General features: G+C 37.3%; 1 protein-coding gene across 1 annotated transcript; it reads right to left on the bottom strand.

Annotated features, from left to right (window-relative positions):
* Positions 1-51328: 51328 nt before the first annotated feature.
* LOC102553320 (uncharacterized) lies at positions 51329-120528 on the bottom strand. The gene is made up of 5 exons (XM_063286910.1): positions 120257-120528; positions 84384-84531; positions 82563-82656; positions 61297-61437; positions 51329-55834 (listed from the first exon to the last, which is right to left on the bottom strand). The coding sequence occupies exons 4-5, from the start codon at positions 61389-61391 to the stop codon at positions 54274-54276; spliced, it is 1656 nt and encodes a 551-aa protein (XP_063142980.1). The 5' UTR covers positions 61392-61437; positions 82563-82656; positions 84384-84531; positions 120257-120528; the 3' UTR covers positions 51329-54273.
* Between the last annotated feature and the right edge of the window lie 23651 nt (positions 120529-144179).

Raw genomic sequence — 144179 nt, 5'->3', positions numbered from 1 at the left:
AATTAAACTAAATGGAGAGAAATTGAAGCAATCCCACTAAAATCAGGTACTTGAGCAGGCTGCCCAATCTCTCCTTACTTATTCAACATAGTACTCGAGGTTCTGGCCAGAGCAATTAGACAATGAAAGGAGTTCAAAGGGATACAAATTTGCAAGGAAGAAGTCAAAATATCACTATTTGCAGATGATATGATACTATACTTAAGTGAGCCCAAAAATTCTACCAGAGAACTACTAAGCATGATAAACAACTTCAGCAAAGTGAATGGGTATAAAATTATCTCAAACAAATCAGTAGCCTTCCTCTACTCAAAGGATAAATAGGCTGAGAAAGAAATTAGAGAAATGACACCCTTCACAATACTCCCAAACAACATAAAATACCTCGGTGTGACTCTAACAAGGCAAGTGAAAATTTGTATGAGAAAAACTTCAAGTCTCTGAAGAAAGAAATTGAAGAGGATCTCAGAAGATGGAAAGATCTCCCATGCTCATGGATTGCCAGGAATAATATAGTAAAAATGACAGTTATGCCAAAAATAATCTACAGATTCGATGCAATCCCCATCAAAATTCCAACTCAATTCTTCATAGAGTTAGAAAGAGCAATTTGTAAATTCATAACAAAATAACAAAAACCCAGGATAGGAAAAACAATCTTCAAAAATACAAGAACTTGTGGCGGAACCACCATGTTTGAATTCAAGTAGTATTACAGGGCAACAGTGGTAAAAACTATATGTTACTGGTAATGAGAAACACAAGTAGATCAGTGGAACAGATAGAAGACTAAGGAATGAATTCACATATTCACAAAAGTCATTTGATCTTTGATAAAGGAGCTGTAACCATCCAATGGAGAAAACATAGCATTTTAAACAAGTGGTGATGGTTCGACTGGAGGTCAGCATGCAGAAGAATGCAAACCAATCCGTTCTTATCACCTTGTACAAGGCTTAAGTCCAAGTTGATCAAGAACCTCCACATCAAACCAGAAATACTCAATCTAATCAAAGAAAAAGTGCAGAAGAGTCTCCAACACATGGGCACTGGAGAAAATTTCCTGAACAAAACACCAATGGCTTGTGTTCTAAGATCAAGAATCAACAAATGGGACCTCATAAAACTGCAAAACTTCTGTATGAAAAAGGACACTGTCCTTAAAACAAAACAACACCCAACAGATTGGAAAAAGATCTTTACCAATGCTACATCTGTGAGAGGGCGAATATCCTAAATATACAAAGAACTCAGGAAGTTAGACTCCAGAGATCCAAGTAACACTATTAAAAATGGGGTACAGAGCTAAACAAAGAATTCACAGCCGAGGAATATCGAATGGCTGAGAAGTACCTAAAGAAATGCTCAATATCCTTCGTTATATGGAAAATGTAAAGCAAAACAATCCTGAGTTTCTACCTCACACCAGTGAGAAGGGCTAAGATAAAAAACTCAGATAACAACAGATGCTGGCAAGGATGTGGAGAAAGGTGAACACTCCACCATTGTTTTAAGGATTGCAAACTGGGACAACCACTCTGAAAATCAGTCTGAGGTTCCTATATAAGTAGAGGATTATAATATACAGGTTCCTATATTTCCATATAGAAAAAAATCAATTATTTTGAATAACCCTCTATATTTTGATATTAGATGCCTGAGGAAATGGTTGTTACTAAAGAGGCAGAGAAAGGATAATTTTCAGTTTGGCTGGACTGCCAAACCAGTTGAATCAATAAGAAAGTCTTTCAAAATAGAAGATTTATAGCAATTGAAGAATCATTGCTGGTCCTTACACACACACACACAAACACAAATGAGCACTCTTAAGTTACTGTGGCGATCTGTTGGGAATTCACAAAGAATTTATAAATTGCCATGTGAGGGCTCTTCTTAGATTTCCAAATAAGTGGAATTTACATATCCTTTCATAAAATATTTTAAGTAAATTTTGTTGAGCTCTGAGAGTCATCTAAACTTCATGATTTTTTTTTTAGTTAAGAAGTAAATTTATTTTTTTGCTTTATATATATATATTTTTTTATTAACTTGAGTATTTCTTATATACATTTCAAGTGTTATTCCCTTTCCCGGTATCCGGGCAAACATCCCCCTCCCCCCTCCCCTTCCTTATGGGTGTTCCCCTCCCAACCCTCCCCCCATTGCTGCCCTCCCCCCACCAGTCTAGTTCACTGGGGGTTCAGTCTTAGCAGGACCCAGGGCTTCCCCTTCCACTGGTGCTCTTACTAGGATATGCATTGCTACCTATGAGGTCAGAGTCCAGGGTCAGTCCATGTATAGTCTTTGGGTAGGGGCTTAGTCCCTGGAAGCTCTGGTTGCTTGGCATTGTTGTACATATGGAGTCTCGAGCCCCTTCAAGCTCTTCCAGTTCTTTCTCTGATTCCTTCAACGGGGGTCCTATTCTCAGTTCAGTGGTTTGCTGTTGGCATTCGCCTCTGTATTTGCTGTATTCTGGCTGTGTCTCTTAGGAGCGATCTACATCCGGCTCCTGTCGGTCTGCACTTCTTTGCTTCATCCATCTTGTCTAATTGGGTGGCTATATATGTATGGGCCACATGTGGGGCAGACTCTGAATGGGTGTTCCTTCAGTCTCTGTTTTAATCTTTGCCTCTCTCTTCCCTGCCAAGGGTATTCTTGTTCCCCTTTTAAAGAAGGAGTGAAGCATTCACATTTTGATCATCCGTCTTGAGTTTCATTTGCTCTAGGCATCTAGGGTAATTCAAGCATTTGGGCTAATAGCCACTTATCAATGAGTGCATACCATGTATGTCTTTCTGTGATTGGGTTAGCTCACTCAGGATGATGTTTTCCAGTTCCAACCATTTGCCTACGAATTTCATAAACTCGTTGTTTTTGATAGCTGAGTAATATTCCATTGTGTAGATGTACCACATTTTCTGTATCCATTCCTCTGTTGAAGGGCATCTGGGTTCTTTCCAGCTTCTGGCTATTATAAATAAGGCTGCAATGAACATAGTGGAGCACGTGTCTTTTTTACATGTTGGGGCATCTTTTGGGTATATGCCCAAGAGAGGTATAGCTGGATCCTCAGGCAGTTCAATGTCCAATTTTCTGAGGATTCTCCAGACTGATTTCCAAAATGGTTGTACCAGTTTGCAATCCCACCAACAATGGAGGAGTGTTCCTCTTTCTACATATCCTCGCCAGCATCTGTTGTCCCCTGAGTTTTTGATCTTAGCCATTCTCACTGGTATGAGGTGAAATCTCAGGGTTGTTTTGATTTGCATTTCCCTTATGACTAAAGATGTTGAACATTTCTTTAGGTGTTTCTCAGCCATTCGGCATTCCTCATCTGTGAATTCTTTGTTTAGCTCTGAACCCCATTTTTTAATAGGGTTATTTGTTTCCCTGCGGTCTAACTTCTTGAGTTCTTTGTATATTTTGGATATAAGGCCTCTATCTGTTGTAGGATTGGTAAAGATCTTTTCCCAATCTGTTGGTTGCCGTTTTGTCCTAACCACCATGTCCTTTGCCTTACAGAAGCTTTCTAAATTTATGAGATCCCATTTGTCAATTCTTGATCTTAGAGCGTAAGCCATTGGTGTTTTGTTTAGGAAATTTTTTTCAGTGCCCATGTGTTCCAGATGCTTCCCTAGTTTTTCTTCTATTAGTTTGAGTGTGTCTGGTTTGATGTGGAGGTCCTTGATCCACTTGGACGTAAGCTTTGTACAGGGTGATAAGCATGGATCGATCTGCATTCTTCTACATGTTGACCTCCAGTTGAACCAGCACCATTTGCTGAAAATGCTATCTTTTTTCCATTTGATGGTTTTGGCTCCTTTGTCAAAAATCAAGTGACCATAGGTGTGTGGGTTAATTTCTGGGTCTTCAATTCTATTCCATTGGTCTATCTGTCTGTCTCTGTACCAATACCATGCAGTTTTTATCACTATTGCTCTGTAATACGGCTTGAGTTCAGGGATAGTGATTCCCCCTGAAGTCCTTTTATTGTTGAGGATAGCTTTAGCTATCCTGGGTTTTTTGTTATTCCAGATGAATTTGCAAATTGTTCTGTCTAACTCTTTGAAGAATTGGATTGGTATTTTGATGGGGATTGCATTGAATCTGTAGATTGCTTTTGGTAAAATGGCCATTTTTACTATATTAATCCTGCCAATCCATGAGCATGGGAGATCTTTCCATCTTCTGAGGTCTTCTTCAATTTCCTTCTTCAGTGTCTTGTAGTTCTTATTGTACAGATATTTTACTTGCTTGGTTCAAGTCACACCGAGGTACTTTATATTATTTGGGTCTATTATGAAGGGTGTCGTTTCCCTAATTTCTTTCTCGGCTTGTTTCTCTTTTGTGTAGAGGAAGGCTACTGATTTATTTGAGTTAATTTTATACCCAGCCACTTTGCTGAAGTTGTTTATCAGCTTTAGTAGTTCTCTGGTGGAACTTTTGGGATCACTTAAATACACTATCATATCATCTGCAAACAGTGATATTTTGACTTCTTCTTTTCCGATCTGTATCCCCTTGACCTCCTTTTGTTGTCTGATTGCTCTGGCTAGAACTTCAAGAACTATATTGAATAAGTAGGGAGAGAGTGGGCAGCCTTGTCTAGTCCCTGATTTTAGTGGGATTGCTTCGAGTTTCTCTCCATTTAGTTTAATGTTAGCAACTGGTTTGCTGTATATGGCTTTTACTATGTTCAGGTATGGGCCTTGAATTCCTATTCTCTCCAGGACTTTTATCATGAAGGGGTGTTGAATTTTGTCAAATGCTTTCTCAGCGTCTAATGAAATGATCATGTGGTTTTGTTCTTTCAGTTTGTTTATATAATGGATCACATTGATGGTTTTCCGTATATTAAACCATCCCTGCATGCCTGGGATGAAGCCGACTTGGTCATGGTGGATGATTGTTTTGATGTGCTCTTGGATTCGGTTTGCCAGAATTTTGTTGAGTATTTTTGCGTCGATATTCATAAGGGAAATTGGTCTGAAGTTCTCTTTGTTTGTTGTGTCTTTGTGTGGTTTAGGTATAAGAGTAATTGTGGCTTCGTAGAAGGTATTCGGTAGTGAGCCATCTGTTTCAATTTTGTGGAATAGTTTGGAGAATATTGGTATGAGGTCTTCTATGAAGGTTTGGTAGAATTCTGCACTAAACCCGTCTGGACCTGGGCTCTTATTGGTTGCGAGACCTTTAATGACTGCTTCTTTTTCCTTAGGAGTTATGGGGTTTTTTAACTGGTTTATCTGTTCCTGATTTAACTTCGGTACCTGGTACCTATCTAGGAAATTATCCATTTCTTGAAGATTTTCAAGTTTTTTTGAATATAGGTTTTTATAGTAAGATCTGATGATTTTTTGAATTTCCTCTGAATCTGTTGTTATGTCTCCCTTTTCATTTCTGATTTTGTTAATTTGGACGCACTCTCTGTGTCCTCTCATTAGTCTGGCTAAGGGTTTATCTATCTTGTTGATTTTCTCAAAGAACCAACTTTTGGTTCTGTTGATTCTTTCTATGGTCCTTTTTGTTTCTACTTGGTTGATTTCAGCTCTGAGTTTGATTATTCCCTGCCTTCTACTCCTCCTGGGTGTATGTGCTTCTTTTTGTTCTAGAGCTTTTAGGTGTGCTGTCAAGCTGCTGACATATTCTCTTTCCTGTTTCTTTCTGCAGGCACTCAGCGCTATGAGGTTTCCTCTTAGCACAGCTTTCATTGTGTCCCATAAGTTTGGGTATTTTGTACCTTCATTTTCATTAAATTCTAAAAAGTTTTTAATTTCTTTCTTTATTTCTTCCTTGACCAGGTTATCATTGAGTAGAGCATTGTTCAATTTCCAAGTATATGTGGGCATTCTTCCTTGATTGTTATTGAAGACCAGTTTTAGGCCGTGGTGGTCCGATAGCACGCATGGGATTATTTCTATCTTTCTGTACCTGTTGAGGGCCGTTTTTTTGACCAATTATATGGTCAATTTTGGAGAAAGTACCATGAGGAGCTGCGAAGAAGGTATATCCTTTTGCTTTAGGATAGAATGTTCTATAAATATCCGTTAAGTCCATTTGGCTCATGACTTCTCTTAGTCTGTCTACATCTCTGTTCAATTTCTGTTTCCATGATCTGTCCATTGATGAGAGTGGGGTGTTGAAATCTCCCACTATTATTGTGTGAGGTGCAATGTGTGTTTTGAGCTTTAGTAAGGTTTCTTTTACGTATGTAGGTGCCCTTGTATTTGGGGCATAGATATTTAGGATTGAGAGTTCATCTTGGTGGATTTTTCCTTTGATGAATATGAAGTGTCCTTCCTTATCTTTTTTGATGACATTTAATTGAAAATTGATTTTATTTGATATTAGAATGGCTACTCCAGCTTGCTTCTTCTGACCATTTGCTTGGAAAATTGTTTTCCAGCCTTTCACTCTGAGGTAATGTCTGTCTTTGTCTCTGAGGTGTGTTTCCTGTAGGCAGCAAAATGCAGGGTCCTCGTTGCGTATCCAGTTTGTTAATCTATGTCTTTTTATTGGGGAGTTGAGGCCATTGATGTTGAGAGGTATTAAGGAAGAGTGATTATTGCATCCCGTTATATTCATATTTGGATGTGAGGTTATGTTTGTGTGCTTTCATTCTCTTTGTTTTGTTGCCAAGACGATTAGTTTCTTGCTTCTTCTAGGTTATAGCTTGCCTCCTTATGTTGGGCTTTACCGTTTATTATCCTTTGTAGTGCTGGATTTGTAGAAAGATATTGTGTAAATTTGGTTTTGTCATGGAATATCTTGGTTTCTCCATCTATGTTAATTGAGAGTTTTGCAGGATACAGTAACCTGGGCTGGCATTTGTGTTCTCTTAGGGTCTGTATGACATCAGTCCAGGATCTTCTGGCCTTCATAGTTTCTGGCGAGAAGTCTGGTGTGATTCTGATAGGTCTGCCTTTATATGTTACTTGACCTTTTTCCCTTACTGCTTTTAATATTCTTTCTTTATTTTGTGCGTTTGGTGTTTTGACTATTATGTGACGGGAGGTGTTTCTTTTCTGGTCCAATCTATTTGGAGTTCTGTAGGCTTCTTGTATGCCTATGGGTATCACTTTTTTTAGGTTAGGGAAGTTTTCTTCTATGATTTTGTTGAAGATATTTACTGGTCCTTTGAGCTGGGAATCTTCACTCTCTTCTATACCTATTATCCTTAGGTTTGATCTTCTCATTGAGTCCTGGATTTCCTGTATGTTTTGGACCAGTAGCTTTTTCCGCTGTACATTATCTTTGACAGTTGAGTCAATGATTTCTATGGAATCTTCTGCTCCTGAGATTCTCTCTTCCATCTCTTGTATTCTGTTGGTGAAGCTTGTATCTACAGCTCCTTGTGTCTTCTTTTGGTTTTCTATATCCAGGGTTGTTTTCATGTGTTCTTTCTTGATTGCTTCTATTTCCATTTTTAATTTCTTCAACTGTTTGATTGTGTTTTCCTGGAATTCTTTCAGGGATTTTTGCGATTCCTCTCTGTAGGCTTCTACTTGTTTATTAATGTTTTCCTGTGTTTCCCTAAGGGGGTTCTTCACATCTTTCTTGAAGTCCTCCAGCATCATGATCAAATATGATTTTGAAACTAGATCTTGCTTTTCTGGTGTGTTTGGATATTCTATGTTTGTTTTGGTGGGAGAATTGGGCTCTGATGATGCCAAGTAGTCTTGGTTTCTGTTGCTTGGGTTCCTGCGCTTGCCTCTCGCCATCAGGTTATCTCTAGTGTTACTTTGTTCTGCTATTTCTGACAGTGGCTAGACTGTCCTATAAGCCTGTGTGTCAGGAGTGCTGTAGACCTGTTTTCCTGTTTTCTTTCAGCCAGTTATGGGAACAGAGTGTTCTGCTTTCGGGCGTGTAGTTTTTCCTCTCTACAGGTCTTCAGCTGTTCCTGTGGGCCTGTGTCTTGAGTTCACCAGGCAGCTTTCTTGCAGCAGAAAAGTTGGTCTTACCTGTGGTCCCGAGGCTCAAGTTCGCTCGTGGGGTGCTGCCCACGGGCTCTCTGCGGCGGCAGCAACCAGGAATACCTGTGCCGCCTCTTCCAGGAGCTTCAGTGCACTAGGGTTCCAGATGGCCTTTGTTGTTTTCCTCTGGCGTCCGAGATGTATGTACGGAGATCAGTCTCTTCTGGTTTCCCAGGCTTGTCTGCCTCTCTGAAGGTTTAGCTCTCCCTCCCACGGGATTTGGGTGCAGAGAACTGTTTATCCGGTCTGTTTCCTTCAGGGTCCGGAGGTGTCTCTGGCAGGGGTCCTGCCGCTCCTGGGCCCTCTCCCACGGGAGCCCAGAGGCCTTATACAATTTCCTCTTGGGCCAGGGATGTGGGCAGGGGTGAGCAGTGTTGGTGGTCTCTTCCGCTCTGCAGCCTCAGGAGTGCCCACCTGACCAGGCGGTTGGGTCTCTCTCTCACAGGGTCTGGGAGCAGAGAGCTGCTGCGGGCCGGGATCCGAGGGTGTGTGACTTCCGGTAAACACAGAACATGCCCGGTCCTAGAGGAATTCTGCTTCCGTGTGTCCCAAGCTCACCAGTCAGCTTTCTTGCAGCAGAAAAGTTGGTCTTACCTGTGGTCCCGAGGCTCAAGTTTGCTCGTGGGGTGCTGCCCACGGGTTCTCTGCAGCGGCAGCAACCAGGAAGACCTGTGCCGCCCCTTCCGGGAGCTTCAGTGCACCAGCGTTCCAGATGGTCTTTGGCTTTTTCCTCTGGCGTCCGAGATGTGTGTGCAGAGAGCAGTCTCTTCTGGTTTCCCAGGCTTGTCTGCCTCTCTGAAGGTTTAGCTCTCCCTCCCACGGGATTTGGGTGCAGAGAACTGTTTATCTGGTCTGTTTCCTTCAACTTCATGATTTTTTATTTTAAACATACTTAGAGTTTCTATACTTCCCAGTTACAGTTTGTGGAGTATCATACGCCCAAGGAGGACTTATTATTATCCATATTCTAGCAATTGAAAGAACAGAGATTCAACCAAACAGTTGGCTTTTTATTCCCTTAAAAAAACCATACCATCACATCCAGTTGGTTAACATTCATGATTTCTCTGTACTGATACACTCCATAATGAACATGTGTAAATCAATGAAAAGAACCAATAAAAATAAAAAAGCATATTCAAAAGATCTGACAGGATTACTCCAGAGTAGCAATTTTCAATCTGTGGGTTTTGAGCCCTTGGAGAAAGCATATCAGATATCCTGTACATCATATATTCATACTACACCTCAGAAAAGTAGCAAAATTGTAGTCATGATGTAGCAACAAAATAATTTTATGATTTAGAGTTACCACTGCCTGAAGAACCATATTAAAGTGTTATAGCATTGAAAAGAGTGAGAACCACTACCCTAAAGTTTCAACTGGGAATAATAGATGAACTACAATCCTAATTAAGCTCTATTTGTCTTAATGTGTAGAAAGATACCTTTAAAAATCAACTGTTAACATTATGCTTTCTGTTGGAAAATAGTACATGAATATTACTATTTTAAAATTATTTAACTTATTGCTATTGTTTTAAAAATAGTATTCAAATTTAATGTTTGTGTTCTCTACAAACTGTTTCCCAAATATACTTTAATATCAATTGTTCATTATGCTCTTATTCATTCATTATGATTTTTATGTTGATGTGCATGTTTGTGTGTGTGTGTGTGTGTGTGTGTGTGTGTGTGCATGTGTCTGTATATGTGTGCATGTGAGTGTCTGTGTATATTTAATGGCAGCATACATATGCTTTCTGCGTTGTGGTGGCCGAACAAATTTATATACTTGTCACTACCTTCTACCTTGTTTGAAAAAAGCTCTATTTGGTGTTTCCTACTGTGCACACGAGGCTAAGTGGCACTTTGTCTTCTCAACATTCTCCTACCTCACCTTAGGAGTGCTATGTTTACAGGTATGGATTATCACTCCACCTAGCTTTATGTGAGTTCTGAGGTTATGAATTCTTAACATAATACTTTCATGGGAAGAACTTAACCACTGAGATATCATTCCAGTCCTGTTCTCACACATCAATTTGTTATTTTCAACTGTATCATAAATGATAAACAGAATCATAAAGCATGGTATTAGCTATTGATTATCATCCACAGATACATTGAAAAGAAAATTGAATTACTTTCATAAGAGAAAATATTAAAGGAATACTGATTCATTCTAACTCTTTTAGAACTGGTGTATGTAAAAAAAAAAAGCCTACCAGTGACCAACTAGTACATTCAGCCACTTTGAAGAGGAACTTTGGACCAAATCCAGAAATAAACACCTGCATTATTTAACAGCTCTATTTTAGATGAAATGATCAAAACCTGGAGAAACAAAAAAAAAAAGCTTCTATTTCGTTCAGAGGTTGAAAGTGTGCTTGTTCTATTTTTATACTTTTGGAGCCAATAATTAATGACAATGAGAATAGAGTAAGTCCTGAAATATAGTTTGGCTCCTACACTAAGAATTAAACATCAAGCATGCAGATTTACTGACAAGAGGTTAAATTTAGTAGTTAAAATTAGTCAGAGAGGAAGTATTTTTTGTTGTTGTTCTTTAGATTGACCTTAAATTCTTTAACTATTATGGCATAGTTTAGAATTATCCCAAAGTAACATTTGTTATCATCCTGCATTAGATTCATCTCTGAGTCCTTTCTGTTTTCCTTTCACACTCTTATTAGAGTAAAATGAAGAGGTCCAAATGTTAAGCTTATTTCAATTTAGTAAATCATTGATCTGTTGAAATGTGAATAAGATAAAATAAGAAATTATCTAAAAACTCTTGTCATTTGGAGTTCAGAGATATTTTCATTATTTAACTAATGCCTCTAGAATATTGGACTTCTCAAACACTGAAGACCAATGTAGTCTTAACATGACAAAGAAAAAGTTCTATGTAAATACTAACCCACTGAAACCTACATCCATGTATTCATGCACTAATTATATATATATAATATATATTATATATATTCTCAGTTTTTTCAACATTTTCAGTGAGATACATGGATATTTAGTAAGTGTATGAAAAAATATGTATTTGATATTTACTCAATGTTTAGCAAAATATGATTGATGTTCTAAATTTAGCCTATATTCTCTTTTACAAATAAAATTTCACTGGTACTCAACCATAAATGCTTACAGTTTTATTTTTACTTTTTGTGTTTATTGGTGGAATTGAGAAGCTGCTACAGACTTTCTATGAATTTATGAGATCTATTTTTTCTGGCTTTTGAATATAAATGTGAATTTCTTCTCAAAGCTATCCCAGTGTTTTATTATATATATGCATGATGGGGAAAAAGATATATTTCTAAATGGTTTTTTAGTCTAAAATTTATTTAAATATTTTGGAAAAATAGTAATATTGTTATAATATTGAATAGATGTTATACAAAATAAACCATTTAAAACATTATTTTCCTTCTCATAGAGTAAAATAATATCTCCTGACATTTCTAACCCTCTCCATCTCTAGGATGAAAGTAAAAGCATTGTTGAAAATGCTATCTTGTTTCCATGATTTCCCATCCTTTCACTTCCTCCAGTACTTCTTTCCACCTCCCCAGGGCCAATTTCCTCTTTTGTTTCCTATTTAAAAATAAATAAATAATTCAGGCATCCCAGGGCTATCTACTGAATACAACCTACGAAGAACTGCAGGGACAAAGGATGAAGGGCATGGCCAAAAAATAACAGGCACAACTTTAGACACATCCTACATTAGACAAGTACCAATATCTGACACTATTAATGATACTGTGTTATACTTGCAGAGAGGAGTCCAGCATACTGTCCTCTGAGATGCTCCGCCCAGCAGCTGACTAAAACAGATGCAGGTACCCAATGCCAAATATTGGATGGAGCTCAGGGACTATTCTGGGAATGCTGAGGGAAAGATTGAGAGCCCCAAAGGGGATACAAACTCCACAGAAAAATCAACATAATCAATTAACCTGGACACTTGGAGACTCGGAGAGACTGAACCACCAACCAAAAGCTTACATAGCCTGGACCTAGGCACCCAGCACATGTGGAGCAGGCAGACGTACATCTTGATCTTCATGTAGATTCCCTAATAACTAGAGCCACGGGCTGTTCCTAGAGCTTTTACCTGTCGGTGAAATATGTTCTCTGAGCTGAGCTGTCTTGTCTGGCTTCAGTGGGAAAGGATGTGCCAGTCTCTGGAGAGACTTGATGTGCCAGGTTGCAAGAATACCCTAGGTGGGAGGGCTCTATCCTCCCACTGATGCCAGATTAGCCCATCCTCTACTACATATGTAGCTGGAACCATGGGCCCCTTCATGTGTACTCTGTGGTTGGTGGTTTAGTCCCTGGGAGCTCCAGGGTATCTCCTTGGTTGATATTGGTATTCTTCCTCTGGGGTTGCAAACCCCTTCAGCTCCTTCAGTCCTTCCCCTAACTCTTCCATTGAGGTCCCAGTGATAAGTCCAATGGTTAACTGTGAGCATCCACATCTGGCTCTGGCAGTGCCTCTCAGGAAATAGCTATATCAGGCTCCTGTCAGCAAGCATTTCTTGGTATCCATCATAGTGTCTGGTTTTGGGGTCTGTATATGGGATGGATCCCCATGTGGGGCAGTCTCTGGATGGCCTTTCCTTCAGGCTCTGCTCCACACTTTGTCCCTGTATTTCCTTTAGAAAGGAGAAATTCCCGGATAAAAATTGGGAGATGAGTGGGCGGCCCCATCCCCTCACCTCTGGATATGATCTCTACAGGTTCTCCTTCCAGTTTGTTGGGCATTTCAGATAATCTCATCCCCATTGGATCCTAGGAGCCTCTTGGTTTCCTAGCATCTTGGACTTTCTGGTGACTAACGCTACTTCATCATCCCTCATTGCTACACACCTCTGTTCAATTTCTTGACCCTCTGTAAACTATCCCTGTCTCCTCCCATACCTGATCCTGTCCCCATTTTCCCCCTTCCCCTCCTCCATTCCTCCAAAGTGCTCCCTTTCCTCTACCTCCTGTGGGTATTTTGTTTCCCCTTCTAGGAAGGACTGAAGCATCCACACTTTGGTGTTCCTTCTTGAGCTTCATATGGTCTGTGAGTTTTATCATGAGTATAAGCTTTTCGCCTAGTATCTACTTATCAGTGAGCACATACTATGTGTGTTCTTTGTGACTGGGTTACCCCACTTAGATGATATTTTCTAGTTCTATCCATTTGCCTGTGAATTTCATGAAGTCATTGTTTTTTAATAGCAGAATTAACCATTTAGTTCCTAGATTAAAAAAATCACACATAACCATCATATTTACAATAAGCCTTAATCAGCACAAGAGCTGGGCAAATATCAATCCTCTATGCTATTATACCTATTTCCCAGCCAATAATCCCATTATATAATTTTTCATGTTTCATCTGGGCTGCTCTTAACTCCAATTAGTCAACCCACATGGCTGTCACTATTTTATGGCTCACCTAATCCATAGTGTCTTTCTCCTCTCTCTCTTCCTTCTCTCCTCCTCATGGTTTTCCTGCAACCCAAGCCCAGGAACTCTAAACCCTGCCTATGTCTCTTTTGCCCAACTACTTGCTTTCAACATCTTAATTGACCAATCAAAAATAACTTGGGGCAAGGTCACATAAAGTTACTTCTCTACACTACACGGGGACTCTCATCTGTGGGGCAATCAGATCATAGGGGAATGCATTTAGCATTACAATACATAGCAACACACCAAACCTTAACAGTTTCCTGGATGATCCCTCTGTTAACAATTGGGCTAGGGAACCAATCTATGAGTACAACAGAGTGTCATTAGGAATAATTTTCTTGAATTTATTTTCTTGTTTGCCAGTCCTGTTTGCTTCTATACAGCAAGTATACACAGTACTGCCTCTGATTCCTGACCATTCAAGCAGAGCCAGTTGTAGGTTCACACTCTTGGTATGAGTCTTGAGTTGAATCAGTCATAGGTTAGCTGCTCCCACAGGTTCTCTCACCATTGCTCCAGCATGTCATGCATATAGGTTTTGAGGCTGGGTTTAAGTACCAGTCCCACTGTTAGGAGCCTTGTCTGGTTATAGAAGATGGGGAGTTGAGGCTTTATATCCCACATTACTACAAGACTTTGTTAAAATCACTCTCATAAAATCCAGAGAGTTTCCACTGCACTAGCCTTCAACGTTGCCTTCCAAATATCCTCCAGTTACAGTAATCTCTTCCAGTACTTTCTCTCCCACTCCTTGCCTTATCTGTTCTGTTGCCATCCTTACATTCCTCAACTCCATTGGCCAAATATATTGAATTTCTCCTTCCAAGGGAAATCCATGTAACCTCCCCTTGTGTCCGTAGTGACTAACCCCACTTCCTCATCCCCCATTGCCTCTCACCTCTGTTCCCCATATATGGGGAACCATCTTCTTAATGTCTTAAGATTTTATTACTCTGTAAAGACACCATGATCACAAAAACTCTTACAAAAGAAAATGTTTAGTCCATTATCGTCATGATGGGAGACACGGTGTCATGCAGGCAGACATGGTGCTATAGGAGGAACTGAAAGTTCTACATCTTGACTGGAAGGCAGCAGGCTGGGTACAGCTTGAACATAGAAGACACCAAAACCTACACCCCCCCACACACACGCACACAGACACATTTTTTTCCAAAAAGTCACAGCTAGTGCAACACTTCCTAATAGTGCCATATATCCTATGGGCCACGCATTCAAACACGCATCTATGGGGCCATACCTCTTCAAACCAACAGACTTAGCCTCTCTCGATCTGTGGATTATAACATGATTGTATATTACTTAACGGATAATGTCCACTTCTAAGTAAGTATATATTATAGTTGTCTTTCTGGGTTGAGGTTACCCAACTCAGAACAATTTTTCTAGTTCCATCTATTTGCCTGCAAATTTCATGATTCATCTTTTTAACTCCTGAGTAATACTCTAATGTATAAATGTACATTTTCTTTATCATTCAATTGAGGCATACATAACCTTTTTTTTTTTTTTGTAGTTTCTTGTCATGATGAGTAAAGGCACAGTGGATGTAGTTGAGGAAATGTCCTATGGTAGGAAGGTGTCTTTGGGTATATGCCGAGGACTGGTGGTGTAGCTGTGTCTTGTGTTATATCACTTTCAAAATTCTCCAAATTCCCCATATATGGGGAACTGTCATATTTATTTTTAGAGTAGTTGTACAAGTTTGCACTCCCACCAACAATGAAAGAGTGTTCCCTCGTTGAACATTCTAACCAGCATGAGCTGTTAATAATTGTTAATATTAGCTATTCCAACAGGTTTACCATGAAATCTCAGTTGCTTTGATATGCATTTCCATGACAGCTGAAGATGTTAAACATTAAGTATTTCTTGGCCCTTTAAAATTATTCTGTTGAGAATTCTGTTTAAATTTGTATATCATTTTAATTGGATTACATTGTTTGAGAATGTTTAGTTTCTTGAATTCTTTACATATTTTGAATATATAGACTTTTGTTAGACGTGGAGTGGTAAAAATTCTTTCCGCCTTTAGGCTACCATTTTGTTCTGCTAGTGGTTTCCTTTACCTCATTGAATTTTTTCAGTTTTATAAGGTCCCATTCATCGATTATTGTTCTTAGTATCTACACTATTAGCTTTTTGTTCATGAAGTTGTTTCCTGTGCCAACAAGTTCAAAGCTATTCCTCACTTTGTTTTCCATTAGATTCAGTTTATCTGATTTTCTGTTGAGGTCATCAATCTATTTGGGCTTGAGTTTTGTTCAGGATGATAGATACGGATCAATTTACATTCTTCTACATGCTGACCTCTGGTTTGACCAGCACCACTTGTTAAAGATGCTTTCTCTTTTCCATTAGGTATTTCTGTTTTCATCAAAAACCAGGTGTCAATAGGTGTGGTTTATATATGCATTTTCAATTCAATTTCATTAGAAACCTGTTTGTTTCTATGGCTATACAATGAAGTTTTTATTACTATTGCTCTGAAATACAGCTTAAAATCAGGGATTGCGTAGAAACCCTTTTTTATTTTTGTGGTCTTGTTGGTTTGCCAAGTGAAGCGAAGTATTGTACTTCCAAGGCCTATAAATAATTGTTTTGGAATTCTGATGGAGATTTTCTTGAATCTAGAGATTGCCTTTGCTATGATGGCTGTTATTACTATGCTAATTTTACCAGTACATGAAGATGGGAGATCATTCCATATTCTGATGTCTTCTACTAGTTTGAAAGATTTGAACATATTCGTGGTTGTTGTGCAAGCCTTTCACTTGCTTAATTAGAGTTATCTCAAGATATTTTGTATTATACAAAGCTATAGCATAAGATGTTGTTTCCCTGATGTTCCCTCTATTCATTTGTCATTTATTTATATGAGAGTTCCTAATATTTATATTTATTTATTTATTTATTTATTTATCTTATTCTTGTGTCCAGTCAGTTCACTAAACATTGTTATTAGCTATAAGGGTTGTGCAGTAGAATGTTTTGGACCACTTTTCTATTCTGCTGTTTCATTGCTATCTCCTTAATCTCCTTTTGCTGACTTATTTTTCCAACTGAAACTTTAATTGATATATATATATATATATGTATATATATATATATATATATAGTGAGAGAGAGAGAGAGAGAGAGAGCTTTAACTCTCCTGATTTAAGTGAAAATGCTTTGAGCTTTTCTTGCTTTTCTTTTTCTTTCTTTAATAGGATATTTTTATTTACATTTCAAATGTTATTCCCTTTCCCAGTTTCCCAGACATAAGCCCTCTATCCCCTCCCCCTCCCCTTCTTCTATAAGGGTGTTTCCCTCCCATTGCCATCTCATGACATTCCCATACATTGGGGGTTCAACCTTGGCAGGACCAAGGACTTCTCCTTCCATCGGTACCCAACAAGGCCATCCTCTGCTATACATGCAGCTGGAGTCATCGGTCAGGCTTTGGGTAGCGGTTCACCTCTAGAAGCTCTGGTTGTTTGGCATTGCTGTGCTTATGGGGTTGCAAGCCAATTGAACTCTTTCAATCCATTCTCTAATTCCTCCAGTGGGTGTCCAGTTTTCAGTTCAATGGTTTGCTGTTAGCATTTGCCTCTGTATTTGACATGCTCTGGCTGTGTCTCTCGGGAGACATCTATATCAGGTTCCTGCCAGCATGTACTTCTTAGCTTCACCCATCTTATCTAGTTTTGGTGGGTGTATATAGACCACATGTGGGGCAGGATCTGAATGGACGTTCCTTCAGTCTCTGTTATAAATTTTGCCTCCCTATCCCCTCCTATGGATATTTTTGTTCCCCTTTTTAAGAATGAAGGAAGGATTCACATTTAGGTCATACTTCTTCTTGAGTTTCATGTGGTTCGAGGATTGCATCTTGAATAATTCAAGCTTAGGGGCTAATATTCACTTATCAGTAAGTGCATGCAATGTGTGTTTTTCTGTGATTGGGTTATCTCACTCAGGATGATACTTTATAGTTCAATCCATTTGCCTTTCAATTTCATGAAGTCATTGTTTTTGATAGCTGAGTAGTACTCCATTGTGTGGATGCACCACATTTTCTGCATCCATTCATCTGTTGAAGGGCATCTGGATTCTCTCCAGCTTCTGGCTATTATAAATAAGGCTGCTATGAACATAGTGGAGCATGTGTCTTTGTTGTATGTTGGATCATCTTTTGGGTATATGCCCAGGAGTGGTATAGCTGTGTCCTCAGGTACTGTAATGTTCAACTTTTTGAGGAACCACCAGACTGATCTGCAGCAAGGTTGTACAAGTTTGCAATCTCACCAACAAAGGATCCTCTTTCTCCACATCTTTGCCAGCATCTGTTACCCTCTGAGTTTTTGATCTTAGCCATTCTGACTGCTGTGAGGTGGAATCTCAGGGTTGTTTTGATTTGTATTTCCCTGATTACTAAGGACGTGGAGCATTTATTTAGGTGCTTCTCAGTCATTCCATATTTCTCAGGTGAGAATTCTTGGCTTAGCTCTATACCCTATTCTTAATAGAGGTATTTGGCTCTCTGGAGTCTACCTTCATAAGTTTGTTATATATTTTGGATATTAGCCCTCTATCAGATATGGGATTGGTAAAGATCTTTTCCCAATATGTTGGTTGTTGTTTTGTCCTAATAACAGTGTCCTTTGCCTTACAGAAGCTTTGCAGTTTTCTGAGGTCCCATTTGTCTATTGATCTTAGAGAATAAGACATTGGTATTTTCTTCAGAAAATTTTCCCCAGTGCCCATGTGATAGAGATTCTTCCCCACTTTTTCTTCTATTAGGTTGCGTGTATCTGATATGATGTGGAGGTCCTTGATTCACTTGGACTAAGCTTTGTACAGGGCAATAAGACTGGATCAATTTGCATTCTTCTACATGCTGACCTCCAGTTGAATCAGACCATTTGTTGAAAATGCTATGTTTTCTCCATTGGATTGTTATAAATCCTTTATTAAAGATCAAGTGACCAAAGATGTATGGGTTCATTTCTGGGTCTTCAATTCTATTCCATTTTGATCTACCTATCTGTCTCTGGACCAATATCATGCAGTTTTTTTTATCACTATTGCTCTTTAATACTGCTTGAGTTCCAGGATGGTGATTCCCCCAGAAGTTATTTTGTTGTTGAGGGTAGTCTTTGCTGTCTTTTTTTATTTTGTTTTTGTTTTTGTTTTGTGTGTCTGTGTGTGTGTGTGTGTGTGTGTGTGTGTGTTGTTATTCCAAATAAATTGGCAAATTGCTTTTTCTAACTCTATGAAGAATTCAGTTGGAATTTTGATGGAGGTTGCATTGAATCTATAAATTGCTTTTGGCAAAATGACCATTTTTACTATATTAATCCTGCCCATCCATGAGCATGCAAGGTATTTCCATCTTCTGAGATCTTGAATTTCTTTCTTCAGAGACTTGAATTTCTTGTCATACAGATCTTTTACTTGATTGCTTAGAGTCACACCGAGGTATTTTATATTATTTGAGACTACTATGAAGGGTATCATTTCCCTAATTTCTTTCTCATCCTGTATATTCTTTGAGTAGAGGAAGGCTTCTGATTTGTTCGAGTTAATTTTATACCCAGCCATTTTGCTGAAGTTGTTTTTCAGGCTTAGTATTTCTCTGGTGGAACTTTGGGGTCACTTAAGTATACTATCATATCATCTGCACACATAGTGATATTTTGACTTCTTCCCTTCCAATTTTTATCCCTTTGACCTCCTTTTGTTTTCTAGTTCCTCTGGCTAGGACTTCAAGAACTATACTGAATAAGTAGGAAGAGAGTGGGAAGCCTTATCTAGTCCCTGATTATCGTGGGGTTGCTTCAAGTTTCTCTCAATTTAGTTTGATGTTGGCTACTCTTTGCTGTATATTGCTTTTATTAAGTTTAGTTACAGGCCTTGAATTCCTGATCTTTCCAGGACTTTTATTATGAAGGTATGGTGAATTCTGTCAAATGCTTTCTTGACATCTAATGAAATGGACATGTGTTTTTTTTTTCTTTGAGTTTGTTTCCATAGAGGATTATGTTGATGGATTTCTGGATATTGAACCATCCCTGCATTCCTGGGATAAAGCCTGTTTAATCATGCTTGATAACCAGTTTGATGTGTTCTTGGATTCTATTTGTGAGAATTTTACTGAGTATTTTTGCTTCAATATCTGTAAGGGAAATTGATCTGAAGTTCTCTTTCTTTGTTGTGTCTTTGTCTGATTTAGGTATAAACAAAATAGTGGCTTCACAAAGGAATTAGGCAGTGCTCCATCTGTTTCTATTTTGTAGAATAGTTTGTATAGTATTAGTATAAGGTCTTTAATGAAGGTCTGGTAGAATTTGTACTGAGCCTTGGGCTCTTTTTGGTTGGGAGACTTTTAATACCTGCTTTTATTGTTTTTAGGAGTTGTGGGGTTGTTTAGATGGTTTATCTTTTCCTTTTTGAATTTTGGTACCTGGCATTTGTCTAGAAAATTCTCCATTTCCCCCTATTTTCTAGTTTGTTTTTTTTTGAAAATAGACTTTTGTAGTAGAATCTGCTAATTTTTTAAAATTTCCTTTGATTCGGTTGTTATGTATCCCATTTCATTCTGATCTTGTTAATTTGTTAAACTCTCTGTACCCTCTGGTTAGTCTGGCTAAGGCCTTATCTATCCTGTTGATTTTATGAAAAAATCATCTCCTGGTTTTGTTGATTCTTTTTATAGTCCTTTTTGTTTCTACTTGGTTGATTTCATCCCTGAGTTTGATCATTTCATGCCATCAACTTTTCTTGGGTATAAATCCTTCTTTTTGTTCTAGAGCTTTATGTATGTTATCAAGCTGATAATATATGTTCTTTCTTGTTTCTTTTTGGAGGCAGAGTTTGAGTTTTCCTCTTAGCACTACTTTCATTGTGTCCCATAAGTTTGAGTATGTTGTGCCTTCATTTTCATTAAATTACAAGAGTCTTTACTTTCTTTCTTTACTTCTTCCTTGAAAAAGTTATCATTGAGTAGAGCACGGTTCAACTTCCATGTACATGTGGGCTAACATTTTTTTTGTTGTTGTTATTGTTGATGTTATTGAAGACCAGCCTTAGTTCTCAGTTATCTGATAGATGCATGGGATTATTTCTATCTTCTTGTATCTGTTGAGTCCTGTTCTATGGCCAATTATATGGTCAATTTTGAAGAAGGTACCATGAGGTGCTAAGAAGAAGATATATCTTTTTGTTTTAGGATGAAATGTTATATAAATATCTGCTAAGTCCATTTGTTTCATAACTTCTGTCAGTTTCTGTATGTCTCTATTTAGTTTCTGTTTCCATGATATGTCCATGGATGAGAGTGGAGTGTTGAAATCTCCTACTATTATTGTGTGAGGTGCAATGTGTACTTTGATCTTTAGCAAGGTTTCTTTTATGAATGTAGGTTCCTTTGCATTTGGAGCATATATATTTAGCATTGAGAGTTCATCTTTGTGGATTTTTCCTTTGATGAATAAAAAGTGTCTTTCCTTATCTTTTTGATGATTTTTTGTTGAAAGTCAATTTTATTTGATATTAGAATGGCTACTCCAGCTTGTTTCCTGGGAGAATTTGCTTGGAAAGTGTTTTCCAGCTTTTTACTCTGAGGTAATGTCTGTCTCTGTCTCTTAAGTGTGGTTCCTGTATGCAGCAAAATGCGGGGTCCTCTTTTCTTATCCAGGCTCTTAGTCTATGTCTTTTTATTGGGGAATTGAGTTCATTGATGTTTAGAGATATTAAGGAATAGTGATTGTTGCTTCCTGTTATTTTCATTGTTAGAGAGGGAATTATGTTTGTGTGTCTCTCTTCTTTTGGTTTCATTATAAGGAGTTTACTTTCTTTCCTTTTCTATGGTGTAGTTTCCCTCCTTGTGTTGGAGTTTTCCATCTATTATCCTTAGTAGGGGTTGATTTGTAGAAAGATACTGTGTAAATTTTGTTCTGTCATGGAGTATCGTGGTTTCTCCATCCATGTTAATTGAGAGTTTTGCTTAATATAGTAGACTGGCCTGGCATTTGTGTTCTTTTAGGGTCTGTTTGATATCTGCCCAGGATCTTTCGACTTTCAAGTCTCTGGTGAGAAGTCTGGTGTAATTTTGGTAGGTCTGCCTTTAAATGTTTCCCTTACTACTTTTAATATTCTTTCTTTGTTTTGTGCATTTGATGTTTTGACTATTATATGACAGGAGGAATTTCTTTTCTAGTTCAATCTATTTTGAGTTCTGTATGCTTCTTGTATGTTTATGGGTATCTCTTTAGGTTAGGGATGTTTTCTTCTATAATTTTGTTGAGGATATTTCCTGACCCTTTAAATTGGGAGTCTTCATTTTCTTCTATACTTATTATCCTTAGGCTTTATCTTCTCATTTTGTCCTGGATTTCCTGGATCTTTTGGTCTAGGATCTTCTTGCATATTACATTATCTTTGTCTGTTGTGTTGATGTTTTCTATGGTATCTTCTGCCCCTGAGAAGTTACTTATGTCCAACTTAAAGTCCTCCATCATCATCATAAAATTTGATTTTAAATCTAAATCTTGCTTTTCCTGTGTGTTTAGATATCCAGTATTTGCTTTGGTGGGAGAACTGTGCTCTGATGATGCCAAGTAGTCTTTGTTTCTGTTGCTTAATTTCCTTTTCTTACCTCTTGCCATCAGGTTGTCTCTGGTTTTAGCCTGCCTTTCAGTCTCTGATAGTGGCTTGGGCCTCCTGTAGGCCTGTGTGTCAGCATTCCAGTAGACCTGTTTTCTTTAGCCAGATCTGGGGGCAGAGAGCTCTACTCTCAGGTATGTAGGCACTCCTGGCAACTGACTTTCAGCTTTAGTTGCTGACAGAAACCGGAAGAGTCCTACCCCTAACTGTTCCTAGATCCTAGTGTACAGATGACACTAGGTGATTTCTTCTTGGGCACAAAGTTGTTGTCCCTTCTGTGTTCTCAGGAATGCCCACATTTCTGAGGGTCCACTCTCTCTCCCATGGGATTTGGTCGAAGGGAGCTCTGTTTCAAGCGCAATTCATTTCTGGGCACAAGCAGAAACCAGAGGGTTTCTGCTGCTAACTGTTCCTATATTGCTTTATCCAGAGACACTATATAGTTTTCTCTTAGACCAAGGATATGTGCAGAACAGGGCAAAAGTGGCAAACAATCTGTCCTGAGGTCTCAGCATTTTCAGCCCCTCTGAGAGTTCAGCTCTCTCCCCCCTGGGATTTTGGTGCAGAGAGTTGTGTGATCGGGTTCAGTTCAGTACTGGGCATAGCCAGAAACTAGACGTGCCCTGTCCCAGAAGATTTCTGCCGTTGTGTGTCCTGAGTCCACCAGGCAGGTCACTTGTAGCAGAAAAGTTGGTCTTACCTCTGCTCTCAGGTGTGTAGGCACTCCAGGAGACTGGCTTTCAGTTCACCGTGCATGTATAAAGCCAAAGGGTCTTGCTACTGACTGCTTCTAGGTCCCTGTGCCAAGGAGGCACAGATGGTACTATGTGATTTTTCTCATGGGTCAAGAATGTGGGTGGATAGTAGTTGTCTCTTCTGAGTTCTCAAGAATGTTCACACTTCTGAGTGTCTATCTCCCTCCCTAACAAGATTTGTGGTCGAATTTTTCTTCATTTAATATAATATTACTTTTGGATTCCAGTAAATTACCTTTATTATATTTAGTTATGTGCTTTGTGTCCCTTTCTCCACAATTTTACCATGAATGAGTGGTAGGTTTTTCAACGTCTTTTTCAGCATAAAATGAGATTATAATGTGTTTTCTTCAATTTGTCCATATGTGTTATATTATATATTAGATGTTCTTATGTTGAACCATGTCTGTATCTATACGATGAAGCCTAATTGGTCATTATTGAAAATCTTCTTCCTATATTCTTGTATTCTATTTTCCAGTATTTTATTGAATGTTTTTCATTTACCTTTATAAGAAAAATTGCTGTATCATTCTTGTTCTTTGTTGGACCTTTAGGTGTTTTGTGTATTAAGGTGACAAGAGAACTCATAATATGAATTTGTCTGTCCTTCTATACTGTTGTTTCTATTTTGTGGAATAATTTGAGAAGCATGGCTGTTAGCCCTTTTGTCAAATTCTGATACTCTATGGTTTTGGAATTTCATTGTTTGTTTTGGTTGAAAGATTTTTAATTCATGCTTCTAATCACTTAAAGATTATTAATCTAAGTTGTTCATCTGATCTTGATTTACCTTTGATAAATAAGTTGTACCTATTGAGAAAATTATCTATTTCTTTTAGATTTATCAATTATGTGGAGTAAAGGATTCTAATTTATAATGTAAGAATTCATTGAATTTCCTTGGTGTATGTTTTTATATTCCCTCCTTGTTTTCCGATATTGTTAATCTGAGTATTCTCTTTCTGTTCCTTAGTGATTTGCATAAGGTTTGTCTATCTTGTTGTTTTGTCAAAGAACCAACTCTTTTTTTCATTTATTGTTTGTATTTTTCTCTTTGTCTCTACTTTGTTGATTTCAACCTCTAGTTTGATTAACCTTGGTTCAAAGTCTGTTTTGCTAGATATTAGAATTGGTACAACAGGTTGTTTCTTAAGTCCATGTGCTTGGAAAAACTTTTTCCAACACTACTTTATCCTGAGGCAATGTTTATCTTTGATATTGAGATGTATTTTTCATATGCAGCAAAACCATGGAGCCTGTTTTGATATCTATTGTTAATCTATCTTTTATTAGGGAAAGGAGTCCACTGATATTGAGTGCTACCAAAGATTAAAATTTATTAATTTCTTTTATTTGCTGTGGGTACTGTTGGTAGTGGAAGTATGTGTGTTTGTGTGTGTGTGTGTTGCTGTTTTGCTCTTACTGGTGTGAAATTATTTATTTTCTGTGTTTTCATACATGTACTTAACTTTTTTGGGTTTAATTTTTTTCTTCTACTATGTTCTGTATGGCCAGATTATGGGTAGATGTTATTTAAATTTGACTTTATCAGAGAATATCTTGTTCTCCGCATTTATGATGATTCCAACCAAAGAGTTCACATCGAGCAACCAATGCATCCAACTACATATGTTGCAGAGGATGGACTTTTCGGGCATCAATGGGAAGAGCGGTCCTGTGTAGGTTGATGCCTCAGTGTAGGGGAATGCCAGGGTGAGAAGTTGAGAGGCATTGGGTGGGTTGGTGGGGGAGTGAACCTTCACAGAAGCAGGGAGAAGGGGGAGATAGTATAGGCGGATTCCAGAAGGGAAACAGGCAAAAGGGATAACATTTGAAATGAAAAGAAAGTATCCAAAAAAAAAAAAACCCAAAAAACAAAACAAACAAACAAACAAAACCCAAAACCAAAACAACAACAACAACAACAACAACAACAACAAAACCAAAAAAAACCAAAAAACAACATCTGCAAAACCTGGTTTAAAAAAAAAGAAAAGATATCTATCTGTGGGGCATCCAACAGTGAAAGGTACCCTGACTCCTGGTCAAGACAGGTCAAATCCCCAGAAACCCTAATAAGGATCTCAGGTGCATTCGCGGCCTCCCATATCAAGGCCTTACTAGCTACAGTCTCCCACAAACCCCTGTAGAGAGGTTCGAGACAGAGCAGTCAGGTATGGCAATGCCCCAAGCCCCATATCCACAGGCCAGGGCATAACCACAGGTTATATAGGCTCAAAATAGATCAGTCAAGAAGGACAATACCCCAAACCCCTCCTCCACAGATGAGGATGTCACCACAGGTCTGGTAGGCTCAAGACAAATCAGAAGTGGAAGCAGATCATGCTCCCAAATATGTAGATGAGGTCTTCCCAAGCTCTCAGGCCAAACTAACAGTAAGTACCTGCTGTCAGATACTGACTCATGCAAAAACTGTATTTAAGTCTTCTATTCAAAATTAAAAGTATGCAGGAATTATTCCATCATCTGAGAGCTTCTGTTATAAGACCTGTAACACCACCACTTAGGGAAGAGATCTGTTCTCCTGAAATTGCCACCAGAAGCCCCCCTGCACCCCTTGCTGGCTAGTCAGTCCCCTGCTGGCTCAGCCCTTCAGCCCACTGGAGCAACAGAAGCAGCAAGCAACAGCAGAAAAGAGGACTGGCAGCTGAGGCAGCTGAAGTAGTTCCCCTCCCTTCCTGAGTTCTCTCCCGCTTGATTGCTTGCTTGAATTCACTGTGGAGAGACCTCCCCCAACACCTGTGCTGGATCATTATATCTATCATCTTTATAAAGTTGGATTTAATTTTTTTTTTCTGCAGTTCACCTGTGTTGAATCATTCAAGACTTGCTGGGGTCTAGTGGTATGACATATTACCTTGCCTATTGTTGATTGTTTTTTTAAAGTTATGCAAAGTTATAGGTTTAAGTGGTGCTGATTTATGAGTTCCCTTTGTTGGGTGGGGTTTTTTGTTTGTTTTTGTTTGTTTGCTTGTTTGTTTGTTTTTTGTTTGTTTCTTTGTTTGTTTTGCCTGATTTGTATTTCCTTTCTGGACTTCTGGCTTGAATGGTCTTAGGTTCTGGAGTCCTATGATCCAGCCTGTGTAACCTCTGGGGTTCTTGGAAGCAGTGTGTTGTTTAACAGAGTAGTGGCTTATGCCAGAGTTGTGGGCTATGGTATTGTGACCGGGAGGGAGGGTACTGCTGGGGAAAAGTTGGGTAGGTTCTGAGAAAATATTGTAAGTCTTCTGGGAAAGGAGTTTTATGTAGGATTCTGTGTACCTGTGCTGCCTTTGGATAAGCTCTAGATATTCCTCTAGAATTGTGGTCTGAGGTTCTGGGAAGAGTCATGGCCTCTGGTAGAATAGGAGGCTTCCCCATTATATGCCTTTTAACATGAAATTCTTCAGTGTAATTTCATGCTCCATCTTGCAAATTACACACACACACACACAAACACACACACACAAACACACACACACACACACACACACACAGATACACACAGGCATATATGTCAGTATTGGTTTTGAAAAACCCCCGGAGCGCTGAGACCCTCACTCAAGTCTTGGGATGATGTGACCCCCCACGAACTCACGTGAGATCGTCCTTGCTGTAATAAACATGAGGTTTATTGATAGGAACCAGTGCACTGGGGTCGAGACTCATCCCACGCAAGGTCAGTGGAGTTCGACCCCGAGAGGCTGGGAGAAAGGGTATTTAAAGGGAGAAACCACAACCCAAGGGGGCAGGAATGGCATCATTGGAAAGTATCCATCCAGAATACCAGTGAAATATCACAAGGAGGAGCTTCCTGTTTCTCAAGATTGTTCTCTAAGGGCCTTATCTTCAGTCCTTTTATCTAGTTCCTGGGAGAGCAGGCTCAAGAAATGTGACCTTATACTTACAGGTAGAGGGCAAGGTCTGGAATTTGAGGTATTTAAGGCTTTTTTAAACTTCTGACTTCTTAGCTGCATTTTTTATTCTTTCAGTTTTAAAACATAGTTGCACATGAAAAATATAGTTGTACATTGTCAGAAGAATTAACATTATCATCTTTAATTTACAACCTAGATGTGGAGTTTATTTACTTAGTAGTCATTGTATGTCAAATCATATGAGATGGAAAACAAAATTGGTACAAAAAAATGACCATCAGTTTAGGTTTTATATGTGTAAAAGAAAAAAATTGTTATAAAATTTTTTATTTTCCTTTTTGTTTCTATGTCTTTTTAAATGTTGATGGCAAACGATATGGTATGGACAAGGAATCTAGTGCACATGGGTGAATATTTTTCTTTGAGTTTAAAAGAAGAGAATTTTATATTTTAGATTTATTAAGGAGGTTAAGCAAATTAATTTAAAATGTAACATACAATTCTAATGTAACACCTCTGGTCATGTTGGCAAAAGAAAATATATCTAAACCAATTTGAATCTCAGTGTGTCTGAAGTATTATTCTGTTTCTGAGCTAATTTAGTCCTGCTGTTATGGATCAAAAGCTGGAGAATGTTCATGTGGTACCTTTCTGTTACCTTCAGCAAGTTTCAAGGTAAAATTATCCATCTATGACCCAGTCCTTCAATAAAAAGTAATGAATTAGTAGACCATATTGTGCATGGGAAAATTGGCATTACTGAAGTTCACATATTAAATAAATGCAGTTACTAGAACATGAGAACTTTCTCTAAGGTCAGGCAAGATCAACATCTCTAATTGGTGAACTATTCACTTATAAGGAGCATATGTTACACAGAATCTATCACTTCTCATTTTAACTAAGGGTATAGAGCTGTCTTTCTTGACTGAAGAGATACTTGCCTCTCTGCGATATGTAACTAGTGACCAGGTTTGCATTTTGAAACTAATGATGTATAGTACGTGCCCGGTGGGTTCCAATATTTTCTACCTAAATCCAGAAAATTAATGAACTCCGTAATCCGAAGCAAGATTCTCAGAGGTGGAAATATTATACAATATATGAAACTTATCAAGTCACAATCTCAAAAATAAATATGATTAGAAAGTAGCTTAAGTATGAAGGGAAAAGAAATACAAATTAGCATATGGTATCAAATCTGAACAAAAAATTACTGAAGCTATTAGACAATGTTTTAATTAATTGCATTAATTCAATGTATTAATCTATTTATTATCAAATAAAGACATCTAACTTTCTAGACTTATCTTGTAACATGCTCATGGTTGTCTAGTATGTGTGCACTAGCATGTACACACACAAATATATATGTACATGTAAACACACACATACATGCAAAAACACATACATACACACAAAAACACACAGGCATGCACACATATATTCGTAGACACACCCAAACCCTCATATATACACTCAAAAATAAATACACACATGCACTATTCATACACAAACATGAACACACATATACTCACATGCACTCACACATTCACACTCACACTCACATACAGTTACTCATACACACATACATGCACAATCCCACACAAATGCATGCACACTTACACACATACACTCATATGTACTCACACACAAGTGCAAAGGCACACACTAAAAAGACCAAATAAAATTTACATACATTACCAGACATGTTATCTACACGACAGGATAATTAACTAATGTGTCTCACATTGAATAATGTTACCCTGAATTTTATTCATTTATAAAGATTTTTCATTATTTTATTTTTTGATTTTATAATGTAATTATACCATTTTCATTTTACCTTTCATTCCCCAATACATGTAACTCTCATTCTCTCTCAAATTCATGTTCTCTTTTAAAAATCAATTGGTGTTACTGGTATATGTGTTTATACAGGTGTGTATGTATATATATATATATATATATATATATATATATATTCATAATTGCTATTTGTTTAGTCTGTCTAGTGTTCTTTGTATATATGTATATAGGCTTTTTCAAAACAATTTTAAGAATAGTCACATGCATTTATGGTCATATAAGCACAAAAATTAAAATTATTACTTAGACAACAAGTAATTTTATATGTTAAGCATTATATAGGTTCTTTATCAATTATTACCTTTATAAGACACTTATTTTGTAATCTCACTTTTTGTTTTAAATAAAAATCCTTTTTCTCATTATTAGATTCCCTTCCTTCACCCATATTCCCTGAATGCTGAGTCTTCTGGGGTAGCCCTGACCAACCTGCTACTCTGGGAGATATCCATTGTCCTGCCACCTCTCTTCCCACCTTCACTGGACCAGGTGAACAGGAAGTGTATAGCCATCAGAAGCCTGCCACATTAGGATTACCAAAGTTACCCCAGACACACCAATACCTATTGCAACAAAAAATATTCAGGGACTGAAGCCATCCGGATGGCAAAAGGCCATCCTAAAAACCCAATCAATAAAAGCCAGAGCAAGAGATTACACCATCAGAGCACAGCCACCCTACTATCCCATCCCTGAATATTATAACACAACTGAAGCACAAGAAAATTGCCTTCAATTCAATTTTAAAAAGATGATAGTGGTCTTTAAAGAGGAAATCAATAAATCCTTTCCTGTAGTAAAGAAATACAGGAAAATGCAGTCAAATAGGTAGTGGCCTTATTTTTTTTAAATTCAGCAAATTTTTATTTCATTTTTTCTTTGTATTTAATCTTTTTTAGATATCTATTAAAGGTATTATTAAAGATATTATTATTAAAGTTAGAGGCCTTAAAGAGGAAACAAATCCCTTCAAAATATAGCAAAATACAATTACACAAGTGAAAAAAATAAAAGTTTTAAAGACCTAAAAATGGAAAGAGAACCAATAAGGAAAAAGACAAACTGAGAGAATCCTGGAGATGAAAAACCTAAGGAAGAGAACAGGAAGAATAAATGTAAGCATTACCAATAGAATACAAAGGATCGAAGAGAGAATATGAGGGGTAGAAGATACAGTAGAAGAAACTGATATATCAGTCAAAAAATATTAAAGGTGACACCAAACATTCAGAAATTCTGGGATACCATGAAAAGAACTAACTTGAGAAGCTGAAAAGTCCCAGCACCTTTGACCAGTAAATATTTCAACAAAATTGTAGAAGAAAACTTTCTCAAACTAAAGAAAAAAAGATGCCTATAAACATTCAAGAAGCTTATAGAGTACCAAGTAGACTGGAACAGTAAAGAAAATCTTCCCACCACATAATAATTGAAACACAAAAAGTAAATAACAAAGAAAAAACATTAAAAACAGCAAGTGAAAAAGAACAAGTAACATACAAAGACAGACATATCAGAATTGTACTTGACTTCTCAGCAGAAACTCTAAAATCTAGAAGGGCCTTAACAGATATCTTGTAATCTCTAAATAGCCAATGGTGCCAAACTTGACTATTATACCCAACAAAATTATCAATCACCACAGTTGGTAAAAACAAGATATTTAAAGATATACCAGAATTCTAACTTTCTATCTACAAATTTAGTCTTATGGAAAATATTAGAAGGAAAACTTCAACCAAAGGTAGAAAACTACTTCCAAGAAAACACAGAAAATCAGTAATTCCATACCAGCAAAAACAAGTAAAACACACCACCACCACCACCACCACTACCACCATTACCATAACCACCAACTATAAAAATAACAGTAATCAATTACACAGATCATTAATATGTTTCAATATCAATTGATTCAATTCTCTAATAAAAACATAGGCTAATAGATATCAGAAAATAGGATCCATCATTCTGGCGCCTATAAGAATTTTATCTCAACAATAAAAATATAGATTTCCTCAGAATAAAGGGCTGAAAAAGGACTGTCAAGAAAATGGACCCAAGAAGAAAGATGGACTAGCCATTCTAATACCTAATAAATAGACTTTCAATCAAACTATATCAAAAGAGACAGGGAAAGACACTTCATACACATATACCAAGACAGTATCTGAATTCTGAACATCTACGCCTAAAACAAAAGAGTACCACATTTGTAAAAGAAACACTACTACAGCTTAACTCACACGTCCAACTCCACAAATTAATAATGGAGAATTTTATCATGGCACTCTCACCTATTGACAGGTCATCCAAAAAAAATAAACAGAAAAATTGTCAGACAACATCTAGCACAGGCTAATGATAGGAGGCAACATTTCTAGAGGTTGCCTACTGTTCTCACATAGTCTGTGATGGAGAGTAAAGACCAAGTGAGACTTTACCTTAGGATATCTTTTTGCAGCTGATAAGCCTTTCCTGTCATCCTCCCATTAGCCTAAGGCTATTTGGATATTAGCCCACTCTAATAAGCATTTTTCCTGCAGATTGACATAACGATGAGATTTCATGAATTAATGCTGTTTTGAAATAACAATTTATAGAATTCCTGATTTGATTCAAATAATTTTACAAAGGAATTTTACAAAGATTGTTTTAGTTACTTCCTAGAACAATATAATAAAGTTAATCTCAAGAATAGAAGGTGCCCACTCATGATAATAGTAAGTAAAGGCTATATAAAAGGAAGTACAATGATCTTTCATAATTATACTAAAAGGCTAAATAGGCTTAAAACACTTTGTGATCAAGTACAATACTTCATTCTAGTCAGATCCGAGGATGAAGCCATAGGTGTGCACTATGATAAAGGGAGGCCATGTGAAACTATTGCTTTGAACATTTAATGAACATAGAGAATGAAACACTGCTTTGTACTTAATATCAATATCCTTTTATAACTCCCACTTTGTAACATTTTATCTATTAGATAATTTTCTAAAAACTTTTGTCTCAAAAATCTCAGATTAAAGAAATAAGTGCTGAAGACACTGTAATAGCTGGGTAAATGTACCATAATTTTTGTATGAGTTCCTCTGTTGAGAGACATCTGGGTTGTTTCCAGCTTCTGGCTATTATAAATAAGGCTGCTATGAACAGGGCAGAGCATGTGTCCTTGTTATATATTGGAGCATCTTTTGTGTATATGCTCAGGAGTGGTATAGCTGGGTCCTTAGGTAGTATTATGCACAATTTTCTGAAGAACTGCCAGACTGATTTCCAGAGTGACTGTACCAGTTTGCAATGCCACAAACAATGAAGTAGTGTTCCTCTTCCTCCACACACTCCCCAGCATCTGTTGTCACTTGATATTGTGATCTTAGCCATTCTGACTAGTATGAGGTGGAATCCAAGGTTTGTTTTGATTTCCATTTCCCTGATAACTAAGGAACATTTCCTTTGGTGTTTCATGGCCACTTCAGATTCCTCAGTTGAGAATCCTTTGTTTAGCTCTGTACCCCATTTTAATAGGGTTATTTGGTTCTCTGGACTTTAACTTGTTGAGTTCTTTTTATATATTGGATATTAGCCCTCTATCAGATGTATAATTGTTAAAAATCTTGGCTGAATCTGTCAGTTGCCATTTTGTCCTATTGAAAGTATTCTTTGACTTGCAGAAGCTTTTCAATTTTATGAGGTACCGCTTGTTGGTTCTTGATCTTACAGCACAAGCCATTGGTGTTCTGTCCAGGAAAATTTCCCCTGTATCCATTTGTTTGAGGTTCCTCCACACTTTCTATTATATTAGATTCAGTGTATCTGGTTTTACTTGGAGATCCTTGATCCAATTGGACTTGACCTTTGTACAAGGAGATAAGCCTGGATAGATTTGCATTTTCTTCATGCTGACCTTCAGTAGAACCAGCACCACTTGTTGAAAATGTCTTTTTTCCACTGAATAGTTTTAGCTTCTTTGTCAAAAATCAAGTGATCATAGCTCTGTAGGTTCATTATGTCTTCAATTCTATTCCATTGATCTAATTTACAGGCAAATGGATGGAACTAGAAAGTATCCTTAGTGAGGTAACCCAGTCACAAAAGAACACACATAGTATACACTCACCGATAAGTGGATATTATGCAAGAAGCTCAGAATACCCATGATACAATTAACAAACCATATGAAGATCAAGAAGGAAGACCAAATTGTACATGCTTCAGTGCTACTTAGAAGGGGAACAAAATAATTACAGGAGGTAGAAGGTGGGAGGGACATGAATGGAAGAGAGAAGAGGATGGAGAAAAAGGGGGGCAGGATCAGGTATCTGAGGAGACAGGGGAGATATACAAAATGTCAGGAAATTGAACACAGGTGTGTGGCAATGGGGGATAGGAAGTGGGCATAGCCACCAGAAAGTCGCAGATGCCAGGAAAGCAAGAGGCTTGCAGGATCCAACAAGACTGACATTAGCAGAAATACCCAACAAAGGGGAGAGAGAACATGTAGAGACCATATTCAGAAGTTAGGCAATGCCCCCAGTTGAGGGATGGTGCTACCCACCCATCTCCAAAATTTTAACTGAGAATTGTTCCTATCTAAAGAAAGTACAGGGACAAAGAGTGGAGCAGATACTGAAGGAAAGGCCATCCAGAGACTGCCCAACCTAGGGATCCATATCTTATGCAAAAACAAGACCAGATACTATTGCTGATGCAAAGAAATGCTTGTTGATGGGAGCCTGATTTATCTGTCTCCTGTGAGGCTCTGCCAGGACCTGACCAATACATATGTGGATGCTCATAGCCAACCTTTGGACTGAGAATGGGGACCCGAATGAATGTATTAGGTGAAGGACTGAAGAAGTTGAAGTGTTTTGTAACTCCAAATAGGAAGAACAACAATATCAACTAACTGGACCTCCCTGATTTCCAGGGACTAAATCACCAACCAAAGAGAACACATAGAGGGCTCCAGCTGCATATGTAGCAGAAGATGGTCTTATCTGGCATCAGTGAGAGGGGAGGACCTTGGTCCTGTGAAGGCTTGACGCCCCAGTGCAGCAGAATGCTAGGGTGGTGAGACATAAGTCAGTGGATAGTTTGGGGAACACCCTCATAGAAACACGGGGAGGGCAATAGGATAGGATTTTTGTAGAGGGGAACCTGGGAAGGCAGATAACATTGAAATCTAAATAAATAAAATATGCAATAAAAAGCAAGAAATAAGTGTTGGCTTGTGGGACTTTGCCCCTTCCATCCATCAACTATGTGTGTGTGTATATATATATATATATACATAACATATATATATATATTTATACACACACACACACACACATATGTGTGGCTATTTGTCTATGCATTAATCTATGCATTAATACTTACGGAGTATGTTGACCAGGTGGTTGGACCAGGCCAAAATATGTGTGTATGAATGTATATGTGTCTGTGTGGATCATCTATATAAATAAATTTCCTTCTCTCATTTTCTTTTTCTGTTGTTCACAAGGAACATGATAATAAAGTCAGTGAGGGGTTCCTGCCTGGATTATCAGACAAAGGAGAACTAGAAATAAATCTACCTACTTCTCTGCTGCCATAGAGCAAGTTTTAATTACCAGAAACCAGTGGCATTTAGCCCTAAAATAGCAAAGTTAAAGAAAGGTAAATATTACCCAGACCAGGAAATCCTGTAGATGTCAGAAAGTTTATGGTAAAAAATAATGAAACTAACTGACACTATGAATCAAATGGACATAACAGATATCTGCAAAATATTTCACCCAAACACTAAAGAAAATAACTTCTTCTCAGCTCAACATGGATCATATCCTTCTCCAAAATTGACCAGATAATCACAAAGCAAGACTCAACAGGTACAAGAAGATTGAAATAATTCCTTGTATCTTTTAAGACCACCACGGGTTAATACTGTACTTCAACAACAACAGAAACACCGAAAGCCTACCTACTCATAAAAACAGAACAATTTTCTGCTCAATGATAACTAGGACACAGAAGAAATAATGAAAGAAATTGAATACTTTCTAGAAGTCAATGAAAATGAAGGCACAACATACCCAAATTTAGAAAATTATCGTACCAGCCATTTAAAAGTATAATTGAAAGTTCTACATAAAGAAAGAAGTAAGCAAACTAAAGAGGAGTACAAGTCAGAAGAAATATCATAATCAGAGCTGAAATCAATCATTTAGAAACCAAGAAAACAATACAGAGAATCAATAAAACAAAAAGCTGGTTCTTTAAGAAAATCAACACAATAGACAATCCATTAGACAAACTATCCAAAAGACAGAAAGACAGTTTTCAAATAAACAAAATTAGAAATGAAAAAAGAAACATAACAATAGACAATGAGTAAATTCAAAAAACCATTAGGTCTTACTTCAAAAACTTGTACCCCACAAAATTTGAAAATCTTAATGCAATGGATGATTTTTTTTAGCAGATACCACATACCAAAAGTAAATCTAGATCAGTAAACTCTTCAAATAACACTGTAAGCCATAAGGAAATAGAAGCAGTCATTAAAAGTCTCCCATCTACAAGAATGCCAGAGTCAGATGATTTTTGCTGCAGAATTATACCAGACTTTTAAAGAAGAGTTAATAACAATACTCCTAAACTTTTCAAAAACAAACAAACAAACAAACAACAACAAAAAAACACTGCCAACATCAATCTATGAAGCTACAATATAAACCTAACCAGGCATAGCTTCAACAAAAGAGACCTGCAGATTGATTTCTCTTAATAGTATTCATGCAAAACTACTCAATATACTGCTAACAATATTAATCCAGGAACATACCAGAAACATCATCCAACATGATCAAGTATGCTTTATCCCAGGGATGCAGAATAGTTTAATATATGAAATCAACACAATCCACCATATAAACAGATTGAAAGAAAAAAATCACATGATCATCTCATTAGATGCTGAAAAATACAAACAAAAGTGGTATTTGACAAAATACAACACCCTTTCATGTTAAAAATCTTAGAGAGATCAGGGATTAATGGTACATATCTAAACATAATAAAAGCAATGTACAACAATCCAATAGCCAGCATCACACTAAATGGAGAGAAACTTAAAGCAATCCCACTAAAATCATGGGCAAGATATTGCAGCCCACTCTCTCCGTATCTATTCAATTTAATATTTGAAGATATAGCTAAAGAAATAAGACAACTAAAGAAGATCAAGGGGATAAAAAATATACAGAAAGGAAGAAGTCAAAGTATTGATATTTGTGCATGGTATAGTAGTATACATAAGTGACTATAAAAATTCTACCAGAGAACTCCTGCCAGTGACCAGCCCAGCATCACAGGATTTTCCCAAGGAAGGCAGTGAAGGAACATGGAGTCAGTGGTTTCAGGGGTAAAACTTGTTTCTGCAAAAGTAGTAGTTGCTTATGTTTTGTAACGTTATCTTTCTTTAACTTGTTGCTTTTCTAAGGCAATTGGCTGCTGGCTTTTGGTAATTAACACCTGTTTCTCACCAGCAGTGGATTAAGAAGAAAAAGGCTTAAATGCTAGGAAAAATTTTCTCTCTTGCTCAAGGACCTGTTGCTGGCCAGGTGAGAGATTTGGAACTCTTTTTCTCTTTGTAAACCAAAGAGAAAAGAAAAGAAGAGAAAGAAACAATAAAAGAAGCAAATTCATACACTCAAAAAACACTCACTCATTCAGCATGAAGTTGAAGAAAGCTGCATCCACACACAGAAATACGTCCACACTGGATTAAACAGAGAAGGGCAAAATACTCTCTTTATTTACCTTCTTAATATTCATACTATCCCAGGAAAATTGATTACATGTTTTCTTTAGCATCTTTTTATTTTCTAAGATCATAGCAAGTTAAAGACAATAGTTCATGTAATAAAATGACAGAGTTACAGCAGAAATGTTTACATGCTTTTCCATTAATTCAATTACCTGACTAAACAATCATTGTCTATTATTAGCCTGCCATAAATTCATTATAATTTTAAAGCAATAATTTCTATGGTATAATTTAGCATGGTTTTATCAAAAGACAAATCATCATTCTTGTGTTTCATTGGATTTAAATTTCATGTAGATAAACCAGTCTGTCTTTGCACCTATAATAAATTATTCATTCCCACTTTATAACATTTAGTTACTAGATAGTGACCTCATTCCTAGAAAATGTTTTCTTTGCTACTAAATTTCTTCTAATCTTGTGTTTGTATCCTAGTGCAATTTAGCCCACAACACACTAAGGTTTACAGAGCTCTGTTTGCAGCTATTAGAGGGCTTGACATTACTTTTATAAGTTTAGGAATTTTTAATAAATAATTATTAGAAATTATGAAATCAGCAATTTGTCAATACAGTATTACTATATTAAAGTACATCTGCATGTTTGCTCTGCAGAAAATCTGCCCAATACAGTGGGTGAATGTTGAGGAACAATTAGATTACATAATACTGACAGAAAAAAGGCATATCAGTTGAACAAGGCAATCCTGAGACAAAGTCTGTTTGGACCTTACCTCAGAGATGACCCACTACAGGTTATGCAAAAATCATGGGTCATCTCCAGAAAAGTCACTTGCATGCCTTAAGCCTTTCCTGGATGACTTCTGACAAACTCTTACAGTTGATAAACACCTTCAGGAATTGTTTGGATACAAAAAATTAAAACAAAGAAATCAGTAAACCTCTTTTATACAAATTATCAAAAAGTTGAGAAAGATTTTAGGGAAACAACACCCTTTACAATAGCTATAAATAATATAAAACATCTTGATGTAACTCTAACCAAGTAAGTAAAAAACCTGTATGACAATAACTTCAAGTTGTTGAGAAACGAAATTGAGGAAGATATTAAAAGGTGAAAAGATCTTCCATAATCATAAATCTGTTGGATTAACATAGTGAAAATGGCCATTTTACCAAAAGCAATTTACAAAATCAATGAAATTCCCATCAAAATTCCAATGAAGTTCTTTATAGACATGGAAAGAAGAATTCATGTCTTCATATAGAAAAACAAAAAAATTAAGTATAGCTTAAAAATTATCTTGAACAATAAAAGAACTGGAGGTAGAACCATCTCTGTCCTCAAGGTAAATTACAGAGCAATAATAATGGTATAGTGACAGACAGATTGACCAATGGAATCTAATCTAAGACCCTGAAATAACACAGACCTATAGATAATTGATTTTTGAGAAAGAAGTCAAAATACACAATGAATTTTAAAAAGCATCTTTAACAAATGGTGCTAGTCTAACTGAATGTCTGCATGTAGAAGAATGCAAATAGATCCATACCTATTACCCTGCATAAAATTCAAGTCCAAAGACTTCAACATAAAACAGATACACTAACTCTAATAGAAAAGAATGTGGGGAATAGCCTTGAACTCATTGGTACAGGAGACAACTTCCTGAACAGACCACTAATGGTTCATGCTCTAAAATCAACAATTGATAAATGGGACTTCATAAATATGCAAAGCTTTGGTAAGTTAAAGGACACTGTCAATAGAACAAAATGGAAGACTGCAGATTGTGAAAGAGTCTTCGCCAACCCTACATCTGACAGAGGGATATTACCCAAAATTTATAAAGAATTCAAGTTAAATTCAAACAAGCCAAATAACCCAATTAAAAAAAAAAAGGAATACAGAGCTAAACAGAGAATTCTCACCAGTGGAATCTTGAATGGGAGAGAAGCACTTAAAGAAATCCACAAAATCCTTAGTCATGTGGGGATTGCAACTCAAAATAACTCTTGTACCCATCAGAATAACTAAGATAAAAAAGTCAAGTGAGAGTACAAGCTGGTGAGGATGCGGAGCAAAGGGAACATTACTCCATTGGGATGGGAGTGCAAACTTGTATACTCAACCACTGTGAATGTCGATTTGTGCATTTCTTATAAAACTGGGTAAGGTTCTACCTCAAGACCCAGTTTTATCACTCTTGAGCATATTCCTATAGCATATTCCACCACACTTAAAAGGATATTTGCTTGGCTATGCTCACAACAGCTTTAATCATAATAGCCAGAACTAGAAACAACTTAATGTCCCTCAACTGAAGATTGGATGTGGTATATCTAAACAATGGAATAGTATTCAGCTATTCTAAAAATGCCATCATGAACTTTGAGGACAAATGGATGGAGCTTGACAATATCATCTTGAATGAGGTAACTCTGACTAAATAGGGCATGCATGGTAAATACTCACTTATAAGTGAATATTAGCTGTAAAATACAGGACACTTACACTACACTTCAAAGGCCCAAAGAAGCTAAGCAGGAAGGAAGGCCAAAGGGAGGATGTTCAAATTGTACTTAAAAAGGGAAATAAAATAGTTGTTGGAGGCAAATGGGGGAATGGAACTGTGTGGGAGAAGCAATGAGGAGGGGAATTAGAGGATGGTTCAGGATAATGTGTAGGGAGAGAGAAGGAAAGATGGCCAGATGGCCATGGGAATGAATGGAAATCTGTAGTTCTTTATGGGTAAGGGGAGAGATGTGGACATCCCAAGGACCTGCCAGAGACCTGGGTTAGGGGAGGCTCCCAAGTATCAGTAGAGGTGAACTTAGCTGAAACTCACAGGAGTGGGGATAAGGAACCTGGACATGCTGCCTCCTGTAGCCAGGCAGGAACCCCAGTGGAGCAATACGGACACCATCCCAACCACAAAACTTTCAACCCAAAATTATCATGTCTACAAGAAATTCAGGGCGTGGGATACAGCAGAGACTGAGGGAATAGCTAAGCAATAACCTGCCCAACATGAAACCCATCCATGAGCAAGCACTAATTCTTGATGCTATTAATGATACTTGTTATACTTGCAGACACGAGTCTAGTATGTCTGTCCTGTCACAGGTTTTATGGAGTAGATTACTCAGAGGGACTCAGAGACCCAGAGCCAAATATTGGATGGAGTGTGGGAACTCTTCTGGAAGAGTTGGGGGATGGATCAAGGTCTCTGAAGAGGATAGGAACCTCACAGAAAGACCAATAATGTCAACTAACTTGGACTCTTTCAGCTGTCAGACTCAACTACCAACCAAAGGGCATACACGGGCATACCTAGGTCACCTGCACATATGTAGCAGATGTACAGTCTGATCTTCAACAAGTGGAGAGGGGCTATCCCAGAAGCTGTTGCCTGTTTGTTGAATATGTTTTTGTATCTGGGTTACCTTGTCTGGCTTCTGTGGGAGAGGACCTGCAGAGAACAGATATGCCAGAGTAGGAAGATACCTAGGGGGCCCGTCACCCTATCAGAGGAGAAGGGGATGTGGAATGAAGAGGGACATTGAAGGCAAGACCAAGAAAGGGGGGCTGTGATCAGGATGTAAAGTTAATTAAAAAGGAACTAATCAAATAGATAGAAATAACCGGAAAAACAGAACCATAAAAAACATTTTTTTTATTTTAAACTTGCAAATTCTCTCTAATACCTCATACTTTTGGTACAGTGAATTGATTCATTCTACTATTTGCCAATCATCTGCCAAATAAACATAGATTTAAAAGGGTTAATGCTTACATATTTTCATCAAATTATCTAATATATTTACTATGCAGGGGTATGTAGGTAACAGGATGTTTCAAAGAGTAATCATTTAACATAAATGATACTATTTTAGATGTACATTGCCATAAACATGTGTTTGTTTTCATGGATATATTCAAGTCTACCAGATGGTAATGTTTTATTAGATTTAAGAAAAGATTCCTTTGCAGTTTTCACCTTAAAATTATGTTACACACATATGCACACAAATATACATACTTGCACACTCACACGTGAACACACTTATGCACACACAAGAGAGAGAGAGAGAGAGAGAGAGACAGAGAACAACAGTGAAAGATAGATAGAGAGGAATACACACAAACAGGAGAGAAAAAGAGAGAAATAAAGATTATTAAAGTAAGAGAAAAGTCAGTTATTCTAAAATAATGTCTCTATGTTTCCTTTTAGAATGATGGAAAAACTCAAGAAGAGCTATGTCAGGCTGGAAAAGTCAAGAAATGCTTTTGAATCCACGACCTCACCTGAAAGAATAAGTTCAACTATAGGCCTACAGCAATGGAAACACAGAAATATAAAACTTTCAATACATTATTAATACAAACATTCTTTTACAAAAGAGAAATATATTGTACAAATAAGTTGCCCAGCTGTTTGCTGATTCTGAAGATATATTATACTCAAGTAGTATAATGTATTGCTTATGTAGAATAGAATTCATAGATAATGGTACCTGCAAAATTAAATCAGGAACAGATAAACCATCTAAACAATCCCATAACTCCTAAAAAATTGAAGCAGTTATTAAAAGTCTCCCAACCAAAAAGAGCCCAGGAACAGATGGGTTTAGTGCAGAATTCTATCAGAACTTCATAGAAGACCTCCTATCAATACTATCCAAACTATTCCACAAAATAGACACAGACAGAACGCTACCAAATTCCTTTTGTGAAGCCACACCTACTTTTATATCTAAACCACACAAAGACCCAACAAAGAAAGAGAACTTCAGACCATTTTCCCTTATGAATATTGACGCAAAAATACTCAATAAAATTCTTGCAAAACTAATCCAAGAACACATAAACATGATGATCCACCATGATCAAGTAGGCTTCATCCCAGATAGACAGGGATGGTTTAATATACAGAAATACATCAATGTAACCGGTTATATAAACAGACTCAAAGATAAAAACCACAGGATCATTTCATTATATGATGAGAAAGCATTTGACAATATTCAACACCCCTTCATGATAAAAGTCCTGGAAAGATCAGGAACTCAAAACCCATACCTAAATATAGTAAAAGCAATATACAGCAAACCAGTAGCTAACATCCAACTAAATGGTGAGAAATTTGGAGAGATCCCACTAAAATCAGGGACTAGACAAGGCTTCCCATTCCTCCCTACTTATTCAATATAGTACTTGAAGTCCTAGCCAGAACAATCAGAAAACAAAAGGAGGTCAAAGGCATAAAATTGGAAAGGAAGAATTAAAAATATCATTATTTGCAGAAGATATGATAGTATACTTAAGTGACCCCAAAAGTTCTAACAGAGAAATACTAACCCTGATAAACAACTTCAGCAAAGTGTCTGGGTATACAATTATCTCAAACAGATCAATAGCCTTCCTCTACTCGAAGGACAAAAAGTCTGGGAAAGAAATTAGGGAAAGTGACACCCTTCACAATAGTCCAAAATAATATAAAATATTCGGTGTGACTTAAACCAAGCAAATGAAAGATCTGTATGACAAGAACTTCAAGTCTCTGAAGAAAAAAATTGAAGAAGATCTCAGAAGATGGAAAGATCTCCCATGCTCATGGATTGGCAGGATTAATATAGTAAAAATGACCATTTTGCCAAAAACAATTACAGATTCAATGCAATTCCCATCAAAATTCCAATTCAATTATTCATAGAGTTAGAAAGAGCAACTTACATATTCATTTGGAATAACAAAAAACCCAGGACAGTGAAAACTATACTAAAAAATAAATGAACTCTGGGGGAATCACCATCCTTGACCTCAAGCAGTATTACAGAGTAATAGTGATAACAACTGATTGGTATTGGTATAGAGAAAGGCAGATAGATCAGTGGAATCGAATTGAAGACCCAGAAGTGAACCAACATACATATGGTCACTTGATCTCTGACAAAAGAGCTAAAACCATCCAATGGAAAAAAACGATAGCATTTTCAACAATTAGTGTTAGTTCAACTGGAGGTCTGCATGTAGAAGAATGTAAATTGATCCATTCTTATCATCCTGTACAAAGCTTAAATCCAAGTGGATCAAGGACCTCCACATCAAACCAGATACACTCAAACTAATAGAAAAAAAGTGGGGAAGAGTCTCAATCACATGGGCACTGGGAAAAATTTCATGAACAAAACACCAATGGCTTATGCTGTAAGATCAAGAATCGACAAATGGTACCTCATAAAACTGCAAAGCTTCTGACAGGCAAAGGACTCTGTTATTAGGACAAAAGAGCAACCAACAGATTGATGAAATATTTTTAGCAACCCTACATCTGATAGAGGGCTAATATCCAAAGTATACAAAGAACTCAAGAAGTTAGACGCCAGAGAGCCAAATAACCCTATTAAAAATGGGGTATAGAGCAAAACAGAGAATTTACAGCTGAGGAATATGGAATGGCTGAAAAGTACCTAAAGAAATGTTCAACATCCTTAGTCATCAGAGAAATGCAAATCAAAACAACCCTGAGATTCCATCTCACACCAGTCAGAATGGCTAAGATAAAAAAAAAAACTCAGCCGACAGCAGATGCTGACAAGGATGTAGAGAAAGAGGAACACTCCTCCATTGTTGGTGGGATTGTAGACTGGTACATCCACTCTGGAAATCAGTCTGGAGGCTCCTCAGAAAGTTGGACATTGAACTACCTGAGGACCCAGCTATACCTTTCTTGGGCATATACCCAAAAGATGTTTCAACATACGACAAAGATACATGCTCCACTATGTTCATAGCAGCCTTATTCATTTATTCCAGAAGCTGGAAATAACCCAGATGCCCTTCATCAGAGGAATGGATACAGAAAAAGTGGAATATCTACACAATGGAGTACTACTCAGCCATCATAAACAATGACATCATGAAATTCATAGGCAAATGGAATGAACTAGAAAATAACATCCTGACTGAGGTAACCCAATCACAGAAAACCACACATAGTATTGTCTCACTGCTAAGTAAATATTAGTCCCAAAGCTTAAAATACACAAGATGCTATCCACGGACCACATAAAGCTCAAGAAGGATGACGAAAATGCTGATGCTTCACTCCTTAAAAGGGGGAAAAGTATCCACAGGAGGGGATATGGAGGCAAAGTTTAGAGCAGTGATCAAAGGAACAGTCATTCAGAGTCTCTCTCACATGTAGCCCATCTATATACAACCACCAAAACTAGATAAGATTGATGAAACTAAGAAGTGCAGGCTGAAAGAACCGGGTATAGCTCTCTACTGAGAGACACAGCCAGAACATGTCAAATTCAAAGGGAATGCTAGCATCAAACCACTGAACTGAGAACTGGACTCCCATTGGAGGAATTAGAGAACAGATTGAAAGAGTTGAAGGATCATCCAACCCCATAAGAACAGCAATGCCAACTAACCAGAGCCTCCAGTGACTAAATCACTACCCAAAGATTTTACATGGATTTTACTGGATATGTAGCAGAGGATGGCCTTGTTGGGCACCAGTCGAAAGAGAAGTCCTTTGTCCAGCCATGGTTAATCCCCTCAGTGGATTATGGGGGGAGGAAGTGGCTAGTAGGGTGGGGGGTGCTTGGAGAAGGGAACACCCTTCTAGAAGAAGTGGAAGGGAAGGGACAGGCAGGTTATTGGCAGGAAACCAGAAAATCTACTAAAAATCTAATAAAAAAATTCACTAAGGAAGTGGAATGCTTATTTAAATATTTATATGCTTTTCAAAATAAATGCTACAGTGAGAGGTAGAAAATATGGAAAGAATATTTACTGCATAATAATTTAAGAAGAAGCAAAATTGTTTTCCTTAGTATAAACAATTTATTAGGAAAAAAATTAGTTTCACTACAGTGTACTCATTGTTTAAAAAATACTTTGAACAGACATATGTTTTGAGTAAAAGTAATTTTTTGCTAGCCAGAGGCTAAAAATGTGGCTATTAGATATAAAAAGGTAAATACCATTATTTTCTTTCCCCAAGATTTGTCTTTGTTGTTAGGAGACATTGTGCATTGATTTTGTGTCATAGTTGGGCATCAAATCTTCTTTTCTCAGATATAGTTAGCGTCTTATAGTTTGCATTTATAACTCTTAAACACTTATTTTGTAATCTGACTAATATGTCTATCTGCACAAAAGACAGTTACTGAATTCAGTATTCTTCAGTTGTGTTTTACTGAGAATTTTGAAACTTATGTTTTTTAATATTCTGTGTTACACAAGGAGTCGTGGTGTTGCACTTACATTTTGTTATGTTGTGAGGTACTATATGTAATAATTAGAGTCCATCTCATTCTATTTTTAGCTGAAAAGCATAATTTATTTTAATATCTAGTGTAATCACACTGTTACATTATTTCTCATGGTGTTATAAAGCAAGGAAATGCTGACATGACTGCTATTTCATGAGACCATTTGGTGGGGCTGGGGGGGTTCTCTTAAACAAGAGCCACATTTTGTAGACTTCAGCCTGACTTTCATTGGAGGATAGTTAAGTGATGAACCCTGTGACTGTTTGTTACAGCTAATAAAACAGGAATCTTACGTGTCCTGGCCTCAAATTGCAAGGTGCAGCTCTCTGAAAATCATAATACATTTGATGAGAGGGCTGTATTCAGGACAGATTTAATCATTCACTCTGTCACCCTCTCAGGGTTTTAGGTAGTATATGGTCATATATTTGGTACTGGATATCAGAAATAGTGTTCTACAATTAACAGTGTTTACCAAAATATATTTTAAGACCACTGTACAGGTTTTTCTATTAGTAGAAGATTTAAAAGTCTCTTTCTGAGATAGCAGTATAGGTTAATTTTTGTATAAATTCTCTTGCCTAGGCATTTTGTTTGAGTAAATAGCTGTATTTAAATTTGATTTCAAATTTCAGTGCATTGCCAAATAAAGTATTTGCAATATTTTTCTGAAGTAAAAGTAATGCGAGAGAATATGAAGTTTTTTACCACACCATATGAAACATACATATTTAACAAATAGTTTCTAAGAAAACTTCATATTCATTTTATTTCCTGAATTGTTTACTTTTTGACATTAGTAAAACAAAAGAGCTTTGCAAGCATGTAAAAAAATGACAGGTAAACTGATAAACCCTGCTATATCTGTGATAATAATGTCTGCCCAAGACTTATGTGTTAGCATCCCATTTACAAGTCTACAGTTCCTGTTTATAGTGGTCCATTAGAAGGAGGGACCTGTGGGAGTATTTCAGATTTATGATGATGTTCTTTTGGATTCCATCACTTCAAACACTGAGGTGAGCAATTTTTCTCTTTCAGTATTTCTGTCCATATGTCACCAATAGACAAGAAATCATTTGGCTCATTCTACCATTATGGACTTTACCCTCAAAACTGTGAACCAAAACACTTGTATTCTATAATAAACTGACTTGTCTTGTGTATTGGACATAGTGATGTGAAGGAGACTAACTCAAGCACCTTCTGTAATCTCTACTTGGCTCCTCAGATGTCTGGTATAGGCATTCATTCCCAATCTAAAAGGCAGGCTGGGATATGATAATATGTGACAACTTTTCCTTATTAACAAAATGTGACTTTTCATCATTATTGTCAACTAGACTTGAATTAGAATCACCTGTGAGATGAATTTCGTGTTCTTCAATGAAGATGAATATGTGCAAAGGTATTTCCAGATAGGCTTAATGGAGGACTGAACACCAAGCCTGAATATGGGAACTGCTTCTACTATGGAATAAGGAGAGAAAATGTCCACTGTCTACCCATATTTGCCTTTTGATTACAGCTGTAATGTGATTATCTGCCTCATGCTCCTGACATTATTCCTTCCCGACATATAGAGCTGCATTCTCAAACTGTGAACCACATCAAACATCTCTCTCTCTTAAAGGTGCATTTGGCAAGTATTTTATCAAAACAATGAAAAAAAAAGTAAACTGTTCATGAAGGATTCAGAACAAACTGTAACTCTATTAAGTAAGCATTTTGATATCAGATTAAATAAATATTTTGGCATGTATAATATCTCAATTTATATGAGGATAGTTTTCCTAGTAAATGTTGAAGATGAAATTGAGTACCCATATGACAATAAATTAAATGATGAATATTTCTCATAGTTAAATATAATGTAAATCAGAGAATTGTATATAACACTTTATACAAAAATAACAAGTTACATGGAAGAATGATTCCGAATCTTGGAGTGGAAATGGTGTTTACAAAGATCTTCAAAGGACAGACTATTAAGGAAAAATTATAAGAAATGTCTTACATAAATTAAAATGTTTCTACTTATCAAAGAAAATCATTAGAAGCAGACACTCCAAGAATGGGAAAGGATGATTGTAAAGTGTATGACTTAGAAAGGGTTAATCACAAGTGTACATAAAGAATCTTAATAGTATAATAGCAAGACAACCAGTTTTGCAAGTACATAATGGGCTTAAACATCAGAACATTAAAAGGGCTAATCTGTATTTGATAAATGGTCATAATATACTAATCATGAGAAAATGTCCTTCAGAATCATAATGAGACATCATCTTAGGCTGGAAAATACAATGATTAAATATAATCAGTGATGACGAGGATGTGGAGAAAAGAGATTCCTCCTACAGTGTTGGTAGGCTGTAGATTAGCATAGTCATTATGGAAATCAGTATGGAGTTTCTTCCAAACTGACAAGAATTTAGGATTTCATCCAGCTTTCTATGGATGGATATATTGGCAGTCAGGTAAATGGAGCATTTGACAGACACATCTATATACCTTAGCCGATGGTAGCACTATTCCAAAGGCAAAGCATTTTAAAGATCCTAAGTAGTTAGCCACTTCGGAATAATTTTTAAAACTCTGACTTACATAGAGTGTACGTTACTATATAACATGTAAAAACAAATTAAAATTCATCGCTTGTGGCAGTATGCATTGATATGCAGATTACTGTATAAAAGAAACAAGTCAGACACAAAAAAGAAGTCTACTATATAATCTGATTTATATGTAGGAACTGGTGAATCTCACAGAAGTTGGTGTAGAATAGGTTGGTGTATAATACTGGCTATCAGAAGCAGCAAGGAATAGTGGGAGACGAAAGGTGAGAGGCTGACCAGTCGGCATTAACTTCCATCGATGCAAGACTGAATGCTGCCCTGTCCTCTTGTAAATCCCACTGACAATGCGCTGTGATGACAATGCACTCTGTGTTTCCAAAAGAAATAAAAACCAATTTTTAACATTTCCTTACAAAGAAATGATAAATATTTGGAAAGAAAGAAAGAAATGTTCAGGCTGATTTCAGCCATCCATAACACATTTATGTATATTTTGAAATATCACCTAGTGCCCCAATTTTATAATTTTGTTTTGTGTTTAATTTCATTTTATTTTGAAATTAGCATATTATCTAATCTTTTATAACAATATTTCTAATCTCAAATTCATCTCCATGTATTCCTTGCTCTCTTAGAAATTTATCACCATGCTTTCATTAATAGCTGTTTTGTATAGTGTGTGTGTACTCAGACACTCTCACATATGCACAAATACACACATACACACAAAATACACAATTATATTCTTCAATCTATAAAGTGAACCTTCACAGTCCACATAATACTGTTTTTATGTATATATTTTCAGGGATGAATGCCTGCTATTGGGTCTTCTTTCCTAGGGAAAACTATTTCTCCCACTTTCACTATCCTTAGCTGCCTGATTTTTTTTCCTGTACCAGTTAGTAATAAGCTAAAAAGCTTCATCTATTAAAATGTCCTTGCATGAATATGGGCTGAAGAAGGGTTACATAAATAGTTGTGCCAAAGTGTACGGGGAAAATCTCACAAGGCCATAACAGTACACAAAGAATTCTAAGGAAATAATGAATTCTGAGAACAGAAAAAAAATGTCCTTTTCAAGGGAAGATCATAACAATCGGTTATCTAAGACTAGTCCTGAAAATATACATAGAAGTAGCATAACACAGAATACATGTATATGCATATCTGCATGCAGTAACAATTAAGTGATTCAAAAGGAGGAATAAGAAAGAAGAAATGTTCTAATTACAATCTCGAAAATGATATATAAAGGCCAGAGTAATGTTACACCTAGTTACATACATGATTATGCATATACTTCCATTAAAACACAAATACACACACACACACAAAGGTCAGAGTAATGTTACACCTAGTTACATACATGATTATGTATATACTTCCATTAAAATACAAATACACACACACACACACACACACACACACACACTTTATTGCTAATCAGTTAAGTATGAAATAGAAAAATGAGGGAAGAAAAAGAAATCCAAACAGAAAATTAAACCATATCATTTCATTGGGAAAAACATGGAATAAATACATAAACTACCATAAGGATAAAAGAAGGTGATATTGCTTGTAAAAAGTAGTAAAGAATAAAAGATAAAAGGCATAAGAAAGAAATGACATTTTTCTTATAGTAATGTCGTGTGTCACATCAGACTGATTGTCAAATGATTAGATTGATCCAATTGTACTCCAAGACTTACAATTTCTCTAAGATAGATCAAAATAAATTAATAACATCTCAACATCCATTCAAATACAAAGTCAAGAACCAGGTTTACTTCTTAAAAATAAAATGTTGAGAACATTAATAAATATGAGAAAAGAGAAGTAATTTAAAGGTATTGTCTTATTTTATCTTTCTTATACAAAATGTTAAATTCTTGGCAATATTATCTTATAATCCTAAAATTAAATGTATAGATGATCTCAGACTGCAGTATGTTTCTTTAGTAACAAGAAACTAGAGTGCATATGTGATGATTTTTAATTCATCTGCAAAGATTTATTTCTTAGAATATTCTCAATAGCTGAGTATGTGTCGATTCAGAGTCTTACTCCTTAACATGGCCAAAGGAATCATTCTTAAACGAATTATTATATAATATATGATATGTTGACTCTGTAAAACATTTTAACAAATTCCAATTAAAATTAAATTAAAATTGTACATTTAAAATTGTATGTTGATTAAATAAAGGAAATGTAGAGACAATTCAACATAATACAAGCAAATTTGGCTACACCCTATATTTAGATTTATAGATTATTTCTATAGAAAACTAACATGGTTGTTGTACTCACTGGTTTTGTATGGTAACTTGACACAAGTTAGAGTTATCATAGAGAATGGAGCTCTCCTTGAGGAAATGCCTCCATGAGATCCAGCTTTAAGGCATTCTCTCAATTAGTAATCAAGGGGGTAGGGCCCAGTTCATTGTAGGTGGTGCCATCTCTGAGCTGATAATCTAGGGTTCTATATAAAAGCAAGATAAGCAAGCCAGGGGAAGCAAAGCCAGCAAGCAACACCCCTCCATGGTCTCTACATCAGCTTCTGCATCCAAGCTCCTGCCCTGTGTGAGTACTTGTCCTGACTTCCTTTGGTGATGAACAGTAATGTGGAAGTGTAAGCTGAATAAATGCTATCCTCCCAAGCTTGCTTCTTGGTTATATTTTGTGCAGGAATGGAAACCCTGACTAAGACAGTTGGCAATAACCTAATAACATGAAGCCTTTTAGATTGGGGTAGTAAAGTCTTTTAACCTTGTACATAAATCAAATGCTACTCTGATTGTTAAATAATTTCTGCTTGCTACTAATAACATATAATATTTTCTATACCTCTTCCTTCCCTTTTTCTTCTGTTTATTCAGGAGACATTTTCTTGGAAAGTCACTTTAGTAAGTATTAGAATTAATCATATCTCGTGGCTGAACATCCGACCTTTGAATTTACTGAAATTGAAGTGCAAGGTTAATTAGTTAGTCCTATCTTGCAGACATAGCAGGAAACAATTTTTATAAGATAAAAAATATAAATATGGTCCAAGTAGAAAAGTTAACAGAAAGTACTGACTTTTGACACCATCATGGTTAAGAAAAATATATGGATAAATTTCTTGTAGCCAGGAAAGGGTATTTGATCAGCACATTTGAATTTTAATACTTCTATAAATTATATTATTTCTTAAGGTGAGACCCTGATCATATACATAAAATTTATTGCATTCTAAGGAAGAATTTGAAATAAAAATTGTTTTGAATTGAACATCCATATGGATGTGTAACCCTAAAGTTCAAAATCATAATCTTTTATGAGACTATATTATATAAGTCATCACAAGACCCAACCAACCCCCAGTGATTTATTCTATTTCACAATACATGGGATAGTGACAGACTGAGTCCTCAGAGTGTATACTCCTATGTAAGTAGCAACGGGGCAGTACTTAAGACAAATTCATATGTTTCAAGAGGAAACGAGCATTTCATGAAAAATATATGTAATGGAATTGTCTCTCAAATCTTGCAAGGGCTTAAAGTTTTGTAATTCTAAATTGAAAATACCAGTTTTTACAGCCTAGCTTGCACAGTTCCAAAGTTGACATTAATTAGGTTGAAGACATTTCTTCATTGACAGTTTTGAACTTTGTGTTAACCATGAAATTAAATTCATGAATGTAAAGTAGCATAAAATTATTTTCTTTTTATAGAATTAAAGAATTTTATCATTTCTTTTTAAAGTTTTGATTAATAATGGTAACAGCTTCTGCATCAAACTTTTGACAAATGTCATTCTATAATACAAGAACTCAGAGGTCAGGAACTATCCTTTATTTTTATCTTTTCAACAGACAGTTGCTATTTAACAGATTATTTATATATAAATTGTATAATGCTTGAAACAATCAATATAGAATACAAAATACTATTTTTGACCAAACAAATCAGACATTTATAGAATTAAATACAATTTAAAACTAATTTCTATGTACATGAATACTGTTGATTAAAGATTAATGAAATGTTGATTGACAAGGAAGGTAAAAAGTAAGTACTTTTGTGAAGGGATTTTATGAATATGAATAAAGCATTTTAAAAGCATCATCCATGTTGGATTGAGTACTAGATAACAATTCTAGTAGTTTCTGTCCTCAAGTATATCTTAGTCTACACACAAATTCCAGATGATATGAAAAACTTGGAGATGAAATCAAATAAAAATAAAATCAGAATTTCTAATGTGTGCTACAGAGTAGATATAAATGTCTATCATGACTCTATATGTTAAATGTCACTTAGGATATAAGTCAGGAAGTGAAAGAGCCAACATTTTATTGTAATCTAGATGATGTATTGCTTTTTATGACCACAGGTATTTTAGAGTTCATGAAAAAATTAGTGTCTTTTCAGAGACAACAACCGAACAATAACAGCCTAGACAGGATGCCACTGAAGAGAATTCGAAAGCGCAATGAAATGAGGAAGAGGAAAAGTAGCTCTCTTACAATTGATGGTGAGAGCCAACTCCATCTTGGGTTCAGGCTCCATCTTAAAGATCCTGACCTAGGATTGAACTCCAGTTATGACAAGCCTGCACCTTTCACTAGTCTCTATGTTACACTCTAACAAGCCTGCCCCTAGTACTGTCTCCAGTACTAGTACTCCCTAACTACCAACAATCAGGAGTAAAACAGATGAAACTTTAAGATTTGGCTTCCAATACCAGCCAATCACTTTAAAGAACAACAAATACCCGCCCCCCATTAGGTGTGTGCCAATGAAAACCCCTTTGTTTATTTATGTGTCTCTATAAATACTTTCTAGAAAATGGGCTCTGGGTTTCACCCTCCACTCCTGCTGAGTCTGTAATGATAGTGTTGCCCAAGATCGAGCTTAAATAAAGACCCTAGTATCATCGTATTGGAATTGGCTCCTTGCAGTCTTTTGGGGTTTGCAAAACAGGCACAATGGCTTCTGGTGGGGAAAGTCCATAGTTCTGTTTAAGGGGCAGGCTGTTGAGAGTTTAACCATAGTCCAGCGAGTATATAGATGACATAAAGTACATCATTTTTTCTTATTTTTAATTTTACTTCTTATATTGGGTTGGTAAGAAAGAGGAAGTGGACATGGAAGGACGGGGAAGGGGATGTGATTATAGTACATGATATAAAACTTTCAGAGTATCAATAACAGTGTTATGTAGAAAGGAATTTAAAAATGAACATTTAATGCTATTAGGAAGCATAAAAATTTTAGGTCACGAGTAAGAAGGGATTGTTTGGTCAGTATCAATTCTGATTTGGCATTCTTAGTAGTGATAAGTTGTAGCTCTGACCAGCAAAATGTTTGACTCAGTTGTGTACTTCAGATAAGGCAAAGGAAGGCACAGAAATGAATGAGATAACAAGGGTTTGTTTTTATGAGAAAATCTCAAAAGGAATTATGAAATATCTTCAAGGCCAACAGGGTTGGGCAAGATGTGAGATGGAAACACACACCCTTTGGGTGGAGAGCAGGAAAAAAGAAGCGAAAATCCTCAAATCCTCGACTAGATCAACCTGACTTAGAAACCTGAAGAAAGTTAGACCTGGTAATTGTGTTGAGAATGATTGATCCTGACTTTAAGTTTAAAAGACAGTGTACTTGTATTCAAAGTGATTTCCCAGACAACACAAACTTGTGAGAATTTACTAGAAGGTTCCTTACCAGTTATACCTACAAAGGCAATTTCGACGATCACAAATGCAATCTCTCATATCAACAGGCTAAAAAAGAAAAATTATATTTTCAAACCAACAAATGCTGAAATGTGTATGACAAACCCAGCACCTATTCATAACAAAAGTTTAAAGCCAAATTATCATCAAATTAAATATAAATGCATCTTTTTAGTTGATAAAAATGAATGTATAATTTCTTATAAAGAATATCCTACTTAATATTTTAAAAGTAGCTAATATTCTTCCTAGTGCCAGAGATATGTGTAGCATTAAAATACATAGAAGCTGTCTAAGATAATATACCATCATTTAAAAGGCACTCATTTATTTTAGTGGGGACTGGTAACAAATGACATGACATGTCATGCATGTGAAAGCCAACCTAGTACGTTCCTTACAGAACTGAGATGCCTCATGCTACATCTCGCCAGCAAGAACACACGCGGGACACAAAGGATCCTTCTGCAGAAAAAGCTTTTAATGAATCTTGAGAGCCAGAGCATAAGCTTACAATACGGAGACCCCGAGTGAGGGAAAAACCATCACTTATATAGGAAATTATCCTCGCCTAGGACGTGTCACTCTCTGGCTGGTCGCTGTCAAACATGCCAGATGACGTACAACAGCATACGTGTCCCCCTCTGTGAGGAATTTACCAGGCGCTTGCGTATTGCCCTTTTACTAGGTGCATCCTGCTGGATATCGGCGCCATCATACAATGGAGAATGTGAGGGCGGCCCTCCACATCTCCCCCTTTTCTGTCTTTAAGCAAATAGGACACCCATAAATAGGAGGGTGAAGGCAGAAGTCATATCCTCGCACAAAGTTGGCGAACCTGTACAAGAGAGATACCCTTAAGCTGTTGTTGGGACCCAGGGCACTCCTGACCCGTCGCACTGCCATTTTTCGAGGGAGGGAAAACTGGGGCAGATACCCTCATGTAATATGACATGCCTTCCAGGGAGCGTGTTTGGTAGAACTTCCCTGTGCGATGCTAAGCTCGTCACCCCTCATGGGCTGCTCAAGCCGGACACTCTAATCCTGTGCAATGAACCGAGGTTCTAGGAGTGCAAGAGCTGTCCAGCTGGCGACCTATTGCTTGAGCCTGGTCAACCAAATATCGGCTGACGCTCCTTGTTCAAGGGCTACAAGCGCCTGGGCGATCACAATTTTGTCCCTCTTTGTTTGAAATCTCAATTTGCAAAGCAACCAGAGGAGTAACACTAACCCGCAGCAGAGGACTGCTCCAAAAAGTCCCACCCCCACTCATTCCTTAAAATAAGAGACTCCTGAGGTGATCCAGGATGACAATCCTTCTGTCAAAGACAGATCCAGTTGGGTAGAATTTACTTGAATGATGGCCGCTCTCAATTCCCTAAGCGTCTGCTCAAAATCCGAGGTCCAATTCTGTAACAAATGCTGTGAAAGGGTTTTAGACAAATTGGCAGCTTTGGTAAATTGTTCATACTGTATAGATGTGACACAAAGGCCGGGGAGCTTTTGTTCACAGTCAATCTGGGCCAGTTGCCATAGAATGTCTAGCTGCTCTTGTACCAGATCTATATGTTGGTTAACAAGCATGAGGCCCCCTTGTATCTGAGTATTAGCCGAGGCCTGTCTGTCCAGAGCCACAGAGACAGTAGACAATAAATCATTGATAGTTTGGGTTGTCTGTACTGAGTTTGACAAGGCCAATGCCAAGGCAGTAACCGAGGCAGCAACTGCCGTTGTAGCAATAATGCCAACAATAATTGCAGAAATCCAAAAATCTCTCTTTCCTCTAAATAAGGTCAGGGTCCCCGGAGTCTCAACAGGGACCGGGATAAAGCGAGGCATGCGGGTAACTACCGCTATGGAATATTGGCTAGCATCCCAGCACAGGGCATAAAAACATGAACCATCTGTACAATTCAATTTAGAAACTTTAGTGGCATTACTTATAATCCACACAAATGGCGGCCAGACACAAACCAGAGCAGGGTTAAACCCCATGCTCCAGTAAGGTTTATATTTTATATGAGTAGCTGTCCAGACAGAGGCTGAAGGCTGGATATTCCCAGTCCAGGAAAATGATAACCGTCCCTTTTCGCCCTTTCCTCCAAGTAGCATTGCCATGGGCGTAAGATCAGTGCAGCTACCATTAACGCCACAAAGCATCCATTGATCAAAGGGATTATTATTGGACCATCTAGGATCAATGGTGGTGAAGTTCACTCCACCTCCCAAATCAGGGGAGAAGGAAAAAAAATTCTGGACTGCCCAGGCAGAGTCCCGGGACTGGCAACCAGTCCAAGGCAAAGTAAGTTCTTCATCCTGGGTCCCTCTACAAAAGGGTGCCAACTTTGGTTGACGGAGAGGGCAGGTGGAGGAGTTAATGTAAGGCCACCAACCATAAAGAACTATGGCATTAGCCACAATGTCTTCCTCACCAGTTCCCCATGTGGCCTCCCTTAACCAAGCAGAAGATTCATTACTCAACATAATGCAAGGAAGATCAAAAGATGTTTTGTTGAATATACCAAAACAAAGGCTTCCCTTAAGGGGAATAGTCCTATTTTCTTTTACTTGCTCTATATGGGAATCTAATGGTAAATAGGCTAGTCCCAATTCTTTGTTGGTAGTAAAGAAACGTAGAAACACTTGGGCATTATACATCACCAGCATCGGGAGGGGGAAGGTTGACATTATTCCCCACCGTAGTTCGCTCTGCACTTTTATTGGCACTCCCTGGATCAGCATGAGGATCACCAGAGTTGTCATCTTCTTGGTCCTCTGTCTTGATATTCCGAGTAAGTCGTCCCGGAACCCAAACTGGATTTTCATTATCCTGTGGAAAAACACAAACAGCTCCCCTGGATCTTATCAAAACAGGATCCGGCCCCTTCCATTCATTTGTCAATATACCCTTCCATTTGACTAATTCTTTTCTCCTTTTGGGCTCTGAGCAATGTCACTCAGCCGCTGTTTGCCCAGCTTCATCAAGATTTAAAAAATTTAAGGTAAAAAGGGCCAAAGCAGTGGCCACTCAGGGTGTTGGGGGGAGTTCTATCATAATTCCCCCTCTTTGTTTTATTAAATATGATTTGAGCGTCCGATGAGAGCGCTCTATGATTCCCTGTCCTTGAGGGTTGTAGGGCAGGCCCGTCAGATGGGTAAGCTGCATCTGAGCACAAAACTGACGGAATTTTTGAGATGTATAGGCGGGGCCATTGTCAGTTTTTACACATCTTGGCTTTCCCCAAGCACTCCATGCTTCAAGGCAGTGCTGAATGACATGTGTTGTTTTTTCTCCTGTAAGTGGGGTGGCATGTAGAATGCCAGAACATGTATCTATAGATACATGCACATAGTGTAATTTTCCAAAAGTAGAATTATGAGTAACATCCATTTGCCAGATTTGCAATGGCTGTATTCCTCTCGGGTTGACCCCGATGTGAGGAACTGGGAGGAACTGGCAGCACTGTTGGCATTGGGTGACTATATCACGTGCCTCTTTTCTAGTTATAGAGAAGTGGCGGCGTAAAGTTTCCGAGGTAACATGGAAATTGCCATGAAAGGTTTTAGCGGCCTCTAGAGGAGAGGCCAGGGCCACAGCTATCATTTTTGTGGCTTTGTCAGCCAAATCATTCCCTGAACTCATTGGACCAGGGAGTCCAGAATGGGCCCGTATATGAGTAATATATACAGGGAATCTCTTATTTATTAAAATAATTTGGATTTTTTGGAAAATCTCTGCTACCTTGCTAGTTCTTTTAATTATGCCGGCGGTTTCAAGAATATTAACAGCATTGACCACATAGGAGGAATCTGAAACAATATTTAAAGGCATCTGGAATTTTTCAAGGACCTGCATGACCACTAGGCATACTACCACTTGGGGTGAGGTTTCAAAATATTGTCGTGAGAACACTTGGGAATTTACCACATATGCTCCCACCCCTGTTTTTGACCCATCCGTATACACTGTTATCCCTTCTTTTAACGGTCTGTGGGATGTGACGCGAAGGAAAACAACAGGTTGTGATCTAGCAAAACATAATAGGGGGTGTTTAGGATAATGATTATCTATCTTCCCTGTAAAGGATGTGAGCAACACTGCCGAATCATCGGAGGTAGAGGCTAGAGTTTGGACCTGATAGGGTGTATATGGGATAATCAAGGATTGGGGTAGAGTCCCAAAATGACAGATGGCAGCTTTTAGGCCCTTAATAGCCAGATGTGCTACTGTGACTGGATACCAATCAATAGTCTTCACAGGGGAGGCATGTGGATGGATCCATAATAGTGGACCTTGTTGCCATAAAACTACAGTGGGCAAATCCTTGGTATCTAATACACAGAGTGAAAAAGGTAGAGACCAATCAATACGTTGCAATTGGGCCTGTTTTATGGCATCTTCTACTTTTAGTAAGGCCTTGGTTGCAGCGGGAGTTAGCACACGAGGGGAGGTAATGTGTCTGTCCCCTTCCAATATTTCAAACAAGTGTTTTAATTCCACGGAGGGGATTTTTAAAAATGGTCTCAACCAGTTGATATCCCCCAAGAGCTTCTGAAAATCATTGAGAGTATGGAGGTGGTCTCTACGAATTTCCAATTTCTGGGGTATAATCTTATCAGGGAGAATGATGGATCCTAAAAAATGGCCTGTATCAGCAATTTGGACCTTCTCTGTAGCAATATGTAAATCCCATTGTTTAAGGATTTTTGTTATAAGGGATAGGCTTGTTTAAGTAATTCTAAATCTTTATGACACATCAAGATGTCATCCATGAAATGAACCAACAATAAATTTGGATAGGTCTCCTTGACTGGTTTGAGGGCTTCCTGAACATATAATTGACATATCGTGGGGCTGTTGGTCATGCCCTGAGGTAGGACCTTCCACTGGTATCTTTTATCAGGTTCAGTATGATTAATTGATGGGACAGTAAACGCAAATCTGGGCCTATCAGGAGGGTGAAGCGGAATAGAGAAAAAAACAATCCTTAATATCTATTATTACCAAATTCCAATCTTTTGGTAGGGCCGAGAGTATAGGAAGGCCCCGCTGAATGGGTCCAAGGGATTCCATCTGATCGTTAATGGCCCTTAAATCATGGAGTAATCGCCATTTTCCTGATTTTTTCTTATTACAAAAATTGGGGTGTTCCAAGGAGAGGTGGAGGGTTCCAAATGTCCCAATCTTAGCTGCTCATCCACCAGTCCTACAGCGGCCTGTAGCTTCTCGGAGGTAAGTGGCCATTGGGGAACCCATACCACATCTCCGTCTTCCAGGGTATGGGTCATGCTGCCCCAATGGCGCCTAGGAAAAACCCAGGTCTTGTTTATGGGGGTTGGCGATCAGTTCAATGGGCATGAGACAGCCCTGTTTTAATCACACTAGGCCTTTCCCTTCCTTATAGCCCATCCTTTACATCATGTGGGCCACTTGTGGGGGGTATTTGTTAGATAAGGTTAGTCCCATGGTCTGCATAACATCTCTCCCCCAAAGATTTACAGGTTGGGGAAGTACATAGGGAACAAATTGTCCCTGTCGGCCATCGACAGTCGTCCAAGTTAGAGTGGCAGAGCTGATTTTAGGGCATGACTGGTAGCCTAAGCCTTGTAGCGAGTGAGAAGATCTTATGGTAGGCCGCGATTGAGGCCACCATTTTGAGGAAATTATACTTTTATCAGCCCCAGTATCCAGTATGCCTTCAAATTTCTTTCCATTAATTTCTAAGCTCAATTTTGGGCGGTTGTTAAGATGAACCACCAAATATGCTGAATCATTACCAGTGGACCCTATGGGCCCCTTGGTATCCTGTATTGTGGCTTGGGAGAATGGAAGGAGTAATAACTGTGCTATTCTATCTCCTTCACTTATGGAAAAAACCCCATCAGGACTTGAACAAAGAATCTGAATATCAAGAGAATGCTGAGCTTCAACAAGGCCTGGATGGACTATCAGGCCTTGTAGGGCGAGAGATCCTCTCCCAAGGACAAGGCCTATGGTTCCCAGGGGTAGAGGCCCCACAGACTGAGCAGGAATTGGCTGAATGCCCATCTGGGGCATTAGAAAGAAGTCGGAGGCGGCACACAGGTCCAATTTTGGGTCACCTCTTGGGGAGCCTCCTCTGTCAGGGTCATGGCTTTCTGAAAGCGGTTTCCATATCTTTGAGGGCCCTGGGACCGGGGGCCCAACAGTCCGTTTTTTGACATCTCATTAGGCTGAGCTTCTAAAGGAGGGAGCAGTTTGCTCTTAATATCCCTCACTGAGCGGCACTGGGCAGGCCTATGGTAGCCCTTGCCACATCGGACACAGATAGTTGCAGGCCTCCTGTCTCCCTTGGTTATCCTACAGTCTCTTTTTAAATGGCCCACTTTTCCACATTAAAAACATGATCTTGTATCTGTCCCTTTAAAGGGGCGTCGCCGGGACTGGAGAATGGAGGCCGCCAGGCCTGCGTTAGTAAGGGGCCCTCCGAGTTCTCTGCATACTCTGAGCCAATCCTGTAACCCTTTATTTTTTCTGCGGGCTATGGCCGCTCGGCACTCCTGGGTGGCTTGCTCAAAAACAAGCTGTTCTATAAGCGGCGCCGCTTGCTCAGTATCACCAAATATTCGTCCTGCAGTCTCTGTCATTCTGGCTACGAAGTCTGAGAATGGTTCTTGGGGCCCCGGGATGATTCTGGTAAGTTGATTATCGGCCCCTCCTCTCCTACTGAGTGCTTTCCAGGCCTTAATGGCCGAGCTGGAGACTTGAACATAAGCGCCCCAATGGTAATTAGCTTGGTCCGCTGCGAAGCGGCCCTGTCCTGTCAAGAGTTCAAACATCCATTCCTGTTGCTCAGGCGTTAAAGCTGTGGCATTAGCTCTGGCCTGTGTTTGAGCCGCCTCATATCAAAGCGCCTTCCATTCCATATATTGGCCCATGTTAACGAGGGCTGCCTTTGCAATCATCTGCCAATTGGCGGGTGTCAAATAATTTAGGGCCAGCCTTTCAAGAATGGTTAGGGTGAAATTGGCTGTAACTCCATACTTTCTGACAGACTCCACCAGCTCTTTTATTTGGTTATATTCGACTGGGGCATGAACCCGCTCACCCTCCTGTGTCTCAAAGACAGGGAACATCATGCGAAGCTTCCTTCTCACTCTTTTGGGGACTAAAGAGAATGCGCAAGAGCGCGCCTCATACGGAGGGGGCGCCGTTGGCGACTGCTGTGGCAGAAGTTTTCTATTACCTCCCTTTCGTTCCTCGCGGTGATATCTCTCTTCCTCATATCTAGCTGCTTCCTCATCTAACTCGGCCTCCTCCTCTGAATCTAAGATTCCATTCTCAGAGCTATCAGAACTGTCGAGGTTCAGCGCTGCTAGCTCTTTCACAGGGTATATGCTGGCTCCCCCTCCCGGTTGCTGTGTAGAGAGGGAAGTGCCGGAATCTGAAAGCTTTAACACTCCCTTTTCCGCGGACTTACCGGGAAGGCTCTTTTTCTTTCTCAGGACGTCCTTTCTCTTGCGCGTGCCCAACCTCTCACTACATTCGGTTTCTGACATGCTGTCTTGGACTACCTCGAGAGCGGTCTGTCCTCCTACAACTGCTGCCTTACACACTTCATCTGCTAAGCAATTTTTGACTAGTTTCCATATGGCTTTAGTTCCTAGACACAGATCTTTCTCTGCCAATTTTCTGTCTAGGTCTTTCCCAAGTTTGTCCCATGAGGCGAATGTAAACGAGCCTGAACAGGCAAACCAGGGAGCCACCCTGTCCACCTCCTTCACAAAGTTTTTAAGTGTTCTTCCTCTGATTTTAATGTCCCTCTGCTTTAGCACCGTTTCCAAGGCCGTGATCACAGACTGTGAGGACCCCATGAGGGGCCAAGAACGCCCGGCAGCTTATCTACGTCCGTCTGACAAGGCGTGAGTAGAAACAGACATGCTGCTCTCTTATGTACGGGAGTCTTACGCGCACTTCCCGGACGGTGCCGCTTATTTGCCGCTTATTTACGTCGGCCTTATGGCGTCCCTCCTCCTCAACAATCCAAGGCGAAGGTAAAAGGGATCTGCGCAAAGCTCACTTATTTACGAGAGAGACTGAGACGCGCCTCCAGCTGCTGTCACGTATTCGTATCAGACCAACCACACCAAAATCTTCCTTTCAGCAGCGGAAACGGTGAAAACAGAACATAATAATAAGAAAGAGTAGGGTGGCTCTGAGAACAAATACCATAGCCTCAACAAATCCTTCCCAAGGCGGTGACAACCCCAGACCAAAGTCCCAGAAAGGCATGCCTCTCCGAACGTGCTTACCTGCAGTTCTGAATCCTCCTTGTCACCAAGGGGTCTCTGGAGGTGCTGATGATAGCGAGGTCTTTTTCCCGGGTTTTCTGCACCAATTGCCCCATGCTACGTCTCGCCAGCAAGAACACACGCGGGACACAAAGGATCCTTCTGCAGGAAAAGCTTTTAATGCATCTTGAGAGCGAGAGCATAAGCTTACAATACGGAGACCCTGAGTGAGGGAAAAACCATCCCTTATATAGGAAACTATCTTCACCTAGGATGTGTCACTCTCTGGCTGGTCGCTGCCAAACATGCCAGATGACGTACCACAGCATATGTGTCCCCCTGAGTGAGGAATTTACCAGGCGCTTGTGTATTGCCCTTTTACTAGGTGCATTCTGCTGGATATTGGCGCCATCATACAATGGAGAATGTGAGGGCGGCCCTCCACACTGAGAACTAGAGATTAAACCTGAGATGTCAAATTTGGAAGTTAGCACCCTAACCCAATGAGCCATTTCACCTGTCCAATGAATAAAAGTTTTGTAATGAGCTATCACAGCACACTTAAAAGACGAAAAATCAAAAATTCCTTTTGATGAGTACATGGAATTGCAGGAATTCTCATTTATTGTTGACAGATAGTTTTATTGAATCCAGAATGTCCCGCAGTAATCGTATTTTGATCAGTTAATATCAAGTTGGTATGTTCATTTGGGAGGTCAATGAGTCTTTGGCATTCAGCATGCTTGGCTGTTACACACAATCAGTATAGAAAGTCTTTTGAAAGCCTTTTCCCACTATTCCTTGGGCATACCTGTCTGTGTAATGCCTTATAATATAAGAAGAGACACGATCAGGCACTGCTAGTATCATAAGTAGAACACTTGTGCTATCATGCCTTTCTGTGACACTGATTTGTGTCCTCTTAAATTGAGAAAAAAAATTATCCTCTACCAAATTCCTGCTGCCATTTGATTTTATTTGTTATATATAAAAATTAATTAGCACAATATGCAAAATTATATAGCCTCTCCTAAATAGAAAATAGTTTTCCCTATAATTATCATCTAGTAATTAAACACACCACATATTTGTTTTGATGAGTTGAGAGCATCTCAGAATAAAATTACTCATGAAAAGTAAACATTTTCATTTATAATTATAAAAAAATCTGGGAGATACCAAGATGCTCTTCAACAGATAAACTGTGGTACATTTTATAATGGAATATTATTCAGTAATTATAGTAAGTGATCAATCACACTAATTTGTGTGGATTACTTGATATAGTCTGAATGAATTGACTTTTTACTTCATATTTCCAAAATATGTCACTTTTAAAAAGTCAAAACTGTAAGACTTAAAATAATTACTGAATTGTCAAGAGTTGGGTACCTAAGAGCAAGTCAGAGGATGCAGTGACATGAAGTTGAGGCAGAATTTAAGGCAGTAAGATTGTTTTCTATGATACTGTAATGTAAGTTGCATTGTTCTTTGCTTTTGCCAGAATCAAAAGAACTATGTAACTCACATAATGAGCTATAAGATCCTGGAGAATTAAAATATATTTTAGTAGTTCGTATTAATGAAATAATATTTTTATAATATTTCAGCCATAGGGTGTTTAATTAATATATCCCATTAACTTCTCCAACCAGTTTTTTTTTTAGTAACAAGGGTATTGTATTTTTCATAATTTGGATTTATGTAGACATGAAGAAAACCATTCTAAGCTAAAGCAAGGTATCATTGTTTTTTAATTTTGATTGGATATTTTATGTGTTTACATTACAAATATTATCCCTCTTCCCGCCTCTATCTCCCCTCCACCTGATTGTATGAAGATAATCCCACTCCCACTCACCTACTTTCACCTCAACACCCTGGCATTCCTCTGTACTCTGGAAACGAGCCTTCACAGGACCAAGAGCTTCTCTGCCTATTGATATCAGACAATGCCATCCTCTGCTACAAATGAGGCTGGAGCCATAAGTTCCTCCATCCCTCAATGTTTGCTTGTTGGTTGGTGGATTTGTCGCTGGGAACTTGGGGGGGGGGTGTTTGGTTGGTTTATATTGTTGTTCTTTCTATGGTGTTGCAAACCCTTTCAGATACTTCTGTCCTTTCTCTGAGCACCCCATTGCATTCCAGATGATTAATCTAATGGTTAGCTGCAAACATCCTCATCTGTATCAATAAGGCTCTAACACAGCCTCTGCAGAGACATCTATATTAGGCTCCTGTCAGCAAGTACTTCTTGGTATCAGCAATAGTGACTGGATTTGGTGGCTGCATATGGGATAGATCACCTGTGGGATACAATGAAATCTCATAGCTCTGAATGCATCCAAAAGGAAACTGGAGAGAGCATGCATATACTAACAGCTTGAGAGAACATCTGAAAGATCTAGAAAAAAAAAGCAAATACACCCAAGAGAAGTAGAAGGTAAGAAATAATCAAACTTGGCTGAAATCAATCAAGTAGAATAAAAAACAACTACACAAAGAATAAACAAAACCAAGAGCTCTTTCTTTGAGAAAATCAACAAGATAGAAAAACCGTTAGCCAGATTAACCACAGGGCACAGAGACAGTATACAAATTAACAGAATCAGAAATGGAAAAGGAGACAAAACAAGAGAAATGGAGGAAATTTAAAAAAATTATCAGATCCGACTACAAAAGCCTATACTCAACAAAACTGGAAATTCTGGATGAAATGAACAATTTTCTAGACAGGTACCACGTACCAAAGCTAAATCAGGATCAGATAAACCATCTTAGCAGTCTCATAACCCCTAAAAATATAGAAGCAGTCATTAAAAGTGCTAACTAAAAAAGCCCAGGACCAGATAGGTTTAGTGCAGAATTCCATTAGACCTTCAAAGAAGACCTAATACCAATACCCTTCAAACTACTCCACAAAGTAGAAGCAACAGTAACACTACCCAATTTATTCTTTGAAGCCACAATTTTGCTTATAACTAAATCACACAAAGACCCAACAAAGAAAGAGAACTTCAGATGAATTTCCCTCATGAATATTGATGCAAAAATACTCAATAAAAATCTCGTAAACTGAATCCAAGAACCAATCAAAATGATCATTCACCATGATCAAGTAGGGTTCATCCCAGGGATGCAGGGATTGTTCAATATACAGAAGTCCATCAATGTAATCCTCTATATAAACAAGCACAAAGAAAAAAACACACGATCATTTCATTATATGCTGAGAAATCATTTGACAAAATTCAACACCCCTTCATGATAAAAGTCCTGGAGAGATCAGGAATTCAAGGCCCATACCCAAACATAGTAAATGCAATATATAGCAAACCAGAAGCCAACATCAAACTAAATGGTGAGAAGCTTGAAGCAATCTCACTAAAATCAGGGACTACACAAGGCTGCCCACTCTCTGGCTACTTATTTAATATAGTACTCAAAGTCCTAACCAGAGCAATCAGACAAGAAAAGGATGTCAACTGGATAAAATTAGAAAGGAAGAAGTCAAAATATCACAATTTGCTGATGATATGATAGTGTACTTAAGCGACTCCAAAAGTTCCACCAGAGAACTACTAAGCTTGATAAACAACTTCAGCAAAGTGGTGGCTGGATATAAAATTAAATTAAACAAATCAGTTGACTTCCTCTACTCAAAGGACAAAGAGGCTCAGAAAGAAATTAGGGAAACAGCAGCCCTCACAATACTCACAAATAATATAACATACTTTGGTGTGACTCTAACCAAGCAATGAAAGATGTGTATGACAAGAACTTCAAGTATCATTCTTACAGCAGAGATTTTCAATCAAAACATCCCTTATAACAGTACTTGTGGTATTCTAATTTTGTGTTTGATCAATCACAAAATTTCACTGATTCAGTTCAACTAAGCCATTGTCTATACTTCTTTTCTCTTACTCTTATGTTTTTTATTGGAGCTTTTCTATTGTTGAAATTGTTGAACTATCTTCTTATTAAATCAGATATAAATTAGTTGTGGTAATGTATGAATCATTTCTGATGGAGTTGTACCCTCTGGACATAGGCTGAAAACAAAGAGCCCTGCTCCAGTCATAGCATTTGTACACAAATTTTCAAATCATCTGTCAGTCACTTAATTTTATTTTTTGGCATCATGAATCCATGTTCTGCTTCCATATGCACTGTTTTAAGTGTTTCAGGAAATGAATCATCAAAAGGATAAAGGATTCAATTAGGCCTTTTTTTTTTATCATGTACTTGCTCTGTCTGCTCTCTTTTCACATTTTCACCTATTTTAAATAAGCAAATATAATTATACTATATGCAAATTATAGAAAATGGTTTAGATCTTCGCCACTTTTCATAATCAACTTGCATAACTTATTATGTTCAGGTATGTCCACAGTGAAACTCTTAGTCTTTTGGTGATTAGCTAAAGACCCTTAAGACAGAAAACATTGCTCATCTCTTTGATGTTGTGTTCAAAGAAAATGACAAAAGTGTTTCAACTATATTATATTTATAGTGTTCTTTTGCCTCCTATTCATTGTGCTATCTGCCCAGCAGAAGTTCTCATGATTAATAGCCAATGCATGCTGCTAATTCCAAGCAAAATTAGTGGTTTATTATTAAGAAATGCTATTACATTTGTTACCTAGTATGATGGATTCTTTTCTTAAAATTTTGCTTTTGCTTCAGTTTTTACCTCTAGCAGTGTGTGTGTGTGTGTGTGTGTGTGTGTGTGTGTGTTTGTGTGTGTTTGTGTGTGTATTTGTGTGTGTGTGTGTGTATACTTGTATACATAGTAGGGATTATAATTAATTAACTATATTTGTATTGACTTGCTGGGATTATGTCATTTTGTGTTAGTGTCTTCTGTAGATGGAATGCTTACTCTACAGTAATTGTTTCTTAACTACAGTTCTTCCTTGATCAACAATTCTGAGACATTCAATTAGGAAATCAAGGCAATTGAAACTCACACAATGTCAGTAATTTCTGTCTGACTTTCAGAAGAATATGGTTGTTTAAATAAGAATGGTCCGCATAGACTCATGTTTTTGTATACTCAGTCATCACAGAGTGACATTCCTTGACAAGGACTAGGTATGGCTTTGTTAGAGAACCCAAGGCATCATTGGAAGAAGTGTATCATGAGGGGTAGGTTTTAAGGTCTTAAAAGTCCAATCTGGGCCCTGTGTTACTCTCTGGTTCCATTGTCTATAGACTCAATTGTAGAATTCTCTGGTATTTTCCAGCACCATACCTGGCTAACTCCCTGCTATCACAACAACAATGGAGTAAACATTTGAAAGTGTAAGTTAGCCCAGATTAAATGTTTCCTTTTAGAAGAGTTACTGTGGTCACAGGATCTCTTCACAGATATAGTAACCTTAACTAGGACAAAATTTAATATAAAAGGGTGAAAAAGAGTAACACCTGAATTTTTGTATGTATTTCAAATACTCCATTTGAAAACAATGAGAAAAACAAGGGTATATGTGCACACCGGAAAAGCTCTCTCCTGTAGGTCCATTCTTCTATGGAAGCTGTTCTTTGTTTGTTTGTTTGTTTGTTTGTTTTGGTTTTTGTTTTGACAAAGATTCATAACTCATTTTTTCTTATCTCCATTTATGCTTATGAAGCAACATAATTATAACAAAGATGTCCTTAGAGATGAAGCCTTGGTGTGCATCATCAGATTGGATACTGTGAGAGATGCTATTAATTAAAAACCTAGCTAACACATCAGAAACAATTAATCTTCAGAGAGGCCAGTGTAGAGCTATATTTCTCAATATCCGTGATGTACTGACAAATGCTGTTGGTCTGGGTACTAATCAGATTTTTCTATGTCCCAGGCTAGATGCTTTTCACCATAATTCTTATGCTGATTTTTAAAAACATATCCTTTCGTTTTGTTTTCCTCAAAGAAATATTTGGAAAAACAAATGACAGGGAATTATGAGGATTACAAATTAGAATAACAGAAGTCTGGACACAATTGCCAGCATTAAGCATTAAAGGGAAGTTTCCCCCTCCAGCACTTTTTCCTTTCATTTACTTATCACCGAACACAGATTTGATTGCAGATGCCTGCAGCCGAGTACATTTTGCCAATTTGGAATATAATTTTTTTACAAACGTTAGCTGATAATTCAGCATTATTATATGGAAACTCTTCTATTGGCTTGACAATATCACTTTCCAGTCTATCATTGTTTTTTGAAATTAATAGCAGAACATGTAATGTATTCTAATGGATCATTACCACATTTTCCCTAAATTCATGTTTTCTAAATAAACAAAATGAATCTATAACAGTTTGAACTTTGTCTGTGAAATAAAACTTATCCAAAATGAACATAATATAATTTATATTATCAGCAGGGTTTTGTTATTTATTTTCTATTTGACTCATTTTAGACATGATACTGTGAGGCTCAAGAAAACTAATTAAACTGAGGTCACATAAGGTTAGGAATCTTCCTGTCACACTTGTGTTTCTACACAGCTATTGAGACAAGCAGAGTGACAAAAAGGACAAAAAACATGAGGTCTTATGAATAACTCAACTATCATGATCTTACAAAAACTGCAAAATTCCATTTTCAGAGCAACAAGAACAAATGGTAGTGACAACCAAGTGTTTGGTGAGAGGAAAGCTAAAATTATTGTTCCTAACTGGAGAAAATGTATGACTGTACAACTTTGTGTGTGTTTGTGTGTGTGTGTGTGTGTGTGTGTGTGTGTGTGTGTGTGTGTGGTGTGCATATAAAACACAGGGAAAGAGAATGGTTAGTGATTATAATTGTAATTATCATTTTCTTCTCCCTTTAACTGGGACAATCTGGAAGATCAGTAGATTACTGCCTTAGCAAAAAATTAGTCTGTTAATGCACTGACAAAATGTGACAGTGTATAGGAGTCTTAACTCTATCAATAATGTATAATTAATCACTGTGTTAGAATCACAAGAGAAAAAGCATTAGCTTTTCTTGGGACTTATAATCAAGTTAGGCCTCATGATGCTTAAAACTTTGTAGACATAAAAGAAAAACATAAGCATGGATCTTGACATATTTGTATGGTACACTGGAAAACATTTTATTTTACATTTGAACCAAATTTATTTTTCACATTTTTATTATATATGAGAATGTCATGTATAATTACTGTCTTATTAACATTTCTGTCACACGTCCAACGTTCTCTTCTCTACCAACTTCATGACATTTCTTTTTAATTGTTATTTTTGTGCATGTATATCTGTTTTTGGACAGTGTAAATGTGTGTATGCATGAACTTATGTATATAGAGTTAAGAATTGCAGAGTCTGTTTAGTGTTGTCTAATTTTTTTTTTTTTTTTGGTTCTTTTTTTTTTTTTCGGAGCTGGGGACCGAACCCAGGGCCTTGCGCTTCCTAGGTAAGCGCTCTACCACTGAGCTAAATCCCCAGCCCAGTGTTGTCTAATTTTATATGTTTATTGCTGATGAACTGGGAATGAATATCCTATCGAGCTTGTCTCTTGAAAAGGCTGATTCTTCCTCTCTCAGCAGCTAATAATCTCTTCATCTATGAGTAGGGTGTTTAAAAAAATTTCCCTATAGTCTTTGGCAGGGTAATCAGTATTGACATTGTCTTATTTGGGAAACCATATCACAGATGCAACTCCTTGCCATATACTCCTTGCTTGTCGTCCTGGTCCTGCCACTCTTACACTCTTTCTAATTTCTCTTCTGTGAAGTTTCATGATTTTATATAGAGGAATTCTGTTTTAAATGTAATACCTGTGCAGCCCAAGGTCAGTTGTTCTCTGCATTTTTAACAGTTGGAGATTTTTATAATGGTCTCTGCCTTCTGCAAAAAATATACTTCTTTGATAAGTGGTTAAATCTACAATTACCTATAGATGTAAATATTTACTTAGAATTCATTTGAGAATATCCAGACCATCAGAATATAGATTGGAACAATGAGAACATAATTTTTTTAAGATGCAGGTATACATCCATACGTATAAATAGATACATATGTATGTATATACCTTCACAGCTTGTCATGTAACTCTAAACGATACAATCAATATTGATACAAATTCATATTTTCTTAGTACTTGTGAGTGATCTTATTTAAATTCTGATGCTTTTTCCTTCAAGAAGTTTGTTCTTTATTTACATATGTGCTACGTATAATTAACAGAAAATATGAAGGTATGTCACTGACTCACTGACTGTTGTCTGCTTTCATGTATAAGATGTGTAAGAAATGTGTTCAAAACAAATCAATACTGACCATATTATGACTGAATAATTTCTAATACCTGCATATAAAAGAGTTTATATATCTTGTACTTTGATAATATAAAAAATTACAGTGGTCAAGATAAATAATAAACTTCATTTTGCTTCATTTAAATTTTAATGTGAACTTTGGGCTTTTTTTCTTACTTGACATAGAAGCTTGATGTAAAACAAAATGTTTTTCCTCAGGGAATATCTTAGTGGTTTATTTTTAAATCAGTGGATGTGCGAAAATTTGAGCCCTATAAGCACTGATAATTACATTAATAATGCAGAAATAATGTCCCACACAAATATAGGCTTGGAGTTAAGTCACTCATTACAAATATTGCAATGAAGTTTATTAGTATGTGTAGATTTCTAAGTTTAGAGCATTCATTGACATCTTGCACTTATAGTCCTTATTTAATGTTATGATTTGTGTAGAGTAAACTGACAGAAAGAAAAGCCATGTGGCTAGTCTTAAGCTTATCAGAGCTGTCAACTTTTTGACAACTTGTTTAAGTTAATGCTACTTTGTTACTCTTATTTTCCTTATCTATTTTCCTCATAATAATTAGAGTGATGAAGTAAACCCGAAGTTTTGTGTGAGTAAGAGGTTTAGATGTCAATTAAACTACTGGGTAGAGAAGACAGAGATGTGGTTCAATAGTTAAGAGCAGACACTTCCGGTTTTTAGCTGGATTCCCAACCTTGCTGACCCCTGCCCTCAGCTCACTGCTCCCAAACCCCTTGGGAGAGAGAGCTCACCACCAGGACAGGTGGGCACTTCTGCGACTGCAGAGCAGAAGAGACCACCAATACTGCCCACACCTGCCCACATCCCTGGCTCAAAAGAAAACTGTTTAAGGCCTCTGGGAACCGGAAGATAGGGGCACTGGAGCTGCAGGTCCCCTGTGCTCCAGACACTGCCAGGACCTGAAGGGACCAGATCAACAGTTCTCTGCACCCAAATCCCATGGGAGGGAGAGCTAAACCTTCAGAGAGGCAGAAACACTTGGGAAGCCGGAAGAGACTACACTCTGCCCACATTTCTGACTCCAGAGGAAAACACCTAATGCCATCTGGCACCCTGGTGCACTGGGGCTCCCGGAAAAGGCGGCTCAGGCCCTCCTGGTTGCCACCCTCACTGAGAGCTCAAAAGCAACACCCCACAAGCAAATTGAGCCGTGGGACCACAGGTAAGACCAACTTTTCTGCTCCAAGTGACCTGCCTGGTGAACTCAGGACACAGGCCCACAGTAACAGCTGAAGACCAATAGACAGGAAAAACTAACGCCCAAAAGCAGAACACTCTGTTCACATAACTGGCTGAAAGAAAACAGGAAAACAGGTCTACAGCACTCCTGACACATAGACCTATAAGACTGTCGAGCCACTGTCAGAAATACCAGAACAAGGTAACACCAGAGACAACCTGATGGCGAGAGGAAAGCGCAGGAACCCAACCAACAGAAACCAAGACTACATGGCATCATTGGAGCCCAATTCTCCCACCAAAGAAAACACTGAATATACAAACACACCAGTAAAGCAAGATCTAGATTTAAAATCATATTTGATTATGATGCTGGAGGACTTCAAGAAAGACATGAAGAACTCCCTTAGAGAAACGCAGGAGAACATAAATAAACAAGTAGAAGCCTATAGAGAGGAATCACAAAAATCCCTGAAAGAATTCCAGGAAAACAAAATCAAACAGTTGAAAGAATTAAAAATAGAAATAGAAGCAATGAAGAAAGAACACAGGGAAACAACCTTGTATATAGAAAACCAAAGGAAGAGACAAGGAGCCATAGATACAAGCATCACCAACAGAATACAAGAGATAGAAGAGAGACTCTCAGGAGCAGAATATTCCATAGAAATCATCGACACAACGGCCAAAGATAATGTAAAACGGAAAAAGCTACTGGTCCAAAACATAAAGGAAATCCAGGACTCAGTGAGAAGATCAAACCTAAGGATAACAGGTATAGAAGAGAGTGAAGACTCCCAGCTCAAAGGACCAGTAAACCAAAAGAAAACTTCCCTAACCTAAAGAAAGAAATGGCCATAAACATTCAAGAAGCCTACAGAACTCCAAATAGATAGGACCAGAAAAGAAACTCCACCTGTCACGTAATACTCAAAACACCAAATGCACAAAATAAGAAAGAATGTTAAAAGAAGTAAGGGAAAAAGGTCAAGTAACATATAAACGCAGACCTATCAGAATCACACCAGACTTTTTGCCAGAGCCTATGAAAGACAGAAGATCCTGGACAGATGTCATAAAGACCCTAAGAGAACACAAATGGCAGCCCAGGTTACTATATCCAGTAAAACTCTCAATAAACACGGATGTAGAAACCAAGATATTCCATGACAAAACCAAATTTACACAATATCTTTCTACAAATCCAGCAGTACAAAGGATAATAAATGGTAAAGCCCAACATAAGGTGGCAAGCTACACCCTAGAAAAAGCAAGAAACTAATCATCTTGGCAACAAAAGAAAGAGAAGAAAAGCACACAAACATAATCCAAATATGAATGTAGCAGGAAGCAATAATCACTAGTCCTTAATATCTCTCAAAATCAATGGTCGCAACTCCCCAATAAAAAGACATAGATTAACAAACTGGATACGCAATGAAGAACCTGCATTCTGCGGCCTACAGGAAACACACCTCAGAGACAAAGACAGACACTAACTCAGAGTGAAAGGCTGGAAAACAATTTTCTAAGCAAATGGTCTGAACAAAACAAGCTGGAGTAGCCATTCTAATATCGAATAAAATCAATTTTCAACTAAAAATCATCAAAAAGATAAGGAAGGACACTTCATATCCATCAAAGGAAAAATCCACCAAGATGAACTCTCAAACCTAAATACCTATGCTCCAAAAACAAGGGCACCTACATACAAAAAAGAAACCTCACATTGCACCTCACACAATCATAGTAGGAGATTTCAACATTCTACTCTCATCACTGGACAGATTATGGAAACCAAAATTAAACAGGAAGAAATAAAGAAAGAAATTAAAGACTTCTTGGAATTTAATGAAAATGAAGTTACAATATACCCAAACTTATGGGACACAATGAAAGATGTGCTAAGAGGAAAACTCATAGCTCTGAGTGCCTGCAGAAATAAACAGGAGAGCGCATATGTCAGCAGCTTGACAGCACACCTAAAAGCTCTAGAACAAAAAGAAGCAAATACACCCAGGAGGAGTAGAAGGCAGGAAATAATCAAACTCAGAGCTGAAATCAACCAAGTAGAAACAAAAAGGACCATAGAAAGAATCAACAGAACCAAAAGTTGGTTCTTTGAGAAAATCAACAAGATAGATAAAGCCTTAGCCAGACGAATGAGAGGACAAAAGAGTGTATCCAAATTAACAAAATCAGAAATGAAAAGGGAGACATAACTACAGAATCGGAGGAAATTAAAAAAAATCATCAGATCCTACTACAAAAGTCTACATTCAACAAAACTTGAAAATCTGTAGGAAATGGACAATTTCCTAGACAGATACCAGGTACCGAAGTGAAATCAGGGACAGATAAACCATTTAACCAACCCCATAACTCCTAATGAAATGGAAGCAGTTGTTAAAGGTCTCCCAACCAAAAAGATCCCAGGTCCAGGTCCAGGTCTGCCCAGTGCAGAATTCTATCAGACCTTCATAGAAGACCTCATACCAATACTATCCAAACTATTCCACAAAATTGAAACAGATGGAGCACTACCAAATTCCTTCTATGAAGCCACAATTACTCTTATACCTAAACCACACAAAGACTCACCAAAGAAAGAGAACTTCAGACCAATTTCTCTTATGAATATCGATGCAAAAATACTCAATGAAATTCTGACAAACCAAATCCAAGAGCACAGCAAAACAATCATCCACCATGATCAAGTAGGCTTAATCCCAGGCATGAAGAGATGGTTTAATATATGGAAAAACATCAACGTGATCCATTTTATAAACAAAATGAAAGAACAAAACCCCATGATAATTTCATTAGATGCTGAGAAATCATTTGACAAAATCCAAAACCCTTCATGATAAAAGTACTGGAAAGAACAGGAATTCAAGGCCCATACCTAAATATAGTAAAAGCCATAGACAGCAACTCAGTAGCTAATAGTAAACTAAATGGAGAGAAACTTGAAGAATCCCACTAATATCAGGGACTAGACAAGGCTGCCCACTCTCTCCCTACTAATTCAATATAGTACTCGAAGTCCTAGCCAGAGCAATTAGACAACAAAAGGAGATCAAAGGGATACAGGTTGGAAAGGAAGAAGTCAAAATACCACTATTTGCAGACAATAAGATTGTACACTTAATTGATCCCAAAAGTTCTAGCAGAGAACTACTACACCTGAAAAAGACGTTCAGCAAAGTGGGTGGGTATAAAATTAACTAAAATAAATCAGTAGCCTACTTCTACACAAAAGAGAAAGAAATTAGGGAAACGACATCCTTCATAATAGTCACAAATAATATAAAATACCTCGGTGCGACTTTAACCAAAAAGTGAAAGATCTGACAAAAAGATCTTCAAGCCTTTGAAGAAAGAAATTGAAGAAGACCTCATAAGATGGAAAGATCTCTCATGCTCATGAATTGGCAGGATTGATATAGTAAAAATGGACATTTTACCAAAAGCAATCTATAGATTCAATGCAATCCACATGAAAAAACCCAACCAATTCTTCAAAGAGTTAGACAGAAAAATTTGCAAATTCATCTGGATTAACAAAAAAACCCAGGATAGCTAAAACTATCCTCAACAATAATAGGACTTCTGGGGGAATCACTATCCCTGAATTTAGGCAGTATTACAGAGCAATAGTGATAAAAATTGCATGGTTTTGGTACAGAGACAGACAGATAGACCAATGGAATAAAATTGAAAACCCAGAAATGAACCGACACTCCTATGGTCACTGGATTTTTGACAAAGGAGCCAAAACCATGCAATGGAAAAAAGATAGCATTTTTAGCAAATGGTGCTGGTTCAACTGGAGGTCAACATGTAGAAGAATGTAGATTGATCAATGCTTATCACCCTGTACAAAGCTTAAGGCCTACTGGATCAAGGACCTCCACATCAAACCAAATACACTCAAACTAGTAGAAGAAAAAGTGGGGAAGCAACTCGAACACATTGGCACTGGAAAATTTTCCTGAACAAAACACCAAGACCTTATGCTCTAAAATCAAGAATCGAGAAATGGTATCTCATAAAACTGCAAAGCTTCTGTAAGGCAAAGGACACTGTGGTTAGGACAAAATGGCAACCAACAGATTGGGGAAAGATCTTTACCAATCCTACAACATATAAGAGGGCTTATACCCAAAATATACAAAGAACTCAAGAAGTTAGACCGCAGGGAGACAAATAACCCTATTAAAATGGGGTTCAGAGCTAAACAAAGAATTCACAGCTGAGGAATGCCGAATGGCTGAGAAACATGTAAAGCTATACCCTAGAAGAAGCAAGAAACTAATCGTCTTGGCAACAAAACAAAGAGAATGAAAGCACACAAACATAACCTCACATCCAAATATGAATATAACAGGAAGCAATAACCACTATTCCTTAATATCTCTCAACATCAATGGCCTCAACTCCCCAATAAAAAGAAATAGATTAACAAACTGGATACGCAACGAGGACCCTGCATTCTGCTGCCTACAGGAAACACACCTCAGAGACAAAGACAGACACTACCTCAGATTGAAAGGCTGGAAATCAACTTTCCAAGCAAATGGTGAGAAGAAGCAAGCTGGAGTAGCCATTCTAATATCAAATAAAATCAATTTTCAACTAAAAGTCATCAAAAAAGATAAGGAAGGACACTACATATTCATCAAAGGAAAAAACCACCAAGATGAACTCTCAATCCTAAATATCTATGCCCCAAATACAAGGGCACCTACATATGTAAAAGAAACCTTACTAAAGCTCAAAACACACATTGGATCTCACACAATAATAGTGGGAGATTTCAACACCCCACTCTCATCAATGGACAGATCATGGAAACAGAAATTAAACAGAGATGTAGACAGACTAAGAGAAGTCATGAGCCAAATGGACCTAACGGATATTTATAGAACATTCTATCCTAAAGCAAAAGGATATACCTTCTTCTCAGCTCCTCATGGTACTTTCTCCAAAATTGACCATATAATTGGTCAAAAAATGGGCCTCAACAGGTACAGAAAGATAGAAATAATCCCATGTGTGCTATCAGACCACCACGGCCTAAAACTGGTCTTCAATAACAATCAAGGAAGAATGTCCACATATACTTGGATTTTGAACAATGCTCTACTCAATGATAACCTGGTCAAGGAAGAAATAAAGAAAGAAATTAAAAACTTTTTAGAATTTAATGAAAATGAAGATACAACATACCCAAACTTATGGGACACAATGAAAGCTGTGCTAAGAGGAAAACTCATAGCGCTGAGTGCCTGCAGAAAGAAACAGGAAAGAGCATATGTCAGCAGCTTGACATCACACTTAAAGATCTAGAACAAAAAGAAGCAAATACACCCAGGAGGAGTAGAAGGCAGGAAATAATCAAACTCAGAGCTGAAATCAACCAAGTAGAAACAAAAAGGACCATAGAAAGTATCAACAGAACCAAAAGTTGGTTCTTTGAGAAAATCAACAAGATAGATAAACCCTTAGCCAGACTAACGAGAGGACACAGAGAGTGCGTCCAAATTAACAAAATCAGAAATGAAAAGGGAGACATAACAACAGATTCAGAGGAAATTCAAAAAATCATCAGATCTTACTACAAAAACCTATATTCAACAAAACTTGAAAATCTTCAGGAAATGGATAATTTCCTAGACAGATACCAGGTACCGAAGTTAAATCAGGAACAGATAAACCAGTTAAACAACCCCATAACTCCTAAGGAAATAGAAGCAGTCATTAAAGGTCTCCCAACCAAAAAGAGCCCAGGTCCAGACGGGTTTAGTGCACAATTCTATCAAACCTTCATAGAAGACCTCATACCAATATTATCCAAACTATTCCACAAAATTGAAGCAGATGGATCACTACCGAATACCTTCTACGAAGCCACAATTACTCTTATACCTAAACCACACAAAGACACAACAAAGAAAGAGAACTTCAGACCAATTTCCCTTATGAATATCGACGCAAAAATACTCAACAAAATTCTGGCAAACTGAATCCAAGAGCACATCAAAACAATCATCCACCATGATCAAGTAGGCTTCATCCCAGGCATGCAGGGGTGGTTTAATATACGGAAAACCATCAACGTGATCCATTATATAAACAAACTGAAAGAACAAAACCACATGATCATTTCATTAGATGCTGAGAAATCATTTGACAAAATTCAACACCCCTTCATGATAAAACTCCTGGAAAGAATAGGAATTCAAGGCCCATACCTGAACATGGTAAAAGCCATATACAGCAAACCAGTTGCTAACATTAAACTAAATGGAGAGAAACTTGAAGCAATCCCACTAAAATCAGGGACTCTACAAGGCTGCCCACTCTCTCCCTACTTATTCAATATAGTTCTTGAAATTCTAGCCAGAGCAATCAGACAACAAAAGGATGTCAAAGGGATACAGATCGGAAAAGAAGAAGTCAAAATATCACTATTTGCAGATGATATGATAGTATATTTAAGTGATCCCAAAAGTTCCACCAGAGAACTACTAAAGCTGATAAACAACTTCAGCAAAGTGGCTGGGTATAAAATTAACTCAAATAAATCAGTTGCCTTCCTCTATACAAAAGAGAAACAAGCCGAGAAAGAAATTAGGGAAACGACACCCTTCATAATAGACCCAAATAATATAAAGTACCTCGGAGTGACTTTAACAAAGCAAGTAAAAGATCTGTACAATAAGAACTTAAAGACACTGAAGAAGGAAATTGAAGAAGACCTCAGAAGATGGAAAGATCTCCCATGCTCATGGATTGGCAGGATTAATATAGTAAAAATGGCCATTTTACCAAAAGCAATCTACAGATTCAATGCAATCCCCATCAAAATACCAATCCAATTCTTCAAAGAGTTAGACAGAACAATTTGCAAATTCATCTGGAATAACAAAAAACCCAGGATAGCTAAAGCTATCCTCAACAATGAAAGGACTTCAGGGGGAATCACTATCCCTGAACTCAAGCAGTATTACAGAGCAATAGTGATAAAAACTGCATGGTATTGGTACAGAGACAGACAGATAGACCAATGGAATAGAATTGAAGACCCAGAAATGAACCCACACACATATGGCCACTTGATTTTTGACAAAGGAGCCAAAACCATCCAATGGAAAAAAGATAGCATTTTCAGCAAATGGTGCTGGTTCAACTGGAGGTCAACATGTAGAAGAATGCAGATCGATCCAAGCTTATCACCCTGTACAAAGCTTAAGTCCAAGTGGATCAAGGACCTCCACATCAAACCAGACACACTCAAACTAATAGAAGAAAAACTAGGGAAGCATCTGGAACACATGGGCTCTGGAAAAAATTTCCTGAACAAAACACCAATGGCTTACGCTCTAAGATCAAGAATTGACAAATGGGATCTCATAAAACTGCAAAGCTTCTGTAAGGCAAAGGACACTGTGGTTAGGACAAAACGGCAACCAACAGATTGGGAAAAGATCTTTACCAATCCTACAACAGATAGAGGCCTTATATCCAAAATATACAAAGAACTCAAGAAGTTAGACCACAGGGAAACAAATAACCCTATTAAAAAATGGGGTTCAGAGCTAAACAAAGAATTCACAGCTGAGGAATGCTGAATGGCGGAGAAACACCTAAAGAAATGTTCAACATCTTTAGTCATAAGGGAAATGAAAATCAAAACAACCCTGAGATTTCACCTCACACCAGTGAGAATGGCTAAGATCAAAAACTCAGGGGACAACAGATGCTGGCAAGGATGTGGAGAAAGAGGAACACTCCTCCATTGTTGGTGGGATTGCAAACTGGTACAACCATTCTGGAAATCAGTCTGGAGGATCCTCAGAAAATTGGACATTGAACTGCCTGAGGATCCAGCTCTACCTCTCTTGGGCATATACCCAAAAGATGCCCCAACATATAAAAAAGACACGTGCTCCACTATGTTCATTGCAGCCTTATTTATAATAGCCAGAAGCTGGAAAGAACCCAGATGCCCTTCAACAGAGGAGTGGATACAGAAAATGTGGTGCATCTACACAATGGAATGTTACTCAGCTATCAAAAACAACGACTTTATGAAATATGTAGGCAAATGGCTGGAACTGGAAAATATCATCCTGAGTGAGCTAACCCAAACACAGAAAGACATACATGGTATGCACTCACTGATAAGTGGCTATTAGCCCAAATGCTTGAATTACCCTAAATGCCTAGAACAAACGAAACTCAAGACAGATGATCAAAATGTGAATGGTTCACTCCTTCTTTAAAAGGGGAACAAGAATACCCTTGGCAGGGAAGAGAGAGGCAAAGATTAAAACAGAGACTGAAGGAACACCCATTCAGAGTCTGCCCCACATGTGGCCCATGCATATACAGCCATCCAATTAGACAAGATGGATGAAGCAAAGAAGTGCAGACCGACAGGAGCCAGATGTAGATCGCTCCTGAGAGACACAGCCAGAATACAGCAAATACAGAGGCGAATACCAGCAGCAAACCACTGAACTGAGAATAGGACCCCCGTTGAAGGAATCAGAGAAAGAACTGGAAGAGCTTGAAGGGGCTCGAGACCCCATATGTACAACAATGCCAAGCAACCAGAGCTTCCACGGACTAAGCCACTACCTAAAGACTATACATGGACTGACCCTGGACTCTGACCTCATAGGTAGCAATGAATATCCTAGTAAGAGCACCAGTGGAAGGGGAAGCCCTGGGTCCTGCTAAGACTGAACCCCCAGTGAACTAGACAGTTGGGGGGAGGGGGACAATGGGGGGAGGGTGGGGAGGAGAACACTGATAAGAAAGGGGAGGGGGGAGGGGGATGTTTGCCCGGAAACTGGGAAAGGGAATAACACTCGAAATGTATATAAGAAATACTCAAGTTAATAATAATAATAATAAAAAAGAAATGTTCAACATCTTTAGTCATAAGGGAAATGCAAATCAAAACAACCCTGAGATTTCACCTTACACCAGTGAGAATGGCTAAGATCAAAAACGCAGTTGATAGTAAATGATGGCGAAGATGTGGAAAAAGAGGAACATTCCTCCATTTTTGGTGGGATTGCAGACTGGTACAACCATTCTGGAAATCAGTCTAGAGGTTCCTCAGAAAATTCGACATTGAATAACTGAGGACCCAGTTATACCTCTCTTGAGCATATACCCAAAAGATGCCCCAACATATTACAAAGACACATGCTCCACTATGTTCATAACAGCCTTATTTATAATAGCCAGAAGCTGGAATGAACCCAGGTGCCCTTCGACAGAGCAATGGATACAGAAAGCAAGGTACATCTACAGAAAGGAATATTACTCAGCTGTCAAAAACAATGTCTTTATGAAATTCATTTGCAAGTGGTTGGAACTGGAAAATATCATCCTGCGTGAGGTAACCCAATCACAGAAAAACACACATGGTATGCACTCATTGATAAGTGGCTATTAGCCCTATGCTTGTTTTGCCCTAGATGCACAGAACACATGAAACTCAAGAGGGATGATCAAACTGGGAATGCTTCACTCCTTCTTTAAAAGGGGAACAAAAATACACTTGCAGGGGATAGGGAGGCAAAGATTAAAACAGAGGCAGAAAGAACGCCCATTCAGAGCCTGCCCCACATGTGGCCCATACATATACAGCCACCAAACTTGATGAGATGGATGAAGCAAAGAAGTGCAGGCCAACAGTAACCGGATGTAGATCTCTCCTGAGAGACACAGCCAGAATATGGCAAATACATAGGCGAATGCCAGCAGGAAACCACTGAATTGAGAACGGGACCCCCATGGAAGGAATCAGAGAAAGGACTGGAAGAGCTTGAAGGGGCTGGAGACCCCATATGAACAACAATGCCAACCAACCAAAGCTTCCAGTGACTAAGCCACTACCCAAAGACTATAAACATGGAATGACCCTGGGCTCCAACCTCATAGGTAGCAATGAATAGCTTAGTAAGAGCACCAGTGGAAAGGGAAGACATTGGTCCTCCTAAGACTGAACCCCCAGTGAACCTGATTGTTGTGGGGAGGGTAGTAATGGGGGGAGGATGGAGAGGGCGACACCCATATAGAAGGGGAGGTGGAGGGATTAGAGGGATGTTGGCCTGGAAACCGGAAAAGGGAATAACAATTGAAACGTAAATAAGGAATACTCAAGTTAATAAAGAGAAAAAATAGTTAAGAGCACTAGCTCCTCTTTTGTAAGTATTGGTTGGACTCAATTTGCAGCAGAGGCATGGTGGTTCACAACCATCTGTAACTCATGTTCCAGAGGATACAGTGACTACTTCTCTCCTTTTTGAATACTACATAAATATGGTGCATAATAAACTCTATAGTTAAAAAACAACATAAAATAGAAAAATTCAATGTTTTAAATTGTCTGGCTTGTCTCTCTGCATGAATTTTATTTGCAGGCTTCTTACAGTAGACTTTTAATTTAAAATAAGTAAATTAATTAAAATTTAATAAATTGATATATTAAAGTAATTTAAAAATTCTCACAAATTCTAAGTTAATATCACAAGTAACCAAAACTTAGATTGAGATATTTTATAATGTATTTTTAGGCGAGTCTGAATTTTAATAATTTTTCTACATTGTAATTAATTTATATTTGTAAAAATTTTATAATGAATGTACATTTTGCATTTACTTTTGTTTAATATAGTAACTTATACAAAGTTGTTAAATATATATCCATATAGATTTTCATTTTATTAGAAGTTGTCTCAAGCCTAGTACCCTCTCCAGGAATAATGGATGTTATCATCCAGTTATTTCATAGCTTGCAGATTATCAATCTGTGTACAACAGTAACTGGCATAATTTGTTTGGAATAGTGAGATTACAAGGCATACTGGTGTGAGCAGAGCTATCCCTTAGAGCATCTTTCTAAGTCTTCATTATAGTTAAAACCAGGTGACTAAAATTGGTAACATATATTACCTTCCATCTGGAATGAATATGTACCAATTCGAATGAAAAATTAGTTAAGAAAAATTCTTGCACAAATTGAATCTAGTAAAGCCATATTTCCAAGATAAAAATGCCAAAGGTTATGATGCTGACATTGACTGTCCATTTTGGTATTTGTTCTCACCAGGAGGAAGAAATATATTTCAATCAACAAACTCAGTTCTATGTGTTTGGGTACTATTCACAATTTTGTAGCCTTTGAGTCACATTTTTGGAGTTCTTGGCATTACGGATAAATTATTCACATTTTCTTATGATATTTGCAGTCAAATTTATTGACTCATAGTCTAACCTTTAACTCTTTGTTAAACTTTATTAACCTTTTTAACTGCCTTTGTAAAAAGACAAGAAAAAATATAAGGTTTTCAGACAAAGTTATTATTTTCTTTGAACTTTTATAGTCATACAAAGACCTATAAAAATTGGTGTATGCTCAAGTAAGAGTTCTGAAAACAATTATGTATATATACACATATAATACATGTATAACTTTCCAATTTCAGGTTATTTTTATTCTTCTGTTAATAGCTAATTCATTTTGTTATTTAAGCTTACAAATGCTCAGATTCTGATAGTAACAACCAACCACAAAGAAAACCCTACTGTTAATATGAATGATATTACCATCAATTATGCCAGAGATAGAAAAGAAAAATAAGAGGACTAATGTAGTTTCTTAAAATTTCAAAGACAGGAAATGGTTGGTCTTTTAAATACTTTCATTTTATAAAAAATATTATTTATTCTTCTCTCATACATTACATCTGGACCATAGTTTCCCTACCGTCCACTCCTGTAGTTTCCCTGCTCCTCTTTGCCTCAGATCTACTCCTCTTCTGTTTCTCTTCAGAAAAGATATGGCCATTCGGAAACTTCAGCTAAACACAAGCAATGTACAGAGGTTATTTTCATGTAGGTCTGGGACAGCATACTATCTTTAGTAGCATTCTCTTAAATTGTTTTCTAGTATATTCTATTTTCAAGAAGCAAATATGGTAAAATTCATAAACTTTTATGTAACACATTTTGAAATACTTTACATTCAAAACTGCTTTGTTCATCTTTCACTTTTGAAAAATGGCTTCTGGAAGGAAGTGACTTGAGGCAGTAAATGGCTTATGAACTAAACATGAATTAAATTTGAACTGAACCTCTGATTTCCCGGATTCTGATTCTTTTTAATAGCCCAAGGAAATTCAATTAACCCAACCCTCAGAATCTAATTATGTTCATTGTTTCAAATTGACACTCACTTTTATCCTTTTATTCATTAAACATTTGCTAAGTTCTGTAATTGAATGTCTTTTAAATAAAAAAAATCACATTGCAGAAGACTTTCTGGAAATGTTTTCACTTAACTTCTAAATTTATACATCTTAATATTTATTTCATATTTGTGTTGCCTTGTGTCTTCCTATATATCTATAGTCTGTGGCCATTTCTGGAGGCAACTTTCACTCTAGAAATGAGATCTCCTAACTTCCTTAAGAAGATTCTGTTAGAATAAAACAGAATGCTGATTTATGTATGGAAGAAAGAAACCACAATGCCCATCATTGACAGTGACATATAATAGGACAGGTGCTGTGTGTGACCAGATTCCTTGGAATCTGAGCTATTCAACAATGGTTTAATTTACAACTTTTCTTAAAGGTGATATTGTCACACCCACCATCATTATATTTGATAATCATAAATATAGTATATTTTTATTTAGCTAAATATTCTAGGTCAATGTATCTCATTATTCTTAAAGGCGGGTACTTGGAAGAGAAAAGTATAAGAAAATTAGAAGCAATCTGACAGGAAGCAAAACCATTCATTTTAATTAGAAAAGGTCCTGATGAAGACATTTAAGTGGGAATGTACCTCAGTTGTGGAGCATTTCCTACCATGTGTGATACCTTGGCTTCTTAAAATATCTGCTTCTTAAAATAGATAAGTGGAAATGCTTAATCATGGATCTATGTGAACATTGGATTGGATAAGTGCACAAACACCTACTGATGTCATCCACTGGTATACAACATTCCTGGTTAATCTTTGTTGTTGTTCCCTTGACAGAAGCTATAGTTATCTGGGAAATCTTAAATGGGAAAGGACTCCATCAGATAGCTCATAGGCAAGTCTGTAAGGTATTTTCTGATTAATGATTTGTATAGGAGAGTTCTGCTAACTGGGGCTAGTGCTAACCTTGGGGAGGGTGTCCTAGAGTCTATAAGAGAGCTAGCAGAGCAGAACAAACCAGTGAACAGCATTGTTATATGGCTAGTTGGTTTCTTCATTTGTTCCTGCTCTGACCTTTTTCCATATGCTGAATAAACCTTTTCCATCATAAATTGTTTTGCTCATGGTTTTTTAACCACAGCAATAGGAGGCAAATAAATACAAGTGAATGTAGTGGTTCCCATATTCGTTGAATCTATCAGTAGCAAAGAATTAATCTGTGATGGGTAGAGCCTCCAAAATACCTGATGATAGATACTTGACTACTAATGGGCCATTTTCTGTAGACCCAAAGCATGAATCTACAGATAAAGTGTATTTATGAATGCACTGACTGTGTCTTGACTATATATTGACATTTTGTAGCCTTTTCTCCTACCTTTTTTATATTTGTTCATTCCATCATCTGCAGTATTTCCTGAAGTTTAGAGAAAATGGTCCAAATGCCTTGTTTAGAGCTGTGAATTTATCTATCATTTATTCTCACATCTTGTGTAGCCATATATTTCTTCATTCATCATTGTTCACTGAAACGAGAATGTTCTTTGATCAAAACTTATGATAATGTTTATCTGTAAATGCATATTTAAAAGGCAGTTTGATGTTACATCAGTTTAGTTTAAAAATCAATATTTATGTCCCTGAGAGTATAGATTCATTCACACAGAGCAGATGTAAAACAAGGTTATCTCCTTATTGTACTATTCTATTGAACAGGTAAATACATTGTTCCTAGGAGGATTCTGTAGCTTAAAGTCATTACGCAAGTGAAGGCAGGTACAGATTAGAACATGGCCTACCATTGGATGAGAAGGAAGGATGGCCAGGAAAAAAGTTTTAGAAAGGGGGAGACAAAGCGGGAGTGAGGGAGAGGAGCTAAAAGAACATAGTAGCAGATGTTAAGATTCTTCTCTGAGGGATGAAGCAAAGAAGTGCAGGCCGACAGGAACCGGATGTAGATCTCTCCTGAGAGACACAGCCAGAATATGGCAAATACATAGGCGAATGCCAGCAGGAAACCACTGAATTGAGAACGGGACCCCCGTGGAAGGAATCAGAGAAAGGACTGGAAGAGCTTGAAGGGGCTGGAGACCCCATATGAACAACAATGCCAACCAACCAAAGCTTCCAGGGACTAAGCCACTACCCAAAGACTATATACATGGACTGACCCTGGACTCTGACCTCATAGGTAGCAATGAATAGCCTAGTAAGAGCACCAGTGGAAGGGGAAGCCCTTGGTCCTGCCAAGACTGAACCCCCAGTGAATGTGATTACTGGGGGGCAGGTGGAAATGGGGAGAGGATGGGGAGGGGAACACCCATATAGAGGGGGAGGGGTTAGAGGGATGTTGGCCCGGAAACCGGGAAAGGGAATGACAATCGAAATGTAAATAAGAAATACTCAAGTTAATAAAGATTAAAAAAAACAGATTCTCCTCTGTGCATAGTTAAAGGTTGCTATGACTATTCTTAAGGCATGGGTGTGTATAGGATTTTGTGTTGTTTAGATGGACAAATTATATCTTATCAATTGCATCAGAGGATACTGTGGGGAGTATTCTTTCATGTGGTGGCTTTATAGAGTTCAAGAGAATATATGGTGGCAGGACACACCAGGACTGCGATGGAATTGGGATGTGTATGCCTCGCATGGTGGCAACCTGACAAGAGAGATGTGAGTGAGGGCTGGGAAGCTTGACAGAGTGCTGTGATTGAATGGCTTGTGGACTGCCTGGTTCAGAAAATACTTGTGGACACTGTGTAATAGCTGAGGTAAATTAGTGCTACTTCCAATGGCCCGCTGTTGCAGGAACTAGTGAGAGCACGACCACCAGGTACAAGAACCATTCAAACTTTCTTTGTTTCTTTCTTCCTTCCTTCCTTCCTTTCTTTCTTTGTTTGTTTGTTTGTTTCTTTCTTTCTTTCTTTCTTTCTTTCTTTCTTTCTTTCTTTCTTTCTTTCTTTCTTCCTTCCTTCCTTCCTCTCTCTCTCTCTCTCTCTTTCTTTCTTTCTTTCTTTCTTTCTTTCTTTCTTTCTTTCTTTAATTGTTTTTACTGCAACAGGTTTCTCCTGTAGAAACACAGTGTGTTTACTCTTCAGGAAGTCCTCACAATATCCTCTGAGATACCTCAGCTCTAGCTTACATAGTCTATGAAGGTGAAGGTAAGTGATGTGCTGACTGCAGAAATAAGATCTTAGTATTAAATTTTGGTGGTATAGTAAGAGAAATGATGAGATCTCATACTTTTTGTAGAACTCCTTGGAACTACTTGTTTAGCAGTTTATAGGAGGGCATCCCACTGCAAGCACTGAAGATTTGCTTAATTATCTACAGCTCTATGAGTAGCTTATTCTAACCATGCTTGATATCTTTCACCTAACTCTTTTTTAAATATCAAGTATATTATAAAACTACAGGGTGGTAGATTCACATTTGTTTGTTTGTTGGTTTAATATGTTCTTTATTTTTATTAATTCTTTCCACGGGCTCATCTTTTTTTCCCCTGAAATCAATATGTTTAGAAATTTTAATGTACAGAAATAAATATCTATCAGAGCAAGAAAATATAAATGTAGTTAATTTAAAAGCAAAAGTGAAAGAGTACCTTGAAAGATAATCCATCCTTCCAAAGCTATAATCACTAGGAAATTCATAACACCATTACATTAGGTCAAACAATAAAAATGGAATTAGTCATTCAAGTCAATAAGTATTAAAGCTGTACACATAAAGAAAAATGAGCTAAGGAGGGAACTGATAAGTAAATGGCTGGACAAACCTGATGCCAGTCTTATCTGTCAAACAGCTTCAAGTTATCTCCCTAGAGTTTTCTTCAAGGTAATAAAATATTGACCAGCACAAAAATGATAAAGATAGATTTTAAAATTGGAATAACAATAAATATGAAGGAAATAAGTTATAATTTCTGTCACTCATACATCTATACAAAAATGTTGAATTACACAGCACAGTCAAATATAGTTGCTCCTTAGAAAAACATTATCTACTATTGAGGCTCAAAGAATGAGCACCCTACCCTGATTATTAAATTTTCCAAGAGTAAAAATGATATATTCTTTTTTATTTGATTTAATTTTTATTATAATTTAATTTATTTACATTTCAAATGTTATCCCCTTTCCCTATTTCCTATCCACACACCCTCCATCCCATCCCCCTACTCCTGCTTCTAAGAGGGTGCTCCTCCACCCACCAATTCCCATCTCATCAGCCTGGCATTCTCCTACACTGGAACATCAAGCTTTCACAGAATCAAGGGCCTTTCCTCCCATTGATGCCAGATAAGGCCATTCTCTGCTTCATATGCAGCTGGAGTCATGGGTATTTCCATGTGTACTCTTCAGTTGGTGGTTTAGTCCCCAGAGTTCTTGGGGAGGGGTTCTGATTGGTTGATATTGTTGTTCTTCCTATGGGGTTGCAAACCCCTTCAGCTCCTTTATTCCTTTCCCTAACTCCTCTATTAGGGTCCCCATGCTCAGTCCAATAGTTGACCTTCTTTATCAATGTCTCTTCCCTACTAAACATTCCCAATCTCAACTTGACCATAATTTTATATTGTCTGCATTCTACAATATTCCATCTCCTAAGACTTCCCTCTCCAAATGACTTTATCTATTTTCCTAGCTTCTAGAGGCACTCCACGTTTGTATAGGGTCAGAGAATCAAATTCTATGATCCAAATGTAGAGGAGAGCATGTCTGTCTGAGTTAATTCATTGATTATAATTCTTTCAAGTCTACCCATTTTTTCCAATTGTCAAAACTTTACTTGTTTCAGAAAAATAAAATTTCATGGAGTGGTGTAATTAGCTTAAAGGTCTATCAACTTTCGAATGATAATTAAAATACCATACATAGTAATTATTATTTCTTTTTTTCCTTCCCTCTTTATTAACTTGGGTATTTCTTACTTACATTTCTTTTTTTTTTATTCCTTATAAAAGTCTTTAATAGAAGAAACTAGAATTGGATGGTTGTCTGCTTGAGGTTAATTCTGTATGGCAGAACTGAAATCTCTTTCATACTCTGCACATGCTAACTGGTTACAGCTTGGTGTAACTACTCTTTTCTTTCTTTCTTTTTTTCTCCATCTTTATTAACTTGGGTATTTCCTATTTACATTTCGATTGTTATTCACTTTCCCGGTTTCCAGGCTAACATCCCCCTAGCCCCTCCCCTTCCCCTAATATATGGGTGTTCCCTTTTCCATCTTCCCCCCATCACCACACTCCCCCCAAAAATCACGTTCACTGGAGGTGCAGTCTTGGCAGGACCAAGGGTTTCCCCTTCCACTGGTGCTCTTACTAGGATATTCATTGCTACCTATGCAGTTGGAGCCCAGGGTCAGTCCATTTATAATCTTTGGGTAGTGGCTTAGTTCCTGGAAGCTCTGGTTGGTTGACATTGTTGTTCATATGGGGTCTCAAGCCCCTTCAAGCACTTTCAGTCCTTTCTCTGATTCCTTCAACGGGGGCCCCTTTCTCAGTTCAGTGGTTTGTTGCTGGCATTCACCTATGTATTTGCCTTATTCTGACTGTGTATCTCTAGAGATCTATATCCTGTACCTGTCAGCCTGCACTTCTTTGCTCCATCCATCTTATCTAGTTTGCTGGCTGTATATGTATAGGCCACAAGTTGGGCAAGCTCTGAATGGGTATTCCTTCAGCCTCTGTTCTAAACTTTGCCTCCTTATTCCCTCTCAAGGGTATTCTTGGTCCCCTTTTAAAGAAGAAGAGAAGCATTTGCATTTTGGTCATCCTCCTTGAGCTTAATGTGTTCTGTGCATCTATGGTAATTCAAGCATTTAGGCCAATATCCACGTATCAATGAGTGTATACCATGTGTGTTTTTCTGTGATTGGGTTACCTCACTCAGGTTGATATTTTACAGTTCCCTCCATTTGCCTATGAATTTCATAAAGTCATTGTTTTTGATAGCTGAATAGTATTCCATTGTGTAGATGTACCATATTTTCTGTATCCATTCCTCTGTTGAAGGGCATCTGGGTTCTTTCCAGCTTCTGGCTATTATAAATAAGGCTGCTATGAACATAGTGGAGCATGTGTCTTTGTTATATGTTGGGGCATCTTTTGGGTATATGCCCAAGAGAGGTATAGCTGGGTCCTCAGATAGTTCAATGTCCAATTTTCTGAGGAACCTCCAGACTGATTTCTAGAATGGTTGTACCAGTCTGTAATCTCACCAAAAATGGAGGAGTGTTCCCCTTTCTTCACATCCTTGCTAGCATCTGTTGTCACCTGAGTTTTTGATCTTAGCCATTCTCACTGGTATAGGTGAAATCTCAGGGTTGTTTTGATTTGCATTTCCCTTATGGCTAAAGATGTTGAAGATTTCTTTAGGTGTTTCTCAGCCATTCAGCATTCCTCAGCTGTGAATTCTTTGTTTAGCTCTGAACTCCAATTTTTAATAGGGTTATTTGTCTCCCTGCAGTCTTCCTTCATTATTTGTATATTTTGGTTATAAGCCCTCTATCAGTTGTAGAATTGGTAAAGATCTTTTCCCAATCTGTTGGTTGTTGTTTGTCCTAACAACAGTGTCCTTTGCCTTACAGAAGCTTTGCAGTTTTATGAGATCCTGTTTGTCGATTCTTGATTTTAGAGCATAAGGCATTGGTGTTTTGTTCAGGAAATTTTCTCCAGTGCCCATGTGTTTTAGATTCTTCACCAGTTTTTCTTCTAATAGTTTGAGTGTATCTGCTCTGATGTGGAGGTCCTTGATCTACTTGGCCTTATGCTTTGTACAGGGTGATAAGAATGAACCGATCTGCCTTCTTCTACATGTTGGCCTTGTTGTACCAGCACCATTTGCTGAAAATGCTATCTTTTTTCCATTGGATGGTTTTGACTCCATTATCAAGTGACCATAGGTGTGTGGGTTCCTTTCTGGGTCTTCAATTCTATTTCACTGGTCTATCTGTCTGTCTCTGTACCAATACCATACAGTTTTAATCCCTATTGCTCTGTAATACTGCTTGAAGTCAGAAATGATGATTCTCTCAGAAGTTCTTTTTATACTTGAGGATAGTTTTAGCTATCCTGGGTTTTTTGTTATTCCAGATAAATGTGCAAATTGTTTTATCTAATTCTATCTTCATAAAATTGGGTTGGAATTTTGATGGGGATTGCATTGAATCTGTAGATCACTTTTGGAAAAATGGCCATTTTTAATATATTAATCCTTCCAATCCATGAGCATGGGAGATCTTTCCATCTTCTGAGATCTTCTTCAATTTCTGTCTTCAGAGGCTCGAAGTTCTTATCATATAGATATTTCACGTGCTCGGTTAATGTCACATCGAGATATTTTATTTTATTTTATTTGGGACTATTATGTAGTGTGTCATTTCCCTAATTTCTCTCTTGGTTTGTTTTTCTTTTGTGTAGAGGAAGGCTACTGACGTATTTGAGTTAATTTTATACCCTGCCACTTTGCTGAAGGTGTTTATCAAGTTTAATAGTTCTCCGGTGGAACTTTTGGGACCGATTAAGTGTAGAATCATATTGTCTGCAAATAGTGATATTTTGACTTCTTCCTTTCCAATCTGTATCCCTTTGATCTCTTTTTGTTGTCTGCTTGCTCTGGCTAGAACTTCAAGAACTATATTGAATAAGTAGGGAGAGAGGAGGTAACCTTGTCTAGTCCCTGATTTTAGTTGGATTCTTCAAGTTTCTCTCCATTTAGTTTGATGTTAGCTACTAAATTGCTGTATATGGCTTTTACTATGTTTAGGTATGGGCCTTGAATTCCTATTCTTTCCAGGACTTTTATCATGAAGGGGTGTTGAATTTTGTCAAATGCTTTCTCAGCATCTAATGAAATGATCATGTGGTTTTTATCTTTCAGTTTGTTTATAGAGTGGATTATGTTGATTATTTTGCATATATTAAACCATCCCTGCATCCCTGGAATGAAGCCTACTTGATTATGATGAATGATTGTTTTGATTTGCTCTTGGATTCAGTTTGCAAGAATTTTATTGAGTATCTTTGCATTGATATGTATAAGGGAAATTGGTCTGAAGTTCTCTTTCTTTGGTGGGTCTTCGTGTGGTTTAGGTACAAGAGTAATTGTGGCCTCATAAAAGGAATTCAGTAGTGCTCCATCTGTTTCAATTTTGGGGAATAGTTTGGATTGTATTGGTATGAGGTCTTCTATGAAGGTCTGATAGAATTCTGCACTGAACCCATCTGGACCTGGGCTCCTTTTGCTTGGGAGATTTTAATGACTACTTCTATTTCTTTAGGAGTTATGGGGTTGGTTAAATGGTTTATTTCTTCCTGAATTAACCTCTGTACCTTCTATCTGTGTAGGAAATTGTCCATTTCCTCCAGATCTTCATGTTTTGTTGAACATAGGCTTTTGTAGTAGGATCTGATGCTTCTTTGATTTTCCTCTGGCTCTGTTGTTCTGTCTCCATTTTCATTTCTGATTTTCTTAATTTGGACATACTATCTGTGTCCTCTGGTTAGTCTGGCTAAGGGTTTATCTATATTGTTGATTTTCTCAAAGAACCAGCTTTTGGTTCTGTTGATTCTTTGTATAGTCCTTTTTGTTTCTACTTGGTTGATTTCAGCTCTGAGTTTGATTATTTCCTGCCTTCTACTCCTCCTGGGTGTGTTTGCTTCTTTTTGTTTTAGAGTGTCCAGGTATCCTGTCAAGCTGCTGACATATGTTCTCTCCTGTTTCTTTCTGCAGGCACTCATAGCTGTACGTTTTCTTCTTAGCACAGCTTTTATTTTGTCCCATAAGTTTGGATATGTTGTACCTTCATTTTCATTAAATTCTAAGAAGTCTTTAATTTCTTTCTTTGTTTCTTCCTTGACAATGTTATCATTGAGTACAGCATTATTTAACTTCCATGTATATGTGGGCATTCTTTCCTTATTGTTATTGAAGACCAGCTTTAGCCTGTGGTGGTTTGTTAGGATGCATGGGATTATTTCTATCTTTCTATATCTGTTGCAGTCTGTTTTATGACCGATTATATGGTCAATTTTGGAGAAAGTACCATGATGTGGTGAGAAGGTATATCCTTTTGTTTTAGGATAGAATGTTCTATAAATATCTCTTAAATCCATTTGGTTCATGACTTCCTTAGTCTGTCTATGTCTCTGTTCAATTTCTGTGTCCATGATCTGTCCATTGATGAGAGTGGGGTTTTGAAATCTCCTACTATTTGTGTGAGGTGCAATATGTGCTTTGAACTTTAGTAACGTTTCTTTTATGTATGTAGGTGCCCTTGCATTTGGAGCATAGATATTTAGGCTTGAGAGTTCATCTTGGTGGATTTTTACTTTTGTGAATATTAAGGTGTTTCTCAGCCATTCGTGTCCTTCCTTATCTTTTTTTGATGACTTTTGTTTGAAAATCGTTTTTATTCGATATTAGAATGGCTACTGCACCTTGCTTCCAGACTTTTACTCTGAGGTAATGACTGTCTTTGTCTTTGAGGTTTGTTTCCTATAGGCAGCAAAATGTTGGGTCCTCATTGCTATCCAGTGTCTTTTTATGGGGGAACTGAGTCCACTGATGTTGACAAATATCAAGGAATTTTGATTGTCGTTTCCGATTATATTTGTGTTTGGATGTGAGATTATGTTTGTGCCTGTCTTCTCTTGGTTTTGTTGCAAAATGATTAGTTTCTTGTTTTTTCTACAGCGCAGCTTGCCTCCTTGTGTTGGGCTTTACCCTTTATTATCCTTTGTATGGCTGGATTTATAGAAAGATATGGTGTAAATTTCATTTTGTCATGGAATATCTTGGTTTCTCAATCTATGTTAATTGAGAATTTTGCTGGATACAGTAACCTGGGCTGGCATTTGCGTTCTCTTAGGGTCTGTGTGACATCTGTACAGGATCTTCTGGATTTCATAGTCTCTGGTGAGAAGTCTGTTGTAATTCTGATAGGTCCGCCTTTATATGTTACTTGACCTTTTTCCCTTACTGCTTTTAATATTCTTTCTTCCTTCCTTCCTTCCTTCCTTCCTTCCTTCCTTTCTTTCTTTCTTTCTTTCTTTCTTTCTTTCTTTCTCTCTCTCTTTCTTTCTTTCTTTTGTGCATTTGGTGTTTTGGCTGTTATGTAACGGGAGAATTTTCTTTTCTGGTCCAATCTATTTGGAGTTCTGTAGGTTTCTTCTATTTTTATGGACATCTCTTTCTTTAGGTTAGAGAAGTTTTCTTCTATGATTTTGTTGAAGATATTTACTGGTTCTTTGAGTTGGGAGTCTTCACTTCTTCTATACCTATTATCCTTAGCTTTGATCTTCTCTTTGTGTCCTGGATTTCCTGTATGATTTGGGCCAGTAGCTTTTTCTGCTTTACATTATCTTTGGCCATTGTGTCGATGATTTCTATGGAATATTCTGCTCCTGAGATTCTCTCTATCTCTTGAATTCTGTTGGTGATGCTTGTATCTACGGCTCCTCGTCTCTCCTTTGGTTTTCTATATCCAGGGTTGTTTCCCCTTTTGCTTTCTTTATTGCTTATATTTCCATTTTTAATTCCTTCACTGGTTTGATTGTGTTTTCCTGTAATTCTTTCAGGGATTTTTGCATTTCCTCTCTATAGGCTTCTGATTGTTTATTTGTGTTTTCCCGCATTTCTCTAAGGGAGTTCTTCATGTCTTTCTTGAAGTCCTCGATCATCACAATCAAATGTGATTTTAAATGTAGATCTTGCTTTTCAGGTGTGTTTGGCTATTCAGTGTTTGTTTTGGTGGGAGAATTGGGCTCCAATGATGCCATGTAGTCTTGGCTTCTGTTGCTTGGGTTCCTGTGCTGGCCTCTTGCCATCACATTGTCCATGGTGTTACCTTGTTCTGCTATTTCTGACAGTGGTTAGACTGTCCTATAGGCCTGTGTGTCAGAAGTGCTGTAGACCTGTTCTCCTGTTCTCTTTCAGCCAGTTATGGGAACTGAGTGTTCTTCTTTCAGGCGTGTAGTTGTTCCTGTCTACAGGTCTTCAGGTGTTCCTGTGGGTGTCTGTCCTGGGTCCACCAGGCAGGTCACTTGGAACAGAGAAGGTGATCTTACCTCTGGTCTCAGGCCTGGAGTCACTTACCAGAGCCAGGTTTCAGCTCTCTGTGAGGGCAGCAACCAGAAGTGCCTACTCTGCCTTCACCTAGGACCCTTTGCACAGGGGGCCGAGATGGTGCTAGGCATTTTCCTATAGAGTCAGAAATGTGGGCAGAGAGTAGTCTCCTCTGGCTTCCCAGGTGTGTCTGCCTCTCTGAAAGTCTAGCTTTCCCTCCCATGGTATTTCGGTACAGGGAGCTATTTGACCGGGTCTCTTCAGATCTGGGCTGTGTCTGGACCACAGCTTTGAGTGCTCATATCTTCCTATTCCTAGAAGCTCTATACAGTTTCCTCTTGGGCCAGGGATGTGGGCAAGCCTAGGCAGTATTGGCGGTTTTCCTGCCCTGCAGTCTCAGGAGTGCCCACCTGTCTGGGTGGTGAACTCTCTCTCCCATGGGGTTTGGGAGCAGGGAGCTGTGGGCCAGGATCAGTGAGGTTCCAGCCCCAGCTAGAAACCAGAAGTGTCCTTTCCCGAGGAATTTTGCCTTTGTGAGTCCTGAGTCCACCAGGCAGGTCACTTGGAGCATAAAAGTTGGTCTTACCTCTGGTCTTGAGCCTGGAGTCGCTGGGTTTCAGCTCTCTGTGAGGACAGCAACTGGAAGTGTCTGCCCCACCTTCACTCGGGACCTTGTGTACAGGGGACCCAGATGGTGCTAGGCATTTTCCTGTAGAGTCAGAAATGTGTGCAGAAGAGTAGTTTCCTCTGGCTTCCCAGGCATATCTGCCCCTCTGAAGGTCTAGCTCTCCCTCCCATGGGATTTGGGTGCTGGGAGCTGTTTCCCTGGGTCCCTTCAGATCCCGGTGGTGTCTGGATCGCAGCATTGAGTGCCCCTCATAATTATTATTTCTTGATGGCTCATTTTCTTTTCAGAAAATAAGAATTTTTCATATTCATGTAAAAATGTATATAATTTTAAAGTTCTAAATTTTTTTCTGTTATTTTGCATTTTTCTTATTCCAATAGCATAATAGAATAGGACAATACTAAGTTTTTATTTATTAATATAGTGTAACAGTATATTTTCAATTATCCACATAATCTAGAAAATAAAAGAAATGTGACATAGAAGGAGGATTATCAGAGAAAAAAGATGGGGAAAGGGTGAAGAAAAGAGAGTGAAAGAGTGCACTTATCACTGAAGACAGGTGTACACATGTGTGAATATAGCACACAACCTATTAACATAGTATAAATATCATAAATATGGAAAATGGTACATAAGTGAGAAACAAATATCAATTTATAAGTCATTAAATTTTACGAGAAAATAATTGATTCTTAAAAAGTCAATAAATCTGATTTCTGTTCTGCTTCCACAAAAATATTGGTATTAGTTCTAAAGAATTTGGAAAATTAATGGGAACATCTATAAATTTTGAAAAAACATAGTATTGTCAGTCTTGTATTAAAGAGAACAGTAGCCCTATTAGTCATGGATAATTTTTAGCCACCTGCCATTCTGGGATCAAGTTCAGTGCCATGCAAACACTTCTCTTCCAAATGATAATTGAATAAAGAAGCCAAATGTAATGAAAGAACAGTATTCAAAGGCATGGCAAAGGAAATGAGATGTCTGAATAAAACATCACTTCTATTAGAAACTGCAAGATATTGTTTCACATATGCTTCTCGTCTTTATTTCAAAACAAGAGGAATCATTTAAATTACAGTTTGCTTGATAGTACTGTCATATCTGCGTTTCACAAATCAATACTTGGTCTATGTGAAAGGAATCAGAGCTTTGTTATAATATTTCATGCATGTTGTAGTCTCATCATGGTAAAGTTTTAAAAATTACACTTCTTGTCTTAATAAGACCTATTTTCTATACTTACACATAATTAGTTTTTAATAATACATGTTTTAAAGACTCCAATTATAACGAACTGATTTTTCCCTTTTAAAAACAATGTAGTCACACTAATTATAAACTATGGGAGGTATTAAGAAGATATGATTCTATAATAAAATATAAATAGCAAGTTAGAAAAATGTTTTGTGGTTTTAAGGTAGGAAAGAATACAAAAAATTAAATATGTTTCAAAACAAGTCACATAAAATTTAAGTATCTTGCAACTGACATTTTAAAAACTGTCTCAAATACAATCATGGCAAAAACTTATTCCTTTTAACATCGATGACCTCCAAATACTTAAGAATCTGTAGCTGACATTCAAAACCTCAAATGAGAGACTAATATTTAACAATTTAATATATATTCAAATTGACATGAAAATAGGAGAGAAATGTGTGAAAGGGCACATTTAACAGTCCAGTAAATGTTAGTGGATTATTTGGAAAACTTCAGTTGTCATTATAAAAGACTAATGGGGTCACCTAGGTGGGTCCAGGTTATGTTCTTGTTTTTTAAATGACTTTCCAGTGGAGCTCAAGGGACTTACAGAGGATAGCTATTTCAGCATTTTGAGGTTTTGAACCACTGAGCTGATTTTTAAAAAACTTTCAAATCATGCTGGCAGTTTAATTTTAGCATAAATATTTATATGCATCTTTATCTCACTATATCTCCATTTGGTTTTTCTCTCCAATCAATTAATAATACATGGCATTTTGTCATTTTTATTTATTATGTGTTTTGTGAGCTCCAGTGACACATATTAAAAGAAATATTTCTAGGTAGAATTAAAGTGAAGCAATATGTTTTTTGTCTTTTAGAATATCAATCTACACATTGTATGTTATTAAATACATAATACCTTTCATCCTATATTTCTAGTCCTATTGTTTTATACAATTATAAAACTTAAAAAGTAAATTATATAAATCATTAAATAATTTAATCTAACAGACATTTGTAGACTTTGTTCTAAAAATATTAAAATATATTTGAAGGCATTAATGAAGTTTTTTCACCAAGATATGGTCTAGGTCATAATTTAGACCTAAACAAGAAATGTTGAAACACACATACAATTTATGTTCAAGACCATAACTGTAGTCATAAATTGAGAGATTCATTAACATTAACTTTTTGGGTTTTCCTATCTTGATCTATGGATTCCGTAAAATCCATTAGATATTTTATTAAGCCAGGTAAGCAGTTTTTCCAGCATTCTAGAGACAAAAGGCAGTAAACTTGGAGAAAGTTTTATCTAATTTGAAGAGTTATTATTAGGACACAGGATGTAAGTGGGTAGTATTAACAAAAGTACAGAAAGAACTTACTAAGAAGTATACAAGGAACAGGCACATTAAAAATGAATGAAATGAAGGACCATATGTAGACTCATACAGAGGTTAAAAAAATTGATATTGAGCAAAGGAGTCCAGGCTTAACCTGGATTTTAAACAAATTGTAAGAAAAAGTGACACAGACATTCTTAAGAAAATAATAAGTCATATTAGGAGAAAATATTTGAATACAATTTTCTGATAAAGGGCCTGGATCCAAAACACACCAATACTTCTTGTGTCTCAATATTAGAAAAGCAATTTGATGAAACAATGGTCAGCATACTGTAGTGGACAATTCATCTAAAGTACATGTACATCACAAATAAACACAAAGACAGCCACACAACTCACTAAATACCAGTAGCCCAAATATCCAGAAATCATAATAGAAAAAATAGAATGTGGAATAATTAAATTTCTCAAACTTCAAAGTCAACTACTCTGTAGTTTTGATTGGAATACCACAGAGAATTAATTATTATCATTTCAGATTAAGTTATTAGTGTCTTTCAAAATGAAATTTTCTTTTATTTCTATTCAGTTTCATAACACTTTTGATCTCAGATCACTTGGACAAAGACCAAAGATTTTGTTCTTTTATTTCAAAAGCTCATAGAAATCCTTTTGTACAACTGTCAGGTTCTCTACTGCTTTATCATGAAAAATAATGTTTTCACAAACTTGAGAATCCAAATTTCAAGTCAGATATGAACTGTTTTAAGTAACAGTAAACACCATAGACAACTATTTATATATACATTCTCAAGAATGGACGAGGCATTCTGTGTATATGTTGTAGCTGTAATTTTTGTGTTTTGTGGGACTCATGAGAGTGGGAGCACATCTGTCTTTTACTCTTTGGCCTACTCTGGGGACTCCTTTCTTCCAAATGGTTTGCTTTGTTCTGCCTCTATATAAGGGCTTTTGCCTTTTCTTACTGTATTCTGTTTTGCCTGATGTGGGTCTTGTCTCTTGGAGGCCTACTCCTTTTTGAAGGAAAAAAAGGAGTGGATCAGGAAAAAGAGAGGACATGAGGGAGGATTGGAGGAGTAGAGGGTAGGGCAAAAGTTAATAGGATATATGAGAGAAAAACATGTTTTCAGTAAAGAAGAATATCTCCATGTATTTAATTATGGATAAGTTCCTGTCACTGTTACTAAAGGCAGTCTTGATGTCAAAAATATAGTTTGCAGATTGTCTTCTGTTCATTTGTATTCAATAAGAGAGTAAATAGAAATAGTATGTTGCTTTTTAAATTATTTTTGAGTTCACATTTTGAAAAGTGGCTTTTCATCATAGAAAAAGTAAAAATATAATTTCTTTCAGATGTATCTATTAAAAGGTCCTGTAGATATTTAAGATTTTCTGATGATTTGGAAAGAATAATACATTACCATAGCAATTTAGCAATCACTCTAACAATAGATTGGTAAGACCTTAATGATTTCATTAATGACCAATACATTCATAATAAAAATTTTAATGGTCTAATGTTATTCTGGGTTAAATACTTTTTCATTAATGAGAAAGTATCATCTGTTTGCCACTTATAATTTAATATAATACAAGAATACATACCATAGGCAACCATGAATCTATGAAGTAAGAGAAATACTGTTGGATATTATAATAAATACCCATTGTCTTTAAACAACACATAGTTATAAAAGAGTTGTTTCTATTTTCAAGATCTTTCTCAGAAAGTTAAATATTGTCTTTCTTGTTTCTTAAGAGTCTGCAGAACATCTCTCCAGGCTCTTCTAGCTTTCAGAGTCTCCATTGAGAAACCTTATGTGTGTATGTTGTGGTTATTGGTTTAGTGTTTTGCCAGAAATCCTACAGTGTGAAAATGGGTGTTTGTTTCTCTATTACCTATTCCTGGGACTTCTTTCCTCATAGTGGGTTGCTGTAAAAACGAGCTAATTTGTGTGTGTCTTTTATCTGCATATCTGATATAGCTCCTGGATAGGTATGCACCTGTGCCAGGAACTCAAAGCAGAGTATCCAGGACAACCCTGTACTAATGGCACCCAATGTGGAAAGTGAGAGTCCACTAATAATTTAATTCTCAGATGAATTATCTGGACACATTGCAATATCATAATAGGGGGCAAGAACTGATTTCTCAGCAGAGAGCACTGGTATCTCCAGAGTGTGAAACTGGAACAAAGAAACACAGCTGCCAGCAAAAATTTACCCCAGGCTGCCTCCTTGGAGGAGATAGTGAGAAATGATCAATAAATCTGCCTGCCTCCAGCCACCAGACAAATAAAGGATAGAGATTTGGAAATCCGACTGGGTTGTTTTTTAAGGATAGAAGAGAATATACAGATTTTGTCCGAGCCACATGGGAATTTCTTCCCATGATTCAAAATTGATAAAAAGAGCTTAAGATGAGAGGTAGAGAGCCAGATGGTGGATGCAGCAAACATTAAATTCCACAGAAGAGAGAAGTTAGGATGAAGGAATGAGCAAAGCTTTAAAGATATGTAAAATTCTTGCCAGGACAATTTCTCAGTATTGTTGAGCATGGTTGACATGGGATTTCTAGAATTTTCAACGTAGTATGATAAAAACTGGAGCCTGTAAATAGGCTTATAAAGAAAGGAGAAGGGTATTTAATTAAAGTTAAATCAGAGATTATATAAATACTAAGGGTTTCAATTTAAAAAAAATAGGTCAAAATCAGGAGGTAGAGAACCTAGCTTACATCAGATAGTAGAAACTTAGGCCTTAATAATTATATATCAAGAACAGGACATACTATAATATGTACCTACAGTGATATCAATGTTAATTGTGGTAAGAAACAAGCTTAGACCGATATAAAAAATAACTTAAGCCTTGAACTCATGTAGGTTGGGCCAGGAGACAGGAGAAATACAGTCTCAACAGATAACATTTACTTGCATTGTTCATTGTTTGAATTGTTTTGATTACAAAAAATGAGTGTAGATATGAGTTTGGTGGTTGTGGTAAGGTTCCTCTAGAAGAGAGGTCAAGTTATACCCTTAATGAATTCCTATTACTGGACCATGGACATGCTATTTTGTGAGAGAGGCTCTGTATTTGTGTTCACAGGAAAGGAATGACCCCTTCCAGAGTGATATGGATCAGATATGACAAAGAAAGGCCACCTGAACATCTCAAAACATTCAAGAAAACAAAAGAGGACAGGTAACTTAATCTGCTGATCTCTATACATGGGAACAGCCCCATAACCAACTTAGACAGAAAAATGTCTCTAGCCAAAACTCGATTTAAAGTGAAGCAATAAATATTGTTTATAGAATCGCTAAGATCCATTGTGCCCTCCATCATATGGCATGAATGAAGACTTTTACATTTGGTTATTGATAAAACTAACCCAGAAAAAAAGACAATTGTGTCGATCACTTGCTCAAGCAATTAGCAAACTTTCATCCTTAACTGATCTGGGCACCTGACATAATCCAAACAAATATCTTAACATTACTGAGATTTTGGTTGTGAGATTCATATATTATAGAATGTATAGTTTTGACAAGATTCATCCTCACAGACAGGAGCCTGGCCTGCTGACCCACTCCCTGTTTCCTGATTCTTTACGAAGATTTTCATCCAGAAGAGCTTCAGGAAATGCTATTGATTCCAGATGATCTTCCCTCATCCAACCTTTCAGATGGATCCAGTCATAACTTTGGTCAAGGCCTAAGCCTACTAAGCATATACACTGGATAACAGATGCTAAAGTTAGCTTTTGTATGTCTAACCAATTTTCTAATTTTCCTATCCCTCCCCATTTAGAGAATTTCTTTTATTCATAATCTACAGGAAGAGGACATGGAGAGATTAACAGTTCAATTCCTTGGGTTTGGGTGTCTGGTTATGGTTACTTTACAAATTATAGACAGGTTGTCATTTTGAGGGCTATTTTGAGAATGGTCAAAATTTTGAACACAGAGGAAATAGACTGGATCATTTGCTAAATATTTCTGAACAAAACATTGTGTAGCCATAATCTTGGTAGAAATCTTTGTAATTGATGTAAAATTGAAGATATAATTCTGTATGTTGTTACAGAATTATATATTGATATAGAATTAAGGTTTTTATTGGTATAAATCTGAATATTGATACAAAAATTGAAATTAATATCTTACTCTTTGATAGGCATTGTGCCTATGCAACTCATTTAAGAACCAGATGATAAATTGGTGTAAGTTAAGATCCAGATGGTTCTGATCCTCACGGTTAGGTTAGATTCTAGTTTAATTGTAAGAACGTGCTTTCAATTTACTGACAGAGAAATGCATAAGAGTAGATAAGATTTAACAATCAAACGATGCAGTACATCAAAAGATAATCCTACATGCCTACAAAAGATAATCAGAAATCCACAGGACTTTTAATGTTATTTCAGTATTAAGGATCATTTGGCAATAGGACGTCTGTTCCTGACAATACCCACTTCAGTTCAAAGAAGATATTGCACATCTTTATCTCCATGGGGCAGAAAGAGCCTATTTCATCTACAGAAAAATGCTGCTCAAAAGAGACACACTATGCCAAACAGATGATTGATTAGCTCTGCCAATACAAGGTAAACATCTTTCATAATTCTGCTTTACAAAGGTCTGTCGGTGGATGCTGGGCTAGAAGCCTGAAGAATGATGCTTCAATATTTTGACAAATGGTCCAGGTAGTCAGCTGTCTCTACAATTGTTTAAGTTTGAGAAGCTATTTTTGGTGCTTCCTATATATTCAGGTAATATTTGATTCATTCTCATATTTCTGATGGGGTTCAAGAATAATTATAGTCCCATAAGCAAACTTAAGTTGTTTAATATTAAAGACATGATACAGAGTAGAAAACATGGTTTTCAGATGATGGTATAGACTAAAATTGAAACATAATTCAGGGATAAAACTGGAGCTCTTTAAGTTAGTAGAGTATGTTATCCAATTGATAAATGTGATGGACTGGAAGTTGATTGTATAGCATGCTTTGTAGTTTATATAATTGTTCTGATTATGCTCAATTTAGGTCTGAAAGAAGAGTTATTTTGTTTTTTGGGTTTGTTTGTATAAATTGGCCAGAAAAGGTGAAATGTAGAGAAGTGTGCCTGATGCCTTTAATCAGGAATGTGCAAGTATGGATGCTGAAGGTTCTTTTTCCTCAGTTGGTATTTAATCAATAAAGATGTCTGTGGCCAATGGCTGATCAGAAAGAAAGCGGTAGGACTTCAATTTTCCCGTAGGCTAGGAGAAAGTAGGAGGAGAATGGAGATACTGAGGACAAAGAGGTAAAACAGACTCAGAGCTACAGGAGATATCTTAAAATATAGGCAGAAAGGGAAATCAACCCATGGGTTTCACAGAAGGTAAGTGAGCAACTAATCTGAGGGCAGATTTAGAGATGTTGAGCCAATAGTAAAGATAAGGTCGAGTTCTCTGGACCCAAATCCCGTGGGAGGGAGAGCTAAACCTTCAGAGAGGCAGACAAGCCTGGGAAACCAGAAGAGACTGCTCCCTGCACACACATCTCGGACGCCAGAGGAAAAAGCCAAAGACCATCTGGAACCCTGGTGCACTGAAGCTCCCGGAAGGGGCAGCACAGGTCTTCCTGGTTGCTGCCGCTGCAGAGAGCCCCTGGGCAGCACCCCACGAGCGAATCTGAGCCTCGGGACCACAGGTAAGACGAAATTTTCTGCTGCAAGAAAGCTGCCTGGTGAACTCAAGACACAGGCCCACAGGAACAGCTGAAGACCTGTAGAGAGGAAAAAGTACACTCCCGAAAGCAGAACACACTGTCCCCATAACTGACTGAAAGAGAGGAAACAGGTCTACAGCACTCCTGACACACAGGCTTATAGGACAGTCTAGCCACTGTCAGAAATAGCAGAACAAAGTAACACTAGAGATAATCTGATGGCGAGAGGCAAGCGCAGGAACCCAAGCAACAGAAACCAAGACTAAATGCCATCATCGGAGCCCAATTCTCCCACCAAAACAAACATGGAATATCCAAACACACCAGAAAAGCAAGATCTAGTTTCAAAATCATTTTTGATCATGATGCTGGAGGACTTCAAGAAAGACATGAACACACTTAGGGAAACACAGGAAAACATTAATAAACAAGTAGAAGCCTACAGAGAGGAATCGCAAAAATCCCTGAAAGAATTCCAGGAAAACACAATCAAACAGTTGAAGGAATTAAAAATGGAAATAGAAGCAATCAAGAAAGAACACATGGAAACAACCCTGGATATAGAAAACCAAAAGAAGAGACAAGAAGCTGTAGATACAAGCTTCACCAACAGAATACAAGAGATGGAAGAGAGAATCTCAGAAGCAGAATATTCCATAGAAATCATTGACTCAACTGTCAAAGATAATGTAAAGCGAAAAAGCTACTGGTCCAAAACATACAGGAAATCCAGGACTCAATGAGAAGATCAAACCTAAGGATAATAGGTATAGAAGAGAGTGAAGACTCCCAGCTCAAAGGACCAGTAAATATCTTCAACAAAATCATAGAAGAAAACTTCCCTAACCTAAAAAAAGAGATACCCATAGACATACAAGAAACCTACAGAACTCCAAATAGATTGGACCAGAAAAGAAACACCTCCCGTCACATAATTGTCAAAACACCAAACGCACAAAATAAAGAAAGAATATTAAAAGCAGTAAGGGAAAAAGGTCAAGTAACATATAAAAGGAGACCTATCAGAATCACACCAGACTTCTCGCCAGAAACTATGAAGGCCAGAAGATCCTGGACTGATGTCATACAGACCCTAAGAGAACACAAATGCCAGCCCAGGTTACTGTATCCAGCAAAACTCTCAATTAACATTGATGGAGAAATCAAGATATTCCATGACAAAACCAAATTTAAACAATATCTTTCTACAAATCCAGCACTACAAAGGATAATAAATGGTAAAGCCCAACATAAGGAGGGAACTATACCCTAGAAGAAGCAAGAAATTAATCGTCTTGGCAACAACACAAAGAGAATGAAAGCACACAAACATAACCTCACATCCAAATATGAATATAAAGGGAAGCAATAATCACTATTCCATAATATCTCTCAACATCAATGGCCTCAACTCCCCAATAAAAAGACATAGATTAACAAACTGGATACGCAACGAGGACCCTGCATTCTGCTGCCTACAGGAAACACACCTCAGAGACAAAGACAGACACTACCTCAGAGTGAAAGGCTGGAAAACAACTTTCCAAGCAAATGGTCAGAAGAAGCAAGCTGGAGTAGCCATTCTAATATCAAATAAAATCAATTTCCAACTAAAAGTCATCAAAAAAGATAAGGAAGGACACTTCATATTCATCAAAGGAAAAATCCACCAAGATGAACTCTCAATCCTAAATATCTATGCCCCAAATACAAGGGCACCTACATACGTAAAAGAAACCTTACTAAAGCTCAAAACACACATTGCACCTCACACAATAATAGTGGGAGATTTCAACACCCCACTCTCATCAATGGACAGATCATGGAAACAGAAATTAAACAGTGATGTCGACGGACGAAGAGAAGTCATGAGCCAAATGGATTTAACGGATATTTATAGAACATTCTATCCTAAAGCAAAAGGATATACCTTCTTCTCAGATCCTCATGGTACTTTCTCCAAAATTGACCATATAATTGGTCAAAAAACGGGCCTCAACAGGTACAGAAAGATAGAAATAATCCCATGCATGCTATCGGACCACCACGGCCTAAATCTGGTCTTCAATAACAATAAGGGAAGAATGCCCACATATACTTGGAAATTGAACAATGCTCTACTCAATGATAACCTGGTCAAGGAAGAAATAAAGAAAGAAATTAAAAACTTTTTAGAATTTAATGAAAATGAAGATACAACATACTCAATCTTATGGGACACAATGAAAGCTGTGCTAAGAGGAAAACTCATAGTGCTGAGTGCCTGCAGAAAGAAACAGGAAAGAGCATATGTCAGCAGCTTGACAGCACACCTAAAAGCTCTAGAACAAAAAGAAGCAAATACACCCAGGAGGAGTAGAAGGCAGGAAATAATCAAACTCAGAGCTGAAATCAACCAAGTAGAAACAAAAAGGACCATAGAAAGTATCAACAGAACCAAAAGTTGGTTCTTTGAGAAAATCAACAAGATAGATAAACCCTTAGCCAGACTAACGAGAGGACACAGAGAGTGCGTCCAAATTAACAAAATCAGAAATGAAAAGGGAGACATAACTACAGATTCAGAGGAAATTCAAAAAATCATCAGATCTTACTATAAAAACCTATATTCAACAAAATTTGAAAATCTTCATGAAATGGACAATTTCCTAGACAGATACCAGGTATCGATGTTAAATCAGGAACAGATAAACCAGTTAAACAACCCCATAACTCCTAAGGAAATAGAAGCAGTCATTAAACGTCTCCCAACCTAAAAGAGCCCAGGTCCAGACGGGTTTAGTGCAGAATTCTATCAAACCTTCATAGAAGACCTCATACCAATATTCTCCAAACTATTCCACAAAATTGAAACAGATGGAGCCCTACCGAATTCCTTCTACGAAGCCACAATTACTCTTATATCTAAACCACACAAAGACACAACAAAGAAAGAGAACTTCAGACCAATTTCCCTTATGAATATCGACGCAAAAATACTCAATAAAATTCTGGCAAACCGAATCCAAGAGCACATCAAAACAATCATCCACCATGATCAAGTAGGCTTCATCCCAGGCATGCAGGGATGGTTTAATATAAGGAAAACCATCAACGTGATCCATTATATAAACAAACTGAAAGAACAGAACCACATGATCATTTCATTAGATGCTGAGAAAGCATTTGACAAAATTCAACACCCCTTCATGATAAAAGTCCTGGAAAGAATAGGAATTCAAGGCCCATACCTAAACATAGTAAAAGCCATATACAGCAAACCAGTTGCTAACATTAAACTAAATGGAGAGAAACTTCAAGCAATCCCACTAAAATCAGGGACTAGACAAGGCTGCCCCCTCTCTCCCTACTTATTCAATACAGTTCTTGAAGTTCTAGCCAGAGCAATCAGACAACAAAAGGAGATCAAAGGGATACAGATCGGAAAAGAAGAGGTCAAAATATCACTATTTGCAGATGACATGATAGTATATTTAAGTGATCCCAAAAGTTCCACCAGAGAACTACTAAAGCTGATAAACAACTTCAGCAAAGTGGCTGGGTATAAAATTAACTCAAATAAATCAGTTGCCTTCCTCTATACAAAAGAGAAACAAGCCGAGAAAGAAATTAGGGAAACGACACCCTTCATAATAGACCCAAATAATATAAAGTACCTCGGTGTGACTTTAGCCAAGCAAGTAAAAGATCTGTACAATAAGAACTTCAAGACACTGAGGAAAGAAATTGAAGAAGACCTCAGAAGATGGAAAGATCTCCCATGCTCATGGATTGGCAGGATTAATATAGTAAAAATGGCCATTTTACCAAAAGCAATCTACAGATTCAATGCAATCCCCATCAAAATACCAATCCAATTCTTCAAAGAGTTAGACAGAACAATTTGCAAATTCATCTGGAATAACAAAAAACCCAGGATAGCTAAAGCTATCCTCAACAATAAAAGGACTTCAGGGGGAATCACTATCCCTGAACTCAAGCAGTATTACAGAGCAATAGTGATAAAAACTGCATGGTATTGGTACAGAGACAGACAGATAGACCAATGGAATAGAATTGAAGACCCAGAAATGAACCCACACAAATATGGTCACATGATTTTTGACAAAGGAGCCAAAACTATCCAATGGAAAAAAGATAGCATTTTCAGCAAATGGTGCTGGTTCAACTGGAGGGCATCATGTAGAAGAATGCAGATCGATCCATGCTTATCACCCTGTACAAAGCTTAAGTCCAAGTGGATCAAGGACCTCCACATCAAACCAGACACACTCAAACTAATAGAAGAAAAACTAGGGAAGCATCTGGAACACATGGGCACTGGAAAAAATTTCCTGAACAAAACACCAATGGCTTATGCTCTAAGATCAAGAATCGACAAATGGGATCTCATAAAACTGCAAAGCTTCTGTAAGGCAAAGGACACTGTGGTTAGGACAAAACGGCAACCAACAGATTGGGAAAAGATCTTTACCAATCCTACAACAGATAGAGGCCTTATATCCAAAATATACAAAGAACTCAAGAAGTTAGACCGAAGGGAAACAAATAACCCTATTAAAAAATGGGGTTCAGAGCTAAACAAATAATTCACAGCTGAGGAATGCTGAATGGCTGAGAAACACCTAAAGAAATGTTCAAAATCTTTAATCATAAGGGAAATGCAAATCAAAACAACCCTGAGATTTCACCTCACATCAGTGCGATTGGCTAAGATCAAAAACTCAGGTGACAGCAGATGTTGGCGAGGATGTGGAGAAAGAGGAACACTCCTCCATTGTTGGTGGGATTGCAGACTGGTAAAACCATTCTGGAAATCAGTCTGGAGGTTCCTCAGAAAATTGGACATTGAACTGCCTGAGGATCCAGCTATACCTCTCTTGGGCATATACCCAAAAGATGCCTCAACATATAAAAGAGACACGTGCTCCACTATGTTCATCGCAGCCTTATTTATAATAGCCAGAAAATGGAAAGAACCCAGATGCCCTTCAACAGAGGAATGGATACAGAAAATGTGGTACATCTACACAATGGAATATTACTCAGCTATCAAAAACAACGAGTTTATGAAATTCGTAGGCAAATGTTTGAAACTGGAAAATATCATCCTGAGTGAGCTAACCCAATCACAGAAAGACATACATGGTATGCACTCATTGATAAGTGGCTATTAGCCCAAATGCTTGAATTACCCTAGATCCCTAGAACAAACGAAACTCAAGACGGATGATCAAATGTGAATGCTTCACTCCTTCTTTAAATGAGGAAAAAGAATACCCTTGGCAGGGAAGGGAGAGGCAACGATTAAAACAGAGACTGAAGGAACACCCATTCAGAGCCTGTCCCACATTTGGCCCATACATATACAGCCACCCAATTAGACAAGATGGATGAAGCAAAGAAGTGCAGACCGACAGGAGCTGGATGTAGATCGCTCCTGAGAGACACAGCCAGAATACAGCAAATACAGAGGCGAATGCCAGCAGCAAACCACTGAACTGAGAATAGGTCCCCTATTGAAGGAATCAGAGAAAGAACTGGAAGAGCTTGAAGGGGCTCGAGACCCCAAAAGTACAACAATGCCAAGCAACCAGAGCTTCCAGGGACTAAGCCACTACCTAAAGACTATACATGGACTGACCCTGGACTCTGACCCCATAGGTAGCAATGAATATCCTAGTAAGAGCACCAGTGGAAGGGGAAGCCCTGGGTCCTGCTAAGACTGAACCCCCAGTGAACTAGTCCATGGGGGGAGGGCGGGTATGGGGGGAGGGTTGGGAGGGGAACACCCATAAGGAAGGGGAGGGGGGAGGGGGATGTTTGCCCGGAAACCGGGAAAGGGAATAACACTCGAAATGTATATAAGAAATACTCAAGTTAATAAAAAAAATAAATAAAAAATAAAAAAAGAAATGTAAATAAAGAACTATATACAATTAAAAAAAAAAAAGATAAGGTCAAGCTAGACATGGGAGACTTAGAAGGACCTAGCCATTGAGCAAGTAAAGCAGGTTAAAAATTAGATAATGTGGGTATGACTTTCACCCATGGATCCAAGATAGCTCCTGTGTGGGTATACTCAACCTTGGTGTAAGGGGTTTGCCTTGTACTAATGTATCTTTTCGAGCCATGTTTAGTTGCCGTGCATGAAAGTCAGCTTTTGCTTTAAGGGAGTAGTAGATCTTGGGAAGAAGAAAGGTAAGAAGAAACCTTAGCATTTCTTAATGTTGCAGACAGAATATGCTGTATAAGTTGAAAATAATTAAGGCATAATTTAATATTACAGTTCTCTTAAGTAAATTAATTAAAAGTGATTTCATATATACAACTAATATCCTATTTTCGAATCCTACATTAATAGACGGAGAGTCAGAAACGGAGAGTAAGAATGACAGAAAAAAGAAAGAGATGAAGAGAGAAATATAAATGCAGATAGCAATGATTGTAAAGGTTCTAGCATAAATAATGCATGAAATAAAATTTTTCAATCTAGTAAGCTCATTTATGTAGTAGATAAAAGCAGACTTTTATAAATAAATCCTAACAAAGAATAAATACCTTTATGTGTTCATTTTGAAGAGGAAACTGATCATGACTTACAATACAACATATGGTTAATTTGTATATTTAGGAAAACTAATTTTATCAATGATGTTTTATGACTTGCTGTTTGCGAGGGTACACTACTGTGATGGCTAATTGTGGTTGTCAACTAGCTTCATATGAGATTCACTGAGGCCAACAAACTAGCACATCTCTGAGGGATTTTTCCTTTTCCTTGAAAAAAATTATAAATACATTTTGGTCATGTTTTCTCTCTTCGCAATTTCTCCCAATATTTTGTTTTATCTATCTATCTATCTATCTATCTATCTATCTATCTATCTATCTATCTATCTATCTATCTATCTATCATCTATCTATATATCCTTCATCTATCACCTCTCTCTCAAAATCAAACAAAAACAAAATGCTCACAGAAACAAAAGCAAATCCACAAAATCAAAAATAACAAAATCAAAATAAATGAGCAAAGGAAAAATAAGACAACAAATGCCCAAACACAGAATTATGAGACATATAAATTCACAAGAATATCATCAATTTTATTTTCTGTTGTCCACATTCTCTTAGAGATGGGGCTTGAGCTGAAGTGTGGCTACTATGTCTTGTGAGACTCCATGGGAGAAAACTGATTTTCTGTTTGTCAATAGTAAACTATTGCAGACATCTCTTTTATTGGGAGTGGGGAACTATTTCCACTTCCCATCTTATTGTTGACACCTCATATTCCATCACACTCTTACAATCTTTCCATCTCCCTCTTACAGATCTCCGACCCTTGAATGAAAACTTGGATGAAGACATGCCATTTTGGACTGAGTTCTCCCAATTCTCTTGTACTTTTGATAATGTTCTGCTGTGGGTCTTTGTGCTAATTCCTAGCCACTGAAAGAAGAAACTTCTTTGGTGATAGCTGAGTTAGATCTGTGGATAGAGCAGTATGTCATTAGGAATCAATTTATTGCTCTTTTTTAGGAGAATGTTATTATTCAATCTGCCCCCCCTTTTTGGCCAGCTTTTTGGCCAGTTTGGATTCTATCTTATAAGCAAAGTTATAAATCCAATTAAACAAATTATGGGTTACTCCTTTAGCACTTGTACCAATATTGTAGCAAATTATCTCAAGGGCAGGTCACCATTATAAGATATAGAGTTTGTACCTGGGGTAGTTTTATAGTTACCTTTCTCCTTTAGTAGTGTTGATGGTTTCTTCTAGTACCAGGAATGCTAGCCTCCAGTTAAGTAATATCTTAACTTCTCTGTGTTAATCTTCTTGATTTTCTCTTTTGATATAGGAGAACCCCATGGAAGAAGGAAGCTTTTTTTCCTGGTTGACTTCATTGTTACTGGCCAGTTCATCTGCCTTGCTTTTGAGGTCTTCCTTCACTGGCATTCAAAGTTACTATCTTTTCAAGACCCACATATACTAAACACCAGCTAAGACCTGTAAACTTGTGATGTGTAACAGTGAGTTAGGGGAAGATGAAGAACAAAATAATTTAAAATACAAAATTCATAAACATCTCCACATTTTAGAGAGTTAAAATAGTCAAATATGAGAGTTCTTGGGACCACAGAAGGGAAAACATAAAAAAAAATGTTAAAAGTTATTGTAAAGTGTTGTCAATAACTGCACATTTGTTTATCTAAAAACTTTAGCAATCTTTTAATAGAAACTTTACAAAGAGAGCTGCATAGATAAAACATAAATATATGCTTAATATAATTACTTAGGTAGGAAATGCAAGTTAAATTGCACAAGATGATGTCACTATGCTTCTACTAGTACAGTGAATTATTGAAGTTTTAGCCATCTGAAGATACCAAGTGTTGAAAAGAATGTAGCACTAATTGGAATTATCATATATCTGTGGTAGAAATGCACAGTGAGTTATCTTCTCTGTAGATGGTTTATCTGTCACATGTATTTTAAAAGTAATTTCCCTTGTGACCATCTAACTCAAATGTGCATTCTGAGGAGAAATCAAGTTATCAACTACACAAATTTGTATTCTATTACAACATTTTTCATATCTGTTGAAAATTTGAAACAACCTAGCCAGCATCTGCTATCACCCAAGTTTTTGATCTTACCCATGCTGACTGGTATGATGTAGAATCTCAGTGTTGTTTGGATTTGTATTGCCCTGATGACTAAAGATGTTGAACATTTCTTTAGGGGATTCCTGGCCATTTGAGAATCCATAATTGAAAATTATTTTTGTTAGTTTTGGTCACCATTTTTAATAGAATTATTTGGTTCTCTGGAGTCTCATTTCTTGAGTTCTTTGTATATACTGGATATTAGCCCTCTATCAAATGAAGAATTGGTAAAGATCATTACCCAATCTGTAGAATGCCATTTTATCCTAATGATAGTGTCCTTAACCTTACAGAAGTTTCTTAATTTTATGAGATCTTATTTGTCAATAGTTGATCTTAGAACCTGAGCCTTCGGTGTTCTGCTCAGGAAATTTTCCCCTATACTGGCTTCTTTGAGACTCTTTCCTACTTTCTCTTCTGTTAGATTTAGGGTAACTGGTTTTATGTGGAGTATCTTGATCCTCTTGGACTTGAATTTTATACAAGGAGACAAAAATGATCTCCTTGTATGATCAATTTGCATTTTTCTACATGCAGACCACCAGTTGAACCAACATCATATGTTGAATATGCCATATTTTCCCCCCACTGGATGGTTTTGGCTTCTTTGTCAAAATCAGGTGACCAAAGGTGGGTGGGCTTATTTCTGTGTCTTTAATTCTATTCCATTGATATACCTTTCTGTCTCTATACCAATACCATACTGTTTTTAATCACTATTGCTCTGTATTAGAGCTTGAGGTCAAGAATGATGATTGTCCCAGAAGTTCTTTTATTTTTGAGTATAGTTTTTGCTATCCTGGGTTTTTTGTTATTTCAGTTGAATTTAAGAATTGGTCTTTCTATCTCTGTGAAATTCTACCTTGAAACCAGCTATATCACTCCTGGGCATATATCCAAAATATGGGCCAACATTTCAAAAGGACACAAACTCCTCTATGTTCATAGCAGCCTTATTTATATTAGCCAGAATATGTTATTTATATATATTGTTTATAATAGTAGAATTACTCTACTATTAAAGCAATGACTTCATGAAATTTGCAGGAAAATGGATGGAACTAGAAATTATCATCCTGTGTGAAATAACCCCATCAATAAAGAACACACATGGTATGTACTCCCTGATAAGTAGATATTAGTCCAAAATCCCTTGGAATACCCATGATGCAACTCACAAAGCATATGAAGCTCAAGAAGGTGGAAGACGAAAGTATGGATGTTTTCAAGCTATTTAGAGGGGAAAACAAAATAATTATGGAAGGTAGAAGGAGTCAAGGGCCTGGAAGGGAGTTTTGAGGGTGAAAAAAAAGGCATACAGGATCAGGAATGGGAGGAAACGGGAGAAGTATGCCTCCAGGCGGTTGAACAGAGGTACGTAGGAGTACAGGATGGAGACCTGGTGGTAGGCCCTAGGAAGTCCCAGATGTCAGGGAAGCAAGAAGTACCCAGTACCCATCAGAGATGACATTAGCTGAAATACCCAACAAAGGGCAGAGAGAACCTTTAGAGACCATATCCAGTAGGTAGGCATGACCCTAGGTTGAAAGATGGAACTATCCACCTAACTCAAAAATTTAAACTAGAATTAATTCTGTCTAAAGAAAATACAGGAACAAAATGTGGAGCAGAGACTGAAGGAAAGGCTTTCCAAAGTCTGCCCCAGATAGGGATCTTTCCCATCTGCAGTCACAAAACCCTTACATTATTGCTGTTTTCAAGAAGCACTTGCTGACAAGAGCCTGGTACAACTGTTCCCCGAGAGACTCTGGCAGAGCCTGACCAATACAGATGTAGATGCTCACAGCCAACCATCAGACTGAACACAGGGACCCCAATGGAAAAATTAGGGGAAGGACTGAAGGAGCTGAAGGGAATTACAGCCATATAGGAAGAAGAAAAATATCAACTGGATAACCCAGAGATCCCAGGAACTAAACCACAAGACAAAGAATACACATTTAGGGACCCATGGCTCCAGCTGCATATGTAGCAGAGAATTGTCTCTTTTGACATCAGGAGCCCCTTGGTCCACTAGAGGCTCCATGATCCATGGTAGGGAAATTCTAGGACGCTGAGGCAGGGGGAGGAAGAGAGGATGGGGGTTTGTGGAGGGGAAACTGGGAAGGACGATAACATTTGAAATGTCAATAAAAATAATCAATAAAGACGAAAAAAGAAAACCTTGTGGATGTTGTTCCAATAGAGTGCACATTTAAATCATCATTAATTTACATCCTAAAATTTCATTACCTGGAAGGTTGCTGTGATAACCCAATGAGTAAAAGCACCTGCTATGCAAGCAGGAGGAAATTAATTAAATCCCACTATACATTTATCAAGACAGTCATGAAAGCAGATATGTGGGACTGGGAGGCAGAATCAAGCAGATATACAATAAGCTGTATATGTGTATATCTGTATGTCTCTCATTGGCCTGTATGAACTTGTCTGTTTCAGGTTCAGTGCGAGATCATGCCTAAGGTAGTGACACATAGACCAACAGAAGAATATACCTAATGTCTTCCCTATATACCCATATGAAAATTGACAAGAATACATACCTACAGATACATATTCATGGAACACAGACATATACTGAAGACACCAACATAAGCAAACAGGTCTCACCATACAAATGCAAACAAGTAAATGTATATTTCAAAAGTTTGCCTCCAAAACTTAATATTTAAAATCATAAACCATTTATATCAAGCAATAAAGATCTCCTAAATAACAGGTTTATGATGGTTGTGGGGTTGAGTTTATACTAATTGATAGATTTGTCCAATAAGAAATAAAGAGCCCAAAATAGATTTAGGAAACAGATTGCCTACAATACTAAGAAATTTTGCACAGGGCATCAAAGCAACAGCTAAAACTGTCAGTTTGTACTATGGGTGCATCACAGGAGAGAAAGTGACTACATTTTGGAGTTATTGGTAGCCTCATCTCTCATCCCCTTTGGGGGAGAAACATTACTTTTATCTCTGGGAAGATTAGTGAATATTTCGTGGAAAAAAATGAGTCTGCTGTCACGGCTGACTTTTTTATACAGAGGCCCATCTTTATAGGCTCTCCTAGAGTATTAAAATATCTGAAAATTTGATTAATACCCAGATATTAAGAAATGTGACAAAGAGAAACTGTCTCAAAATAACAAAAATTGGAAATTATAGGAAAATTGCTTCCCACATATTTCTAAGTTTGCCATTGGTTTTTCTATCTTTCTGTAATCACATTATAGATATTAAACTTCATATTTATATTCCTGTGATGTTCTTTGTTTGGATATTACAAATGATGTTAATGATGAGGTTTATTAGAATTGGAGTGGACTAATATGCATTGTATTTTCTGTCTTAAGAAGATCTTCCACTAAATGTGATAGTGGCCAACAGCAACAGCTGCATCTGCAGAACTGTAACAAAACAGGTTTGCTTTATAATTTTCTAAACACAGGGATCCCTTCCTATGTGAGCCACTATTGCAAAATTCTTGTGACTAAACAGAACTTTATTCAGTAATATTTGCTGTTTATGTTTGTTAAATTACTTATAAAGAAAAATAAATTTGTCTCTAAAAAAATCATTGAAATTCAGATATGCTTCTCTTAAACATTTGCTACTTGTTCTTTCACAACCCTATTTGTGTTTGCTACCACACTCTTGCATGCATGAGCTAAGGAGCATGAAACAGAGCAGGTGATATATACAAATATCATTTCAGCTGTAATTTGATAAACATGCTCTTTGCTTCTGCATAGTTAATGAGAAAAAAATGACATGACAGTGATAAATTAGCAGATCAGTAACCTAACTGATTGAAACACAATAGGGGGTAAGGATTTAGCTGTGAGTTTGTTTATGTTTCTTAATTTTGTTATTAAACTTTCTTTTCTAGTTGCTTTGAAAGTAGTTTAATAGTTAAAAGTGATCAATTCTTTATGATATAAACATTTCTAGAATTCCGTGATTTTTTCAACCTCAAACATTAACCTTGTCTGTCTTTAAATTTCCGTATTTCCTTTTTCTTCCACAATTCTTTATGAATTTACATTTGTATTTGTTACATAGACAAAGACAGTGAAGCATGTATTGAGCTAACATCTTACATATATCAACTATAGCTTTTAAAATTATAGTCTGAATCAGAACTGTAATTTCCTGACTCTCATGCTTGAAAATTACACAGTGGGCACAAATTAATTATTTGGATTATTTTATTTAAATAATTTTTACAATGAAATCAATTAATGTTTCATTTTCCTAATGTATTTATTTTTTCATTTTATTAATATCAATGGAGTTGGTTGCTTTTAATGATGTTAAGCAAATTGATTAAATAATTTATGCGAATATGACAGAGAATATAACGTCATTACAAAAATTCCATAGGCAAAACATGGCAAAATATGAAGAGCTTTACAGAATGGAAACGCTGATTAACACACCTTTTAAAGTCAATTTAAGCCACACAAAGCTTGACATGACAGTACCCCACTCAAGAAGGCATCAATATTATGTTTAAAAATACATGGAAGCAATGACATAAATCAGAGGATTTATATAACCAGGGGACCTCAAAACAGTCCAGCTTCTTAACATTCTGCTGTGTGTCTGAAAAGCTCTGAATATGGCAAGTGTTAGGATTCCCGGCAAACGGAGTAGACAGAGAAGAAAACCATTTGGTTAATGGCAGAAAATATTAGAAGAACTCAAGGTAGACACCAGAGAACTAAATTGCCCTATTAAAAAATAGAGTGCATGTAGGGTTATAGTCAGGTCCACCTCTAACTGCTCTTACCCGCCCCCCCAACACACACACCATTTTCAATGGTTAAGTGTTGGTTGTATAGAAGCCACAGGACACCTCTCAGGGGGTGGGGAAGGACAGTCTGAGGCACAAGACAGCCAGAGCTGGCTTGGGTGTTCCAGGGACTGTGACAAGGCCAGGGACGTTTGGTTCTCAGGTTCATAGGCATCTGGGTGCTGCTGGAAGCCACAGTAGAGCTGAGAATGGAGTGGGGGCCCTGTCAACTGGACCTAGCTCAGGGCTGAGGGCGGAGAGGGAGCACTAGCTGGTCCTTGGGGGGTAAGTATTTGGCTTGATGGTGGTAGGCTGCAGGCTTGAGCTTGGCTTGGTGGTGGCCGAAGCTGGGAGCACAGGGAGGCCTTGTATGAGAGATTAGATGACAGCTCTGTAGGTGCAGGCTTTGTCTGTGGCTCCTCACAGAAAATCCCCTTGAAAAGAGGTAGCCCATAGCTTTAAGACATTTATTGTCATGGCACACAAAATAGAGGAGTAAAACCATACCCAGCTTCTCAGGGTGGGCCTGAGATTAAACACGTTTTGCAGGGAAGAGTGTCTAGGAATGAAAAGTTTATTGGCCAAGCTTGCAGGCCTTTAGGTACCTTATTAAAATGGAGATATGTCTTTAGCCTACTTGACCTGTGGTCATATTATCTACCTGTGAAGAGGTTTGGGGCATAAACCTTACATGACTGATAGCCACAAATATATGCAGGGCTGTGGCTAGTGATGGTTACATGATTTCTGGGGAGTCAGGCAAAACACCTACTGTCCCAGGACTTCTAGCCTTAGCTCAACTGGGAACCATGCTGTGTTTCATGGTTCAATGGGTACAGAGCTAAACAAAGAATTCTCAACTGAGGAATCTCAGTTTAACTCAAAGTCACCTAAGGAAATGTTAAACATCCTTAATCATCAGTGGTCAGCTATGCCTGCATAGCTAACCTGTTACTCTAAATTGGCGAGGGCCTGCAGACTAAATAGAAAACACGTATACAGGTCACCCATTTCCAGCGAGTGTCACTAAGGCTTTACTGAGATCTCTTTATATATCTGAGGCAAAAGCCGTGGAAAACAAGGCAGGTGAAAATCCCCAACCAGAAAAACAGGAAAAGTCTGTGTGGTGAAAAGTTCAGGGCCCAATTGGGGGCATAAACAACTTCTTAACAACAACAAGCTGGAAGGCTTGGTGGGGAGGAAGGGTGCCATGGAAAATCCTGGCTCCAAATCAGGGGCTAAGAGCAGCTGCCAAGGGTATAAACAACTTCTTGCTATAGCAGGCTAAAAGGCTCAGCGAGGGGGAAGGGAAACATCAAAGTAGGCCCCAAGAATTCCCCTTCTTTTAATTTTATTACTTTTTTTAAGTAGCGCCTGTCTTAGGATCAATCTGGGGTTCCAAAACTCTTTCCTGTCTCTGAAAATCCTGCCAGCCTCAGAATTTCTGTCTTAGGTGAGTCTAGTCCCAGGAGGTTGCCTGTCTTTGGCTAACTACTTGTTGTACAAACTGAGCCTAATTTGGGTCGATGGATTATTCCTGGCCAATGAAAAACCAAACCTGTTCGTTTCAGCCTGAGACTGGATATGTTGTTACTTTAAAATAGCCCAAGGGCAGCTGCTGAGAGTGAGCAATCCAGATAAGCATTCATCCCCAACAGCCTTGCTGCTATTAAGGACCTTAACAGGGGTTACACACATAGAATGATAAAAGTTAGAACAAGATATAACATGGGTTTCCCAGAGGAAGTCCAATGGAGAGCAGTTTCTTGGTTGAGATCAAGAATGACCAATTGAATCTGAATATTAACTCTATTCTGCACAGTCAATGCCGTGACGACTTCTCCAGACAACATAACCACAGTCCCAATGACAGCTGCCAATTGAGATATGGCCACACTGGCCACTGCAGCAGCAGTGGCTGAAATGGCAATGGCAGCAATGACTTTCGCAGTAATGCCAAAGTCTCCTTTATGCCTGTAGAGTACCACTGAGAATCAGCCTTCATCCAGAGGTATGGGGATCACACCAGGAACTCGAAGAATCTACTTAGAATCTTCCTGTTCCCAACAACTGGTCGGTAGGATAAGACCTGGAAGAACAATTGAGAATTTCCTCCCTTGACACTGACTTAGTCCCATTCTGAACCAAAAGAAAGAGGGTGCCAACACGCATGGCACAGATTTTAGAAAATTTTTTCTCTTCTTATTTGACCAATGTCTCAAATATTGAAAAGAAATATTGAATCTTTTCTGGAGCAGCAGCTACTCCCCAAATTTTAAAGCACGTTGTAAGAGTAAAATTTAAATGTCTATATAATGAATAATATACACTGAAAGATTCAAAGTCTTACCTTCTTGTATTGAAGCAGTGACAAAATTTTTTTTTTACATAATGCAGGGCCAGAAGTGATTCCTCGAGGCAAAACTTTCTAATGGTATCACTTTGTGGGCTCTCCAAAATTATAAGCAAGCTCACTAAATGAAAATCTTTCACAATCGCCAGGATGTAAAGAAAGAGCATAAAAACAATCTCGTATATGTATTTCTTAAAATAGCAATTGGAGTGAACAAACAGGCTGTAATGCTCTTATAATTTCCATAGCCTCATCAACCTTTTGTAAATCCTGTAACAATCTCCACCTGTTCGATTTTTTTCTTAATTACAAATATGTGTGAGTTAGAATCTTGAGCCTGTCTGTGACCAAACTGTAAACTGTAGCCAGTGTAACACTGGCAATCTTTAAGCACAATATTTAAGTTTCCCTTGTAACACCAAAGCACAACCATAACTTTGGAAAGCAAAACTCAACCTCCAACAAACCATCTATTCTCCAAAATCCAGTCTCTCCAAAACACCAAGTCCATTCCCCATGTTTTAAAGTTTGACGACCAATTCTTGCATATGAACAAACAATGGTGTGGGCTCTAATTTCTCAACAAAGAGACATTGCCCTAAATTCTTTTATAAGTGTGGTTTCTAGGATAACAATTATATTAAAATATTATTCCAATTTAGACCTGTTTCCCTGGGTTGGCTCATGGCACATGTTGTCTAAAAATTACTCCATGCGAATTATGAGGTTTAAGCCAACTTTGTATGTTACCAATGTTACAAATTTTTAACCATACCCAATAACTTAAAAGCCAGTAAACTATAACCAAGACATATAAAGCGTATTATACATTTAAAACTAATCAGAAGCAAAAATGGAGTGACTACACATATTTTTAATATTTAAATCAAACACCATTTTTACCTTTTCTAACTGTGATTTTAAGAGAAGCACCTTGTCACCTGTTGAATCCAATTAATCACAGTCAAAGATTTTTCTAAGAGAAACAGCCATCACTGTTCCATTACCATAAGAGAAAGTTCCATTACCATAGAAGCTGTGAAGCTCCTGGTGCCGTTAAGATCGGCTAGTGTAAACATTTAGCCAGCCCTCTGGGGAGCTTCCCAGTGGACTTAGGCTCCTAGTTACAGATGCAGAGCTCCAAAAGCCAAGTGAAACTGCTTTTTATTTATTTGTTCCTTTCTTGAAAGGAGTTAAAACTACATCAATGAGTGGATCAATCAGCATTTAAAGTTTTAACCACTTTTCTTAAACATGAAACACAAAACATCCAAGCAACGAGAAGCAAAACCCAGACATAAATTGACATACATGGACAGCTTGGTACACCCAGGACAGACAACAGACATAGAGGAATAGAACTAGATGGTGTCCCAACTGTGTGCTGCTCCTATGGCGGTCCCTGAAACACTTACTTTCGGTTTGCTTGATCAATTCGCTCCTTTTCTTTTGTGCACCCTGGAGCGGTCCGTCAGCTTCTCCCTTCTTTCCGATCTCGGTGGGACCTCCACTTGTCAGCTACACCTGCAAAGCTAACCTGTAACCCCGAGTTTGTGTGGGCCTACAGATTAAAAAGAAAACATGTACATGGGTCACCCATTTCCAGCGAGTGCCACTAAGGCTTTACTGAGATCTCCTTATATATTCAAGTCAAAAGCAGTGGAAAACAACAAGGCAAGTGAAAATCCCCAACCAGGAAAACGGGAAATGTCTGTGTGTTGGAAAGTTCAGGGCCCAATCAGGGGCATAAACAACTTCTTAACAACAATAAGCTGGAAGGCTTGGTAGGAAGGAAGGGTGCCATGTCATGGAAAATTCGGGCCCCAAATCAGGGGCTAAGAGAAGCTGCCAAGGGTGTAAACAACTTCTTGCTGTAGCAGGCTAAAAGGCTCATCGAGGGGGATGGGAAACACCAAGGTAGGGCCCAACAATCAGGGAAATACAAATGAAAACAACCTGAGATTCTGCCTCAAACCAGTCAGAATGACTAAGATCAAAAACTCAGGTGAAAGCAAATGCTGGTGAAAATATGGAGAAAGAGTAACACTCTTCCATTGCTGGTGGGATTGCAAGCTGGTACAAACACTTTGGAAATCAACCTCAAGCTTCCTCAGAAAATTGAACACAGCTGTACCACTCCTGGGCATATACCCAAAAGATGCTCCAACACATAATTAGGAAACATGCACCACTATGCTCATAGTAGCCCTATTTATAATAGCCAGAAGCTAGAAACAACCTAGATGCACCTCAACAGAAGAAATGATACAGAAAATGTGATACATTTACACAGTGGAGTACTACTCAGCTATTAAAAACAATTTCAGGAAATTCTTAGGCAAATGGATAGAACTAGAAAATATCATCCTGAGTGAGGTAAACCAGTCACAAAAGAAGACACATGGTATATACTCACTGATAAATGGTTATTAAGCAAAAATCTCAGGACACCCATAAACAACTCACAGACCATATGAAACTCAGGTAGAAGGAAGACCAAAGTGTGGATGCTTTGTTTCTAATTATAAGTAGGAAAAATATAATCCTGGGAGGTAGAAGGAGGGAGGGAGGAACCTGGAAGGGAGAGGAATGACTTGGAAAAATGGGGGGAAGGATTAAGTGTGGGAGGAGACTAGGAAGAAGTAGAGAAGATAAGGAAATTGAATAGAGATGTGCAGCAGTGGGGTTTGGGGTACTGGGGAAACCACTAGAAAGTTCCTGATGTCAGGAAAGTAAGAGGCTCCCAGGCCACAGCAGGGATAGCATTAGCTGAAATAATCAACAAAGGGGGAGAAAGAATTTATACAGACCTTATCCAGAGGTTAGTCAGGGCTCCTGGTCGAGGTATGGATCCTCAAAAATCAAAAATATTAACACAGAATTGTTCCCGTGTAAAAGAAATGCAGGTATAGAGAATGGAACAGAGGTAGAAGGAAAGGCCATTCAGAAACTACCCCACCTTAGGAGCCAATTCATCTAAAGATACAGCAAACATGGAATGAGAAACACAGGTTCCATATCCTCTAAGCCAGGTTTTTCTGCTTTTCTCTGCTTTTCTCATTATATGTATTTATAGACATGAAAATACTTCATTATCTCTGAGCCTGCTGTATCCCTAAGAAAGTTGTTCTTTTTAAATTAATTGATTTTGATAAACTTTGCCTTCTATTTCTGCAAAATAATAAGCGCAGATACTACTTACTAGTATACATGATGGAGATTTTCAAAGAAGTCAGCAGAAAAAATGTTCTGGGATAAAAATAAACATATCTATTATCTATCACACACACACACACACACACAAACACACACACAAATGTTCCATATATGTTCCATGTATGTTCTCTTTTTTTCATAAAAATCTAAGGTAGAAGAAATTACACTCAGTAAAGAACATTTACACAATTGAGTAAATGTTAAAAATAATGACTTCATGAAACTCATAGGCAAATCAATAGAACTAGGAAATATCTTGAGTGAGGTAACCCAGTCACAAAAGTATACACATGGTATGCTCTCACTGATAAGTGGATATTAGCCCAAATCTTGGAATGCCCAAAATACAATTCACAGGCCATATGAAGCTCAAGAAGGAAAAATAAAAATAAAAGAAATAAAAAAATACTATTACCTTTTTCTACTTTAGAAATTCACATGGTTTTAAGATTTTTTAAATTATTTCTTTTACTTTTTTCAAATTTTAACATAGTTACAACATTCTTCTATCCCCTCTCTTTCTTCAAACCCTGCTATATAACAATTCTTGTTCTCTTTTAAATTCAAGGTATCCATCTTATATTATGTTACATACATACATTCACACACACAGACACACACACACACACACACACACACACACACATATATATATATATATATATATATATATATATATATATATGGAATATATATTCCTAAATACATAAATATAAACAACTTCATTTGTATACTGCTTCTTGCATGTTTTCATGATTGACTGTCTTTCCTTTTAAGGCAATAATTTTCAACCTTCCTAATTCTGTGATCCTTGTAATACATTTTCTCATGTTGTGGACAACCCAATCATAAAATTATTACATTGCTACTTCATAACTGTAATTTTACTATTGTACATTGAAATGTAATTAATTTTGAAGCTAGATATTTGCCAAAGGGATCAAGACCCACAGGGTAAGAATTCTTTTAATGTGGAAGCACTCTTTGCTGGAATAGTAAGCAGAGTTATTTTTGGTGGCTTGGTGGAATAGATAAATGACACACAATGTACACTGTGTGCAATGTATAAGTTTTGTTTTACACTCTGAGCTTTGAGCTTTGATTTTTTTCTTCAGTAGAAGGAGGGTTATTTGTAAGAGCATTTGGTTTGAAATCTGAGCAAATACTAGTCAAAGAACAGATACATCTCATATCTGTACAATATAAAATGCTGTAATACAATACAGTTTATCTTCACTATGGATGATTTTACAACTAAAACAGAAATTAAGAAGCTCTGTGTGATGCTTCAATTATATAACACAGAAAAACATATCCACATGTATGTTTATATATTTATATATAAGGAAATGCAAATATTATCAGTTAATGACACATTGAAAACACCTGTGCACATATTCATATAAGAATATTCATGATGATATTAAGGAATAATAACTAAGTTTGGATAGAAACAATGAGTAATGTCAAGTATTTATTTAAAAATTGAATGTATTGATACTAAGATTTATATATAAAATCTCAAGTCTTTAGTGTATGTCTCAATGTATATATGAATTCTCTCAGTAGAGACACTTTTTCTTATTTATTTATTTATTTATTTATTTACATCCAGACTGCAATTTTTCTTCCCTCTTCTTATCCTGGTCTGAAAGGACAGGCCTCCCTGTATATCAACCAGCCATGGCACATCAAGTTTCAGTAATACTAGACACCTCCTTCACTATTAAGACTAGAGAAAGCAACTCAGTGGAAAGAAAGGGTTCAAAAGGCAGGCAACGTAGTATAAGACAGCTCCTATCCCCCTGTTAGATATAGACAAGAAGACCAAGCTGCACAATTGTAAAACATATGCAATGGGCCCACTTCAGACCTTTGCAGCCTCCCTTGTTGGTTGTTTAGTCTCAATGAGCACTATGAGACCAGGTTTTGATTCTGTGGGTTTTCTGTGGTGTTCTTGATCCCTCTGGTTCTTACGATTCTTCATCCTCTTCTTCCACATGATTCCCCAAGTTCTACCTAATGTTTGGCTCTGGGACTCTGCATCTGTTCCTATCAGTTGCTGAATGAAGCCTCCATCATTACATTTGGGCTAGGCACTGATCTATGTGTATCGTAGAATATCATTAGATCATTTGGAATCATTTCATTGACTATATTTTTCTTTTTCTGTTAGTCATGTTTGCTTCTCTCCTAGGTCTCTGGGCAATTCAGCCTTTAGATCATAGAATTCCAGGCAATGTCAGGGGTTGATCCCTCTCACAGCATGTTTATTTAGCTGGACCAACAATTAGTTGGCCACTCCCACAATTTCTGCCCCATTCTTGCCCCAGCACATCTTGTAGGAAGAGTAAGTTGTAGGTCAAAGTTTTGTGGCTGGACTGAGGGTCCTGACCACCCACAGGAAGTCTCCTCATGTTACAGGTAATGGCAAGTTCAAACTATATATTCCTCATTACTAAAAATCCTAGCGAGGCACACCCTCGTAGATTCCTGGGAGTTCCCATCGTACTATAGATATCCCCAGTTTCACTTGTCTCTTCCAGTACTCTCTGCCACTGTTCTCTCCCAATCTGATACTTCTTGTTTCCCTATCGCCATCTTTATCCCTCATCCAGACATTCCCCGACCTTTTGCCCTTCCTTTCCACACACATGTCCATTCTTGCCTTTCCACCCACATGTCTATTATATATTCCCTTCACAGTACAAACATCTTTTAGCACCACTCAAATCAAATAATAGACTATTAGTGTAATAGAAAATGCAAGCACGACATGGAAGCTAGCCTACCTGGAACACTGTATTTCTAAGTAAGAAACATGGCATACCATGCTCTTGACTAGTCAGAGAAGTCAGAACACTGAATTCTGAAGTCCTATGAGTAGGCAATAGAGGGCTTGCTGACATGTATGGTCTCTCCATGTCTCCTTTAATGTGTTTATTCCACATAAAGAGTCTGGTGGTAAGACTACTCACTGTCCAATATGAGGTAATGTACTAACCAATCACAAGCAACAGGCTTCTGTCATATGAGTAGTTGTTTCCATGCAATAAAGCCGAGGCTGTTCCCTGAAACTGACTCTATGGCGGTTTTTTTCTGTGCCGTTTATTGAACCACTGATATTGCCAAGGTCAACAAGGCAAAATTAGCAGAGGTCACCAAATGGGCTTTAGTGAAGAAAGAAAAGCCAACTGAAGGACACAGCTCATTGACAATATAAAAGAATCCGAGCTCAATTTAATCTTTGTAAGTTAGTGAGTCATTGGTATAGGAGAGAAAATGAAAATCTCAAATTTAACTATCAGTAAGATAACTGTGAAGTATATGCTCTATAAAATGGTGCACAATTACAGGTCCCGAGAACAATTTCATTACTGTGTGAGAGACACTATGAAGGCAGCCTAAACTACCAAACTCTAAGTGAACCTTGTATATACTTATTCATGAGAGGCTTCTCATGAACATATTCAAAATTTTCATTGAAAGGTGTACATATTTGAAGTTAGGCAGAAGACTGTATCTGAAATATCATGAATATAAGAGGAACTTCAAAATGTGGGACATGAATAATTTTAGGGAAATAAATAAAAAGGAATAATAATATAGTTAGAATTTATAAAAAGAAAAATCTTGGAGTGCTGGAGAGATGGCTCTGAGGTTAAGAGCACTGGCTGCTTTTGCAGACGTCCCGAGTTCAATTCCAAGCAACTGAATCGTGGCTCACAACCCTCTATAGTGAGTTCTGATACCCACTTCTGGCATGTAAAATATGCTTTTCTCTCTTTCTATTCTAATTTTACAATATCCATGGTAAAGTAAACAGTAGTGTGGTTGGTGGTCCTAAGAAACTTTCTAGACCATGAAGCGTAAAGGAAATTTATGTGACTGAAGTATTTCCACCATCAGGACAGGAGGGTCAGAAGTGCAGATATTTTCAGAACTGGTTGATAATAGGCACTAACTATAACAAATGCCCCATGGTTGAGTTTATTATGAAGATCAGCATTTGAAATTCAGAGACAGCAATAATGATGAATGGTTTTACAAAAGGAAAAATTTGTCTCCTAGTGTAGGCAGACTCATTTAATTCATTTTATACAGTGATGCCCTCAGTTACCATATCTTTTAGCATTTCTAGACCTTTCTTGGGTCTTAACAAGTATCTGTTTACTTAGTTTTAGCTAACAATAACTATAGAACCATTGGACATTTTCCAACTTATCATTTGTCCTAATTTCATCAACATTCTTTAAATTCTTGCAGTCAGTAGAAGATGATGAAGACTAAGATACTTTTCAAGTGCTCTCCTTCATACTAAAGTTGCTAATGGTATGCAAATTCAATACCCTCATTCATATTTAGGGCTTCATCAATAGTAAAAATGGAATTTTTTCAGGATTGAAAGAACATTGGCTTAATAGGAGAGAAGGGTCCACATAACTGAAAAAAATCATATTTTAAATGACATTATTAGTGTTTCCTGTCCATAATGAATTTCATCCTATTAAAGCTAAAAGTAATAAAAATAACTAGTCATTCCAATAAATTAATGTTAAAGCCAGTATGCCCATGTTTTATGCAACCTTACTTTTCAGAGGTTCTTAAAAAAGATGTAATTGCCACACTAAAATTCATTTCTTTCTCCCAGAGGAAAAGATAAGAAGTAGAAATGATAAGTGGGATACTTATGGCCAATTTCAAAGCACTCCTTTAGAATAAAATATTTGGTTCTCTTTCAAATATTAAGCTCCCTGAGCTTTGTTAGATGACTCAAACTGGGATACCACTGGAATGTCATTGCTTGTAACAAAGGTTTCACAGATTGTATATCCAGTATGAGAAGGTAGTGCTTGAGAGAAGTTTCCATGTTGACATTTACTTTAAGGAAAATTAAAACAAAGGTTCAAGGCCAGGGTTTGTTTGCTCAAGAACATTTCAGAGTTGTGTGTGGTAAAAGTGGAAGGGTGAGCAGCATACTGACTTCAGCCCATTCCCCATTACAAACTGCCAGACTGTGAGGAGAGGCATATCTTCAGAAAGATATCTAAACACAGTCCTGGGAGCAATTTATTTTCTCTAGTTCAAATGATAAACTATGTGATAGCTATATTACTGAAACTAGTAATTCAAAGCTCATGATCAAATCAGACACTTTTTATTTTGGACACCCAAGAGTTACATTTATTTATTGTCTATTACCAGAGGTAGAAAGTCGGAAATATTTTCACTACATTTCTCTCCAGTGGCATATTTTATTGTATAATAGATAACGATGTTGTCAATTTAAACTAGACAAAGTATAGACAGAATAACCAACTCATTATAAACAAGCCATCATTTCTACATATAATTACATTTTACTTCATATAAATCAGTCTCGTTATTAATTATGTTTTTAGTACGTATGTTTTTCAAAGCAACTCTGTTAATACATTTCATTTTGTCAAAACTATTAATAACCAAGAATAGTTTTGCTATATTATTTAATTTACATATATTATATACACATCACATTTTATTTAAGTTTTAGAAATATGAAAATAAATTAGAACTGACCTTTTAGAAATGTCAGCTGCAGTGATATAATTTTAAATAAGCAATTTAAAAACTTCCACTAAACCTCTTATGATAACATCATACAAAATCAGAGATAGATAATTTCATCCTAGAGAATTTAAAAAAATCAGAAACAATCAAATAAAAAGCTGACCTTTCTGCCTGTATGTCTGAAAAGAGAGAAAAAACACTGTAACAATAGACTCATAATGCATATATATATATATGACATTTTAGAATTGAATAATGAACTAAACAAATTTTGAAGAATTAACAGATAACTTGAAAACACCAAACCTCACAGTAGTGAGTTTAGATATATTCATATTCAGATATAATCACAGTACCAAATTTAACTATATACTGTGAGCAATGCAAAATAAAATGTCCTGCCATAATCAGGTATTCATACAAACTGCACATACCCCAAGAAAAAAGAGAAAAATCTCGAGCATCCAGAAAAATGAGCAGAGGATACAGGGATTGATGGCAAGTACTGTAACATACCTGTCACTTACAGTTCATGCAGCTAGTTATTAAGACTGTATCACTAGCAGTACCCTTGATAGTATTTCGGGACATAGACTGGCAATGAACAAAGACTGAGACATCTTCAAAGAAATACAAAATGCTATGAAGAAGTAAGGGGAAAGAAGTCGAGCTTTCCCTCCCTGTAGTTGTATTGTTTGTAAAGAAAACTGAAGTTTAGAAGTGAAGCAGTTACTGCTTTAGTTATTAACTATACTGCATATACAGTTAAAATGCACATTACGTCTAGGAAACAGGTAGGAGGAGGTCCATTGTTAACTATAAAGGCAAAAATAAGACATGAAAAGATGTATAAAAATTAAAAATAATTCAGATAATTTAAGCCAGGACAAAAAAAATTGTGTCATTCAACAATGGAATAAGAGCAATTAAGGGAGACCTTTGTTCTTTTTTATTGGATATATTTCTTTACTTACTTTTCAAATGTTATTCCCTTTCCAAGTTTATATTTTTCCTTATTGTTTTCCATTCATGTATTTCGTTATTGATATGTGGTAGTTACACATCCTTTTTGTTTCTCTTATATAGGATTTAGGTTTATTTTTCTCGTTTTAAACTGTAAATCATTTTTATCTTCTGGTTATAGACATAAAAAAATGTAGCTCTAAATTGGCCCAAATCAAATGTATGTACATTTTAGTACTTATAAATTTGAAAGCATCTTGATGAATATGCTATTTTCAATTTGTTAAAAGAATTAATAATCAACCCTAGCTTTGCTACATGGTTTAATGCAAATGATTCATAATTTATTTATATTATGTAAAATATTTGTTTTATATTAAATCTTCAGTATTAATAATATTCAACTTAAATTTATATTAAATAAAATATTTTATTTCTGTTACATCATAAAGAAAAATGTAATATACATGGCTGTATTTTTTCTTTATGATGTAACAGAAATAAAATATTTTTAATTAAACCATGTACATACAAATCTGCAACTGATTCTTACAGCTGCTTGCTGGGTCTTTTGGAAGACAGTCATTATAGGTCCCTTTTTGTGAGCACCCCATAGCCTCAGTAATAGTTTCAGTTCTTGGGGCCTCCACTTGAGCTGAATCTCACTTTGGGCCTGTCACTAGACCTTCTTTTCCTCAGGCTCTTCTCTATGTCCATTCCCGCTTTTCATTCAGACAGGAAGAATTATGGGTCAGAGCTTTGACTGTGGGAAAGCAATCCCATCCTTCACTTGATGCCCTGCCTTTTTGCTGGTGGTCAATAAATTCTCTCTCACTACCTTATGGCATTTCATCCCCCCACCCCGATTTGAGTCCTGAGAGTTTTTCACTTCCACTTCCCAGGTTTCTGGTATATTCTGGAGGGTCCTCCCAACCTCCTTCCTCCAGAGGTCACGTGTTTCTATTCTTTCTGCTGGCCATCAGGGCTTCAGTCCTTTCCTCCAACCCAATACTTGATCATGTTTCCCTTTCCCTCCCCTGTCCTTCCTCCCTCTTCTGGTTGCTTTCTTCTTCCTCCCAAGTGGGACTAAGGTGTCCTCACTTGGGCCCTTCAACTTGTTGACCTTCGTGAGTTCTATGGGCATGCACGGTAAGTTCTCACTAATAAGTAGATATTAGCAAAAAAGAAAATACAGTCCATAGAATTTTTATTATTTTTAGTATACATATGTGTGGATATCTACACATGAGTATAGGTACATGTAGAGGCCAAAAGCTTTAGATTCCCTTGAGGCTAAGGTTACAGTGGGTTGGTTTTGAGCCACCCATTATGGGTGCTTGGAACTGAAACTTGGTCTTCTGCAAGAGCAATGGACACTTAACCACCATGGTAGCTATTCTTCATTGTCAACTTGAGTCTGTCTGGAACTCATTACAGCTGCTAGGTACACCTGTGAAAAATATTTTTCTTAAATTTTTTGAAGTTAGAAAATCTTATATTTAGTTCAGATCTATTGAGGTAGTAGAATCACCTTTAATCTAGGTCACATTTTACTTTTGGCTGTTTAGACAAAGAATATAGATAAAGAAAGTATCCTTTTTTTACTTGCCTAGCTCTTACTGTCAAATCCATTCCTTCTTTGGCATCGGTGTTCCTTTAACCAGGATTCAGGCATACTTTGAAGACTGGCTGAGATATTTAGCCTATTGTACTGAACATCTACTGAGTTCTTGGACCTTCCATTTGTAAACAGGCACTGTGAGACTAGCTGGGTCACAATCTGTAACCTACAAATCTGTACATTTACAATCTGTAAAACCTACATTGCATGTTCTACATTGTACAACCTACAATCTGTAATTCTAAAACCTGTACTCTTTTTGCACATATATAATATGTTCCTCTACAGAGCCCAGACCAATACAACCACTGAACCATTAATCTGTCCCCAAACCTTATTCATTGTATATCTACAGCATCGATGAATAGAAATGTGAAAATGTAAATTTAAATTGTCAAGATGGTAAGTAATAGCATTAATAATTAGTAATTAAAGGCTATGATATGGTTATAAAGTAAAGAGTTGAGTGTGACAAAGAGAGAAAGGAAAAGAGAGGATGAGGACAAAAATTTGAAAGCTAAAGAAAAATTTGTAACAACACTTCTCAGGCTCGTAACTTATTCTGTCATAAGAGTTGATAAAACTAGAGTTCTCCTGAGAACTCTTAGAATTGATAAAATATTTATGGCCCATGTCTGAGCAAATGAAAACGCTTAACTGTTCATATTATAATGAAAGTAAATTTTTGTGTTAATTTCCTCTTCATAAAGAGAATCTAGACTAAGATGATTATCTAATTCACAATGGAAAAATGGCTCAAAATACATTGGGTGTGGGAGTTTAATTGGATCATAGGACATAGTTGCTATGAAGGAAGAATTGGAAAAGGATTTGGGAGAAATCTAAGTGGGGACAGTGAAGAAACCAAATTACCAAAGAAAAAGGAAGAAGAGGATATGAATAAAATTAAGGATACCTTTAAAAGTCAAATGGAGTTATCTTATGCCTACAATCAATCAATCAATATATATATATATATATATACACATATATATGTATAATACATATATATAAATGCATGTAAATATATATATGCATTTAACCAAGAGTATGCATTGAGGTGACAATGCTTACCTTGAAAAACAGATTATTCTTAGATCCAGCTCAAGGGTAGGTCCCAAGACCTTAAACCATTACTGAGGCTATGGAGCACTTACAAAAAGGGACCTATCAAGACTGCCCTCCAAAAGACCCAACAGGCAGTTGAAAGAGTCAGGTACAGATATTTGCACCTAACCAATGGTCAGAAGTTGCTGAGTCCTCTGGTTAAATTAGAGAAAAGCAGGAAGAAGCTGAGGAGGAGCATGACCTTATAGGGGGATCATCAGTCTCAATTAACCTAGACTCCTGAGAACTCTTAGACATTGCATCACCAACCAGACAGCATACACCAGCTGAGATGAGGCCCCAAACACATATATAGCAGAGGACTTCCAGGTTTGGGTTCAGTCACAAAAGATGCACCTAACACTCAAAAAACTAGAGGCCCCAGGGAGTTTATAGGTCTTGTGGGGTGGGTGGGGTGGGTAAACCCTGGAGGAGACAGGGGGGCAAAGAGGAGGTATAGGATGTGGAACAGTCAGACAGTGGACTGGGAGTGAAATAAAATCTGGAGTATAAAAAGAAGTATGTATATATTCAGTTCCAAGCACTGAGCATAAGTAATCTATTTTTAGTTTTAAATTGGTCAAGGGAGGCCAAGATATCCTCAATACCAGATAGGCTATTGCCATTCTGTTTCTCTATAGGAGGATTAGGACTAGGAAGAGGAGGAGGAGGAAGAGGAGGAGGAGGAGGAGGAGGAGGAGGAGGAGGAGGAGGAGGAGGAGGAGGAGGAGGAGACTATTGTGCAGTGCACACAAACTTTGGCCACGGTAATTTGAATAATCTAGATCTGACATGTAAGCTTCCTCACTACATACTAACTTTCATACCTTAAAGGAGCCATGCAAGCTTCCAATGGAGAGAAGTAATCAGTAGTTCCATCCAACAATAATTCAGTAACCAAAAAAATGACCAGGACTGTAAGATAGTCCAATAGGTACAATAGTGGTAAGTATATCTGGGAGTTACCAACAGCTATATAATCATTTGTAAGTCCAGGTCATATGCACATGAATGCATGCTTGGCAGTGTAAATCTTGTCAACTAACATGGCTGGTGAGATAATGCAACCTAGAATAGAACCTACTATTGCTTCTTTCCACACGAGTATTACTTCTAAGTGCAATCTAAATACTTACATGTATATCCACAGAAAAGTGCACGTCTCAAAGAAACTTCTTTTTGTACCAGAAGGAGATCACTACAAAAAGCAGTATTTCTCATATGCAGAAAACAACTGACCATTACTGTCTTATAGTTTTACTCTCACAGCACAATTTCTGCACATTAGGCAAAGGAAGCACTGAGGATGTGGGGATAAAAAGATTCTAAGAGCCACAAGAGTAGAAAATTTGCTGTGAGATAGCATATTCTAAAAAATATAAAATAAGATATTAAAAGAACACATGAATTGGGGGATGGTTAGGGAAGAAATGTTTTGGGAGGAGTTGGGGGACGTGGAATGTGAATATGACAAATACATTGTGAAATCTATCCTCTAAAATTATTAAAAGACATTATTTAAAATTATTTTTATATAATTTATTTGAATATAAAAGTAATATATTTACCGCATAGATATAAGTCAGGTGTCAATCGTTGCCCTGATTTTTACCGCTGTTATGTGAGCATATGAATGATTCCTGAGTGCCAGGTGAAGTCATTGTCTCAGTGACTCCACAAACCAAGATAACACATTCATTAAAGGGAAAAATCTACCTGCTGTCATGAAAAAAAAATCAGTTAGATTGGGTTAATCAGTGAAGGATGAGAAAATGCCAAGATAAAAGAATGTTAATAGATATAATTTTCTATTTTGTGTTGAAAAAATATTGATCTGGCATATGTATGTATCATGTGACAGAAGATTGAACATGTCCTGAGAGTTCAGAATCGGGAAAATTAGAAACTTAAAAAGTCTTGAGATGAGGCTCTAGCGGGCCTCCTTTAAGTGGCTCAGTACCCGAAAATGTTTGCATCTCATACTAATTCTTATGAGAGAGTATTACTGAAGAAGGTTCTAAAATACTTAGATGGGCAATGCATACTTTAAGTAAATAATGACTTTAAGTTACATTTTGTACTTTAAGTAAATAATGGAAAAATTAATGTCTATTAAAATGATTAACAATTTAAAAAATGAGTGAACATGATAAATTGAGAAATGAATGTCAGAGAAATTCTGCTTTCAAACAATCAAAACTATGATTGAGTACAAAATCTACAATACACACTCCATTATTAAATCTTGTATAACTTCTGTCTCTTTTATGTTTTTTCCCCAAACATTAAAGACAGAGATGAGTCCTTTCTGCACCTTCATAAATAGAAGTCTTAAAGCCATCTGATATCACGTTCATTAGATATTCTCAACCTACTGGAGGAAAACCATTCATTAGAACAGACACTGACTATATATGAGGACATTTGTTTTCCCTGTTCACAGAGTACTGGGGAAGAATCACTAGTGACTGATTTTCAAATTAATAAAGCAAATGCCTGATATAAAGATGTGGGATTAAGTGCATTACATCTTGCATAAAGAATGTGCTTTAGTACCAATAGCCCCATCACCGTGCACCTTGCTTTTAAATATCAAGTCTCGTGAACCACTGGCATGACTCATTAGTGATCCAGGAGCAATATGTACCTCATATTGACAGTTTTGATATCCTATCCTTCAAAGTGAAGAAATAGTAATCAGCATAATTTACTGAATCCCAATTATCTAAAAAAAATGATCCTAGGAGTTGAAGTGTGAAAATAAGATCAGGTCTTTAATCACCAGCCTGGTGGCACAGATTTTGTTTCTCCTATCCTAACAAATTTAGGATATTTTGGCTTAGATATCCTGTTTCCTGGGTTATACTACCTTGAAAAAAGGTCATGTGTCGTGACCCTTTTATTCTTAAATATATAAATTAATCGTGATCAATCTAAATATGCTAATTGTGTTATGTAAATGTGTTACATAAATATATATGTACCACAGGACCAACCACATGATGTTGAATAATCATATTTTAATTTCAAAATATAAACTAATAATAATAAATGGTCAATGAAAAGTTCTACTTAGAAATTTATCTTGCCAATGAGTAATGAATGAAAGGTAATCTAGTCAACATAATCATTTAGACTTAGTACTATATGGAAAGCAGAGTGAATATGGAACTTGTACGATTCTCTCAAGTCACTTCTTCAGCTGACTTTTCTGGCTTCTGCCAATTTCAATAAATACCATCCAGTGTGTAACGGCCTGATAAAGGATGGAGCACGGAAGATAAATTAGATTTTACAACTGCTTGGAAATGAAACTTTCTCATCTAGCCAGATTGGTGGGATTGATAGATGTTGTAAGAAATGCTTGGAAATTGAGGCAGAAGGTTTCACCCACATTCTCAAAATCATCTTTAAGGAAAGGCAGTGTTTTATTCCTTGTACTACGCTAGATCATAGAAAGATTAAGTATCAAGTCATCAATGATAGATGGAATTTATTATGGACCATATAACCTCACCATGGCAAAGAACACATCCTCTTTGTACCCCTAACACTTCCTCTAGCTCATCCCTATTTCAGCTACAAATATGATAGTCACTCAGATAGCCTCAGGAGCCTCTTCTCTCTTCCTATCTTAATGACCTCTGTCTGTATATATCAAAAGCATGCAAGCATTGACACAAATTAACAACTAACTAACTAAGTAAAAGGGAAAAATGTATTAGTAATGGCTCAAAAGTCAGAATAATTATGAAAAATATCAAAATAAATTAGACAATGCATCAACACCATACAGAACAAATTCTGTAATTTACAAAAGCAGATCAAATAGAGCTGAAAATAAAAATATCCTTTAGGTAATGGCATTACTTTTAAAAATGTGTTAGTATTTTGCTTCCATGTATATGCGTGGTACTTGTGCATGTGTCGTACATGCCAGTAGCCTGAAGAGGTTGTAGGATCCCTGGGAATAGTTATAGATAGCTTGAGGTACCATGTGGGAGCTGGGAATCAAATCTGTGCCCTTTTCAAGAGAAGCCAGTGCTCTTTGTGAGTGAGCCAACTTTTTAGCCACTACTCAAATATTTGTCAATAGTAATAATTTTCTAATATAATCAATGCTTTAAAATGATCTTATACTCTATGATTAAGAAGTAAATCATATAAGGCTGCACATTATTTTGCAGTATACTACTATTGATAAAATTTATTGCAAAAAATGCCACCAATTAGTTTGAGGACCCTACAAGAAACTGGCCCTCACAATCAACTAAAGAGCACTCATGGGGGTTTACAGAGACTAACTGATAATTCAGGAGCCATCATTGATCCAAGCTCAGTCTTCTGCATAGATGTTATAGTTTGTAGCTTTGAGTTATTGTGGGAGTGCTAACAGCGAGAGCAGAAGAGGGAGCAGGTCTCTTTATCTGCTCTTGGGACCCTTTTCCTTCTACTGGATTGGTTACCATGTCATATGGGGATTTGTGCCTAGTCTTGTAGGTTGTTAGGTCATGTTCATTTGATATCCATGGAAGGCCAGCCCTTTTCTGCCAAGAAACAAAGCAGTGATTATGGGGGAGAAGGGAGATGTTTTTGAGGGTTCTAGGGGGAATGAAAGGAAGGGACACTGTGGTCAAGTTGTATATGAGAAGAGTAGATGTTAGATGATACATAGATGATAAATAGATGATATATAGATATAGATGGGTAGAGACACATACATACATACATACATACATACATACATACATACACACATACATGCAGACAGACAGATAGATAAGAAAGAATATTTTGGTTTTGTTTTTTTCTACTGATTGAGACAATGCTAAAACTCAAAGAGAATAACCAGAGTTCCTTACCATTTACTATTTACAATGGAAAATATTAATGAAGCTTTTCATACCTAGAGAAAAACAAAGGCACACTTGGTGGGGATTCAGACTATATCAGTTAATCCTTTTAAATTATTCCAAAGATATTTTCTGAATCTCTTTCAGTGTTTATGAAAGAATGATACTATTGCATTGTTTTAATTTTCCATCTAACTCCATATGTGATAATTTTCTTTTGCTATTAACATATGATTTATTTTGTGTTTATATGACAAAAAATAATGCTTTACAGATTTTGAGTTAAAGTGAAAGCGTCACACAAAAGACAGACTAACAATAGAAAAAATCTATTTACATGCAAATTCTGTGAGAAACCACAGAGTAGGAATAGCTCTCAAACAGCTAGTTTTGAATTTAGTTTACATGGCTCTTTTAAGAAAACATGAAAAAAATAGGAAATATCAAGATCTAAAGAAAGTCCTTTTCATTTCTGATTTTTTTTTAATTTGGATACTCTCTTTGTGCTCTCTAGTTAGTCTGGCTAAGGGTTTATCTATTTTTTTGATTTTCTGAAAGCACCAGCGTCTGGTTATGTTGGTTCTTTGATCCTTTATATAGTTCATTTTGTTTCTACTTGGTTGATTTCAGCCCTAAGTTTGATTATTTCTTGTCATCTACTCCTCTTGGGTGGATTTACTTATTTTTGTTCTATAGAATTTAGTTGTGCTGTCAAGCTGCTAGTGTATCCTCTCTCCAGTTTCCTTTTGGAGGCACTCAGTGCTATGAGTTTTTCTCTTAGCACTGCTTTCATTGTGTCCTATAAGTTTGGGTATGCTGTGCTTTCATTATCATTAAAGTCTAAGAGGTCTTTAATTTCTTTATTTCTTCCTTGACAAATTATCTTCGAGTACAGCATTGTTCAACTTCCATGTATCTGTTTGGTTTGTTGTTATTGAAGACCAGTCTCATTCTATAGTGATCTGATAGGATGTACGGAATTATTTCAATCTTCTTGTACCTGTTAAGGCCTGTTTTGTGACCAATTATATGGTCAGTTTTGGAAAAGGCACCAAGGGGTGCTGAGAAGAAAGTAAATTCTTTTGTTTTAGGATGAAATGTTCGACAGATATCTGTTAAATGTATTTGGTTCATAATTTCTGTTAGTTTCTGTGTGTCTCTATTTAGTTTCTGCTTCCATGATCTGTCCATTTCTGAGAGTAGAATATTGAAGACTCCCACTACAATTGTGTGAGGTACAATGTGTGCATTGAGCTTTAGTAAGGATTCTTTTATGAATGTAAGTGTCCTTGCATTTGAAGTATAAATATTCAGGACTGAGAGTTCATCTTTGTGGATTTTTTTCTTTGATAAATATGAAATATCCTTCCTTATAATTTTGATAACTTTTGGTTAAAAGTCAAATGTTTGATATTAGAATGACTACTCCAGCTTGTTTCTTGGGACCACCTGCTTAGAAAATTGTTTCCCAGGCTTTTGCTCTGAGGTAGAGTATATCTTTCTACAGAAATTCAAAAAATTCATCAGATCATACTATAAAAGTCTATATTTAACAAAACTGGAAAATTTGGATGAAATGGACAGTTTTCTAGACAGAAACCAGGTACCAAAGTTAAATCAGGATCAAATAAACAACCTATAGAGTCCCTTAATTTTTAACGAAATAGAAAAGGATATTAAAAGTCTCCCAACGAAAAAGAGCCCAGGACCAGATGGGTTTAGTGCAGAATTTTATTAGACCTTCATAGAAGGCCTCATACCAATTCTGTCCAAACTTTTCTATGAAACAGAAACAGAAGAAACACTCCTCAGTTCCTTCTGTGAAGCCACAATTACATTTATACATAAACCACACAAAGATCAAACATAGAAGGAGAATTTCAATCAAATTTCCCTTATGAATATCGACACAAAAATATTGAAAATAATTCTTGCAAATTGAATCCAAGAACATATCAAAAGGATCATCCATCCTGATCAAGTAGGCTTTATCCCAGGGATGCAGGAATGGCTAAATACATGGAAATCCATCAACATAATGAACTATAAAAACAAACTCAAAGAAACAAATCACATGATCATCTCCTTAGATCCTGAGAAGCATTTGACAAAATTCAACACTCCTTCAGTTAAAAGTCTTGGAATGATCAGAAATTCCAGGCCCATACCTAAACATAGGAAAAGCAATACACAGCAAACCAGTAGCCAACATCAAACTAAATGGAGAGAAACTTTAAGCAATCCCACTAAAATGAGGGACTAGACAAGGCTGCCCCTTCTCTCATTACTTATTCAATATAGTACTGGATATCTTAGTCAGAGCAATCAGACAACAAAAGGCGGTCAAAGGGATATAAATTGGAAAGGAAGATGTCAAAATATCATGATTTGCAGATGATATGATAGTATAAGTGGCCCCAAAAGTTCCACCAGAAAACTACTAAGCCTGATAAATAATTTCAGCAAATTGACTGGGTATAAAATTAATTCAAACAAATCAGTAGCCTTCCTGTACTCAAAAGATAAATAGATTGAGAAAGTAATTAGGGAAATGAAACCCTTCACAATAGTCCCAAATAACCCAAAATACCTCAGTGTGACTCTGACCAAGCAAGTGAAAGATCCATATGAAAAGAACTTCAAGTCTCTGAAGAAAGAAACTGAAGAAGTTCTCAGAAGATGGAAAGAACTCACATGCTCATGGATTAGCAGGATTAATATAGTAAAAATGGCCATTTTGCCAAAAGTAATCTACAGATTCAAAGCAATTGACATCAAAATTCCATCTCAATTATGCAAAGAGTTAGAAAGAGCAATTTACAAATTCATTTGGAATAACAAAAATCCACGAGAGCAAAAACTATCCTTAACAATAAAAGAACTTCTTGGGGAATCACCATTCCTCACCTCAAGCTGTAATACAGAGCAATAGTGATAAAGAAAAAACTTTCTGGAATGATAACAGAGACAGGCAGTTAGATCAATGGACTTGAAGACCCAGGAATGAACACACACACACCTATGGTTTACTTGATCTTTGACAAAGGAGCTAAAGCCAACCAGTGAAAAAAACATACCATTTTGTACCAACAGTGTTTGTTCAACTGGAGGTCGGCATGTAGCAGAATGCAAATTAATCCATTCTTATCAACCTGTACAAAGCTCAAGTACAAGTGGATCAAGGACCTCCACATAAAACCATATACATACTAACTAATAGAAGAAAAATAAGGGAAGAGCCTTGAACGCACTGAAATTGGGGAAATTTTCATGAATATATCACCAATGGCTTATGCTCTAAGATCAAGAATTGACAAATGGGACTTCATAAAATTGCAAAGCTTCTGTAGGCCAAAGGACACTGTCATTAGAAAAAAATGCAACCAACAGATTAGAAAATACCAATCCTACATCAAACAGAGGGCTATTATCCAATATATACGAAGAACTCAAAAAGTTAGACTCCAAAGAATCGAATAACTGTATTAAAAATGGAATACAAAGATAAGCAAACAATTCTCAGCTGAGTAATATCAAATGCCTGAGATGTATCTAAAGAAATGACCAACATTCTTAGTTATCAGGGAAATACAAATCGAAACAACCCTAAGATTCCAACTCACACCAGTCAAAATGACTAAGATCAAAAACTCAGGTGACAACAGATGCTGGTGAGGATGTAGAAAAAGAGGAACACTCTTCCATTGCTGTTACAACCACACTGGAAATTAGTCTAGAGATTCCTCAGAAAATTGATCCTAGTACTACCTGAGGACCCAGCTATACCACCTCTGGCCATATACCCAAAAGATGCTCCAACATATAATAAGAACACTTGCTCTACTATGTTCATAGAAGCCTTATTTATAAAAGACAGTAGCTGGAAAGAACCCAGATAGCCTTCAACAGAGAAATGGATACAGAAAATGTGATGCATCTATACAATGGAGGACTACTTAGCTATCAAAAACAATGACTTTATGAAATTCATAGGCAAATGGATGGAAGCAGAAATTATCATCCTCAAAGAGGTATCTCAATCCCCCCCAAAATTACAAATGGTTTGCACCTACTGTTAAGTGGATCTTAGCCCAAAATCTGGAATTACCAAAGATACAATCCACAGACCACATGAAGCTCAAGAAGGATAACCAAAGTGCAGATTAGTCAATCCTTCTTAAAAGGGGGAATAAAATATTCATAGGAGGAGATATGGAGACAAAGTTTGGAGCAGAGTCTGAAGGAATGGCCATTCAGAGCCTGCCCTACCTGAGGGTCTAGCTTATATACATACAGCCACCAAACCCAAACAATATTTCTGATGTCAAGAAGTACATGCTGACAGAAGCCTGATACAGCTGCCTTCTGAGAGGCTCTGCTAGATCATGACACATACAGAGGCAGTCTACCATTGAGATGAGAACAGGGTCCCCATTGAAAGAGTTAGAGAAAGGATTGAAGGAACTGAAGATGTTTGAAACTTCATAAGAACAACCATACCAGCCAAGCAGACCTCCCAGGGACTAAACCACCACCCAAAGAATAAATGTGGACAGAACCATAACTCCAGGTGCACATGTCGCAGTGATGACCTTGTTGGGCACCAATGGGAGGAGAAACCCTTGGTCCTGCCAAGGCTGGACCCTGCCCCCAGTATAGGGGAATGTCAAGGCAGGGAGTTGGTAAGTGATGAGAGGTTGGGTGGGGGAGAAAGAGAGATAGAGAGAGAAGTGCCTTGAGTATCTGTGAGTGGCAGCTTTCTGATATAAGTGTTACTTATGCAAACTTCTCTCATGTGATCTCCAGTAAAATAATGGTGTAGAATATTCTGTGGTGATTAACCATTTGTGCTTCATGTAGAAGAGCTAGTAGAGTAATAATATCTGTAACCTAAGTTATGGGTTCCTCATTTTTACTATATAAAAGAATCACAAGTCAATATACTATAACAGAAGATAGAAATCAACATGCATATTGACAAATAGCTTATTTTAAATGATAGGTTCCAGAATACATCTTGCAAAAAGAACAGTCTTTTAACTAACAATGATGAGATAGCTCATATTTCTCACCATTTATATACAAATCACCTCAAAATGAAGTGATGACCAAGAGTACTCATAAAAATAAATGGAAAAATGCTTCATGATATTGGACTCAGTGATGCATTCCCATGAGAGTCACAAAAATGGAAAAAAAAACTAAAACGATGATGATGATGATGATGATGATGATGATGATGATGATGATGATGATGATAAAGTAGCTTCATTAAGGCAAAAAAAAATTTGCCACAGCACATGGTAAAACATAGTGAATAAATTACCTATAGAAATAGGAAAAGAATCAAACCTATATATTAGACTAGTGTTTAATATGGAAGTATATAGCAAAATCAAATAAGCTAATGTCAAGAAAGAAAGCATTCAAATTAAAAATGGGTTAAAGGGTTTAATGTTCATTTCTTAAAAGTCCCTTCTTATGAAGTAGCATTCAATATCAAGAACGGCAAAGAACAGAAGTGTGAACAATCCTAAGAACCCAGAGTTGACGAAAACTTTCTGCCCACATTCCTGATCCTAGAGGAAATCACCTAGTGCCAACTGTTTCCCCTGGGCACAGGAAACTTAGTGCAGTCAGGGGCAGGATCCTTCTGTGGCTAGAGCTGAAAGCCAGTCCCCAGGAGCACCTACACATGTGAGAGCAGAGGTAAGACCAACTTTTCTGCTCCAAGCAACCAGCCTGGTGGCACCAAGACATACAAAGCAGAAGGCCTCTTGGAAGGGACACTTCAGGTTTCTATCTCTGCCCAGAAGTGAACTGAACCAATCCCAAAGCTCCTTGTACTCAAATTCCATGTGGGAGAGAGCTGAACTCCCAGAGGTGCAGATAATCCTGAGACCTCAGGACAGACCACGACTTCTGTCCCCTTCTTCTCACTTCTACCCACTTTGGCCTACTTTTCTCCAAATTCCAGGCCCAAGAGGAAACTGTACATACAGTGCCTCTGGGTACAGGAAGACAGGAACAGTCAGCAGCTGGAACTGGCTGGTTTCTGGCTACACCTATCTGAACTGAACTGGTCATAGCTCCCTACACCCAAATCATGTGAAGGAGAAAGCTGGACCCTCAGAAGTGCAGAAGCTCCTGACAACCCAGAGTCCACAAAACTTTCTGCCCACATTCCTGACCCAAGAGGAAATTGCATAGTGCCATCTGTGTCCCCTCAGCACCGGGACCCAGGAACAGTCAAGGGCAGGACACTTCAGGTTTCTGCCTGTGCCAAAAGTTGAAAACCAGTCACATGGAACATCTACACAACTGAGAAAGGCTCTTTGTTCCCAGATCTGGATGAAAGAAAACAGGTCTACAGGAGTGCTATCACACAGGTCTACAGGAGGGCCAAGCCACTTTCAGAGTCAGCAAGACAAGACAACAGCAGGGACAACCTGATGGTAGGAGGCAAGCACAGGAAGTTAAACAACAGAAACCAAGACTACCTGGCATCATCAAGCCCAGTTCTCCCACCAAAGCAAATACTGGATATTCAAACACATATGAAAAGCAAGATATGAATTTAAAATCACATTTTATGATGATGATGGAGGACTTTAAGGAGGACATAAATAACTCCCTTAAAGACATACAGGACAGCACAAGTAAGCAAGTACTAGCCCTTAAAGAGGAAACAAGTAACATACAAAGGTGGTCCTATCAGAATTAGACCAGATTTCTCACCAGAGACTAAGAAAGTCACAAGATCGCGGGCCAATGTCATACAGACCCTAAGAGAACATGTATGCCAGCCAAGGCTACTATATCCAGCAAAACTCTCAACTAACATAGATGAAGAAACCGAGATAGTCCATCAAAAACCCAAATTTACACAATATCTTTCTACAAGTGCAGCCCTACAAAGGGTTTGTAGGATTGAAAACTCCAACACAAGAAGGGAAACTACAGCCTAGAAAAAGCAAGAAAGTAGTCTCCTTGCAACGATACCAAAAGAAAACAGACATACAAACAGAATTCCAACTATAACAACAAAAATAACTGGAAGCAAAAATTGCTATTCCTAAAATCTCTTAACATCAGGGGACTCAATTCCGCAATAAAAAGACAAAGACTAACAGACTGGGTATATAAGAAAGAGCCAGCATTTTGTTGCATACTGGAGACACACCTTAGTGACAAAGACAGACACTTACTCAAAATAAAAGGCTGGAAAACAAATTTCCAAGCAAATGGTTGGAAGAATCATTCTAACCATTCTGGTAGCCATTCTAACATTAAAATTGCTTTTCAACCAAAAGTTATCAAAAAAAAAAAAAAGATAAGGAAGGACGGTTCACATTCCTCAAAAGTAAAGTACCCCAAGATGAATTGTCTATCCTAAATATTTATGCTCCACATACAAGGACCCTTACATACATAAAAGTATCCTTAATCAAGCTCAAAGAACGCATTGCAATTCACACAATAATAGTAGGAGATGTCAAAATCCCACTCTCATCAATTGAAGGTTCATGGAAATAGATATTAAACAAAGATATAGAGAAACTAACAGAAGTTATGAACCACGTGGACTTAATAGCTATTTATAGAACTTTTCATCCTAAAACAAAATAATATACCTTCTTCTCATTTTAGTTCAGAGTATGTTCTCCAAAACTGACCATATAAACGGTCACAAAACAGGTCTCAACAGATACAGGAAGACTGAAATAATCCCATGCATCCTATCAGATCACCACAGATTAAGACTGGTCTTCAATAATAATAAGGAAAGAACAACCACATATACATGGAAGTTGAACAATGCTCTACTAAATGATAAGTTGGTCAAGGAAGAGATAGTGAAAGAAATTGAAGACATTTTGGAGTTTAATGAAAATGAAGGCACAGTATAACCAGAATTATAGGACACAATGAAAGCAGTGCTAAGAGGAAAAAATCATAGCTCTGAGTGCCCCCACAAAGAAACAGGAGGGAGCATACACTAGCAGCATGATAGCACACCTAAAAGCT

The sequence above is a fragment of the Rattus norvegicus genome, chromosome 4 (genome assembly GCF_036323735.1).
Source record: "Rattus norvegicus strain BN/NHsdMcwi chromosome 4, GRCr8, whole genome shotgun sequence".
Lineage (NCBI taxonomy): Eukaryota > Metazoa > Chordata > Mammalia > Rodentia > Muridae > Rattus > Rattus norvegicus.
The sequence above is the reverse complement of the archived record's forward strand: the minus strand, read 5'-3'. Positions and strand labels throughout refer to the sequence as shown.

Excerpts from the sequence above, each read along its gene's own strand:
- LOC102553320 (XM_063286910.1), bottom strand. The coding sequence starts at position 61,391 with ATGGGGCAATTGGTGCAGAAAACCCGGGAAAAAGACCTCGCTATCATC. Across the intron at positions 55,835-61,296 it reads AGGAGGATTCAGAACTGCAG|GATAATGAAAATCCAGTTTG; the intron begins GTAAGCACGTTC and ends GTTTTTCCACAG.